General features: G+C 40.1%; 1 protein-coding gene and 1 long non-coding RNA gene across 7 annotated transcripts; both read right to left on the reverse strand.

The window, feature by feature from the left end:
* Nucleotides 1-58,335: 58,335 nt before the first annotated feature.
* Nucleotides 58,336-90,912, reverse strand: GPAM (glycerol-3-phosphate acyltransferase, mitochondrial). 6 transcript variants are annotated; one of them, XM_074831268.1, is made up of 21 exons: nt 90,892-90,912; nt 88,644-88,774; nt 86,553-86,675; nt 83,465-83,538; nt 80,428-80,541; nt 79,056-79,205; nt 78,211-78,307; nt 77,105-77,241; nt 75,690-75,789; nt 74,762-74,974; nt 74,264-74,377; nt 72,209-72,294; nt 71,122-71,237; nt 70,349-70,419; nt 68,955-69,219; nt 68,310-68,452; nt 66,657-66,734; nt 63,938-64,078; nt 62,986-63,175; nt 62,818-62,876; nt 58,336-61,691 (listed from the first exon to the last, which is right to left on the reverse strand). In XM_074831268.1, the coding sequence occupies exons 2-21, from the start codon at nt 88,743-88,745 to the stop codon at nt 61,575-61,577; spliced, it is 2,490 nt and encodes an 829-aa protein (XP_074687369.1). In that variant the 5' UTR covers nt 88,746-88,774; nt 90,892-90,912; the 3' UTR covers nt 58,336-61,574. The 6 variants fall into 6 exon arrangements, with proteins under 6 accessions (XP_074687369.1, XP_074687370.1, XP_074687367.1 ...); XM_074831269.1 differs by lacking the exon at nt 90,892-90,912 and adding an exon at nt 90,689-90,693; XM_074831266.1 differs by lacking the exon at nt 90,892-90,912 and adding an exon at nt 90,483-90,554.
* A 364-nt stretch (nt 90,913-91,276) lies between these two features.
* On the reverse strand, nt 91,277-104,460 carry LOC141926090 (uncharacterized). Its single transcript, XR_012624030.1, has 3 exons — nt 104,401-104,460; nt 98,316-98,518; nt 91,277-92,933 (listed from the first exon to the last, which is right to left on the reverse strand). It is a non-coding gene; the product is annotated as an uncharacterized LOC141926090 (long non-coding RNA).
* Between the last annotated feature and the right edge of the window lie 20,683 nt (nt 104,461-125,143).

The following is a 125,143-nucleotide window of genomic DNA, read 5'->3' on the forward strand; positions in this document are numbered from 1 at the left end:
GGTCTTATGCTATTCACTTCATGCATTTATTACAAAGCCAACTACTAATTTATTCCTTGTCTTTTTACTGCAGCCTCAAAGCACATCACAGCTATTGAAAATATACCATTCTGTAAAATCAACCACAGAACTGATGAAATGGTTACAAGTTGCAGGAACTAAAAACTGAATCCAGTTCTCCTAGACTAGTAACCCAGTATTCCGCTTCTAAGAAGAGCTGTTTGCCTTTACATCTCTGTTCTCTTCTCATCATGAATAAAACTACAATCTTGCCCCCTTTGTTTTAAAGCTACCATATGCAAGAGAAGAATGAGCTCCATGATCAGGCATCTGTTTAAACCACCCAGGGATGATTACAGCTAGTCTTTACAGTAATATTAAGACACAGCTGTTGTAAGGTTCAAGTCCAGAAGAGCAAGAGGTGACAAACATTTTTGCATAACAAGGACTCAACAACTCAACATCTTCTAGCACTTACTGTACATCAGCTTTATCATATCAACCAAAAAATGCAGCATCAGCTGACAGCTACAAGTAATAAAATGAAGCAGTACACACTTCATCTGCTTCCCTAAAAAGCTGCAGCAGGAGTATGTGGTGGCACAAGTCTCCCTGTCTCTTGGGCAACTCAGTGCTTGGAACAATTCCCCCCCCTCCAGGACACATCCCATCCTAAAATGAATTGGGAAAGGTATTGGACCAGAGAGTTAAGTAACTTCCTTTGCACACGTGGTTCTTAACTCCCCTATTACTTGGGAACAGGCCACGTGCCAGCTTAAGTTGTATTGGGAAAGGTAGTGGACCAGAGTATTAAGACACTCCCTTAACACAGCTGGCTCCTTCTTCCCCTATCACTGGGGAACATTAACAACAATCAATCACCTCCCGACAGCCTAATACATCTGTTCTTGGGCCATGGCCCAAAGGGGACAATATGAAAATTCCAGGATCTAGAAAGTTCTGGACCTGCACAACTGGTAGAAAGTACCAGAATATTCTGTCATCTGAGTTGGACTGAAATGCAGAAGTACCCGACAAGTCAATTATCTCAGATCCTATTAAATAACAATTTTAAGCAAAACCCTTTGAGGATTGTGACAGGCTGTGACCAGTATCTCCACCGAGTTGGGACACCTCTCAGGCACAGACTCCTTGAGGTTTGAAGATTGACTGCCTACAAAACCAAAAGGCCAGGGTGAAGTCAGAACTCGAGTCTCAATTATTGCTCATTGAGGAATATCAATGCATTGCAAGTATTTACTCCCAATTAGAAAACAGGAATATTTTAACTATAGACTAGTCTTTTCCATCCACCTCTCTACCTATCTATATGCTTGAATACACACACTTGCCTTCACAAGTGTGGATGTCTGTTTCACAGGATACTGAAGTATTTGTCACCATGTGCATATGTTTTGTGCTTATACATATATACACACACACACTTCAATTTAGAGTACCCTAAAATGAATACCCTAGAATGAATCTTGTAATTTTAAATCTGTAATTAAGTCACTATTTTAATTAGAACATATTCTACCAAATCACCTTGTTAGTGATTGATCAATTTAAAGATTAAGTGCTGCTAAAATTCAACCTTTTGACCTATCTCACACTGTCAATAAACCTTAAAACACTACTAAGTCATAACCATGTCAAAAATATTTCATTCATGACAGAATATAAGCTGAAACTCTCCAGCTTCAAAAACATCCAAAGAGTCCCACACATCACATGTCTTCTGGGGATTACTGGTGGAATTAAGAATTTGAACTCATGGTCAAAGGTGCAAAAGGTTTCAGACCTAGAGGGGGTGAAGAAAGCTCATGGGGCTTTCACTAAGCCTGAGCATATTCCACTTCAGAGCTCCAATGTCAGCACAGAAACCAAGGTCAATGATCCTGATGCCACCTAATCTCATGAGTTTTGTAAGACCTTTGGTGTTCTGCAATTTATACAGTTTTGTTTGATAAAACTTTCTCTGCCACTGCAAGCTCATGAAGCACAGGAGGAATGTTCCTCTGAACCACTTCTGATAACACAAACATTTCACAACTGTTTCCAATTTGGGGGGAAACAAACTGAGTGGAGATCCATTGTCATTCTCTTCCTACAAAACGTGATAAAAAAGGACTAATCCAGTATTGCTGTCTCTGCTCTTGTAACTTCCATGTTACATAACTACATGATGGGCCAGAGATGGGTATTCTACAGTTGTGAATTTCTTTGCTCCGCATCAAACTTCTCCATTAAACTTCTAGAAGAAACACCCACTGCATCTCCTGAATAAGCCTTACCAAAATCTTGATCATCTCATACTTTGTTGAAACTGCATTTGCAAAACTTTCACATTTGGAATCAATTCAACCATGAACTGGTTTCTGTATCAAGATTCCCCACTACTGAACTGTGCTGATTCAGCAGAATGTTTTCCCCAAAGTGATTTGATATGAACATGAATGAGTATGAATAATGTCTTACCAAGAACACTTACATAATAGAAAAAAAAAATCAGGAAGTGGTAGTTTTCCACCAAGCCTGCAACTCCAGAAGTTAGTTGTAAAGGATGGCACAGCCTAGACCAGAGCAAGGTGCAATCAAACCAAAAGGTAAACTAGAAAAAAAATCAAGTTGCATTAGACTTCAAGCATACGTAGTTACCAAGCAACCACTACTTCCAGCTCATGACTGCTGCTCAAAGTATATCTGTTCATACTTTGCAAGTTATTACAGATCAGACCATAAAAGTGTTTTTTCTTGATTTCCAGTGTATATAGCATTAGAGTGGATGCAAAAAAGTAGCAGCTTGCAAGAGTAGTGGAAAAAGGGAACCGAGCTGGTTGCCCAGTCTCCACTCAGTGGTATAGGTGCCAGACTCTCCAGGCACAGAAATGTCTCACCCCTGTAACACACACAGGGATGACCTCCAGAGAAGCAGTCCTATTTAGCTTTGCTGAGTCTCAAACTGAAGAGACTAGTTATGCATCTTCCTGTGGCATAGGATGTAGGTTCACAGGGTTTCTTCCCATTGCTATTCATGCCAGATTCTGCACGTTCTAAAGTTTTACTGTAATGGTCAACGGAGTAGAGTGAGGACTTGTGTGGCCAAAGGGGGGGGCAAAAACCTAATGGTGACATAGCCCTTAGCTTATTAGTATTAGAATATGATGAAAATGAGTGGTGAAAGCCCCACATGGGAGAGGGAAGGCTTTCAAAGTAAAAAGGACATTGATGCAGGGAACCCTAGGCTAACTCCAGCTGACCTGGATCCAGAATGGGAAGCAGCAGGCTAGTGTTGGTGCCAGGATGCAGAGGAAACATATGGGCATCATCTCACCGGTGCCAAAGAAGCAATTTGGCAGGCTACCATTACCATGCATTCATTACCATCCGCCACCTGCGGATCATCCCTCCCTTCTATTTACACCACATTGATGCTCATTAAAAGTTTTCCTAGTCCTTGTCATTACAACTAGCTGACTAATACTGCTGCTGACAGTGGTTTGAGCTACATTAGCTGGCTTTGCTCTATTCAGTCCTCAGTGTGAGTCCTACCAGCTGTGGAGATGGTAGTTGCTCCAAGACCATTGGTAGGGATACTAATTATTTTTTTTTTTTAAATTATTGATTTTGAATCATTAAGGAACTATACTTTCTGACATGCTACAAGAATAAGGAAGTTGCAGTTTTTAACAGTTAGCTATCATTTATTCTACTTTTAATATCTCAACTTGTATGCCTCTTCCAAAACACTCACACTAATTTGGCTTCCACTGAAACGTAATGCTCTTATGGGTTCTCTTTGCATCTCCTGGCTTGATTAGAATTACTCTTGATAACAAAAGTGTGAATTTTTCTGCCAAAACTTTCCCCAAAATATTGTGACCACTAAATTCCAGCTACATCAATTAAAGTGTACTTTACAGGCCAAATAACATTAAAAATACTTCCCTTTCATTCTTCTCCCTAGTAGGCTTACCACTATCGATAAAATAAGAGCAATGGGGCTTACATGATTCAAAACTGCATAGCAAGAAGAGTCAGAAAGAGAAAAAAAACATCAAAACTAAGTTCATAACCCAGAAAAACTTCTTAAAGGGAAGGAAAAAAAATCAACTGAACTGCACTAGAACAAAATTGTAACTGAGTAAATGTAGAAGTTACACAACATCAGGGAAGCCTCAGCTGCAGAAAAATAGTCTTGCTGTTTATTCTATCCTTTTACCAGAGTGATCTTCAGGAGGGCTGACAGCTCTGCAGTTCCTCCACTTGCACAGTGCTTGAAATTTACACCCACCACATTAAGACCCTATGGGAAAGTAGGGCCCCTTTTAAGCTGTTCTTGTTTTAAGCCTTGGCTTCACACAGCTTCCAGCCGACTGGAATTCTTTATTGTAGCCAATATTCTTTTGATAGCTGTAACATGTAGTACATATAGATACATGCAAGCCTTTTGCTCTCTACATAGTGAAAGTTGGTAGGAGCCACTTGAACACAGATAGGAAAGAAAGTAACATTCGTTATAAGCAAACAATCCTGCTCAGCAGTTCCATCACAGCTCCCAGCTTGTTTTCTTCTACCCCTCCACCAGTTCCTTAAGTCTTATAAGATAAACAGCTTTGCCCTGTTTGTTTCCTGTTATCTTTTCCATACTAATTCGCCCTAGGTAAAGCATGCCTTTAAAATTTGAAAGGATAATCTTTCTTTATAGAGCCTTGAAGATAGACTTGCCTTTTCTTTAACTTCCTGTTAGCCAAACTGATACAAGCATTACATATCTTCACAGACTTTTTTTACAAAATATCCTGAAAGTACAACTATCACCACTGGTGGGGGGAAACAGTAAGAAGTTAAGGTTTCAATTCCTGTTTCACTTATTCTCCACTCTTACTTTAAGGATAAATTCTAGGTCAGGTTATACAAGACAGACTTCATAATTTGGGCCTGAGGACTTCCCCCCAATGGTAGAACAAAGGATTCTGAAGTTACATTCATGGTTTTCCATAAACAGCAAGATAACACTTCCTAGGAAGTAATCTGTGGTGGAGAGAAGTATAGGAACAAGTACTAAAAACCTTTAGCAAGTTTGGAACCTAGAAATATCATTTAAGTTACAACTTAAACCTGGCTTTACTGGTCCTTCAAAAACCTGTTCTATTGCCTCTTGGAATTGACTGATCAGGACCATCAACCTCATGTGTGGGAACAGAAAAATCATGTGTGCTCCATTAAGATTAATAGTGGACAAATGAATAAAAAAGCAAGCAGTAGTGAGGGTTTGCTTAAACTCAGAGAGCCCTCATCTGAGGAAAGATCCAGAGGCTTGAAATGCTCTCCTTCCACTTCATTATTAAAACCTTGTTTTCTAAAATTCTTCTAGATGAATTCACTACCTCCTACATATATCAGAAGATGCTTGGTATGGCTATAAGCCATGAATAAGTATCATTTACATCAAGGAAGTACTGCATCTGCACTTTTATCTAGTTTCACCCACACCAAGATTGAAACATAGCTGTTTCAACAAGCCAAAAGCCTCTGTGGCAATTGTTCTTTGGACTTTAAACTGGGAACTATGGAGGAAGGAAAGAGTGACCAGCAACCCCATGAGGGAGTGATGGACAACGTTGACAATCAAAAGGCTTGGGGTGACAGGAATGAAAAGGAACACTAAACAACACAGGGCTTAAGCACTGTTACCTCAAACATTTGCATATAAGTAAGGAAGTGTTTCTATAAGTACATAAGTAGCAAAATGAATACTTGCATAAATTTGGTCTCACTGTTGAGTGGGGCAGGGCATCTGTTGATACAAGATATGGAAAATGCTGAGTTACCAAATGATTTCTTTACTTACTATTGAGCAAGTAGCATGACAGTACTCCCAATTACCTAGTGTTAATTGAACGGTTAAAAGATAATCTAATTTTACAAAATCCCTCTATATTCCTTTGGAAGGCCCAGGAACTCAAAACCATAAGATCAAGTGTTGCTCAGTAAGAACACTGCCATTGATCTCTAAGCAATGATTCTATTCTCTAGGTTACCTGGGAGAAGCAGCTGGTGAACATCAGAAAAAGTTTCCTCAAGACACTTGTGGGATTTCTATATCTATTGGTTCTGAGAGGGCAGTATGATCATCTTCCTGACGTGTTCTTATTTCACAGACTTTTGTACAGTTGAGACTTAATAAGCACATTTTTAATATCAACAAGATGGCAGAACTAGAAAACCCCTGTGTCTATTATAGAGACTCTCAATTACCTATAAACATTCATGGCACAGTTCTGGTAATTAGTTTGAAAAGTTATGATACAGCTGTAGATGTTCCAGGAACAGAAATAGAGAGCCAGAACTGCCAGATGGATTATTTTCTCCAAGTTACTTGTTCAGCATTGTAGAAAATTCAGATAGATGTAACACAATAGGACTGTATAACAATTATTCAAAATATCTGTGTAGAAAAAAATGACTTCCCTTTTGTAGCTCTACTGAAACATCCACATGCTTTTATAACCAAGTTATGGGAAAATTTACTTTTTACTTCTCTAGCAAATTCTATCAGACAGTCCCCTTCAGGAAAAAAAGCAGTAGGAAGTTTCAGAATTTTAAAGTATATTCAATTCTCTTAGAATGAGAACATAATGTATTTTTCTTTCTAACCCCTTGAAGAAAATTCTGAGTACAACTTTTTAAAAAAAACTCACCTTTAACTACTAAGCAGATGAGATAGGAAAGAGGTTTTACATGCTGACACAGCCACATGGTACATCCAAATCTAGCAATGAAAATTGCATCAAATCCATCAGTTCTTAAAATGGACATTTTTAATCCTGTCAACTGCCTTGTGCCTCCAGACATCACTCCTGGAGCTCAATTTCCACTTCAAATATAGCAAAGTGGTCTTAAAGCCAGCACTGCATATCATCCAGAATCTTTAAAACATCACAGTCCTAACAAAGAAAACTCTTCCTATAAGGGAGGTATATCAAGAGACAATTTCATCTTATACACATGATCAGTGTAAGAAAGTGAAGTCCCACGTTAGTATTTCAATGGTCTAACAGCCATTGCACATTAAGAAACAGGGAGTCTGATCTTTACCAGTTGTATTCTTCAGTCATTACAAATGCAGTATTAAACAATATGGCCAGAGATCTAGAGTGCAGTGGTATCCTCAGCTTGATAAGTTATCCAGTGGCACTGCTAAACCAGACATAGGAACATGACACCTACATTGTGGCACTGATCAACAATCAGCTACCATGACCTGGACCCATACCTCTACCTTGTGATACTTCACTGCTGTGTGTAAATTCAAATCCTAGATAGCCACAGCACTCCATGCACAAAAATTGAGATAGAAAGCTCACTGAAAGTGTTCAGACTGCAGACACACAAGCCACCTCCAGAGGAACTGAGGTCATGTTTTTACCTGGAGTGTCTGCTGCATGAGATTAACATGGCTCAGTGGTTATCCAGAAATCTCAATGTTTCTAATAAAATAGAAAGCAAGTTTCTTGCTTTGAGGACTGTGGGGGAGGAAAGCTTAAACCATACCCCATGTGTCATTAAAAACAGAAGAAAGCAAGAATATTTAGAGACTAAGTATTAGTTACATTCATAAATGTTTTAAATTAACAGTGTTATAGTTATATTGCTCATATTGTTAACATTGGTTCTGTTTGCAATATTTTTTGCCAATTTTATACAATATGTCCAGTCTGCAATATCTGAAGTTACCTTGATATAAAAATTCAGGCCAATCACCAATTTCCAAGAGCATTGTATTTCAGAGTAGTGACATTCAAGACCTCAAATACTTGCAAAAAAATATGATGAAAACAAGTCACAACTGATTCTAAATAAGTAGCAGTTACAATGTGCTGAGAAAAAATTAAGGATTTAAAAGAAATTGATGTTTTTAATAGAAACTGAGTACAAGCTTAAAGCAATGCATGTTGAATAATGTGGTATACCTTGAATTAACAATAAAAGATTATGCAGGTGACTCCTTTCATGATGGTTTAAATTTAGTATTTTCTAAGATACCAACACCCCTTTAACTCCTGCCTCGATTTGAATGAGGTTCAGCATACCTTAGAGATAACATATGGAATAACCTTATTTCCACTGAACAGTTCCTTAAATTACTAATTTCAAAAGAGAGTTCCACCATAGTAAACTGAATCCCAGACGATGTTATCACTACCAGCCTATGTAACCCAGCTCAGTACATTGGACTTTTAAAGCATCAAGAAATACTATTCACTACTTTAAGATTCAATTTATCTGCCTAGATTAATTTGATAGGTATCTAAACAACTCATCCAGATTCTTTCCATAACCTATAGAAATACAAAAATATCTCTAGAGAGCAATTTGTTCCATTCTAAGTCTTTCTGGAGGTGTCACCTAGCCTCCATTGACTACAGAGAGAACCTAGAAGCTTAGCTTAGGCTCTATGTCTAAACAAGAAAGACTTCCACATTTGAAGTTTGATATTTGCATTAGTGGTACACTTTAACTAATTTTAGCTACCAGTATGAAAATAAATTGATATACATAGACAATATGTTTAAGAATTATTTCATTCATATGACTATGTTAGTGGGTATATTACTAATAAATCTCCAAGGGTGTGGGGGGGTAGAACTTGAAATGAAAGGTTATCATACTCTAAAACTCATGTCTCTAAAGGTTGACACTAGATTGTTTCCCTACAGTTTCCTATTAGCATGATGCTAATGAAAAATTGCAAGTCCTCTCTTTTGTTGGGTACCTAATGAACCTGATCTGTTTCAGTCTGCAGCCTATGGCTCTATACAATTTTATCCCACAACACTGAATGTCAAGTGCCACTCCCATCTCTCCCTGTGTTCCTAAAAACCAAGCCAACTCATCCTCTGGGAAAAAGGAAAATGCTAACAACCAAAATTACAAATACTTAATTGTCTTATTACAATATGCTTATTTACATAAATGCCTTCTATTCAGCTTATTGGATCCGCCTGACCAAAACAAAATTTGCATTTAAATAGTATCACTATAATTGACATCAAGTACCTGCACTTATTTTCATACTCTTATTTCCACACATAAGAGGCAGGGAAAAACTTTCTCTACTCAGAGAACAAGAGATCAATATGAGATAATAAACAGAGCAATTTCTCAGATTTTATTTATATTTAAGTTCTCCAGGGACCCTGCACTTTCCCCACTTTAAAATATGTGCTAGCTAAAGAAACAGCAGAAAATCAGACTTGATCTAGCCAAGTGAAGATTGATTCAGCTTGCATGATGTTGTAACAAAGAGGAGAGTTGCTTATAGATAGCATCCTTGAGCAGAAGCATCACAGTCAAAAGCTACAACAAACAGAACATTTGCCTTTTTTTTTTAAATCAGGACAACTGTCATACCACCATTCCTACACTTGGAAGCAGAAACACAGGTCTAAGATTAAAAGGCTTTTTTTAATCAGAGACTAGAATTACACTAGAAGGAAAGGTTGTCACTTCATAACTGAGAAAGACTGCTGCAGGAAGAGTTACTGGAGCTTCTTTGAGTAACATTCTGCTGTAGAAAGGGGACTGGATTGCACTTTACAGATAAGCTACAAGAGAAGTAGTAGTCCTGTTCTCCACTGGGGGATAGTGGCCATGGAGAGACAAATGGAACAAGTAAGGACTAAACTCCACCAGCTACAAGAATAGGTTCACAGAGCAGCTTTGTGCTTTCAGGCAATTTGGGAAGAATACCTCCTCTGAATTGCAGTTTACAGTAGATTAGTAGCTCTAGCACCCAAAAGCACCCCATAGACCTACATTTTGCTACAGGAAGGATACCAATTAGAAATTGCTTTGTCATCTCAAAAGAAAGCCCAAAACAGAAGGAGATAATGAAAGCTTCATTTCCTGCAGCTCTAGAATACAATCCAAATGATTGCTTGAATGAAGAACAGAAGTACAGTAATAACTATGGGATAATGATTATGTTTTTATTTGGGGCTGTTGTTGGCTTTTTCCCTATGGTTCTCTTCTCATCCATAAAGCCACAGAAGTGTGTCATTGCCACATGAGAAAACTTCCAAGTGAAGCATTTAAGTGAGGTTAATTTCAAAAGGGGGCAAAAAATGTAGCAGTATACAACAGATAAAACTTTGAAGAAAAGAGTTATACGAACAGAGCTGAACTGCTCCAACTAAAGCAATATTTCTCAAAGCATAGGGTGTAAAATACCAAAAGGCTCACAAAAGACACCCCTCTTCAGACAAGAAGGTGACAGTTCACTTCTCCAAAGGATGAGACCAAACACAGCAGTTCCAGTTATGGGTTGCAAGAGTTTCACAAGGAAAGGAAGGGTTACTTACCTCTAATTGCTAACACTCCAAGTCACAACAGATTTTAAACATTTCAGAAGTGTTTGAGGTGCAGAGGGCAACCTCTGAGGGCAGAGTATACAAAGCCTTACACAGATGGCTGATATATATGACCTTTACAAAGCCCTCCTTTGTATTAGCCTCAGTGTTCCATGAGCACAGGTTTGTTGAACTGAGTGATCTGTTCACTCAAATGCTTTGTGACTCAATGACAGAAAGAGGTGCTGTGACATTTAAATAAATTCAGCTCACCCCTTGCAATATCACCAGCATATGTTGTGTGTTTAATTTCTCATTTTTCTATACTTTCAAGAGAAAGAATGTTTTTGGAAAAAAGGGAAGCCAAAATTCACAGCTAAACACCCAGGCAGAAAAAAAATGTGTTTCCAAGTATCATCCAAAACTACATTTTTTTTTCTTTGCAGGGCATTTAAGTAACCAAGATTTGATGATGATCAAATTCAGACAAATAAAATACTTCCAACCACTTTGCCAATCCCAACAGCATCCTTCTCTCCCAGTGCAATAGGAGCTACTGCAAGGCAGGTCTAAGACATGCCAATCTGTAATGGCTATTTAGGCGCTACTACCTCAGCTGAGTTCATTGGAGCACACTACCTTTGCATCCCAGCACACCCGCTGTGACAGAGACCTTTTAACAGGCATCATTTGCTCATCATTTCACTCTTGCCAGGGAAATCAGTCGTACAGCTATTACAGTTTTCAGACTGTCAGTTCAAGAAGCTAACTGTACTTCACTGAGAAGCAGAGCAATTGAAAACTAATTAGAAGATCCTGCTCCTGTATAACTCTGCTCCAGTAAGAGTTGAAATATCCTGGTTTAGTCCTCTTACTTTTATTACAAGCCTGACACTAAACTCCAGGATGGTAGACCTGGATATCCAACTTAAATATTACCAGAAATCTGATTCCAGTTCAGTGGAGGTAAAGGACCTGTCAGGTCCCAGTATAGAGTTATCTTTATCAAGAACAATATTATGCTCCATTTATTGTTAGTCATTTACACAGCAGTGGAAGTCCTTTCTTCCAAAACCAGAGACTTCGGACACTCACTGTGTTGAACAGTAAAGCAAGAATCCATTCTTGCATAAGGTTTTTGTCCAGCTCCTTTTATGTACATCTTCTCACAGTCATTGTGGCATAAATAATTTCCCAAAAGAATAATTTTCATGACAGCTCAGGCAACATCTTATCCACACAAGTGTGCTTTAAAAAGGTTTTGTTGGGTTTTTGTTTTTTTGTTTGGGTTGTTTTGGTTTGTGGGTTGGGTGGGGGTTTTTTTAAATAAATTGACTTCTGATGGGTTTTGCATCCATGAAGAGAAGAGTTACGCAGGCACTGACAAAGTTTTGCAAACAGAAAACTATAGGAATGCAAATATTTTGCATTGCCTGAAGTGTATGGAAACTTGTATTCTGCAGAACAAAGGCATCCTTATGCTCTAAAGTATAGTCAGTAAAGATCTTTTCAGCTTCCTTCCAGCCATTCTGTAGATAATTAAGTGTATATACAATTAATCATGAACCTTTTCAGCCAAATCAAGCCCAATATCAACACTTCCACTCATTTCAGACTAACCACCAAGAAAAACCCCAAACATTCAAGTAGGTTAGATTTTCTTTTTGGCAGAAGACACCGGTCTTTGAGAACACTACATTAACACAGACACAGGTCTCAGTTGCAGAATTTTGCTCGAACCTTTGTCTTCTTTAAACATGCTTTGATCTGGAAGCTTGGTGGTGCTGTCTTCTCTGGAGCCCCAAGCCTATATTATTTTATGCTGTTTACCTCCAATATCTTCCTTTAATCCTGTAAGACATTTCTCACCTGTGAAGATCAAGTGGGATGAATACAGGTTTTCAGGGCCCAGTTTCTAAAGCACGTTACACAAGAATTCATAAGACTACATCCACCACAGCGTGAACCTCATCCCAGACAGTCTCAAAATACAAGTAAAACATTATGCATATTACCACCAGATATTTTAGTATTCATACAAGACTGTTCTCTGGAAGTGTACTGCTTGATCTTAGAATTGCTTGGGTACTTGGCTTACATGTTTATCTTGCTAAATTCAAACTTACTTTTTGTTTTTGGATTGTTCCTCAAAACTTCAGGCAAAAGACAGACTTCAGCTAGAAAACAGCCTTTGTTACAAATAATTACCCCTTCCATGCATAAGCTCTGGAAAGTGTGTGCATGTGGCAGGGAAAGGGAAATATCTTGGAAATATCTGAGTCACCACAAGCTGCGAGAAATACGTTACAGGAACACAAGGGTCTTTTGCCAACTTTAGGTAGGAATTGTGGGTAAAAGCTCCAGTAACAATGTTGAAAGACATCCTAAAAATATGATATCCAGTGATGTCCAGGCTGTAGTTCTTCAAAAAGAAAAGCAAACAACACACCATATCCAGGACTTGGAAGCAGTATCCAGATCAACACATTTGGATCAGCTATTTGTTATCTGCCGTGGAGACAAGGGATTAAGACTGTGCGGGGAGTTCAGCTCTACTGGGGCCTTTTGGGTGAAGTGCTAGGCCTACAGGATACATATCCACAGCTTTGTGAGGAACCATGAGGCTCGTCCCTGGACACAGGATGCCCAGGGCTGTGCCAGGCTGAAAAAGGCAGCTTCTTTTCCATAAGGCTGTTATAAAAGTTAAGGTACAGCCAAGGTTGCCCTTCACTGCACCTGTCCACGTATCTGAGCACTCCCTGACCTGCTTCCATGCAAAAATCGGCTGACTTACTTGAAAAGTCTGAGCCCAGAGATCCTCACTCAGGGCACAGATGTCCCCCAGGAGTTTTGATATCCAGGTCTTGTGGATTTACCCTCCAAACTGCAGGCTTTCTTGAAAAACCTTAAGATGACCAATATCCATGACACTGTTGAGCAAGCACAAGTTTCTGTAGCTCTGGTATAAGATAGTATTTTCTAATGTAGAAAGCCAGAATGGTGTCATTTTCTCTAGAAATTGTCAGAACTCATGTATTCCCAATCTCACCATGAAACTTCCTTTTGTTTCCTAAATATTTAGGGGGATGAAGCAACTAAAGACAGTGACATGCACCTGGCAAAACTAACTCATGAACATACTGATTGAGTCCAGCTGGTTACACAACAAGAGCACAGGGGAACATGCGTAACATCTACCACACCCCAGGCTTAGCTACAGAGCAGCAACATAGTTTAGTTCCCATTTACACAGGGGCTGTACATATGAACCTTGTAGTAAAAATTCAGTTGTGGTGCAACTGTGAGCATGTGTTTGAGAATAAAACCCCTAAAACTTGGGTTGAGCTACTGCTAGCAGTGACAAGTGAAAGCATGAACGTGATTGCAGACAATAACATTTAGAAGTGCAGTGCTTTCAAAAAGTTCTAGAAAGCACAATTCCTGCATTTAACTCTAAGGTCAGTTGAAACTGGACTGGTAGAAAATTCAAGTGTGCTACTGCTGAAAATTATGATTGCTTTTTCTGTCATTGCTAGAGTCAAACCATCTGGAAGAATGTTTCTTAAGGACTTATACTGACCAGGTTATGGTCTTACAACACCATTGGTAACAATTTGACAGAAAATGCCCTGAAGTTGCGTGATTACTACTGCTAGAAAATTAATAGTAAGATTTTTAGTATAAAAGTTCAATTTTGTGATTGCTAGCTAGGCCTCCTGCTCTGCCAAAAAAAGTTAGGCTTTGCAAAACTGTCTTTTATAAAACTTTGAGTCAGAGAATAGCCCCTGTTATTCCAAGTTCATAAAGTCTTTTCTATACAGGGTTTTATGGCTTCTTGTATTCTTTGTAATACATTTCCCAAAATAGTGAAAGAATAATTCAGACAAAGCATATTGATCTTTTCTAGATCACTTTTCAAGTTTGGGGACGTTTCTGTAGTTTGCAACTCTGGCATCAACTTATGTCTCAGATCTGGACTATCTCCAGTTTGAAGCTTTTGAAAAACCCAACTAAATTCCTCATTTTTCTAAATTATTTGACTCAAGCAATCTCTTCTCTACACTAAAATACTGTTCATTTAAGCTGTGCAACTGAAGGAAGAAAGCTTAAGCTCAAACCTGATAAGCTCTTAGATATAGACTGACAATCAGAATAGTTGTCGTACATATAAAGGATGAGTAACTGCCCACAGAAGACACCTGTAGCACGGGAAGGTGTAAATAGAAAATATATGCAATTTCGTCCTATACTAGAAAGGAAGCATTCTCCTAGCTGACATCTCTCCATCAGTAACTTATGTAACTGAGACACTTCCCCCCTCACCACCACATTAATTCACAAGTACTTTTCTTTCAGAAGACTAAGTCAGATAAATTACAAGATCCATTCTGCCAGCAGTGGCTAATTGTGTCAAATCTCCTATTACATGCAGCTGTAGTACATCTGCCTGTTAGAGATATAGCAGAAATTCTTTTTAGTTGACAATTTGACATTTTTCAAAGTAAACATTTTGCAAACACTTTTTCCTAATTTTTATTTTTGAGGAAGTACACATTACTGAGGTACTTAGAGATATTTTGTTTCTTATAACATGCAATTGTGTATACGTACGTATATATACGCATGCGCACACATCTGAAGAAAAACAATCCCTGCCCTGAAGAGCCATTCTGGAGAGAGAGACTACAGAAAGGAAAGCCTCATTGTGCCCAATTTACAGATGGGGAAGTTGTGATGAAATTCAGTGACTGACAGCACACCCACGGTACAGCTGAAGCACATGACTGCTCACCAGCAAGCCAGTTCTGAACAGATGCCATGCAGGTGGAAGCACAGCATTCGCCACAGAATGACTACCATACTACTGCAGTTGCATTATCTATTAAATACTTGAGTGAAGCAGTTTAAGACCGGTTCAAGTGTGTTCCAGCTATAATATCACTTCTGGGCTCTGTGGTCAGAGACAGCCTTACCCAAGGGCACGTCATAAGTCACTAGCAGAATGCAGTATTCAACCCAGCTCTCCTAGATTACAAGCCAGGAGTTCTTAACTCAATATCCATTTCTTCATGCTATTGTTTCAGCACAACTTTGAACACCAAGAATAGAGACAGCTCAATCATTTTAGAATATTATTTTGATTTTTTTTTTCTTTTGCTCTGCCATCACTGCAAGACTCCACGAGGTACTCACTAGGCATCCAGAAGTGCTGCTTAAACACGTGACTTCAGCAGAACAACCTTCTCACCTGATCGGAAGCAAGAGCTCCAGAAGTCACAGGAAGATCCTTTCTGACATTTTGGTTGAAATTTGAAGAACACTGACATCATCTAGGACAGCCACAGAAGTGAGCCATGCTGGCAAACTCAGCGGCAACTTCACAGGCTCAGGAAATTTTACAGGATGAGGATGCAGAACAATTTTCTATCTAGTTTTCCCCAATTTCTACTACAGATCTTCTATCTCCTATGACAATCTTCACTGACATATATCCATGTAGAAAGAGTAGAGCCTGAAGCTACTACAAGATCCTCTCAAATAGCTACCTGCAAGCAAGAGTCTGCTTAGCCATTTTCCCCCTTCACATTTTTTATTTAAAGAGACAGGCAGTGAAAGGATCTGCATCCAGTCCTTAACTCAGGCCTGCAGTTGGAATCTCAGATGAAGCTAAGCCAAGAAGAGAACGTTAGACAGACTTGATACAACTTTCAGTCTGCAATGTCAATATTTGCCTTAGAATGACTAGAGGCACCAGTATGGGGCAACATGGCAAAACTCCACAAAGAATATCTAGGAAAAATGCACACTAGAGCTCAGCTCCCCATCACACACAGAGCCAAATTTGTCCATACATCTTTTCTATCAGGGTCTAAGTGGTAGAACTACATCCTTTAAGCATGCCAGTAATGCATATGAAGCAAGAGAGGCAGTAGCACAGGTCAGACCGCCTACTTAGTCACTATGCCTCATTGTGCAGTTGGTTTCCTGTTTGTGCTCAGCAGTCTGATTCAGGCAGCTGTTTGTCAGCCCACTTACGCGGGCCTTTATTCAGGAAGATACTAAAGCACATGATTATCACTATTTTAAAGCCAAGTACAATGAAAGCAATGGACTACATCTGTATCTAATATTAGACTTTTTTTTTGATGAAATCAAGGTTACATAAGCCATCCACAGAACACACATAACCCTGATGAAATATCTACATGCTCCCACAGGTTTCTCTGCTCATTCTCCAACACCAAATTCACCAAGATCAATCATTTTTTGCCCAGTAAAACCCAATACTTGAGCCTACACTGCTCCTGACACTCCAGGCTGAAGCTCATGGTGAAGGCATTAGTCTCTGCCTGTTCTGTTCTCTCCTGCCACTAACATCAGGGAAGAAATTAACTTCAGCAGACAGAGCAGCCAGTACAATTCTTACTTCAGTCAGGGAAAGCTTGGTTTTATGTTTTCCCATCTCTATTTTTAGGGAACCCTAAAGCCTTAGAAAAGTCATTATTGATGGACCTGAATAAGTTTATAAATCTATTAAACCACGTATCACCTCAACAACTTGTTTTCTCGGTGTCTGACTTGCACTGTCAGTCAAGGAAACTGGGGCAGGGTGAAGGGGTCTGGAGGGAGAAAAAAAACCCTTTCTGCCTGATACTTAAATCATAAATAGTGTCAGAGAACAAGAAACATCCATTTTCTGTATAGAATCCAGTCCCCAGGGACTATCTCCTTGACTCCTCCTTACCTAAGTTTCATACTGGCAGAGTGCAGTTTCATTGATAAGCAAAATGATTCAAGAGAAAGAAAATCTTTGAAATCTATATATCGAAATGAAGCAACTTTAAAATTACTTACTTTGATCATGTTTGACTAACAAAATGGTTTTAAAGTGCTCACTTCAAGCTCAATGATAAATTTGCCCACAAAGACAATGACAAAGTTTCAAAACTGATGCTTTGTTTCATTTTTCAGAACAAAGGTGGTTGTTTTTAAGAATGCTGCCTTATCCCAGTTCATGATGGATATAGCAATACAAGAGAGATATGCTTTCCACACAGGAAAAGAAGTCTGATTTTGACTCCTGTGTGCATTGGCTGTGAATAGAAGAGGCAGGCCGGGGTTTGTATGGGAGATAACATTACAGTTTTCTTTTCCACAGGTTGTTGGGAAATAGTGGTAGCTACTGAGCCTCACAGACCTCTTGTGTACAAGGCAGTGGCTACCCCACAAAGGGACTGGCAGCTCTCCACCCAGCTCAGGGAGAGGGAGAAATTAATGCATTGCTGTTTTGTCTTGTTCCCTGAAACAAGGTACTAGCTATTATTTGACACTTATACCAAGATAAAAGGAGGCTCCATCCCTTAGATACCACCCTAATTTTACTGTCTTTTCCTTTATTTCAGCAGCTGATAATACTATCCAAGATGGGTTCCACGCTTCAACTTTTACTAAGCCACTTTTCCTTGTTTTGCTGCTAAGGAATTTTCTCTTCACTCAAGACATATGCAAGATTTTGCATGTTGTTCCATTTTCAAGGTGGCAAGGAAGAGGAGAAAAGGGGGAGACAGGAAAAAGAAAAGACGCTTGCTAAAGTCATCTCTAAGGAAATCAATATAAACAATGCTTCATCTCCTCTCCAATCCCATTGTGTTGCATCTCAAGTGTCTTTCTTAAACCGTAACTAACAAGTAACAACAAAAACCCCCAATCCTAAAAGCAAAGCCTGCAGCAGTATTTCTGCTGTGGTATCAGGTAACAAAGTTCATAGGGCCCCACAGCTATCCCTAAGACTCCAGAAGAAGCCACAAACTCCCTTTCCAATTTATTCCTTGTCAGTCAAAGCCTAAGGCCTCTGTTCAAATTTTGTACTCTAGATTTACACACAGAAGTAAAAATCCCACCAACTCCAGAGTTGGTTGCTTCATTAGAAGCTGAGTGAAAACAACTATGTCAGCAGTTGACAACTGATTAGTCCCTTCCCAGTCTGAAGAAGTGAAGAAGGTTTCTGACTAAATGAAGTTACTACATAAAATACATAGTCAGGTCAGCTAAGTGGAAAAAGTAGTTTTGATAGGAAAAACGTAACTCCTGATTCTGCCACTGAAAGAGATGGGACTTATTCCTAATGGCAAAACATTAGCTAAGGGATCACAAGAGCTTGGTTCAAATCCTGGGTGCATTTTCTTAACGTAAGGGCCTCTCCAAATCATTATTATGGAAATTTTATGAAAATATATGCACATTTTCTTAGGTTGGCTCATGTCTTGGTGGGTCCGGAGGGAACTGAAAGATGTACTCCAAGACACAACAGGAAACATTGCCAAGATAAAAAAATAAAAGGAAGAAGCATGCATGCTAGAAAGGTTTTGGTTTGCAAAACAAGTCACAAGATGTAATTCAGTCAACAATAACAAGCAATAGCTGCATTCTCAGACCATCCAGGTGAAAGATTCCCTTGGAGTTCTCACATGATGTGTTCTCCCCAGTTCAGAAGTCATACATCCTTTACTGCTTAAAAGAAATGGCATTTGTTAATGAAGCATGCAAGTTCATATATAACATTGGCTGCTTCCCTGTGGAAGGCACAAGGGCATCTGAAAACTATAAGTGTTCGTAAAACAGACTGCAGAGTTTCAGGTCTTCAGATCTTAAATTCTGCATCTGACTTTCCAACTCAAAAAAAAAAGTAGTTACAGCAGAAGCTGGATGTCAGCGCCTGGATGATTTATTCAGTTCAGCATAAACTTCTGGGCCAGAGCTCTGCTCTAGTCCAGTCCATAGAAGTTCCTACACAACCGTGAGAGCACTGTGCAGACCTAAATGATTTATTTTCTCCAGCCTTTTGTTTATAGACTAGAATAATTCTCCTATTTTCTCCACATGGAATAACACCACACACAGATTTTGTACACAGACCTGAATTTGCTCTGGAAGAGATGGGGTAGAAATAGGCATAAAAATAAAGTTAATCTACTGTATAGCAAGTTTGTCAGGAGCCCAAGCAGCCCTCTGGTGCCCTAAACCACAGGCTGAGCTGTGGTTTTAATGTTGGTGGTCATCATGAGATGGCAAGCCCCTCCCTGCTCCACTGTCTCTTACTTTGTCTTTGCAGGCAGAAGAAAGGAAGAATAGGGTAAGGAACTGTTCAGCAGAAGGAAGGGATAGTCTTTGAGACATTGTGCCTCACAAGGCCACCCGTGCTGCAGGGAGATGGTCCTCAGACCTAGCTGCAACTGCCAAAGAGGACTTTAATCATATTGAACTCACCCCACAAATTCTTCACTAAATTCTTACTTCATTTTCATGCTATGTAAGTGCACGGGGGGACCTCATTTTAAAACTAAACCATTTTCTACCATGATGCACTACAAGAAATATAGATATAAGACTGTTCTTGCTCACTAGTCTTGAGGCATTTCAACGTGCAAGGCAAGAGGCAAGTTAGATCCTCTGCAACAGCTACTAATATGATCAGTTGCACAATTATTTAGTTATTAAAAATAGATTGTCATTATGGCAACAGGAGCATCTACCAGATCTGATTTCTCCAAGACACCGAATGCCTCTTGGGAGTGCACACAGTGGACTGACAAGTTATTAGAGCTTTTCACAGGGTCTCCTAGGAAATATTTTCACTTGTTTTCCATTGCAAAAACTTCTGCTGTATACCAGTCATGTTTTGATTGACTTCACGAACCCCCCTCCATGGATCCTCAAAAAAAGGGAGGATCAGAGGGAAGTTACTGCCTAGAGTAATAAGGCCACAATGAGACTCGTGGGACCAAGTCCCAGGCAAGAGAAGTTTGTGCCCCTTTTCAGGGCTCAGCTCCACTGTTCTAATTTCAACTCAGCTTCTTTCCAGCTCACATCACCCTTCTGGGGCCAGGGCTCCAGACCCCTGCACCCTTCTAAGGGCTGAAACTCACCTTTAGCAAAGTATCAAGCCCCTGTTACAGTTCATTATGCAACACCACGGAAAACTCTTCCAATACAATCAAGGGGCCAAAACAAGTAGCAGAATAAGTAGCGGTGTCAAAAGAAATACTGATGCATTTTCATGAAGAAATGCACTTTTACGTGGCAAATGATGCAGACTGATTAGAGAGTGCCTGCAAGAAGACTGATTCTGTCTTTATCTTCATGTTTCTGTCTCCTCCTTGTGCTGAACATAGGGAGTCTGTGGATGCAAGATTGACCACACTAATCTAATCCCCTAAAAGACAAGTTAGTTCTTAAATCAACTGACTGTTTGAACCTCCCTGAGGCCACAGGTTTATTTCTGATGCAAGGGGCTGGATCATAGTATGGAAGCAGCCCAAAGTTATATTGAATACAGTCTAGCAAAGTCATGCCCTAATATCTACTTGCAGGCAGCTGAAGTTACAGATATACCTTAAGTCACTATGACAATGTTTCAGACTCATATTGGCCAGTAACAATAACCCTGAGACACTTCATCACTTCACAGTTGTGTCAGATTTGAGCACAGAAACACCAACTTCAAAACTATGTTCTGGAGTATTGCAGTATGCGGCAGGTGCATCCGCCCAGTGAAAATAGAGCTTCCTGGCTGCTGAAACATGGTAGGTTTTGGCTGTCTTTGTTTTCAAGGTCTCGCGGTAGCTGAGACCTTTGACCAATGGGAGCCGCTATTGACTACAGGTCAGATTCGGTCTGGGTATAAACGGAGTCCCCTGGGGAAGCCATTTTGAGCTTGTCCCCTGGAGCTGCACGCTGTGGTCAGGACTCTCCCCTTGGGTTCAGGACGCCGCCCAGGGAAACTCCTCGAGGTGCCTTGGGTCGGGACGCTGTCCTGAGCAGGTCCTCAAGGTTGAGAGCCCTCACTTTCTAGGTGAGTGATAGAGCATTTTGGGTTGTTGTTAAACCCTAGGTAGTGAAGCTTTGTTTACATTTGGGGTTGTCATTAAACCCCTGGGGTGTGAGGCTTTGTTTTATGTTTCGGTTCCCGTTAAACCCCAGGAAGTGAAGTTTGCGTTTGGGGTTGTCGTTAAACACCTGGGGAGTGAAGCTTTGTGAAGTATTTCGGGTTATTGTTAAACTCCAGAAAGTTATTCTGTTCTCCTCTTGCGGACATTCAGATCTGTAATCTACGGAGAGCTGACTGGTGGTTTTATGAAAAAAATAAATCTATTTTTTTAAATTGGTGGTGGGTTGCTCATTTGGAAGCCTCTGTAACACAGTAGCAAAAGTCTGCAACAGTTCCTCAAGAACAAGCAGACACTTTCCATTTGCAGAAAGCCAACTGACAACACACAAGCCAGGAGACTTCAATATTTATTTCTAAAAAGTAAACACAATTTCTGTTTTAGCATTATGAGAGCACTAAATAGACATTAAGACACATCATCACAAACCAAAAAAATACATGCAGTCACATCTCCTATGTTTGCCTACAGGGTTCCTATTTGAAGCCCACAGAAACTTGGTTCAAAGTTCCCTAAGAAAACTGTCTATTTTACAACAGTACTAAAAAATAAGTGAAGTCCAAGAAGAACCTAGGCCTTCCCAGGATCCTTGGGATCAGCACATTTGAGAGTAGTCAGCAGTAAACCAGATTAACAACTCAAACCCTGTGCTGTGCCTAGAAACAAGTAGTATTTCACAGAATAATAGAAGGGGTCCTGAAAAATTATATCTAAGATAGAAGTTAAAAGGAAGAGGTTCCCCACTTATTTTCCCTACTTTGATTTAAAAGAAGTTAGGAAAGTGGGCTACCCCTTGAAATGACCTGCTATTTATGATCTCTATCAGGTTACATATATCTGTAACCTAGTATTTCTTATGACAATTCTGCTCTACCATTCAGAAAAATGCCACAGTCCATAAGTCTCATAAAAGTGTTCTGGTTCAATAAGAGAGCAGATATTCATACTTCAGCCCCTCCAACTCTGCCCCAGTAACAATTTTGCTGAGGATAGAGAACAAAAGAAACTTGTTTTTCCTTAATATGAAAAAAAAAGTAACAGAAGTGACTTCTTAAAAGCATGCCTTTAAATTTCTTTACCTTTTTAGCTTTCCTCAGAGCCCAGTCAGTAGTTCAAGGATGACAGGGGCAAGAACTATCTGTGTCTGCAGTGAGCTCCCAACACATACTTGTGAGCTATACTGTTTACGGAGACCAAAACAGACCTTAAGAGCTTTGGAGCACGAACCCAAACGTGGTTCACTTACCCCTTCTGAAGAAATACCTGCTTGCCTGACTTGCCTACCTCATGGGGTAATATTAAAGCATCTTGCAGACTCTTCTTGCTACTTGCTGCTCTTTTCATAGAGGAGGAAAAGGAAGAAGGGACAGCCAAGTGGTTCACTTCTCACTTCAGGACAGTCCTCTGGCCCTTTCAGGGCTTGGGCAGGACCTGGGGGAGGCAGGTGGGAGCCTAGGTAACCAAGAGGATCAAAGCAATGGAGCAGTTGGAGGTCTTGGAGGCAGGGAAGAAAACACCACACTAAATATAACTGGAGGACCACAAGCTATTTGGAGAGTGCAAAATAGAAGTCACTGGGCTACAGGACAGAGGAACAAGAATGCCTGTAGCAGCAGAGCCAAATGCAGATCCTTCAGTATGCCAAGAAATCAGAGCTAGTCATCACAGAAACAGACAAATCCTAAAGAGCAAGACACAGATGTCTCCAAGAGTACAAGGAAATGAAGATGTTTGAAAGTCATAATGCAAGGGGCCAGACACCAGAGGCCCAGACTCACATCATCTGGGCTGACATACAGCATGGTAGGGATTGAAATTGTACCTTGGATTTATAAGTTAGCAATATTGTTCTGGAGGCACTTCTTTCATATGAAAGATGAGACTATTACATTCTGCAGGATGTTGTAACATTGTACAGCACTGATCTGACACAAAACATTTTGTGAACTCATCCACCAAGACAGACTTCTCTCTTGTTCTTTAAAGGATTCTGCTGCACCATACCCCACTCGATTTTTCCCCACACATTTCCCCCCCCCGCCCCCTTCAAATCTGAGATGTCTTAAGTGAAAAGCACCTTGTTATCAGTATTACTTTATTTTGTGCAATATTTTCTGTGGAAATGTATGTCAGTCCCCATCCATCTTCTGATGGGAAATGTGGATGTACCTTCCCACATTTGGCCCCAAGGACTAGCCACAGCCTTGCTTATCTTTCTACTTCCAACAGCTCCAGTTAAAAAGTAGTTCCATGTTAAGAAACTGGCAAACATCTGGAGCAAAAAGCAGCCTCTACAACCTCTGGTCTACAGGCTCCCAGGGTCTCTCATGCTGTACAGAAGCACTCCTACTTCCACAGTTTGCTCAACAACCACATTAGCAGGCACCTATCTTTGCCAGCCAACTTTGAAAGCAGAGTTAATGGCCTCAGGACTTGCATGTTCTGCCTAACTTTCAACACTGTAGTTGTTTTTGTTGGGACAGAATGGGTAGAACAAATAAAAGTCTGTGTTTGTTTGGGGTTTTTTTAATCAATTAATTCAACCAAAAAGGTTAAGGGATGTTCAGGTTTAGGAGGCAAAGTCTTTCTTCTTGGGAAACAGGATGTTGAATATACAAAATTTCCACTAGAAATTATGTGGAGACAAATTCACTGAGTAATATAGACAGACAGAAACCATTCCCAGCTCAGGAAGTTCTCTGGTCTGAAAAATAGAGGACAGGAGGGCACTCAAGGCAAATCATTACCCTTCCCTAAGCATTCACTCAGACCTCTGCTGTAGTCAGACTATGGTGCTAGAGGGACCCTTAATATGGTCATTATTAATCAGGGCCTGGCATGACAGATCTGATGCAGCTCAGTGAAGTTTGCTTGAACAGATGTCACTTCACAGGACAAAACAGATGTCATTGCACCAGTTGAGACTAGCAATAAGCTTCCAGAAGTTGATGCTCTCGCAGAAATCTTCTTTCCAATTTTGTCTTAGGAGCCTAGTAGCCCCATGTTTAGGGGATTTAAGTGAAGAAATGGAGGAACAGTGAAGCCAAAAAACACTGTCCTTCTTTCTCACAGATCACCTACAGCAGCCCCACCACTCATACAGCTGAAAATGAGGTATCTCCCTGGAGCAAGATTTTACATGTACATGCCATCAACCCTGCTCTCCTTTCCGTACAACCAACAACCCCTTTAGACCCAAGGCTGTCAGGCTACATGATTAAAGGCCCAGAGTGAACACAGACCAGCTGAGGATCAGAAGCAGCACAGTAAGAGCTGGAGCACACCAAGAAACACACAGTTACTCTGAAGACAAAGGAAAATTATTAGACCAATGTCTTTGTGTGAAACTCACAAGGACAAGCCAAGGAAAGAAGCTCTCCCTTGAAAGTCCTGGAAGCTGAAAGGGGTTATCAACAGGGGTAGGACTTTGTAGGAGGCTGGGCAAAGAGTATTTTGGTGTTGTGGAAAACTTATCATGGAGTGTTCAGGTGAAGGACTGTAGAACCTACCCAGGAGAAAAAGGAAACAAGCAAGTTATGAGAAAAGCTTCAGGTGGGAATTTGTATCTCATTAGACATCATAGAAAGTCATAGATAACAACCTCAGGTTGCTCTGACATCAACAGAGCTAATTTTAGTTCCTTTCAGTAGGAAAATTCTAGCAGAAAACACAGCCCAAATTTGACTAGCAAGTAGTTAAAGTAGAAAGAGTAAATAAAATAATCAAGTGTCACAGCCTGACTTAAATCACTGGGGGTATGAAAATAATTGTTTTGTAGAAGCACTATTATATGCTTTGGTCTAGGTTTTCAGAGTTATTTACCTCAGGTCCCTTCTTTACATGCAATCAAGTAATAACGAAATCTCAGTACTCTATGCACAATGCAAGTGCCTTACCATTTTCTGTGTGCATAATTAAAATTATTTATAGACAAAAGTGGCAGCTATGGATATAAATGCAGTGTTTCAGCATTAAGTTTAATATCAGCAGACAGAAGAATAATTGGTTAATGGGCATGCAGAATTTTTCTTAAAGGGCAAAAGCATTAATTACTATTTCTTCTATTTTAAATTGCTATAATAGTCAGATTCCTCCCAGAGTACCTCTAAAGACTTATTTCAGTTCAGGTATTGTTTTATACAATTGAAATTCAGGCTTAAAATTAGCCATCACCCAGGGAATTGGTAATGACTATTATTCCTAGTGCTTTTTTTCCTTGAGAAATAAATCCCATATTCTTGAGGAGTAACTCACAAAAGGTATTAGTGATTCTGCACTGTAGTTATCAGCAAATGCACTAATTCACTTAATTCAGCAGTCATTTCCAAAGAAGGTCTTTTTAAAGTGTCCTTGACCATGCCATGAACATTCATTCACACTGTTGAATACACACTACAGGATTGTCTCAGTGTGAGAGCCAACTTGTAGCTCCCCAAAACAGGACTGAGGAAAACAGCCTGACAACAACAAGACTTGGTGAAGATAAGGTATGGGGGGAGAGCAGAGGCATGTCTCAAACACAAATAACAAAACTACAGTCACAGGGTGGATAGTGTGGAGTTTGGAGCTGATAAGGCTGCCTGGATAGCACAGGATGGAGCCGGAAGGAAGCAGGACAGTTCTGCTCTGGTGCATCTTGTAAAGTTTCAAGAGCTATCTGTCCGGTGAATGACCTTTGCTTCATTATCCACAAAATTCATATTGAAGTTGACACCCCTGAATATGCTAATGAAGACTAACAAGATCATGCTAGTCACATCATCCCATGAAGCACCTTACCCCTCCCCATATATGTGATGTGAAGATCATTAGGTTGACCTAGGGGAGGGACCTAGGGGGAGCAAGGAGTGAAAAAGAGTGAAGATGACAGATGCATCCCTGACAAACTCTGAGGGGACCAACACAGGAACTCAGACCAGTGATCTCTATTCCTACCTGTCTCTATCTCTCCTTTTCTTTTACCCTTTTTCCTTATTATCATTAGGTAGCACAAGGCATATTACATCGCTTGCTGTGATTTGTTATATAGTTAGTACACTGTGGGAAATTAATATGCATCTGGACTTTGAGACTTGTCTCAACATTGTCCACTCCATTGGGGATTTACAAACCTAAGTCACTTGTCTCCCTTGTTTGGGAGGGCGTGACACTCCGCAATTGACAGGATTAACCAAGTTCAGTAGAATGTTACTCAAAAAAAAAAGTCTTCATGCAGAGACAGAGCACACAGATCAACAAAGCTTCAGACAGGTCATGGAATGACAATAAGGGAGTTACACTCTTTCCAATTTCAGCACTGTGGATTCTATCCACTATTTCAGCCAGAAAATACATGCTTGACAGAAGACATTTTTCATATGAGAAACTTTTATCAAAGTCACACACATAGCAGAAATTATATCGTGACAATCCAAGGCCAGCAGGAAGAAATAGTGGTCTTTCCAGATAGGCACAAACCCTCCCATGAGAAGTAATGACTTCACATCACTTTAGGCAATACTAGAGCTTCTGGCATTACGATTTTGGAGTTACTCTAAAATTTCATTATGTCTAGCTTGTTTCCCGGCATACCCAATGAACAGCTCCATATGCTAAGCCTCAGCGGCACTAGTCAGTAGCAGGGCTGTACTTGTCACCCAGCACTATCTTGTAGCTCACACACAGACAAAGCCTCTGAGCTCTTCCATACTACAGGACCAAATCCACCACCAAACAGGAGTTCTGATGCTCCAAAGACCACACATGGCATGAGTTGGTGCCCATAAACTATATGATATCCCTCACCCCTCAGTTCCCTGCCCTTTGCCAATGTCACTGTTACCACAAGGCAGTTCTCAAAGAGGAGCCTCTGAATACACCACCCCCTACCAAGCAATGAGCTTTATTGGGGAACAGCCCAGGTGACCCCTGCTAGGAAATTCAAGCTCCCACTGTGCCCCCAGCTAACTGTTTTTACAAAAAGATGATGCTGATTTCTAGAGCCATAGTTGCATTTAGAGTGCAAAATGTTTTCAATGGCACAGCTGCAGTGTTTAAAGGAGGAAGATATAATAGTAACGCTAGTTATCTAGCTGCCAGAAAAAACACTATTCCCATCAGCAGAGCAAGAAAAGAGTTGTTCAAGACAAGTTCTTGTATCTTATTCACATTTTACATTGCCACCAGCCTTCCTTGTACATATATACAAACTGAAAGCTTTGTTTTCTCCTTCAGAGGCTATTAAGTATTCCCTGCACCATTTCCCATGCAAGAGTCTAATAAGGTGTGTAAACATTGATACTGATTCATACTTGCTAAAGACTTCATCATTGTCACCTAATTGTTGTTTGTACTAATTAAAATACTGTATACAGATAGAGTCAACACTGTAAGCAACTCTAGATTGAAAACATCAAAGCAATTCATCATATTGGTAAAATATGCAGGCATGTTTCTCAGCACCAGAACATCTCCTTTCTAATTTAAAAGTGAATTAGGCATTGCTGTAAGTTTGTGACTCAAAGATAATTGCAAGACACTTTTCCTGGCTTCTTGTGTTTTCAATTTGTGATTGATGCAAGAAGTTTAATAGTAGCTGTAATTCTCTGTGTCACCCCAGAAGTCCCCAAGGGGCTGGCCACAATGCCAGTTTCTCAGAAGTAAGCCATTACATTTGCTTGTTGTAAAGATCAGGATGTAGAATAAATGTGAAATGAAACATAATTAAGAACTCTTTCACCAAGAGCTATTTCCTTCAGGACATTATTTGGAAAGTCTGAGTGTTTTGATGAAAACCAGTGAAGACCAATCCCCTGGCCAGGTAGCAAGGGCTACCTCTCATGATAATTACTTTCTTAAAAATTAAGAATCCATATCAGTTGTCTACTCACTGTAGATTAGGCTGAAACACAAAGTTTACCAAGTTGCTTAATGTTGAGTCACATTGTTTACTTCACAACAGACAAGTACCTAAATTCCCCATGAGGTAGGATAGAATAAGGAAAGACAAATAGGCTTTTCAGAACATAGTCCATTGGCCAATTTCTCATACTGAATGGCTAAAAAATAATCCAAAGGGTTTGTTGTTTTGTTTGTTTTTTAAAAAAAGGTTCTACCTGTAGTGCTTAATAGCCTTGAGCAGCTGTTTCCAGTCACATGAGGGAAAAAAGGAAAAAATCCTCCATTTTGTGATACGATTGAAACCAATTAGAGAACAGCAGAAACAAGACTGCAAGTACTGAAGTGTTGTACATCTGTAACAAACCCATATAACTGGGATCAAAGTGTACCAACACCACTTAACCCTACTGAAGTTACAACACAAAACACATCAAAACCCAGCTAGTCAATAAGAGAAGATGCTAAGCAGCAGAACTTCATCAGCTCAGCCCACAACTCAGAATTTCCTATTGTAACCTTGTACTGAACACCCAGACCACAATTCTCAAGTTCTATTAAATGGTGGGAGCACACCCCCATAATCCCTTAACACCCACCCCCCACTGAATCCCTTCAGCTTTGAAACAAGCCAGCACAGAAAGTATTGGAAAGGCATCAGTTCACACTGCCTGCACATTCTACTGAGTCAGCAAAACTCAGTACTGCACCCAGAAACGGCTGGGTTATCATAGTTGCTGGCTGATCATCTCTCCTCAGACATAAAGCTGCATTGTCAGGAATAATGAAAGTATTTACCTGCTTATTGGATGAGTGAAGGACTGTGGATGTTGTCTGCCTTGACTTCAGTAAGGCCTTTGACACCGTTTCCCACAGCATTCTCCTGGCGAAACTGGCTGCTCGCAGCTTGGATGGGCACACGCTTTGCTGGGTAAAAAACTGGCTGGATGGCCGGGCTCAAAGAGTGGTGGTGAACGGAGTTAAATCCAGTTGGCGGCCGGTCACGAGTGGTGTCCCCCAGGGCTCGGTTTTGGGGCCACTCCTGTTTAACATCTTTATTGATGACCTAGACAAGGGGATCAAGTGCACCCTCAGTAAGTTTGCAGATGACACCAAGTTGGGTGGGAGTGTTGATCGGCTCGAGGGTAGGGAGGCTCTGCAGAGAGATCTGGACAGGCTGGAGCGATGGGCTGAGGCCAACTGTAGGAGCTTCAATAAGGCCAAATGCCAGGTGCTGCACTTGGGCCACAACAACCCCCAGCAGCGCTACAGGCTTGGGGAGGAGTGGCTGGAGAGCTGCCAGTCAGAGAGGGACCTGGGGATGTTGATTGACAGCCGGCTGAACAGGAGCCAGCAGTGTGCCCAGGTGGCCAAGAAGGCCAATGGCATCCTGGCTTGTATCAGAAATAGTGCGGCCAGCAGGGACAGGGAAGGGATCTTGCCCCTGTACTCGGCACTGGTGAGGCCGCACCTGGATTACTGTGTTCAGTTTTGGGCCCCTCACTACAAAAAGGACATTGAATTACTCGAGCATGTCCAGAGAAGGGCAAAGAAGCTGGTGAAGTGTCTGGAGCACATGTCGTACGAGGAGCAGCTGGGGGAACTGGGGGGGTTTATTCTGGAGAAGAGGAGGCTGAGGGGAGACCTCATCACCCTCTACAGCTACCTGAAAGGAGGCTGCAGAGAGCTGGGGATGAGCCTCTTTAAGAAGTGTTAGGACAAGAGGTAATGGCCTCAAGTTGTGCCAGGGAAGGTTTAGACTGGCTATTAGGAAGCATTTCTTTACAGAACAGGTTGTTAGGCATTGGAATGGGCTGCCCAGGGCAGTGGTAGAGTCCCCACCCCTGGAGGTGTTTGAGTCGGGTTGACATAACACTGAGGGATATGGTGTAGTTGGGAACTGTCAGTGTTAGGTTAATGGTTGGACTGGATGATCTACAAGGTCTTTTCCAACCTTCATGATTCTATTTTAAGTGACATTCCTGGCCATCACAGCAAAAGCTTCATGTACTTAATGGTGCTGAGGTATTAGGAGAGGGAATCCCAAATCACCTTCCAGCAAGTACTTCAATGATTCTTCATCTTATCCCTATCTACACAGCCACCACCATTAGCTATTGCTCCAGCCTGAAATTCTTTAATTTCTTTAGAGTACGTAATTCCATTAAATACACAACAAAGTTTTGTTGTACATTAGAAAGCACACATCCCAGAGCCCTGCCATCAGAATATCAGAGTAATTATAGATCATTTGTGACTCAGATGAAAGACACTACGAGATGAACAAGCAAAACCAGCTCTTGAAGTCAAGACAAACACATTTAGAGGGCAGAAAACAAGGAGGGAAAAATGGAGCCTGCAGCAGAGGAATACAAGAGAATTATACATCAAACACCCCATCAGCACAGGCAGAGCATGAACATTCACTGCCAACACCACCACACGCTGCCTCCCAGCTGTAATCAAATCGCCTGAAGCATACTCAAGTACAAATAGATTCTGCATCTTGTCAAACCACAATGCAAAGCTTAAGGGTCCCAGAGACAGACAAATATGAAACCCAAATTTGGGGCTTGAGGTTATACAAAAGTAATGCCAGATGAGAAAAATAGGGTTCTGGAGAGACCAAAACTAGGAAAAGAAGAATAATGGGGGCATGCTATTTTAAAAGACAATAAAAATATTACAGAACACATTAACCTGTTCTAAAGCCTATTCTCATCTTTTTACACCCCAAACTTCACATCAGCTGAACAACTAAGAGCAGAGTTCTCTCACAAGTCAGCCCATGGTCTTTGCCTGACAGGGTGTGCATCCTTAGAACAGCACCTTTTTATAAGGGGGAAGAACTGCATTATAGTTCATCTGTGCAAGGGCTCTAACAGCTTGAAGGCAACAGTCACCTTTGCTTTCAGCACCCTGGGCAAGAAGTCTCCCATAATGAAGATGGCCATTCAAGATGGAAATAATCCTATACAGCACTGCTGCACCTGGGAATTCTCAAAGAACAGAGCACTGCTGTTTCCTAACACCAAAGCAGTGAGGACAACACAGATGTTTCTACTGTTCCAGCCAGACTTGCAGGCTCTTTGAAATGGTCTGAATGCCTACAGAAATATGCACCACCCTAATGACATTTTGCATGAGTGTGCACTAAGATAATTTTGATCAGCAAGTTTTGAAATGCTGGAACTTAACAGTAGAGGTTTGGACATGCTTGAGCAGAACTTGGGCCCGGACTGCCACGGACACTTTGGGGACTATTAAGTTGAACCTCCCAGTCACAAGAAACTCATACAGGGTGGCTATCATTGCAGCATCATTTTGTCAGGGCATGAGATGACTAATGTATTAGAACAGACCCACAGTTAAACTGAGAGCCAGCACTACATTTGGAGTTGAGATACTCTTGCAGCTTGTCTTTCCATTGTTCAGCTGGACCTCATGAGTCACCACTGATAAATTTATTTTATATGCAAGTTGATGCTTTACACTCACTTAAGGAGGAGTATTAAAATCCTTCAGAGTGCTTTTGCCTGTGCTTTAAGAGTAAAAGATAGAATATTCCACTGGAAGGAATAAAAAGCAATAAAAAGCTTTTCTCCTCCTTCTTTGTGAAAGAGCTTGAAGAACATCAGATGGAAGCAGCTACACAGATGGCATGTATTATTAGAGAATAAAGGAGATGCAATTAACTTAACAGGCTGATCCTTAGTTTATTAGGAGATCTACACAAGGCAAGGAATTCAGTACAAGCCTCCTGCAGCTCTGGAAGAATTTGTGTAACTGTGATTAACATACACACACACTGTACTTCTAAAGCAAGGGCTTTTAGCCTGATAGGGTTTAGTTAATGAATGAGAACTGAACAGAGCACTCATTGCTGCAGTCACTTTTCAGGTTTACTGAACAATTCAGGATAGAAACAGAGAAGAGTGAGACCAGATTAAGCAAATATTTGCCAGAGGGAGAGAAAAAAACTAAAACATTTCTTAAAGGAATCATCAGTTAAGCACACGTTCAGAAGTCACTTCTGAGATGCATGGAAGACAGATTTTTTTTTTCCCCCCGTACAACAGGATTGTTTATTTATAAACAGGGTGACAAATTATTATGTTTAGCAAGTTAAAGTCAGCCCTTCCAGAGAAAGGGAACACACACACCTACATTTAAGTAACAGTGAGATTGGAAGAACCCACCAAGATAATAAACAAAGAAGATATCCATGATTGCCACATATTTCCTTTGGAGATGACACAACCCACTGTCACCTGCTACATTCTTCTAACTAACCAGCTGCATTTTCCAAATGGATTCCTGCCAAATCCACACAAAAGTTAACTATTCCCTGCAGGAGACCTCCAGCTTGTGTCTGCAAGTACCATAGATGTTTCATTCCCTCCCAAATACACACAACTGAACAAATAGGTATTGCAAGATGCATTCACCATCTTCACTTGTATTATTTGGGCCTAAGTTAAACTACCCATAAAGACCTTTTCTTCAACACTCAGTCCACTGATATGCACTCAGCAGGCTATCATTACTGCATATCTCTCAAACAGAGCTGGCTCTGCCCAAATTTGCTCTCCTTCCATCTACTCACATATATAACAGCTCTTAGATAAACCAGAAAAAAAAGAGGTACAGATTTATTGTGTGATGGGGGAGGGGAGAGATCCAGGTGTACTTGTCCACAGAGATCTGGGAGGACTACTTTCCCAGAAGATCCACAAGCCCCTTGTTCATACTTAAATAACTGCCAAGCTTCCTGTTAAGTCCAACAGCCATATCCACACATATCCACTCCTTCATGCAACACACTTGTTAATAAGTATTGCCTGCTATTTACCTATTTGCTCAACCTTTCAAAGTTTGCTTGCTGAATAAAGTCTTCACCCAGTCAAAGACCATTACTCACACAACAGTGTTTATTAGAAACCAAAACATATTATTCATCCTGAGTTCTTCCATTCAGTCAGCTTCACCCCTCCAACACCTCATTTTTCTTATTTAGCCTAGCACTGCATTTTCCTGAAATTGGACATAAGGCTGATATTCTTTTAGGCTTTACCAATTCTTTTTGAGGCTACTTGATATGTACTAGATTAAAAGCAGCCCTACCACATACACACAAAAAATAGCCTTATTTCCCCTCGCTCTCATTGTGTCATCCTTTCTCCCTGAGGAGGACCCACTCCCCACTGGGTAACATGCTCCATTTATCACAACATGCAGAGAACCCTCTCACAGGACTTGGCTGTATGTTGCAGCACCCCACTGTCTGCTCTGCAGGTTACAGAGGAGTGAGAGTATATAAATAATTATACCCAATGTTTAATATATCAACTTTCATCTATTAATCACCTGAATAGTCAAACTGAACCGACTTGGAATACATCTATTACATTTCACTAAACTAAAACTTTGATACAAGTTTTCAGTCCTCATATTAAACAAAATCCTCTGGCTACTAGTATAACTAACACGCTGATAAAACGAAGGGCTTATTTGCTTATAAATTAATGATTCACAAATACATTGACAATAAAGTAATTTATCATACAAGATGGAAAAACTATTAACAGCACAAAATACAAAATTCCTCTTTCATACAATAGACATTCTATCACTAATTAAGCAATTTGCACTAATTGACTTCTGCCCTCACTTTTTGAAAAGTAGTTTGATGCATTCTTTGTCCTTCATGTCCTATGAAGCTTGACCTGATCTAAGTTTTACAGCCACCACTTTGAAACTAGAATAAGTCTCAGTCTGCCAAGCTTGGTGGATAGCGTATAACAACTCAGTTCATTTGTCAGCCTCCAGCTCAGAGTTCATCCTTTATCTTCCAACATCTTATCCCTTCCAAGCAAAGGTTTCAAATCACAACTGAAGTGCAAACATAACAATTAAAACAAGATATACTTATGATGAAATTAAGGCTTACATCCCTGGATAGCACAACTTCTGCAGCTCCCATCACAAACCCCAGATAAAACAGATCTTTAGCATAATTTTTTTAACAGTTTATTTTCCCTTCTGAGAGAACAAAAGCATGTGGGACAACAAGAACTTCCTATGATATTCCCAGCATGTGTTTTTCAGATAAGCAATTTGATTCATTACCTTTGTTAAAAGTCCTATCTAGGAGAATGTTTCCTTCCAGGAGCACTGATGCACCATCCTAACAGGAGAATATGAAAGACCTAATACTGGATGGTAACCCACATTGTGAGATTTACCTGAAACTATCTCCAATGAAGTTGCACTTTGCTGAGGCTCAGTACTACCCCAAGAAACCTTGATATAAATACTCTTGCTGGAATAAGTTGGGGTTTTTTTCCAGGGGAAAGCCTAGAGATCCCTTGAGTCACTGCAAGTTTTAGTCGCTATTTTGGAACTATGCCAAGAGACAGGCAATAATCTAACAAGAAAATGCTTTCATTAAGTAGACTATGAAGATCACCTGGAGACAAATAGCTTTTAGTTACAGAATCTCTTCTATATAAAGAAACAAACAAAACACAATGTATGAGAGCTTTGCACATCTACCTCTCAGGCTTGCCTAGAGCTGTTACAGGCATCTACAACTATGAGAGAGGGTTAGCCTCCAGTACACGCTATCCAAAGCAAGTAGGACTCCAAAACAGGTACTACAGCCTACTGGTTAGAAAAGCTTCTGTAGAAATGGCTCTTTTAATAAGGGGGAAAAAAGAACTAGATCTCCTGTATTCAGGAAGGTAGGAAGCATACACGCATATGTAGAGCTTTCCCAATTGCTTTTTTGACACTGGATAAAGAGCTCCCAAACCAACCCTTTAAAAGGACTTCATAGCAAGATCTAGTATCTTTTTTTCCTCAGGACTAATTATGAATTTGCTGTAATTCACCACCATTACCTAACTAAGGCACAATATTTACATCTGTGCTATTCAGCAACACTTCACAAACAAATTCAACATCTCCAGAAATCAGTAGCTATTAAGACTTGCAATGCATTTAAGCACCAAAACTTCAGCCATATAACAATTTTAGACAACTTTTTTTTTTTCTTCTGGCCAGCAGGATCTCATAAAGGACTTACCTTCAACCAGACCATATCCAAACATGCTCTTCTTCTCTCAGAAGCTCATAGAAAAATGCAGTCACTCTTTCACAGCCCAGAGTTTAGCTTCTTTCTTCAGATTTTATCTTCTTTGGGGTACTGGTTTACTAAGCCAGGAACTCAGCTTCACCTGGAGCAGGTGGGAGGAGGCTTCATTTTGCAGGTGAGAGCAATGAGGTAATCTGGGAGACCAAGCCACACAAACAATGGGAAGTACATAATGTAGTACTGAGGACGAAGTACATTGGAAGGTGACCTTAAGAGAAAAGGACTGGGTCAATCAGTGTTAATAGTTGTCACACTTAAGATGTATGAATTAGATATAGATATGCTCTTCCCAAGAAATACAGGATTAACTGAAGGATAGGATTGGGCTAAAGGGAAAGAAGTTCCCAGACCAGCTGATCTCTCAAAAACTGACACAAGAAAGCTTTGTATTTTCTTTCTCTCCAGGAAAGATGTTATTTACAAGAAGTTAACAGCTAAATCAGAGCAATGTCACAATACTGGCTGATCAGATGGAATTTATGGTCTCAATAAGGATAGCTAGATGACAGAGATCAGGTTAGGTGATCTGATGATACTTTCATTCTTAGAGCTCAGGCACGAGAGGAAACAAGCAGTGGGTGGACTGTGATTCACCTGTGTAAATCCTTATTCCCTGGATTTATTTCCAACAGTTAGCTATTCATAGTTAGCTGCATGCTTTCTTTTTAGGTGCCATGAATGTGTTTTGTAGAAGAAATATTTTGGGTGTCCTTCGGAGTCCACTACAGACAGCACAAGCATTTTCACAGACTTTCCTTAGCCTTAGTCCCAAATAAACCATGAGGATTTCTGAGCTGTATTTTACTTTACCTCTTTTGGGAACTCAAACCCCTTTGAAAATTATTCTGTTTTTCTGGGACCCTGCAACCTCTGTGAACTCATGTCCCATCTGCTGCCAGTGGGATCTCAGATTAAGGCTAAAGTTCTCCACCTGTGAGAGTGACAACAGTTCTTTCTCTTAGTATCCACCAATATGTTTTTTTCTTACTTATGAGTGAAGAATAGCTCAAGCATTTTCATATCAGACTGAACTTGGTTTTGGTTATGACTGACCTCCATGTGTTACACACAGAAGATCTCACCATAGCAATAGAATCCTAAAGCACCCTAAAATATCATTACCAATCTTTTCTCCTCTAGGTTCAACCCACCCAACTCTCTTTTTCATTTAACTTCCCCTCTAAGTTTTCCCTGTGCTTACAGAGTTTTCCTCTATCTCTTTCTCTCAGCTTCATGTGTCCTTTCCTTGTCATTTTCTAACAGTAGTTAAATGTTTCATCTTTGTCTCTTAGCCAGAATTAATTGTTTTATGTTCCACATAGAGTATTTCTTTTGATTAATTAAAACACACACAGAGGAAGCTATACAGTAATTTTATTGCTGTTTTCTACTAAATAGCGTTTTGTATTCTGGATATTATCAGGCAAATGTGCAGTTTGTGCAGAATCAAAAATTAATATAAACTTGTTAATATTGTAGCAAAACCAACACCAGTGCCATCAGTTATAAGGAAAATCATAGCACACTATCCATTACTGGAGGAATTTGACTTTTTTTGTCTGTTATTACTTCTGCAGAATTAAAATTGGTGTATTGTTTTGATGACATAATAGAAATGCATCAGGGTGCCTACATGTTGCCTGAGTTGATGTAGATAATTTAACATTCAATGGATAAATTTAAATCCTGTGTGCATTGTTATTCTAAGTGCAGCAGGTCAAACCATAAATAACAGACCACAGCATACCTGAGCCTTGCAGCATTTGAAATACAGCTGAAGACTCAAACCTTTCAGACTGAGTTTGCTTCTAGAAAAGACTTATCATAGAGCATAGGCTATCATACATCACACACTGGTGATTATGATCACTTTTCCCCATGTGGGCAAACAAATGTCTTTTTCCTTTTGGATGTAGATAGACCCCACACTCATCACCTTTAAACTTGACTACTGCAATGCCCTCAACCATATATGCCACAGCTTGCAGCAGGCATCTTAGGCGTGAAAACAAACCTCTGTGCTCTAACAGCAGCTTGTGCTTCCTTTCCCATGCTTTCTTGCCTTGGGAAGGGACTAATTTCAACAACTGTATTACTCATCCTCTGCCTAGTTTTGATCACTCAAGGTCTGCATGGAGTCATCCCTGCCCCATGGCTTCACAGACCAGCTTTCTGGAATCAGTCTTCCTCCAGAGCTATTTCTTCTGATCACTGCCAGTCTTCTATGCCTTGAAACTCACCTCTGGATAAGAAAAACTGAAGAATTTATAAACCAAAACCAGTCACAAGAGCCTGGTTTTGACTGTAGGGTCCATGCATGTTTCAAACTCCAAGTTTGGTCCCCAGAAAGAAAATAAAAGCAACTCCTAAGCCAAGATCAGTGTGAGCCAGAGGCTCAGATACCAAAAGATATATGGCTGTGCAAACTCAGATTGCATGCCCAGATACAGAGCTAATTTATTCTGAAAGTACTCAGTAGGCATATGTTAAATTCATTGCACCTGGAGTTTCAGGCCAAAATCAAGAAAGTTAAGGTCTTTTCTGTTTGTTTAATCTTTCAGTGGCACTTGCCACTGCTGCTTATTAAAACAACACTAGGATTGATTTGATGCTTTAAATATCATAGACAAATCTTCAGTCACCATTCCTATCCCCACTATTTTCTAGATGGTATTGAAAACAATTGCCTTTTTATTTTCCCAGTAAAGTGTGAAACTGTTTTCAAAAGTAATTAGCACATTGTGCAGCAAGTAGGAATTAATATAGCAATCGACATCACAAAAACCCTAGTAGTCCACAAGAGAATGGATTTTGAAACAAATTGCCTAAATCTTTGTAAGGTCTGGAACCCAAAGAGGCAGAGAAAATTACCATAGATATTTAGTGTAAGCTCATTTTAAAATATTAAGTCATATGTGGGAGTCTACTGTAATTAAATTAAAAGTAAAGATTATTTTTATTTTCTATGAAATGATAATAATTAGCCTGAGGTGACAAAGAAACACAGTCTAATTCTCCTGTACCTATAATTTTCCCCTTAATGGAAAATAAGAGAAAGCTCAGAGACATTTCCAACAGCTGCAGGCAGACAACAAGCAAACTTGTGTTTCTCCACCCTGCTAATACAGGGGCCATCAGCTGGGTTTGGATCCAAGAGAAGTTCTCAAACATCTGAGGAAAGCCATGCAAGTGACTGCCTGGTACTACGAAGACATGTTGTCAGATGTGTTTCAACATTAATTATACCATGGAAGAAAAAGTTACTTTTGATATGCAGTGTTTCACTAACAATTAAATGATGTTTTAGTGTGAAAAAAACAAGAACTAAATACATTTCCCTTCCTCTTGTTCTTCTTAAAGTTATTTCATTTTGTCACAGCTTCTGGAAACATTGCCATTTTTTGTGGAAGTCACTTATTAATTAACTTGCTGCTCTTCTGAAGTTCCCAAGTAAAATGTTTATTTGACTATTTCCTTCTCTTTCCTTTAAACTTAAGATACTTTTAAAACTTCATATTCTTTTCAGATACTACAGGTGTCTTCAATAAGGAAGCATACGCTTGGTCTTCCAGTCACTGTAACTGAGGAGAGCTCCATTGACACAAATTAGCTCCCCAGAGCCCAGCTGAAAACTCAAATACTACCAAACATTTGGAAAAACCCCATCCAGAAGTGGCTTTATCAAAGCACACACCATTTATCTCAAGGGGAGAACATGAACAACCTGGCCTGGGCAGTTTCTTGCTGCAGGGTGTCAGGATCCCACCACCTCTCCAAGGGGTGCAAGAGGTGGCCAGAAGCTCCCCTCCACTCAACCCCTGAGCAGGTACAGCTGTGCTTCACACAGCCGGGCTTCATGGGTCTTTTTCAACACCTGAGTCTCTGCTGCAAACTGACTAGAACTGTTCAGCAACTGATTTATTTTCTCAGCACTTGGAAACTTCGGCAATATCTCTTTCCAGTCCCTGCTTAAACCTGATCTGCACCATTGTTTCCCATCCCAAGTGATCTTACTGTCTCTCCATAATGAACCCATAGTGAGTTCTAAGTGTTGGCTGCGCCTTTCCTTCCACAGCACTTAAGAGCATCTGCTCCATAGCATTTTAGCCAAAAAATAGCAAAACAGAAGGCAGCAACCATCCCGGAAAGCATTGGAGGTACAGTTTAGTGGACTTCTACATCTAGGATATGGCAGCAATGGCCATTTCAGAAAGATGACAATCATATAGAACATTTTGCAAACCTAGCATAAACGATACAAAAGAAATAGCAAATATTATTATTCAATTCTAATTCTCCTATTCTGCAGAATGCAAAGTTATCAGCTATTGGGTTGATTTTATGCAGTACATTGCAGCGTGCTTGCTTCTTTCAGATTGTTCATCAGTGTTTTGATGGAGAAAAATCGTGAATAACACTGTAAGATTTCCCAGAAGATAGCTGCACCAAGGAATATTCTCTCTGGTATGAGAAGGCAGATTTGCATGGATGAAACAATTCACTATTTTAAAAAGTCCTATTTAGACCCTGACATTGGCAGCATGATCCATCCTATGGCTGTTGCATTTTTCTGCTCCTGTATTTTCTGGAAGTAGAAAATCTGGATTTTCTAGAAATAGCAAAAAGAAACAGTTCTATTTTTAAAATCTCAAATGACAGAAGATCAATATGAAATTTGCAGAAATACAATCTTTCACAGTCATAACACAAGCCTTTTGAAGAATATGTTCAAAATACACCTCTCAGACCAGCTATTAAAACAAACACATTTCAGCTTGGAGATGAATGTCCACAATTTTTGCCAAGTTTTCCCAACATTTATTCTGCTATTTCCATTGTGCTACAATGAGTTGTTCTGAACATTATGTTTCTTATTGCAGCAGCCTCCAGCGGTGGAAACTGGACAAGACACAATCTGTTCAGTCACATCTTCAAAGCAGGCATCACAATGAACATGCAGCACTGCCACTTTACATGGAACAAGCTGGAGTATTTAATATTAACCACTATTGTGGTCATTTAAGTAGATTTCACAAAAGCTACAAGAAAATTGACAATTGGTACCCAAATATATTCCCAGTCTGAGTTCTCATTCCAAAGTTTACATGAAATGTGGTCTTAATAATTGTCCCACTGCTTCTTACAGCAGTAATGCCCACTAATTCCCCCAGCTGGGACTAGATCTTGCAGACCACAGTTACTACCATGAACACCATTTTTTGCTACATGTAGACACTCTCTGCAGTGTGGACAAGGTGGTCTTGGGGTGAAGAAGCACTGCCAAAGTTAAAAATAGAAGGTTTGGTCCTCGAACAAAGTCACATAGCAGGCAACCAAAGGGACATGTGTGACCCAGAGCAGCTGACAGGTGGGAAAAGTGTCATTGAAAGGTAATTACCTAATTAATTAATCGAAGGCTTCATATGAACATATGAAATTGGAGACTTGCAAGTGCCATTGAAAATTTGTAATTGTTGTGGTTTCGCAGCTATGAAAGTGAAACATTTCATATACATATGAAGGAGCACATCCTCCTTCTTGCTGGCTGATGGTATTCCCAAATCCCGGGAGGTGCCGCCACTGCTCACGCTTGGGGGTTTGTGTTGAACTTCAGCAGTTTAAATATTAGTCAAGCGGGATGTTCAAAGCCACATAAGGGATTTACAGACCCAAATTCTATTCATTTTAGAAGGAATTGAATGCTCCAAAACCTTAGGGACCATCAAGCATTTTACCCTCATTTCCATGCCTAAGATTTCCTTTCAGGGAAAGGTTTTGGTAAGAAAAGCCATGGGGGAAAGCACTGATTTGAAGCTATTGCTGGAGAGAACTGATTATTACAAGCAATGAATACATGAGTTTTCTTTGTGGTTTCTTGTTAGTCCTGTGTCCTGTTTGTAGAGGTGATTTTTGTATCACTTTTGGGCTCTCTGTTGCAGATGACAGTGGTAAGGTGAGGTGAAAAAGGATGATCTGTGCAAAATGTGCTAGCAGGAGCTAAGGGATAAAAGTTTTAAATCACTTGCTTATGACAAGCAGAAGGACTCTGTGGCTAAGATTTACTGACTCTAACACAGCAATTTATTACTTTTGGCCATTGTCTTTCTCTGCTTGCTGCCACCAGGTAAAGTGTTACTAGAGATGAAACATGACAGCACAAGCTCACATGCATATTTTATTATTGGTGGACCTAAGGCACTACCACAACCTTCAGATATTTATCCTGATGTTTCAAGGAGCATAAGTGTTCAAACCTAAGATTTTATTTCATCTTATTCTAAAGATGGGGATTAGCCACATCAGCATCATTTCCTGTTGAGTTGCCAGGACAGTCATAAGAGAATTTTACAGGAATTTACTAGGACTGTGGTACTTTTGTCAGTTCCATTGCAGATACAGAGGAATGACTCCTACATAACACAGGTCTTTCTGAAGTACTGTAAAGTCTGGCACACTAAAGAGACTCACAGGGGCTCCTGCATTACAGCTCTGCACAAGTAAGTCTGAAGCCCATCATTCTGCTCAGCAGTGCCATGCCTCCCCTCCAACCCTGTGGTCCTGCTCTGGGATAATTTTACCTCTGCTCTAAGGGATAGAGCACCTTATTGGTGCCAGCAATCACAAGAGCCTCATTAGAGGACACAACTTTTATGTGATTCAATTAAGTGGGTTTTAATATTCTACAGAAGACCAAACTTGAGATGTGGTTTGAAGCATTCGTTAACCTTAGCAGACAGGTATTGTAAAGTCCTGGTGGCAGTAACCTTACCTCCTGCCCTCTTCCTCACCCAGGTGACAAGAAAAATGCTCCCATGTCTTTCCTCTCAGGGTCATTTCACTTGGTACTTTCAGACGGTTCCCTATGTGAGCAATATTGAAAAAAAAAAATATAATCCCCCTTTCTTCATAAAACATCTAAACGGGGATTTATTATGGAACAAATAGTAACGACAAAACTCTGTCTTTCTGTCACATAAGTTCTTTCACAGGAAAAAGGGTTCAAGGTAGCTCCAATGTCCTGGGTGGTTTGCAGAGTTCTCTGTATGGACAGTTACAGTTTTGAACATGTCAGTTCAGTTACCAAGCCAGGAAGGTAACCCAAGTGCCTAACGCCTGAACAAGTGGGGAGAAAAAAACCTTTCAGGCATTTAGAATATTATTACAATCAGTAGGAGGGATGCACTCACAGTGTGTGTCTGACAGTACTGTGGCCTTACACCAGGCAGAGATCTGACCAAGCAACTCTTGCTGGTGGTCTGCTGTTAGGAAGGAGTACAGGGACTTCTGCAGCCTGTTAGATCGATGAAACACTCGTCAGGTGTTTTTGAGGCGAGGCTAGAGGGTAATGAAATGATGAGACAACAACATATTTCTGAATTCAAACTTTAATTTTTGAAAGTCCTAATTCCTTCCTTAATCTGGCAGCAGGTAATAATGCTGCTTTATGAAAGCAAAAGTGTAGCATTACCCAGGTTTATGGGCTCACACTATAGCCTGCTGAAGGGGATTAGGAGGGACTGTTCATTCCTGCACACACAAAGCCATCTTATGTAGGGCACATCCATGCTCCCCAAATCTCATCATTGAGCATGAGTTGATTCCTATTACACTCCCTTTGACTGACTGAGTCTCACTTCCTATCATTACTTAAATCCTTCTCTATTGCAGAAGGAAAGGAATGTACTGGCATTTGCTTAAAAATATTCCTGCAGCAATCTAGGATAGTGTGTGATCCTGTGCCCCCCAAATCAGAGGAAGCCTGTGAGATTTGACTATCAGAAACAATAAACTTCACAATAAATTTCATTATTGGAAACAATAAACAATAAACTTCATAACTATATAGACCACCAAAAATCGTATTCCATGCCAAATATATCTTTCACATACACTGACAGGGGCATCCCAGCATCTAATCCAAAGGATCAGCTGCAGAGCAGGAATAGCAGTTAAAAGAGGGAGAGATACAGTAGTAAAAAGAGGTGAAATATCAAGTGGCATATGGAAAGGGAAATAGAGCTCTCCTACATATATCCTTATGAAAGGAAGGAGATAATCTAGTTAATGTGAATTGGGAACCCATTGCAAGCTGGCCAGAGGAAATGCACGTCAGTTTGTCCGGGCAGGAGCAATTCACGCAATCACTAATGAACCTTTGAAACTCATTGCATCATTTGATGCCACAGCACTGAGGGATACAGAAGATCACACAATAAAAGCTATCCTCCATTTCAGACTGCGTTCTCAGAGACGAACTTGGAGATCTGGCAGTAAACTTCCCCTTTGAGTGAGTTATTTAACTGTGGGGTTTCTTGGACTTGTGTCTTAGCACATGCCCCTGGTAGCTATCAGAGGCAGGATGACACAGACCCAGTTTTCTTTCAGCAGGACAAATCCAGCATTTCTATACTCCACAGAAACTAAACAGACATGTTAAGAGTTATGTTTATTAACTCTACAATACCACAGATAATTTGCTTTGTTTCAGCTCTTCTGAGCAAACGAAAATCCTGGGTTCTTGCCCTTCTTCTGGAAACCTGATTCCCTCAACCACTTTGGAGAGATACACTGCAGAATTAAAATCCTCCCTGGGGAGCTTTTGTAGGTACAGTAACACTGTTTAAAGATCCCTGCCAGCCAGCTCATGTCATTCAAAATCCATCCGGAACTATTTAAAACACACAGACTGGAGAGGTTGAAGTAAGGGAAATGTGAGAGTTGTGCAAGTATACAAGTATGCAATAACCTTTCTGAGAGTCCGAAGAATGTGTTGATTATTTGAGTCAAGAATCAATTTCTAGAGCAGTAGAAACAACAATATTTCTTTCTAATTTGTGACAAGCAGAAATAAACCTATAAAGAAACTCTGATAACAAATTTATAATAAGCTCTATAAGAAATTCACTAATAAAGTGTATTAAAAACATATTTAATAAAGTTTTGTGGTGGAGATTCAATGGACTGAACCCAAGAGCTGGAGGAGAGCCTAACATTTTTATGAATTTGTGAAATGTTTTATGGGATCTCATGGGCAAAACCCTAGAAACCAAATTTGAAGCCTGAAGCAAATTTTTTAGAGTTCATATATAAAAGCAGAACCAGAGGATTTAATGACAATGCTGGCACATTGTTAACTATAAGGGGAGCCGGTAATGTTAAAAACAAAAAGGGGAAAGAAGTGAAGAGAAAAAAATTAATAGGTACTGTGGGTACGTGTATGTTTTCTGTTATTTCACCTGGAAGCAAAACCATTAATTGAAACAAAGACAAATGGTGAAATCACTGTTGAAATCCTCCCTCATGACACTGGAAACTAATTGTGCTCTTCAGAAACTCCTGTGGATGAGGACAAAGTTATAACCTACCTGAGAAGCTCCCAGCACTGTGTTTTACCATGAGTCCCATTTGTTTCTTTGCAATGTACTGCTGTACTGCTTTTTTTCCTGACTGGAAATGCAAGAGATTAGTGTTTATTTGGTGCTAATAATGTAGTATTGCTATACACAAAAAAAAAGCAACAAAAAAACCTTCCCAGGATATACAGATCCTACAGAGGATGAACACAGAGAAATCTACCTAATAATTAACTTTGTTTTCACTTATTTAGTCAAGTATTGTTAGTTTTCCTATACAACTGCTGTGTGTAGGAAAACAACTTCTGTAAAATGAAATGCATTAGGACAGTGTCAACCCTCTTATTTCACAGAGCCAATCACTGATTGGGTTATTGTGCCAAAAATGTAGAGAATTCATTGAACTGGGACCATTTAAATAGAAATAAATTCACTTTCACGTCCTTCCTCCTTCATTAATCTTCTTGTAGTGTGCCTTGCATGAGCTAATAACAGATTCATTGCAGCCCTGCTGTAACTGATTACTATAACTTTGCATATTTTTCCGATGTATATTAAGAGGTACTACCAAAACTCTCAGGATTAACAGATCTACACTTTGAATTACCTTTCATTTCCATTCAAAGTCCATGCAATTCTTTACAAGGGCTCTTCAAAAGAAGTTCAGCAGAAAACAAAACCAGAAAATTCACAGATTAAAACTCAGCAGGGGTGAATTCATATGTGATGAAGAAAGGAATTAAAATAAGAAAAGCAGTTCCACTTTTACATTTTCAAAAAAGCAGAACAATCAGGACCTTACAACAATCATAATTCTTATAGCAACACAAACCTTGGTGTGTCTTGGTGTGTGGTGCTTATGTCTGTTAATTTGTCTAAGTATGGCCTAGAGAGCTGAAAAATATAGATTCCACAGGTCTGCTCCAGTTCCCAATAGGAACAAAATAATGGAATGATTTAGGTTGGGAGGGACCTCTGGAAGTCATGTGGCCCAACACCACTCCACCCTGACTCGAAGCAGGACCAGCTTAGGACAGGTTGCTCAGCACATTTTCCAGTCTGGTGTTTGACACCTCTGAGGACAGAGACCCAACGGCTTTTCTGAGCCCTTGCAGGGTTTCACTGCCCTCACTGTGGACTTTTTTCCTGGTATCTAATAGGAATTGCCCTTTTTTGAGGGGATAGGGGGGTGGGGTGGAAATTTGACACATTACTCCAGATGTGGCTTCTTAAGTGTTCAGGAGAGGGGAAGAGGCACCTAGGCTCTAGCTAATACAGCTTATGGTCCAGTTGGCCTTTATGGCCTGGACAAGCATTGTTGGTGCATGCGCAGCTTGATGCCCACCAGGCCATGCAGGTCCTTTTCCATAACTAATTTCTATGTGAAAGGTCAGTTAGTGGCACTGAGAAATAAATAACATCTCTAACATGTCTTCTGTAGTCACTGAAATTTTAGAACATTCCAAGAATGCCTTGGGGTATCAGGTATGCCACAAAAAAAAATCCCTGAATTTTCCAACACGAACAATTTTTTGCACTGTACTTTAATTTTATCCTGGTCTGCAGTCATCTTATTAGAAACCATTGATCCAGAGTGGCTTTAGAAGAGACATCTGGAGAAGTCCAGCTGGAGAAACGATTAATCCAGCGCCTTTCTCAGGCATTTGAAAGAGAAAATGAGAATAATTTCAGTAAGAGATGAGAAATTTGAGTAACTTACTGCCTCTCTGCATTCATTAAGTACCAGTCTCTACTTTGACTTAAACTTTTTAATGAACTGGAGTCCAAACCTAAATTCTTCTGCTGGGTGTGGTAAGTAATTTATCTAACACCTGATATATAATTGGCAGGCAGTTTGCTCTTAGCTCATCTCTTTGGGTGAGCCTCTGTCATCTTAATGACTGGGAATAATCTTGAAATTCCTTCCCAAACAAGCATCATCCCCTGCATACTGATACTACATGGACAAACCATTAAATCACTCTGTTCTGCTGTCTGATGAGGTTTCCACATCATGCCTGGCTTCTACAGTCCTGCTTCCAGCTCCACGCTGCTCCATGGGGTTCCCTTAACCACTGCACTCCAACAGCACCTCCAACCTTCTGGTCCAGTCCTCTCTTCCAGCAGTTCCCGGTGTCAGCATCTGTCAGCCATAAATAATGTCTTGGGATTGGGAGAGAGAGTGAGGATTTTATGAGCATTTTCCCTTTAGGTTGCTTCCTTTCCAAAACCCTAATCTTAGGTAAAGTTTACCCAGGGAGACAAGATTTTTCCACAAAGCAAAAGGAGAGACAAAAGGATGGTATGGGAAGAGAGGTTCTTATGTAGCCCTTCATGATCCAATACTACATTTTTGTAAGGGTAGAAAGCTATTGCTCCTGCCCAGAAGTTTTAAAGGGGTGTTATGTTCTTATTCATTAAGTTGGTGTCATTTAACGCTGTCTCAAATTGTTAAGCAGCTTCTGGATCCTCTCTTCTGATGGATGAGGCAATTCTGTCTTTGCGTAATTCAGAGAAGCCACATGAGACTTAATTAATATTTATAAAGCATTCAGGATGCTCTGTAGAAAAGGGTGATGATATAAAAGCTCTACAAAAACACTCACAATTTTTCAAATTGTCTGATGTTGCAGGTCAATTTAAAGACTCATTTTTCCCCTTCATTTTCCTACAGCAATTCTGTCCCCTATGGGTTGTGTGGAAACAATGCCCAGAAGCCAGTAACACAGAGCATTTAAAAAGAGAGGCTAACCTACTTATACTTGTAAAGAATGGCATCCCATGAACAGCAAAACCAATGAAACGTTATTTCCTGTGAATTTGTGTCCTGTCTCCTCTAACCACCACCTCGTCGTACATCTTCCTGCAGTCCTTACATCTCCCACGGGGCGCACGATGGTACAAACAGTAGCTGATCTGAAAAGGCGGAGGGGCTGGGCAGCTGGTCCATGCTGTTCAGATACGCCACTGCTGTGTCTTGAAGAGCGAAGAAGTTGAACTGGGTAGTGATGATGATATAGCTTGTTAGTACACCTGCAATTACCTCGACTTGTGCAAGTTGGTTGAAATTGTCTGGAAAAGATGACAAACATCCCAGCTGTCTGAAGAACCTCATTTCTTAAAATTGCCAAGCACAGTCTCAAGCAGAGCAGAGCAGACCAGACTGAGGCTCTCAAGGCCTCTCAGTGATATCTAGTTTCTACCTATGCCTCACTCTTGCAAACAGCTAATGGTGCCAGCAAAAAAAATAAAAAAAATGCTAACTGAGGCTGTAGAAGAGTGGAAACTGTCCCACCCTGCTCCAGGGCAGTACCAAAGAGATGCAATAGGAATCACAGTGACAACAGCAAAGGCATTGGACTGGAAGGGATGTGTTACAGCTGACAAACAAAAGCACCAGTTAGAGGAACAGCGTAGCCCATAGGGAAACATGCGTGTTTGTTTTTTCAGGTCTCATCTACCACACAGAGGAAAATTATAGAGAAAGAGAGTGTTTGTGCGTGTTTGTATCTCCACTCAACCGTGCCGGAAAAGGGAAATCATCCAGAGCACAGATTTGTTTAGTGTGGAATGACTTATTGGCATACGGCGTAATTCAGCGAGTAACCTGAGGCGATCTCTTCCCACAGCAGCCCAGCGATGAGGTGCTGTCATCTTCCCCCTGTACTGGCCGGGCTCCTCAGGGATACGGCTGCTTTTCCCCAGCAGACACCTCCTGTTGCTTGATCCAAACGTTGCTCTCACCCCTCATGGGGAGCTGAGGGGTGGCGAAGCAGCTGCTCCTAAAATGGTAAGTTGGAAGTTGTTTTATTTCTTAAGGTCAATACCTACAGCTGCTTCCCAGAAACGTTAAAAGGATTGTGTCCCTGCTCTGTATCAAGTCAAGGAATAGCTGGGACCGAGCTCCTGAACCGCAGTGCCTCAGCACCATGCTCTGATCAAAGCGTTGGCACCTGTGAGCACATTTTGCCTTCCCTTTCCTCCCCTGGTACCAGCTCCAGCGTGTTTCTGGTCCAGAGCTGGGCTACTTCAGCACTGGGAGCTGGCAGAGAAGTCTCCGCTGTTTTGTTTTGCTGGGTTTGTTTTCACACACTGTCAAGTCCATCTTCTTGTCCCCGTCTGTGTGCCTCCCCAGAACACTCCTTTCCTGCTGTACCTACAAAAGCAGACTGCCCATCATCTGAGACCCCCTCCCTGTCCCACCACCAGTATCGGCCTGCTGTTGGTAACTGGTTTCACCAGCCAGTCCTCTCTGCTGCTGGTGGCTCTGCCGCTGTTCGGCATCTCCTGCCAGTCTTCACCACGTCATGCATGATGTTTGTGTCCCCCTTTTCACTGTGGAGACACATTCAGCCCCCTGAAAAGCAGCTTTGGAGCTGTAAAAGGCTTTTCCATATTGCCCATCGTGCTCAATGCCCCGTCGGGTTACAGAGCAAGTACCCCTAGCAGGAGCAGCAGGGAGACTTGGTGCACAGACCGAGTGGGCAGATGCTTGGAGATGGGGGAAGAACAGTCATTTGTCAAAACCAGTGTTATGTGACCTGTAGCATGGGCTGCACTGCTGCTGACTGGCAGGTGAGAAGAGGGAGCTGCTGTCCTGGATGCTTGAAAAGTTCCTAGATCTGAGAATAATGGAGTGAGAGGAAAGGGAATGTAGGAAAGCAAAAAGGAAACATTTGCTCACAACAAGATAAGCCTGAAGTAAATCATTTGTGGACAGATTAGTTGGTACAAGGGCAGTTGTGAGTTTTACAGCTGCCCTCCAGTGGCTGTGTTAGTATCCATAAATCTCCTCCGGGCTTGATTAGCTAATATTTCAGATGTGGAAGAAATCCTTTTAGTTTCACTTGTGCCAGAGTGACCACTTCTCTCACAAGCAGTTTAAGACAGAGGAATTGATTCCTTGTCGTTTTGACTAAAGGAACCAAATTCTGATCCCAAACAGTTTAGTGGCAGAATAATAAAAATAGTATTGCTACTAAAACCATCAGCAGGCCAGGCTGCAGAGGACAGGCACAGGGAGTTAAATGCAGCCTCTTCCAGCTCAGAGCATGTCTTTGGATTTATGGTTTCTGGGTCGGCAGTCAGAACCATGGTCCTTCTCAATTTTAAACCATCTCTAAGGCAATTGCTCTTTTCTCAGATACAGGCCCAGGTGTGAGCTCTGCCCTGCACATCATCTGGGAGGACCAAAGGGACCTAAGGATCCTATCATCGTCCCTACACCTTGCTTTTTGGGCTAGCTGGAAATTGCTTGAATTGACACAGAAACTAAAAGCCTTAAGGGTACAAGGCCCTTAAAAATGCTGGAGTAAGGTATTCCTGCCCTCCTTTCAACCTTTCTGCATCATTTGTTCCTGTCACCAGCTTGGCTCCCTCCACCATGCTGATGGTGGCCAGTGGGGCTTCCAAGGAGCCAGACAGCGACTTTGATCCACCTGAAAAATAATCCAGAAGGGGATGGAGAGGGAGGAAGCTGCAGAATTTCATTCAGCTGTGCTCCCAGCAAAGCCTCAAACCAGCTGCCTAGGAACAGGGGACACAGGCATTGCGGAGGAACTGAGCAAGGACAGTGAGGGGAAAGGGCAGGATTTGTTAACATCAACACTGTTGTCAAGAAAGGCACATGAACCACATCTCCTGGGCTCCACAAAGCCATCCGGACACCAGGACAGAGGTGCTCAGCAGGGCACCAGCCATCTCCCTGTCCGGACCCCATACCTATGTGCTGTGCAGTAGTGGACTGTGCTGTCTCCCCTACCCTGAAGGATTTCGTGAACTCAGTGGACTACTCAGTTTTTATTTAGGGCAGGTTCAAACTTGCTTTGCACTGATGGGTACATCAGGAGCATTTTGAGTAAAAAACACTGTGATGATGAATTAGGCTGCTCACTGGTGTTTTAATGACTCCTCTTCCTAGGACACTTGAGTTCAGAAAGGTTATCTTCGCAAGGAAAAGCCTGCAGAATATTTTAAAATTAATGCTTGTAATGCTTTGCAGAATATTTAGGAGGTGTAGTGACGCTGTGAGGGCACCTTGTACCCACATTCAGCCAAAGTCTTGGAGTTGCCCTCTAGCTGGCAGCCCTGCCAGGCTCTCTGAAACACCCCAAGGACACAGCCTCTCCTTTCCACCTGCCTTGCAGAAGGTGCAGTTCTCTGCCTTCCACAGCTGCAGAGGAGCATCACTTTTGCACGAGGTGGGAGGCTGGGGGGATCCGATACGGGTCTGCAACCCATAAGTCTGGTCTTGCATCTGGGACACTTCCAAACTTGAGGCATGCTTAGGTCTGGACTTGGTGTGATGGCTTTGTTTCTTTAAAATGCCTGTCTGGACCAGAGGTTGCAGGCAGGAGGGGAGAGGAAGAGCTTCTTTCCTAATGCAAATTTTCTCTTGAAGCAGCATAAACACCCCTCCATGCCCACAGGCATTAAAGATGGTCTCTCAAGGTGGTAGTGCTTGTGTCAGGTGCCAAACACAGCCCGACTCCTGCAACTATAAAAATCAATCACAGCAACAGATAAAATCAACTCCAAACGAAGTGCTTTCCATGTTAAGCAAATATTGCATCTGGCTGCCAAGGAAATTATGTTTTGTTTCTAATGGACAGCCTGGGGGCCGAGGTATGGGAATGGTGGTGTCCAGGACCTCAGCAGGAACTGCAGCTGTAGATGAAACTCCACCACCATCTGCTGGACACACGGGAGATGGAGCTGGGCTCATCTATGTTTGTCTATTAGCAAAATGACAAAATCCCTCTAAAGAAAAAGTTTAAAATGCTGAGACTAATGTCCTTAATCCCCTGTTTTCCAGCCATCTGGGAATTTGTCTACCCCTGGACACAGTAGCAACTAAACATCTCCTTTGGAAAGTCAATTTTTATTTCATTTTTTTGTAGCCCTGATAGATCTGAGAGTCAATTCTTACCTCATGAAGTACAGTTTGAATGCAAAAGCAGGCAAATGGTGGGGAAAGAGTGTTTTCTTAGGCAATTTAAACAAAAAAACCTTATGTGGTTTACACAGTAGGGAGCAGTCAGACTCAAGGTCAACCCCCTGTATGAGTTGGGAGAAAGAAATCACTGTACCAGAGCCCATGTGGACAGTGGAAATTGCTATAGTGACATAGACAGGGAGAACTGAATTTTTTGTATTAAAGGAGAAAATCACCCTGAGATAGTTGGACCGAGAGTCTCACTGTGCCTCCCCTCCCCTCATTTATTCCTACTTGCTGTGCTGCTGCTGGGTGGCCAGGACCTGCCCAGGCTGGCAGCCCTCTGTGCACACCAAAGGCTCCATTCCTGCCGTGCAGCGGCTGAGCAGGTGCCGCTTGTCCCGCTCCGAGGCAGGGATGGGGCAGAGGTGCCCAGCGCAGAGATGCACCTCGGGGTTGCCAGCGCAGTACGGCACAGCACCATGCACGTTAACACCTGTGGAACTACGGAGGCATCCGTCCATCCTCCAGCCCTGCTCCCAGGACCCGGGTACTGCAGGGCACCACGTCATTACCTCCTGGGCACTGAAGGACTTTCTGACAAACATAGAGCATTAAGTGGTCTTCCTAGGGTCACATTTGGAGACTATTTCAGAGCCAAGAGCTGAGTTCCATACCTCCATGTATCAGAGCAACATCGCTCTAATCCTCCTCCAGTGCACAGCCCTCCTGACTCCCCCTACCCTCTCAGCTCTTCACCTCTTCACATGAGGTCACCTCCCCAAGAAGGTGACCAGGCTATCTCCAGGAGATCCCACACACCCAAAATTTCCTGCTCCAAACCCACCTTCCAGTTTATGTCAAGTCTGCAGCATGGCATTGTAACAGCAACATCTCAAGCCTGATGCATCATTTAGATCTAATTCTTTAATAAATGAAGAAGTGAGGCTTTAATAAGAGATAAGGGAGCTGCGGACTGCCTTGCTCAAACTAATCTTTTAATGGTTGAAAATGATAGACAAGCTGCTCCATTTTCTTATCTAACATTTTGCTTTGAATTAGTAATAACCAATTTGTACTTAATTTACTTTGTTCAGAAAATTAACTACATGTGTCACTGGTTCCAACATTTTTCATTTTTACTGCCTTCAACATCAGCAAAGGGATAACTTCATATAAACCAATTAAAAGACAAAAATGCACACACAACCTCCTGCCCTGGTTTGCTCTCCTAACTCTCTAGAGTATATCCAGAAATACCAGCTCCTAATATTTCTATGCTTCTTTGCTTCGGATTTCCTTAAACTACAACTTGGGTTAATGACGACAGCTGGTAAAGGGATAGAGTTTCTCCTAATATCTAAAACAGTTTTCCCAGAGTGGAGGAGTTCTAAAACCTAGCACCAGAATTAGTTCACATTATAGCGAAGTATTACAAAAATGTAAACACAAGACACGTCTAAACTTCTTCATCTCCTACAGACAGGGAACATTCACTTTATTACATGTAATGTAATAATGTAAACTTCTTCTGGGGATTTAAAAAATATTTTTCAAGGAATATGCCCTGTGGTATGGCTTCCTCAAAACATAATTTCTTTGCATAGAACATATTATTCTGCAGCACAGCGTTAAAAGTTCATCTAATTGAGTCAGGCTGATCATTTTCAAAAATAATAAGTAACATTTATTCAGGAAAACAAATATTACTGGATTAATCAGACTAGTCTCCAAAAAGAAGAGAAGATGAATTACATTTCAATGACAGCTGAATGAAACATCACATCATTTCAAAACCAAACGTTTTGTTTAAAGTTTTGATGGAAAACTTTTGAGAAAAATCTACCTTCACTTTCAAAACCCCAAACTGAACAAAGCCACTACTTCAATGCAAAGTCTTTCTTCAGATTTAATTCTTCCGCAAACATCTTGCCAAAATAAGGAAGCACAGAGAGATATATACCTGCCTTTTAGCACATTGATTTCTAAGGAAGCAGCATTTTCTTACAGGAAAAAGAAAAGATAAAAAATATTCATTAATTTTAATTACCATGTCTCAATTTTAAATGAACTTATTTTTATATCCCGGGGGCTCTGTTTGAATGAGAAAACTGAGTCATGCAAAAAAAAAGAGTTGCTGTTAAGAAGGTCAATGAGAAGCACCTGGGAACAGGAAGAGTCACAAGGATGACGAGTGTCTAAACCTGTAGCACACAGGAAGAAGAAACTGGAGGCTATAAATGGCCAGCCAGCCAGCGAGACAAAGGGAGAGATTTGTAGGCAAAGGTGCTGAATTATGATAATTAAGTTTAATGAAGGGGAAATAGCAACACTGAAAAAGGGCTTTTACGGTTTTCCGACAGGTAGTAGTTTATTGGCCTTCTCTATCCTGCAGAGACGAGAGGAAGGCTGATTCAAAAAGCCTAGCACCACTGCTAAAATTAGGCTGCAGCTAAATTTAGAGAACACATGTATTAACGTAGCCATAAGGTAAAACTTTCCACAGATATGCAAAATGCTTAACTGGGGAACAAAACCAATCTACCAAAACTTCCTTAGCCTCATCTGAAGGAGAACAACAAATCAAAGGTGAGACATTGGTTTTACAGACATGCTCCAGCTAGCTGTTAACAAGCCATCCTGGGTACCAATTACACAGCAGCCATCACACAGTACAGAGCTCACTTAAAGAGGTTGATGAAGTTGTTTTTGGCGATCCTGGAGAGTCTTCCAAAGAAAATGAATTATGCTAAAATAGTGCCACTGTCAATTCTGTGGCATTTATAAATGTCGTTTTCCTTGGGTAGATACAATCACTGGAGCCTGAACTCCTGAGATAATGCAGTAGCCAAGGCAGTGGTAAACCCAAAACTCAGGAAATAATCACTTAGCTTTCAGCATTTCCAAAGCAGGGCCAGAGTTAAACTGTAATCGGTCAACAGATTACAGGGTTAATTTGTAATTTGTTATTGTAATCTGCCAGGAACAGTCTGGAAGGTGAAAATGACAGGGGCGGGATTCCTCACCCATGTTCTAGTCACCAGGGAGTCTACTACTGGCAGAGGTAGGAGGGTCCTGCACATCTTTCTGGAAATGCTCACACAACACTCAAGACGCAGGGCAGAGGACAGTGACGTTACCTGTTTTTTTCTGTATTCCTTTCCTGATCACCGCTGGCACTCCATGTGTTTTCTGACAAGCAGAGACACTAAGCAAACACTTTTTTACAGAACAACCTTAATAAAGCCCTCACACATTTTATTCCTGAACGATTATAGGTACAAGAAGTGTAATCTGTATTAGAGCTGCTCCTGATCTCGGGACTCAGGGATAAAGAGCCAGCCAGACCACCAGTCAAAGCAGCCTGACCAAGCTGCTTCTGCACAAACCCATTCCTGTTTCGCTTGAGAAAGATGCCCAGACCTGGAAGGCAGTTTCACCTCCCACCCCTTCTGCTCACCACCATGCAGCATGGCACAACTGACAGACACAGGGACCCAATACCCAAAACAAGGGAAATATCAACTCCCTCAAGCCATCTATCTCAGTGTTTCTCTTCACTTACTGTAAAGATTTTACAGTATCTAACCTGATTCTCTTCACTGCAACTGAAGACTAAATTCACTACTTTTGCCCAACCTGGGTACTCTTCTCCTCCACAAGGGGAAAAAAAAAGCCCTTTTTCTTCCTTCTGTCTTGCCCATATCATCCTTCAGACAGAGCTCCTCAAGCTGAACATGGTATGCCAGCTGAGACCTTATCAGTCTGAATGCACTGGAAAGTTTTGCCCTGTGTTTGTCATTCATGTGCAGGCGTAAGGTACCTTTGCATGACGTCTGCCCTTTTCATAACACACCACTTCTGACTCATGTTCTGCTTGTGATCTGCCAGTAAATTGGAGTTTTCTCCAAAGAATTGCTACACAGACAGTTTGTTTCCTCTCCTGTGCCTGCAGAGTTTATCTTCTCTCAGTTGTAATACCTTGTACTTCCCTTGTTGAACTGCATTCTTCTTGCCTTCAGAGCTTTCCAAAATGTATCATTACCATTGGGATCATGACAACCTCCAGTGTCCTACATGGCTATCCCAGATCTTGTTATCTACTAATGTAAGGAGAAAACTCTCTCTTCCACTCCCCAGGTCACTAACGAAGATACTGAATAGATGAGACTCAGAACAGATGATAGTGAAATCATGCCCACTGCTAATAGTAATTCTTCCACTCCACAATTCTTCCCTTCTGACTGTGAATTGTGCTTTAAGGAGAGAAAAAAAAAAATCCACTTAGTACCTGTACACATGCAGCTTTCCTCAAACTACCAGCAGTTGCTGATGAAAATATGAGACAGCATCAGAAATGACATCTAACTTTGGAGCAAAAGAACAGGCTCGTAAGTGTCACTGAACCCATGCATGGCCTTAGACACATTATCTGATCTCCATGTCTAGGTTTCCTCATCTGTCAGAGATTGTGTGAGAGACGAGAAACCAGGCCTGTGAGAAACTAAGAAAAACAGCCTGAGAAAGCAAAAGTTGAGGCTGATCAAAGAAATGCCTCAAACACTCGCAAGACAAAACTATGAGTCACAGGGTGCATTCTGTGGAGGTCGAAGCTGATAAGGCTGCCCGAATAACACAAGATGGGACTGGAGGAGGGAGCCCTGTGAAGACAGGACGGCTCTGCTCTGGTGCACCTGGCCAAAACTTCAAGGGCCATCTGTCCGGTGAATGACCTTTGCTTCATTATCCACGAAATGCATATTAAAGTTAACACCCCTCAATATGCTAACGAGGGCTAACATGATCATGCTAATTACATCATCCCATGAAACACCTCACCCCTCCCCGTACATGGGATACGTAGGTATGTGGGTCGACCTAGGGGATGGACCCAAGGAAAGTGGGTATAAATCAAGAAGGGGGGGTGGGGGGGTTGGCGCGGCCCCGAGGAGAGAAAGTGCAGTGAAGCGAAGAAGACGGATGCCAGCGAAAAAGATGGATGTCTCCCGTGCCTCCCGGAACCCTCGTCGGCAGGAGCTGCGCAGAAACCCAGACCGGTGATCTGTATTTCCCCATTCCCTCTATCTCCCTCTTTTCCCTTTCCTATTAAGCAATGCAAGGCATATTATATTGCTTGCCACAACTTGCTATATACTTAGCCAACTATCGTGTGTTCAATTAGTACATTGTGAGTAGTTAATAAATGTTTAGACTTGGAGACTTGTTGTCCGCTCCTTTGGGGATTTGCGAATCTGAGTCACTTGTCCCCCTCATCTGAGCGGGACGTGACAGATTGTCACTCTGTAAAACACCAGAGACCAAGAGACTGCAAATACTATCAGTTAATATTACTATGGTGGAGAACAGCCTTTTTATGCAAATTACTCATAGCAACTATGACATGCATCTTTCATTGAAATTTTGCATTGCATAATTACATACACATGTGTTTGTATAACTATTAGTTATACAATAATTAATGAAATGGAATTTGTCTCTGTAACTGTCAATGCTTTATGACAGATGAAATATAAAAGTCTCATTAGGGTTTATAGTCTCTCAGGTCTGAACTCTGCTATAACATGCAGCAGTGAATATTTCATACATGTTTCTTCCCAGAAGCCAGAAAGTTCCTTATTCTAATGACAGCATCAACTATGATATTTTTTGAACAATTACATTAACAGTGGGCCAACTTACAGAAGAATCAATAAGGATGCTACTTCTCACCCAGTAAATGCAAAGTGCAATGAACATCTATAAAAGACTGAAAAGAAAATGTTTCAAGCAGCAATTCAGATCAATGTGGATCCTTCCTTGAAAATACAGGGCTACTGAATACTTGGTGTACCATAAGAGAACAAAGCAGAGAGCTCAAATCAAGTGATCCTTCTAAATAAGCCTGGCAAGCTTTTATTACAAGAAAACTGAATTAAGCAAAAACCAGAGATAAGTGCTTTATCTGACATTTGGGATTTTAAGACTGAGAAATAGGAAGACATTTACAGAAAGAATAACATGTAAGGTCATCATTAGTAAGAATTGGGTTTTATTCAAGCTATTGACAATAACTGAATTTCAGTTTCCTGCCTCAGCCTAGAGTTGTCAATTAATCGAGCCTTGCTTGCATGTGAACATTGCTAGAGGCCTCTTAAAGAATCAGTTGATTATAACTTTTTTTTTTTTTTCCTGAAGAGTGAAACAGCATACCTCCTTCTCAATTTAAGTAATGATCATCTATGCAGGCTTTATTATATTAAAGCCCCACTCCAATTGATTCACATTTGCCAGATGCTGTCGGAATTGGTCACAAGTGCTTATTGCAGTCTAGGTCAGCTTGAAATCACCACAAGAAGGGACAGTCTGCAACATCAGAGCTGTCCCAGACTCCAGAATGATACCCCCCTGCCCCCCGGCCACTGTAAGGTGAGAAGAACTTTAAAAAATGGAAGTCACATACAAGAGCCTTGCAGGGATGGGGAGACAGGGAAGCAAAATGGCACCTCCACTTTAAATGGTTCTGCTCCAGTACATACACTGGTAGAGATACATCTACAATGAAAACTTTTCATGGTTTAATTTCAGAAACTACCTGGAATGGGACAAAGTTATTGAATGAATTATCTTAGCAGGTTATTAAAAAACAAAAAACAAACCCCAAACAAAAAAAAAACCCAAAAAACAAAAAACCACTAGAAGAGCTTGTTAAATGTCATATTAGCAAACAGTTTAATTTATTAAAATGACTCCAGTACATCTCTGTGCTTCTACAACAGACACAGCGTTACACATAACAGGTAAAACGTGGTAACATTCTCCAGGAAGCAGTATCAGGCTCATTAGCACAGAAACAAAAGAGCAACAGTATCTTACATCACCTCCCAACTCAGCTTTCTTCTACATGGTGATTCTGATACTTCTCTGTGGAGCAGGCAGTCAGTTGAACACAAGTGTAGGTATATGCTTCCTAATCAAAGATAGGTGAATAAAGCCCTATACTGTCAAAGAGAAGGCAGGTATGCCTCCGACGTCAGTGTGAGTAGAAAGTAAATGTATTAACAAGTTTATGATCCCTGGGTAGCTGTGGCAGCACAGGAAGCAGAACTCTACATTTTCATCACTCTAAAAAGGTGAGATCTACAGAATGCATAAGGAAAGATTAAATTTCTCATATCATGAAAGATCCTGGCCCAAAAAGACTTGCACACCTGAGTAGTATGTTCATAACAATGATGAGACTCATGTAAGTCTTTATAAGAGGAGAGTCTTAAAATACATTTGTGGTAGTTCAGGGCCAGTCCTTTCTTGTATACTGGTTAACTTTACTGAAATTAACTCAACCTGGCATTCTATCAGCAAAGGAAACATGAGAGGTTAATAAAATCAGAAGACACTGAAGGTGTAAATACAGTGCAAAAGTGTTGGTTTTTAGTGTTGGTTTTAGGTTTTGACTGTTACAGCCTGGTGATTTTATATTCTGTGCTTTATTTTCAGGGAAAAGCATAGTTGTCATGTGCGATAATATACACACTTGAATATATATGTATACATACACACTTGCTGCAGAATGCAAAGGCTTCCAGTGGCATATGATTCATATGACTTCTCACATGCAGGTTTTTTTCATACAAAAACAAATCAGTTTTAGAGGTGGCCCTCCCTCTGCATACTAAATGTATTCATTAATGTGTATTCACATGCATTATTACCCTACCCACTCATTGTTTTATATTAACCAGATTTTTTTTTTTTAAATGTAAGCCATAAATTATCTTAGTAGCAACACCTAGCAGAACACTCCAGTGACCACAGTATTCCTGGGTTTTATGGTAACTAATACGTCAGTTGGCAGAACATTCTTAATAAAATGACTCAAGTTTTGTTTGCTTCATATTGCTTCATTTTTAAAAACCGTTTTTATGTACAATCTTCGCTGTTAGTACACTTCATATTTACTGAAGTGCAGTAAACTATGAGAGCTCATTATTCAGAAGCACCTAGTCTTTGACATTAAATGGAAGCCATCAGCAACAACCGTTATGGAGCATTCATCAGGTTAACGAACAGTGCACATTAGCTAGTATGAGATGAAACTGTTTTCTAAATAACTAATAGACTTCACAAAACAAATTATGTAATGTAGTCACTATCCTGCTGAGACAGCAAAAGGACATAAGAACAAGAGCGACACTAGGGTCAGTTTCTATCTGTATTAATGTAGCTTTGGTTCAGAAATTCTTTTAAGTGTTGTAGAGCACCTGGTTTAGTGACAAAACACATGCGTCTCACAGTGCTAACAGTATAATGCTAATAAACTATAAACTGCAGGTTTAAAATATTAATAGCATTTAATAAAAAAATTTACAGAAATATTCTTGTTGACAAATGTGCAGTACAAACGCAAGCTCCTTGGCCACAAACTCAAATTGTGTGCATCAGTTTTGTGCTGGCATAACAGTGCAAGTGCTGGGATTCAAGTATGCTTTTCCGTATTTATGTTAAGCAACAGAGATTACATGATGAAGTTTGGGGAATTTTCTGCTCACAAGGCCAGGACAGGAAAATCAAGCAAAATATTGCAGTAATTTAAGTGTTTGATTTCCCTCATATAGAAGGCAATCTAAATGAGGAAAAACACATCTCACAAGCAAACCAGCTTCACATACCACCAAGTTATTGCTTCAGCTAGATCAGCTGTACTAAAATACAGGACTACTGGTACAATCTAATCTCCACTCACATGAAGAGAAGATGAAATCTACAGTGCCAGTCCTCCATGCAAAAGGATCAAATTGCAAGACCAGAGTCCTGTTTCATAGGACAGAATTTATTTATCATTCAGTTTTGTCTATGAATTATTTTTAAAGTCAGTTAGATCAGAGTCAAAAGTACATTGTTTATGATATTTCTGTGTTTCTAGAGGTTACTACTTCATGCCAATTTAGATTTGCTCAGCAACAGAATACAATATGAACACTTGTTTCCAAAGAATTGCTAAAGTTATTGCTTAAATTTTTAGGGCCGAAATTAAAAATTATTTCACCAAATCAAGTCTTTACTCCACTTTAAAAAAAAAAAAAGAAAACAACAAAACTTGACATCCTATTAATTAAAAAAACCCCAACCCAAACAATAGCTTTTTTCAATTAAATAATAATCTAAGATTTTACAAGATATTCACATTCAGGCAACTGTCTCCTGACTTTCATCTGGCTGAATGACAGATGCCATAATAAAACCCAAGAACACTACTCTCACATTCTTCATGACAGCAGTGATTAGTGCAATTTACCACTGCACTACACAGCTCTGATAGTGCAAGGTGTGCCTGCTGACAATGTCTCTCACAATCATCTGCTACATGATCATTATTCTCAGATGTCTGTAACTGTTATCCTCATTAGAATTTTGGCATTTATGTTACCGTTTATGAAAAACTATGGCTTTATCCATGAAATATATATCTCCTGCCTAAGCAAAATTTTTAAACCATTTATTTAAAATAATAAAACTGAGTTGGAATGAGTTACTTGTTTATGCCATAAGCTGTGTTGCCACTAAACTCAAGAACTCAGGGTTAGTTACAGATTGCCAATAGGTGTATTTGCGCATCTGTTACAGACTTTAAAAGTATATTTAAAACATAACACTGATAAAACTTCATTCTTCATTTTAAATCTAATTCTAATAATTTATCTTATTTTTTGCAACGTTTGATTACTTGTATCCAAAGTGTCATCTGAGTATCGCTGTATTACAACAGGATTGGGACTGTAAGAAACCCATAAATGCATACGTAAGAAGGCACTTGTCTTCCAGTAGTTCAAGTCAGAGAAGGCCTTACCCAGACAGTGGCACCTTACACTTTGAAGGATTAGCAAATGTCCCCAGGCTTTGACACAGTCTCAAAACCTGTCTTCATGTCCCTGGTCAAAGGTGCTGTGTGTGGTCTTATAATACCATGAAGCTCATGATGAATTCCAGTAGTTTTTGCCTGTTGCGCTGAGGTAGGAACGTAGTGCTTAGTTCCAAAATGGTGTCTCTTCTTTGTTTCGTCTGATTGAAAACCTAAAGCACAGCATGAAAATATGTAAGTATCACCATGTTAAAGGAATCTCCTTTCTTTTGTGATTAAAATTTTACGGTCTACACTGAATTTGACTTCATTTACAGGACTTTTTTTTTTTTTTTCTTTCTTGAAGGCTTAGGTGGCAATGCCTTTAGATATTATTAGAATTCACTCAATGTTGAAGCCCTTCAAGTGGTATGGAAGAAGAGAAACTGAGAAATAAGCGATAAACAGACAACTCCTAACAGTGAGGGATAAAACATGCACTCAAAAGGCATCTGAATTGAAAGTGTAAGCACTTTGAAAACAAGAATTCAGATGCTATGCTCTGAATAGATGCTCAGCAGATGCTATCTAGTTCCACTTTGATGGATTTGATACGTGCTTTCTTCACAGCTCTTACAGCCTACAGGAAGCTATCTTTACTATAGGCTTTACTATAAGCTAATTATTGTTAAGATTATTTACTACATCAGAATTTAAAGACAAAGACTTCAAACCCCTTATCTAGCAATGCTTTGCCTAAATGCTCATGCTTTCAAAATTATAATGCTAAATCCCATCTGGCATTCGGGAAGCCACGTTATTCTCATGAAAGAGAAACTCTTCATTTGCAAAATCTAGATAGGTGATTTAAAATCCAAAATGCTAGCCATAAAGTGCAAAACTGATACTTTATTTTAAAGAACACCTGTATCCTCATGGTGGACACTGGAGGTGTACTAGGATAGTTCTCTTAGAGCATCAACCACTGCTAAGCCAAAATTTAGCTGTTACTAAGCACAGAATATGCTCTCAGCCTTCCAACATTGACACTGATGTCCAATAAGGACATGGAGTAGAGCAGAAGAACTTCATTTGCTGTGAATAAAAATGTCCAGTCACCTAGCCCTCATCTACACAGGTTTTCTCGGGAGCAAGAAGTGCCTTGTTCTGCAATGTGTGCTCTTCCCCTACTGCCCTGAGCTTTAAGGAAAGCAAAATGCTCAAAATCCACAATGCATTTGCACAGATACCTTCACAGATTTTTAAACTGACACTGAACAGCTTCCATGAATTGTCAAAATTATGCTCGTTATTAAAATGAAACTTAACAGTCTGCAGCTTTGATCACCAAACACTTACCCCAATTTCCTTGAAGACTTTCACTGCGTTTTTCACATGACTGTAGGTAGCACTCTCAGCTGCAAGAAAGAAAACCCAGAGATAAACAAACTGCAACTGAATTTGGTCTACCTTGTGCTAGGAGGAGCAGAATTAATCAAATCCAGTTATAAAACCAGTTTAACATACCATATACAGCAACATTCTTCTCTGTCCTGCTTATTAAGTGCCTGTGTAACTTTTGAAGGTATTCAGACTCTGAAACAGGACCACTAAAATTGTGCACGAAGATGACAGCAGAGCTATATGCCTCCAATAATGGTCCCAATAACCTCTGCAGGAAAGTGATGTACTGCTGGTGCTCCTGAGACTGGCTCACCTAAGAAAGGGCAACAAGAGCTAAAGTGACAGAGACCTGTGGAAATGACCTGCAACATAGTACAGAGCAAAATAGCAGCTGAAATAATTCTTAGTACAACAAGGAGTATGGGGCACAACACAGCACATTATAAAAACATAGCAAAAAAGCAGTTTACCATGAGGGACAAAACAGGCACTGCACATCACAGACCGATGCTACTTTTTTCTCCTCCAGGATATTAATAACTATTTTCCTAAGATAAAATTGAAGACATCATATACTGTTCTGCAGCCAACAGAAGGGTTGCCATACATTCACAGAGATGGACATAAGTTTCCAAGTGTTAACAAGATATCCTAAAGAGTATTTGTGTCAGCTTTGTGAGAAAACTGGTAATGTCTAAAATCAACATGATCAATCTACGAAGTGAAATTTAGGCTGAAAATAAATACCAACTGGATATGCCCCTTTTAGAGTGCATGCTGTCAGTAAAGAATAAAACATTTAAACATTAAGATACTTGAGCCTTTATCAGTGTTCATGACACTAACCATTGTCCTTCCACCTCCCTGTAAGTTTATTTGATGTTTCCTTAGTCGTTTTCCTCATGGGAAGGAGAAAAAGGTGTTTTACTGACTGTAGCAAAATACAACAGACTAACACTGTGAACCAGCAAAAAAAAAAAAAAAAAAAAAATTATCATTACCCCTCCTGAACCAGTGAAGTAGTTTGTATCTCTCGCAACAGGCTTCAACGTTATTAGCCTTAGGATAATATTACCTTCAGGTAACAATCTCTCTGCTCTTCTCCAAAATCACTGTCTTCATCTTCCTCATCACTTCTCCAAGACAATGGCTCAGGGAGTTTTTTATCCCATTGCTGTTCTGTAAGACTGGGGCTAACATCCTCCTGATCATCCTGCTTAAATTTGAAAGACAAGGTTGTAAATAGGTAGAAAACCCAAGTCCAGGCAAACAATAGGTTTATTTTATAAACTCATTCGACTTAATCAGTTCATCCATTAACCAATATTTAATGAAAGCAAGTGAGACCCAATTATAGACAGGGATGAGACAAGCAGAGAGAAGAGACATTTGGTGAAAGAGACTTTTTCTTTAGTTTGCCTGTCACATAAAAGTGAAAATCGTCACAAGAGTTGCTGAATCTTCCTACCAGAGGCAACGCAGTAGCAGTTGCCAAGAAAGCGTTTTCAGTTGTGTTAGGATGTAAAGTTGAGATGCTATCTACATGTGGATATTGCTAACCTCTGTACTACTGTTACCTTAAAGACAGAGTAGTAAACTCTGTGTTATTATCTTACAACAGCTAAAATCTCAATTCCTGCAAAATGCCATAAGTTGCTATTTGAAAGTGGTAACTTACTGCTTCTAATCATGTTCTTGCATTCGTGCCCACATGAGATATTGGTTGGAATAGAATGAGCCAGTTTTAATCATGAAGGCTCCAAATTGTTTAAACCTTGATTATGTTGATGCAGGTGTGCCAGAAGTTCAGTAGTACAGTAACCGAGGTGCAACAGAAAAACTCTCACCTGATCAATGTTTGATGCAACATTCAATTTCAACAATGCATCTTCAGAAATGAGTTTTAGAGATAGTAAACACACACTTGAAAGAATAAGGGAAGCCTTAGTGTCAATCATTCACCACTATTTGTTTTGCTCAAAGTAGTAGAACAGAAAGATTTTTTCAAAGGTCACCAGTGCTAAGTCACTGAGGAAACACCCACACACAGTTATTCCACTTAGAAATGGGAATCAGGCAAGATTAAAACCAAATGGATAAACAGACACCTTGTAGACGTGATTACTGTCATAATATTCATGACAAAGAAAAAGGCCTCTGAAGCAAATGAAGAATGACATCCTTCCAATCTTACACTCTGATCAAATGTTTTATTTTGAATGAAGCAAAGGTCACAAAATAAGTTCAAAAAAATACCAAAGAGATCACTGTGTGTTAGGAATATTTCTTAGTTTTTGAAGTAGATACTAGTATCACAGGAAAATAATTTCAAAAAGCAGCATAGGTCAATCAAGCTCAATTTCATGGGAAATTTATCAATGTGTTAATGTCTACAGTAAATTGAAATAATCAGAAGGGGCAGAAGCTAGCTACCTTTCTTAAAGAACATGTTCTAAAAACCTCACAAACATTTCCAACCTATCTGAAGTCATGAAACAGTCATTGCTTACAGTGTTTGCACTGATTATGCAAATTCTTATCATTTTAAAAGTAATAAGCAGGTACAGAGGTTTTCTAAGTTTAAGAAATTTACTGATGGAATATATCTCTTTTTTAAGCATTCAAATGTTGTGCTGGTGGTGTTATATCAGACAACACAGACAAATATTTATATACAGCCTAATAGCTATCTATATTCCAGCTATAAATTGCAAAGCACCAGAGTCAGCAACCAAAATTTATAGAAGAACCCTCAAGACAGGTTTCATGCTTGAGTAGACAGAGGTGCATATCTACTGCTGTCCACACATATTTTTCTCCTCTGTCCCCAGGCAGAGAACATAAAGGTTTCTTCCTAATCCTCTGATCAGCAGTCATTTGGGGATTTATCTAATAACAAACTCAATCTAATTTATAACAACATGTCAGTAGTTCAGATAAAAAGCAAGCAGTAGTAACTCCAAATAAGGAGAATGTTTAATATCCAGGTATATCAAGTAAATCGCACCTATGGTTACATATATTAAAAATGGAAGCATGTATCAAAAGGTATGCAGTATGATTAGAGTGAAGCAGTGGCCATTAACAAATCCACCAGAAGCAGTTCTAGCCTCCTCTGAAACTGGAGAGCTGCAAGAAGAAAGCAGCCAAATATGCAACTCCTTTTCCATGGGCTCTTTAGATTTTGTTGCTTCCTCCTGAGTGCCATGGTTTGTTTACCGTGCAGAAAAGAAGTTTGGGAAGCAAAGGTGTGCTGAGTCAGCTGCCCCCTCAGTCCCCGGGTTTCCTTTACACTGTATGCCTCTGGCAGGTTGCAACACACAGCAACACCAGTACATCCCTGAAACCGCAAACTGTGCTAGCAGAGGATGTTTACAATAATTTCGAGATCGATATCGATGCAAAGGAATCAAAGAATGACAAAGAATCTGGACTCCTGACTCCTGTAGAGTAGAAAGTAAACATCCATGAAGCTATGCTACAATTTGAAAGGGCTCCAATAATAAAATAAATCTGCATTTTACAGGACAGTACAAAAATGTGTCTTCCTTAGTAGGTTTAATGGCACAGTGAAATTACACACAGAGTCATTTGTAGCATCACCGGATGACTACACCCAAATGTCTGACACTTACAAATCTAAGAATGAAGCAGCATCCGTCCCGGACTTAAGTTGTTACAAGCTCTCAGTAACAGCATATATTTAGAACAAGACACAACTAAGCAGCATAAACTACCTATGGCTACAGTCAAGTACAAGAAACAAAGCTCACACAGTATCTCTATCACCTTACCTCGGCCACCAGAAGAATGCCATATTGTATCAGCCTTTCCACAGATTCATGGCAAACTTGATATATCACCTGGCAAGGCTGCACAACATAAAAGAAATGCACTGAAAAAAATCACATCTATTATACCTATTATAGCAACACCAATATGAATGTTTTGGATACAGCGGTACTATTCCTTTTAAACAAGTTATTAAACTTTTACCAGCATAATCCAAATGCACTATTCTTATGTTTATCCTGGCAGACAGGCAGACATTTAAAAATTACAGTGAAATAGGATATTTAAAATTTGTCCAAGTTTTCTGAAGAAATACATTACTACACTGGTAGAAAACCACATTAAATATTTCCCCCTTTTAATTGCCTCTAACCAAATTTTAGTTTGTTAACAATTCTGGAATAAAATAATCGTGAAACTAAAATCATTGAGACTCATACCAGTGATTTATTTGGAATTTAAAGGAAAGTACACTTTTAGGAAATTCCCTTATGTGTTTTGAAACTCTGAATAAAAAAACAACCTCTTTTACATTGTTCATAATCATGTAGGAAATATTTTCTAAGTTAAAAAAAAATCAATTATTAACTCTGAAAGCAGAAGGATAAGATTACTAAAGAACCCTGCCATATGAGCTACATTATTGCCCAGACAAAAATACTAGATTTTGCTTACGCTTCATTTAAGAAGGAATGACTCAGAAATATGTGTACAAATTTAAGAACTAATTCAAGAGCCTCTAGAATTCTAAGTAACTTCTACACATAAGAAAAAAAAATCTAGCACTTGAAATTGCAAGTATTCAGAGTATAAGAATACAGTGACTGAAAACTGAGATAACATCAGCTCTCTTCAGTGTTATGTAACAAAACAAAAATCAAAGTCAGGCCATGTTTATAATTGCCACTAAGTACTAGGTGTGGCACACTGTGACTACTGCACTCCTGTGCAAATTATGAGTATCTTTAGATATCTGGAGCCTTAGTTCCCAGTGTAATTTCAATCACATATGCAAACTCATACGAGTTGGGTACTTTCAAAGACTTGTATTTGTTTAAGTAAAAAATATTTAAATAGCTTGGGCAGAATGCAGATATAGTTGTGATGGTCTGTTTAACGACATAAGCGACACAAAATCTGTTAGAAGCTGAACGTCGAGTTGTGGGAAGCTGACAGAGATGGAGTGAGCAGCTTTTCTTTCTCAGGAAAGGCCTAAAGCCAGCACAGCAGAAATGCTGCGGGCTCACCCCAGCATCACCCACTTTAACACCTGCATGACCAGCAGGTGTGCACTCAGTATATATCCCTCAAACCGGATCAATTTTGTCACACCTTGCCAAGGAAGCAAGGTAGTGACAGGAGTTTGGCAAGCTAATCTATGTGTTATCTTAGGCCACACATCTTTTGGATGAACTGTTCTGATGGAACTACATTTGCTCAAATGTTCAGACGTTTCCTTGAAGTAAACGGGAACAATGTTATCTTCCTTTCTCAAATTATAATCAACCTCTTGATACCCATTACCATCAGACTCTACTTACAGTGAACATAGCAGATCTGTGATGTTTGAAGAAAGCATCAATTAATTTTAAAGTAACACACAGTTACAAGCAGAACAAAAATTTTAAACGTGGACAATTAATGCAGTTACTTACCAAAGATACTGTAAATTCATTAGAAAGCAAGTAACACAAGCTGGCAGCTTTTCGGACGAGGTGTTCTTGACTAATCAAACTGGGAGAACCACCATTGGTACCATTTCTGTACCTCCTACTCTGAACCGCACGAAGACTGCAGGCTAGAGCAGAAACAAACATAAGCAAAGTTCCAAAGAGCTTTAGGGCAAAGAAAATGTAAAACTTCTGTTTTGTCTACTTCTAGGCCTAAAAGCAGCCAAACATTACACATGCAATTGAAGAATAAAGATGGATTCATCACTATTTCGTTTGTGTCCAATTAATGTCACATTGAAAGAAAAGCTCATTAAAATTTTGATGATCAAAGAACAGGTTTTGCCATGTTGGCTCAGAACTCTGATAGTGCCTTGCCTATGGCAGTGACCAATACACAAATACATCCAAGAAAGATAACGGATGATGGGGAAAATGAGTGGAAACATTCCACAAACAAAACACAGGTTTACTTTAAAATTGTTTTTCTTAGTGTAAACATGGGCTGAAGCAGGGAGGGAAGAAATAGATAAAAGTAAATTACATGAAAAACTGATAAGGTTTTTTGTGCAGATATTTTTATTTCATTGGTTACAAAAAAGTCTTTCCTTGCTAAACCCCAAAACATACCAATGATGGCCTCTTTAATGAATACATGAAGTACTCCATTGCTGTAGAAGTTCAGTTCAAAGACAGCAGGTATCGTTGTGCTGGGAGTGATGAAGAACTCGTTGTTTCGACTAGTGTTTGTGATATTTACACAGTTCCCCAATAAGTGAATGGCATGCATGACAACATCATCTGAGTTCCCTGAAAATCCCAAGTCAAAGTCACGGGCTAAGACCTCCTCCTTCATGGAGAAGAAATCTTCTACCAACCTGGAAAGATCAGTTCCCTAGAAATAAAAACAGTATCACACAGTGAAACAATTTTTCTGCACAGGAGTTTATCTGTAAACCACATAACCACATATATAACAAACACATAAACAACACATTATTTGTCAATAATCAAAAGCCCAACAGTCATATTAGCAAAACTTATTTTCACTGAGATTTTGCTGAAATAGTCCACAGGTTTTGAATTACATGCAATTATATTTTAAAACCATGCAGCTATTTGGAAGTGCAAGTTTTTTGTTTGCTTCTTGGTTTATTCACAACCTGCAGAGACCTGAGTTGTTCTTAGGCACATGTTAGAGGTATTTTATTTCCATTACATATGCTGTATAATGAATGTTCAATTATCTGGGAATATTGTAATTAATAGAACTGTTCAATTGCTTGGGGACATGAGGAAAGGCTTTTCCTCAAGTACTTCCTTTCCTTGTTTTTTGTCAAGATAGTTTCAGATCACATTGTAAAATGCTTCTTTGATCCCACTATTTTAGGAAATTGAAAAGACTGGACTGACAGGAATGGTGATACTGTCCTTGACAAGCAACATTACATATCTGACCAATATTTTTCAATCTGTTCCCAATTTATGTCCAATAAAAGCTTCAGATAAGAGGGAGAAGGAATTTAAGAAAAATGCAAAACACATTTGCAGGAGGAAAAAAATAAAAAAAAAAAAATCTTTCCAAGCCCCATGCACAAGACTTCAGTTAAACATTAGTATCATTCTGCTATCGTGACATAATATTCTAGTACTGAGGAACAGCAAAATTAATTTGAAAATTAACAGAAGAATTTCTAGCATATTCAATGGTGAATGTATTTGAGATCTAAAAAACAATCTTGATACATGAATCAAAGCCGTGTATTTTGAAGTAGCATAACTACATTCTGAATTACAAAAACCTATTTCCACATGAGTATTTATTACCATCCCATCAACAATGGCTTATCTTGAAGCATCCACTACTAACTAAAATATTAGCTTTCAGACTACTTGAAGTCCATTTTAATTTAAATGCATCTTTTTTCTTCTATTAGTATCATGCAATAGCAAAATGCATACTATTTTTTTAATTAACAAGGCCAAAGTAATGTTTTGCTATTTAAGCAGCATAGAAGCCTTACCTGCCTGTGTCTGTACAGCAGCAAACAGGCAACGATGTGGGTAGACATCACAGCACATGACTTGTTAGCAGCTAGAGGTAAACAAGATAAACTCATTACGCACTTGAGAAGTTCAAAGCATCGTTACAAGTGAAAGAGCATCCATTATTTTAAAAAAAATGAAACAGTGTTATTGGCACAGAACTGTACCTTCTGAATGAAATACAAAGTGCATTATGCCTGTATAGTAACAATATTAATCAAATGAAAGTAACTTGAACTGAGAAGGCTGAGTAAAACTTAAATGTTTACTAGGCTAAGGACCATTTTGTATGCATCTCTTGTACCACAAATCACAGATCTACTGACTGAAGCATACACCACATAATCTACAAAATCTGGCAACACTGGGTCCGTGCAGCTAGATGAGTTCATGTGAGTATGATCTTAATACCATTAAGACACCACAGTGTCTTCTTACATGAAGTGATAAGAAATCATGTATTGATATGACAAACACTTCAGAGTACAGCAAGTTCAGTATACTAGTCCAACAAATACAAAAATTAACAAAACAGAATAAAAAGCTTGTGCTTAATCAGAAAGAGAGTTTATTCAACTCTGAAGAGGAGGGAGGGAGGCAAAGCATAGAGATCTGTCAAGAGAGCATCTGAAGTCATGAAATGATCACCTGCACAGATAGAACTGGGAAGTATGACATTACTAAACAGCAAGTGAGTTCATGCAATCAGCAAAACAAAACAGGTAGCTGATAGTGATATTATAACACTTACTGAACAAAATATGCTCAGCCAAGTTGGATATCAGCTCTCTTCTGAAGGGTTCACTAGTGATATCCCTGGAGTTGGGCTGTGAGGCCTCTGTACCTTCATCCACAGTATCATTAGGTCTGAACACAGAATACAAAAATCACATGGAGACATTTAGATTTTGATCAAAAGGTAAATAATCTAGACTGACTTTTTTTAAATTTTTTTATTACACTAACTGAACTACAGTGCAAAAAACCACTACACAGTCTGATAAGGCCCAAAAATGTTATGTGTAACAAGCATCACAGAAATTTTAATACCTACCACCTTTCAGATTATTTCTTCACATTAAACAACAATCAAAGACCACCAAAAGAAAAACTGCAACCTTGTCCTATGGCTATTCATGACTTTGCCATTACATCATTTGCACCTCACAGCTCTTTTCCCTTCAGTCAATGTGGACAACAGTAGATTAAACAAATCTGCCTAAAAGGTAGTTTCCAGCCCAGCCTCTCTATGAACTAGAAATGGTCTTTTGTATGGACCTACAACTTTCTAAAGATAAATGACTTTGTCTGTACTAGGACCACACAGGTTCATACAAGTCCAGCAAAGACTTCAACTAAAATGTGCACCTGTGTAACAAATGCAGATCTAGCCCTTGAGTGCAGTTTTGCAGTTCTGAGTGACAGTCACCTCCTTGAGCAAGGGGTACTCACTCCAAGTCCTATTTGCTTTGGAATTATACCAAAACCCACCTGAAGTGTTTGTGAGGTTTAAAACCAAATCCTTCATTTCTCATTAAGCATGTTATTTTTTCCCTAAGTTATTCCATAAAATTTAAAATTAAAGCAACAGATGTCACTTAAAAAAAAAAAAAAGCCTCCTTGAGCTTATTTAAACAGAGCTCCCCAGAAAGAATGCCAACTCTCATAATAAAATTGCACGGTTACAATTGTCTAAGGTTTTAGTTTTCCTATAGACAATTAGATTACCCTTGGGGAGCTCAAGCACTGCTTGGAATGTAGTGCGGAACACTACAAGAACAAATGAACAAAAACCCCCAACCTGTCCTCCCTCTCCCCAACACCCAAAAAATCTCTACCTTGATGGAAGTATAGCTGGTAACAAAGCTTGTTCCAAAGAAAGAGGAGCAGGCACAGGTTTTTGACTTTGGCTGTTTACATATTCCTGTTAAGAGAAGACTTCAGTTATTTTTTGTACTTTTTCCACCTTATTCTTGCCTTCAACTGATAATATTATTATATGAAAAAGGCAATTATTCAAAAATGCAACTGTGATTAAAAATAGCTCACACTAAAAGAGCAGTAATAAGGTCACAGAAATAAAAAGTTTTCAACACTTTATTTGCTTTTGATTTTAAGGCAGACTTTCTACAGCAAGAAATCTATATTTCATGAAAAAAATTGCAACAGAACCAATACATAACCCTTGTGAGCACCCTGCTGGGAACAACTCCTTTGAGACTAGTTTCTCTATGATTAAATGAATGAGAACTGCCTTCATTAACATGAGTGAGAGCAAAGTCTAATACCCATTCAGAACCAACATGGAGACTGTAATTATTGCTTGCGGCTGCTTTCCTCAAACATCAGGATAAGGAACTTCTACACTAGTGTTTACCTATGGAGAAATTCCAGTTGCAAGACCCCTCACAGTACTACAAACTAAAGCAGGAAAGAAGCAGGAAGGGTACCGGTACAGCATGCTTGGAATTCTTGAATCCCACATTTCTCAAAAGCCAAACATCTCTCCTCCCCAGGTTAACATTTACATTATTCAGTTTTCAGGACACTGTGTTCTTTCAGTTTCTATAAAGACTGATGTGGGAAACTAAAGAGCCACTTAACCTGCTGGTCAAGAAAACAGGAAAGCTGCTTAAAAGACTCTCAGAGCCAGCTCACTCTCTTCAACTTCTAAGCCTGTGCTCACAGAACTGCAGATGACCAAAATTAACCCCAAAAGCTCATCGCCTTTAGAAAGACCTGGAGTGACCTAACTACACTTCTGCAAATCTTGGTTAAGGCATACTTAAAGAATTTGTGTCATTTATTACCCTTCTGGAGTACGAAAAGGAATACACATACAAATGAGACCTGACAGAGGTTACTAGGAAGGTATAGAGTGATTAGCATTTCACTGGATTAAGAGGGCAGATAACCTTCTTTTCCTTATACTGATCCAAGAACAATTGTTAACTCCCTACCAAGAATAGCCCAAGCCTTCTCCTTTGGAAGTGAATTAATACCTTTCCCTACCATGCTAATTATAACGCAGTGCAGACCGTCACAATAATTTCATGCTGTGGTAATTGAACCCTCCAAAGCTCTCCAACCTACTGCTTTTCTGAGAGAAGTAGGGCAGAAAGAACACCTAATTAATTTGAATAATGTTCTAGTAGGTTGTTGTTACCGTAGTTAATCTTGTTAAAGTCACACTAAAAGTAAGGTATACTGTAGCAGAACACAGACTGATGAAACGCTGATAAGTACAGTACAAGCAGATTCTGCAAAGAGATGGAGAAAATTTAAAAAGTGAAGGCAGAAACTACTGCTCCACCCCATTCCCTGAGAAACTACACAACAGTACTTGATGAACTAGTGTAATAGTTGTAAACTAATAATGAACTATGACTTTCAAAGAATATGCAGATTTTTATGATATATTATCCATGATACTTTCATAGCTACTGATTTGCTTAGCAATTTTAAAAATCCAGTGAGATAAATGCCCTACCTCAGCAATAGTGTAAGCCACTAAGTTACTTAAACTGGAGAACAGTATTCAGTTTCCTTCAACTCCAAATGTCTCTACAACGTAAAGAATTACCACGTGGTACAAGGATCACGTTAAAGAGTGTTTGTTAAAACAAAACAAAGGACCCCAGTGAGAATACTTACACTGTTTCAAAACTAACATAACTCTTCATATCAACTCTGAGACTATTTCAGCTTAACACAAATGGGTCTGAAGACTCACACATTCAGCAAAACAGTGATATTTTTGTCCCACTGGAACAGACTTCAGCGGATAACGCTAGTGATAACCCACAAAGAGAAAAATCAAGATAAATGTGTCCCACTATTGAAACATGCAAAATGTCAAACCTTCAAAAGGATTTTCAAATTTTCGAACTTACTTTTAAGGAAAACGGTTGTGCAAAATCTACTCTGACACACCCGTAATTCTTCCGCAGCATTCTGAAGACTCCTCTAGCTATACTCCAAAGACTTTCATTCTTCTTAGGCTTGCCCTGGAAAACATCAGTGGTTGTTTTGGGTTTTTTCCAATTTGTAATTAAAAGGGTACGTTTGAAAACGCACGCAACAGCAGACAAAGCAAGGCTGAATCTTTTGACACACCTTGTAACTTCAAGTAAATCTAAAGAACTATTGTTTTCCATAGATATCTATCTGAACATATTTGTTATGTCATGAATTTGCGTTTAGAGTATGTCACCTGTAACTCAGCACTCACTATCAGAGAGGTTTTGTGATTCATGGCTCTACACTCTTCAACACTAACACCAACTACATGTGACAGAGGACTACTAGCACATTATATAACTACGTAACACATCTTCCTGCACATAAACAGAAAATCCCCAAGCCAAAACAAGTTATTCAATTGCTCTTACCAGCTGTTCACTGTTATAGTGACCTTCAATTATGCGATCATAAGAGATTCCCACAGGTATAATTAGGACGTCAGGAGTAGCATTTGAGAAAAGAGCATCCACCACCACAGATAAAAGACCTGCTCTAGCTCCAGATGTCTTTCCACTTCGAGACCGTGTGCCTTCCAAGAATATTTCTAAAAACTGCTGCTGCCTCAACAATTCTTCTATGTGCTGAATACAAAAAGATTGAAAAAGAGGAAAAAATAAATATCTAATTATACTGGCCAATTCACATTTGAAATATATTGTCAGCAACCACTTCCTTTTAAAAACATCAGAAGATCATGAATTGGCATGAATACTCGTGAAAAAAACAAAAGCAAAATTAATGCTTGACACAAATCCAGAGCAAACTGCAATTGAATTTGCATAAATATACAAGCAGTACAATGCCATTTGTTCAAGAACAGCATCTCTAGCAACAGTTGATTTAGCCGATTCGCATACATCTTGCCTTCTGGTTCCTCAGTACATCCCATCTTCCAAGGTGAAAATACAGCTATTTTACTGAACAGCACAAAGGATTACATCAACCCGTCATAAACAGAGACTTCCATTAAGTTAACAGAATTGGTGTAGATATGTCCCAGTACAAAAGAAATCAGAGAAACAAGGCTTAAGTTTAACATTAATTCAGAGAGTATTCATCCCACTTCAATAAGGATTACGCAAGGTGAAAATCTGCTCATCCTCAAAGGTGCTGGACATTCAATTCTCTTTTATTCTATCCGTTCAAGACTTCATACAAAAATGTTATTTTTTTTCAGCACAAAACCTAAGACAAATTCAAAGCAGTAAAAAACATCCCCAGACTGATTGAACTCACTTTCCCACTTGCCACCCAACTGAAATGTCACCTACAGAAACAAAGACAAGAAATACATACCACGTAGAGCAAAGCTCTGTAGAGGAAGTCCTTACGACCATCAGGACTCTGATCTAACTTCCGACGAATGAAAAATCCTCCTAGCTTGCGGATCAGTGTGCTACATAATAAAAAAATCATACTCATTGATTTTAGTTTGCAGGAAACTACTACAGGTCCAGTACAAAATTCCTAGTATGCAACAGGAACTGAAATTCTTGAAGACTAAAATGTATTATGCTATATGGGACCACACAAATATTACTCTATTTAACTTAAGAAACAGGCTTCTCTACACTGTCTTGCTCCATTTCACTCCCTCAACAGACCAGTTGCCATCTGCAGTGACCCTGTCCAGGAGACTATGGTACATTGAGATGTTGGTGTTAACAGTGGGTTGTTGTTAAGTATCAGCTAACCTGAGCTGGCCCAAGTCTGTGCTGTGCTGCACATGCAGCATGGCCATCATGTCCATGTTGTAGTGCTCATACCCCTTGGCTGCAGGATCAGCTCAGCCAGCTAATTTTAACTGAGGAGCCTGCAGGCGACTCCCACTTGGCACCAGCAATTACACCCTGCCTTTATCTAACAGTACGGCAAGTTCTCATGAGAACATCCTTTCTGTTTGACAGAGAAATTATGAATAGCATTGTTTTCTTATAAGAAAATCCTGCACTAGCTCAAATGACCAAAATGGGGTAACCCTTTCTGCAGATAGGGTCCGCATGGTGTGCTGCACGTGGATCAGAGGCCCGCTGGGCACTACACAACTTGGGGTTCCCAGTGTCTACAGGGACGTTAGATTACCTATCCTAGTCTCTCTTTCTTCATACTGCTAGCCCTAATAAATAGCATAACTGATACTTTATAGAGTCTGAATGCCTTTCTTACCAGGATCATTACAGACCAGCACCTACTGGCGCAAAACACCCTCTAAGTCAAAGTATCCCCCTTCTTTCCTCATCATTTGCTGCAATACCCAGTGGCTTTTCAGAAATCAGTTAGACCCAGATTCTGTCTCACTGGCAAAACACTACCTAAAAACCTAAAAGGCTTTAGTTTCTTCAGCCACCACAGAGACCAAATTGGAGCACTTTCCCACTCAATACTGTTGCTGCCCATTAGCCAGCTCATTAAACTTCATGAAGAAGAGCTGTCCATTCACAACACTTCTTCACATATTCATCTCTTAGTCACCCACCCACTTTAAGACTCCTAGAAGAAAGGAATATCCTTCCTTACCGTATTTAGGTTATGACAGTTTCTCAGAAGGATTTTGTTATGCTCTCTGAGCGTGTAATAGGAACCAAAGAAGTGCTACATGATGGCCCAATAATACTCAGATTATTTTACACTTGGACACAAGATATATTGTGCAATACATCATCTGAAGATCCCCCCACCTCAGTCTTTTTCAAATAAGAGGAGGTTATTACCTGAAGATGGGGATGTTGAGATTGTTCCCTGCAGCAATGTAGGGTGCTTTGATGTTATGGCAGAAAAGAATGAATGTAAGGAGCAAGTAGTCAATATGGGATTTGTGAACAGGCAAGAAGATAAGAGGCAAATTCATCTATGGTGGGGAGAGAAGGAAAAAAAGGAAAAGAGAGAAGACATTTGGTAAGAAATATGGAATATTACTCCTTTTATAAAATCCATCATTGATATTATCAGAACGGATGGTATTTTCCAGTTACTATCATTCAGTTTGTTTACTTCTGGTTTTCATTCAGCTGTGATGAGAACATTTCAGTCAACCGTATTACTTAATTTTCATAGAGTGTTGTTTTTAGTTGTATGCATTGCATTAACAGCGATTAATATTCCCAGTTTCTTCAGACTCACAGTATTGAGACAACAATCAAACAATTAAAGGGATGTGGCCAATCATCAGTGTCACCAAAGTACTGCTATTTCTTTCTATTAGATATCAGCAAGGATCTATGAATAGTGGGGTTCCCAAACACTGTAATCAAAAGATAACCGAAAATATTAGGAACCTTTTTTTTGTTTATCTAATCCATTTTTCTAAGGTAAACCCTGCAAAAAGAAGCAAATCCTTTGAGTATAAAGGAAGTGGTAGACCGTAGGAGTTATTTTGATCAATTTCAATAAATAACAAAGGACTGGGAACAGATTGCTAGTAAGAAATAGGAAAAGCTTATTTCTTCAAGATTTTTATTCCAAATTAAGGTAAGAGTGAAAAATCCTGAATAGACCTACTAATTTATTACTGGCTGCCTCAATACAAAAAAGGAAGTAATGCTGGACACAGGTTATCTGAGATAACCATTCAGCCTCATAGTTAAAAGTTGATCCTGAAACAAAGGTAAAACCAGAGTTCACATAGTATTTAAGGTTACATAACTCAAAGAGCATCACAGTTAATTAAAAACACTGTTTCACAGCTGTGAGACAGTTCTATCTACAACCTGATATCATACAGACAGCAGAACTCTCCTAAAAAGAGAAAGTGCTGTAAACATTAATAGAAACTGTATCAGAAATCTACCTTACTAGATTCTTTCCCATCTGCCCTTACCTCTGTTGCTGCTTTGACCATTTCTATTTGACCTCTGTGGATCTGAATATTCCAAAAAAAGCTGTTAAACAACTTCAGTAACACCCAGCCAGTCAGCCTGAAAGAAGAACAAACACAAAGTGCTTCATCAACTTCTGCCTCCATTTTATATTGCTTCTGTATGACTAAAGGCAAAGCCATAAAATCCAATTACTTTATATTCAAACAAAATTACTATAAAATCCAATTGCTTAACAAGCTTTTGCCTATCAGCTAAGCCATGGTTAGTAGCCACATTTCAGCCTCCTGCAGTTATAACACAAAACTTGTTAGTGTCAACCTCAGTGAAGGCTGTTCAAAGGGCAGAGACCACTTTACATATGGGGCAAGTTAATGGAGGTCCTAAGATCAATCACAACAACTAAGCTAGTTAGGTGACATGTTAGGTGACAGCGTGTATCTGCTCTTGTGGAAAAATTTAATATAGTTACAAAAAAATATAGGGGTTGCATCACAAAAGTTGGTGAAGGGGACTAGGATCATGACAGACACAAATTCATCTTTAGTAGTAAAGGTAGACACCACAGTAAAAGATTTTATCTAAGATAAGACTCTCTCTGAGATATTTACAACTACAGTTATGATAATCAATAGGCTACTGGAAAGAAGATCTTTCACAGTTTTAAGATGCTGCATCTTAAGAGTAACTACCATTTAATTAGTTAACATTAGAAAGGAATTTTTATGAATTGGGTATTTTTAAAAACAATTTATTAATGATGTGTTACAAGGTCTGCTAGTGTAATACAGATAGAGCTTGGCTGTCCTTCTACCTATTGACAATACCGATGAGCCATTTTTCTTACCTGATTAAAGCAGGCGACACATTTGCTACCATTTCCTGGAGAATCTTCCTAGCTTTTTTCTTCACTTTGTTGATAGCTTTAGGATCCGTTTGAGCAAAACTACCTGGAGCACTTGGTTCAGAAGCTTCATCTACAATGGCCTTCTGGACTCTTAACATTAAGAAGTAACACTTATGAGACAATTCCACAACAGAAGAGTTCAAGACACAGACAGCTGCTTGGAATGAGCTATATATTACTATAGGAGAAATTTGCAGGCATAAAAGAACATGCACACTGAAGTACTGTGTACTCCAAATGCATTAAATTTAATTCAGTAGTTTTCTAAGCTCTGATTAAATAGGTGGGTGATGGATGAATGTGCTCAAAGTTGACCATATAAAACATTATGTACACAGTTTGCAGGTACTGATATTAAGTGATTGTAAATTTTCAGAAGTGGTTAATAAGGTTAAAAATGCAGACAGAACAGCTGAAGTCTCCTCTTTGTTAATTTCTTTTTCCTGCCATAGCTATTTCACATACCTCATTAGACAGATTTATGCAGTTGCTATTTTGCACTTCTACAGTATCTGAATTCTGTTTTACAAAGTGTAAGTAAATTTTATAAGGGCTATTTTCCCCATTTAAAACATATCTAAGAGAGATTAAGTCGTTTAACACACCATAACTGTGGCACAACATGGTCTGCTTTACTTTTCAAAAGCAACACTATCATCTTCAGATGGGACTTGAACATTAAAAATTCAGGAGAGTTAGGAATGTTAATGTAGGCAGTGTGTGCCCTCTGACAAAAGTAGACTCAAGGAGTGGGCATGCGGTTGAATTTCTTTGTGTCTAGGGAAAACTGATACCCTAATAGCTAATCAGGGGCTCAACGTGCCATTTAAAATGCAGTATATGAAACAGAAAACAAGCTCCACAACATAAAGGGTGGGTATTTATATCTGTAGCCTTTTCCAGTTTTGCCTCACACTCTTGGTGTACACTCTGGGTACTCTGAAATGCTGCTTTCCTATTATTTCTGAAACACTGACAATTTCTGATGACTGTAGTATGACTTTAGTGGTAATGATTTACATGAATTAGGTAAACAAATGTTTGAAGAGTTCCCATGCAGCAATATATTTTTCTGTGTACTGTCTGCTGTCCACCCATTATGCATCATTCATTTGGAGATTTACAATTCTTAATCTCCTGTTTTACTATTCAAACAGAAATTGCAAGCTAGAGTCCTGAAAGGCTGTGCTGAAGATACTGTATCTTCTAATATTTTAAATAGTCTGATTTTCACACCTGCTGTTTCTAAATTCATAAATCATATTATAATGTATCAGTCAATAAAAAAATAGTTTATTTTGCATCATCTTACCTGCTGTTATTCAGCACATTTTCTGTCAGATTCTTGGCAAACATACCCTTATGAACATCCCTCTCTTGTACAAAAAGGACGTAACAAAAGCGTCTTGCAAGCCATCCTCTGTACCTACAAAAATATGAAGGGTATTTGAACGTGACCCTCAAAATATTTCACTGCCAAAAAAAAAAGAATATTAAAAATACCTCAAAACACAATCAAGAAGCAAAAGTTTTATGATGGGCTGCCTAAAAGCTTCTCTATCTTCTAGTAAATTGCCAATATGTTAATGTTACGGATGAAATAACTGATGTGTAACACAAAATATCTGAGACAAGTGAGGTCTGCATTACTTCAATTCAGGGTGGTACTGGCCTTAAAACACTCGTAGTATGACAGAAAAGCAGCTACAAACAAGCATATATACATTTTGTCTGTCTGCTGGAACTGACTCCTCAGCTCAGCGAGCACAAAAGAGGCAGTACCGATTTCCAATTCAGTGACTTTCCACGGAGGAATGTAAACGCCCAGCTAAGAGGTTTGTCAACTTCTTCATGAAACACTGAGTCCTCTTGGGAAAGTTGTTCACATTGTACACACAGGGTAAACTCTCCCAGACACTTCTGAAAATATGTTTGCATTAGCCACTGACACTAAAAAACACTTTTTGGTAATCTTTCTTCCTTCCCAGTGTTTTTAAACACTCAGTCCTATGTGCCTCCTAGGTAACTTCTCCTTGCAAAGTTTTAACAGGAGTAGAACCACTAAATAATCAGTAAATCTCTCTAAGCATTCAAGCATTTAAGTAAGGCAACTTAGCTCAAGCAGCCACTCTTGTCCTTTTGAATTAATCCTGTCCTCTGCTCTCTGGATCCCATAAGCAGCCATTACCTGAGAAAATATTATTCTGAACAGTTTTCCTAGCATCACAGAAGATGCATGTGACATGAGAAGAGCTAAAATCCAGTCCCCAGCAGTGAATATCCATTACTATTTTCTCTCCTCACCACTCTCACTCACCAGGCCAGGACTGAACAAGTCACCACTCATGTGGGTCACTCCACAAACCAAAGAGAGCTGAGATCTCTGAACAGCAGAGCCAATGTGATGGGGCAGAATTAACAGTTGGAAGAAGAAATTAAATTCTGGCCATTTCTAAGCCCATAGCTCTCAGTAGTATGCAAAAACCCTGCCCTGAGGGCTGCTGGTACAATGCATCGCTGACACTTCAGCGAGTGTCCCAAATCGAACCACAGGTGGCAATGCTCATGTTGGTTTCCATGCTGGAGTGCTGCCAAGGTCTCACTCCTTGTCATCACCTGAGTTACTGATCTCGGCTGTTAAACGTCCCTACCACATTTCAGTAAATTTACACGTGTTAAAAGCAGCTAGGAAAGATGAGAAGGAACTTCTACACTGCAAAAGGCCAAACCACTGGAGTGGGCAGGCCACTCGCACTATAATTAAGATGAGTACACATGCACAAGCCATCGGCACAGTCTGACATGTAATGGTTATACAAATATTCAGACCGTCTCGAAGGACAAAGAATTTTGCTATTCATGCTGTCAGGAAAGTAGACTGGTGTCTCTGTTTTAATTGCTTTTCAATTTTCCTCCCTCTCATCGGAGTTTGAGAGCCTTATTAATTTTTCTAAAAAGCAAAGTTAAGGATATGCTTCTTTCCGACAACAATTTTGGTAACCGTGAACATTATCATCACAGCAGCATACAGCTATTGGAGGGATCTGTCAAGGTATATAAAGGCTTCTACATTAATTTTAATTAGATACAACAGTATAATTACAAAAATCTGTTTTCTATTCGTGTAGCAATGATAGAAGACAAAAAACACAGAGAATAGACCCAGTTAAGATATATTACAAAACTGACATATTCACAGCTCAGAAAAAGGCTGTGGCAATGTCTCAGTACAGGTACAGTACACCGGCAGTGAAAGAGAATCCCTCCCACTTTCTAAGGCCAAGAAACTGTGACTATGTAACCTCATGGGACTTTAGAACTTCATTAAGACTGTCAATTTTCAGACTATAATGACATTCTGAGCTAAAGGCATTTTATTTCAGAATAATTCATTAACCCATATTCTGTTGCCCTTATATTTCTAATTTAAGTAACTCTGACCATTCAAAACCATTCAAGCACTAGACTTTTGAAACTAATTTTTAAAAAAAGTTAAAATTAAACACTATTTCTGTTATTTTTCTGTATTCTGAACTACAAGCTCAACTCTTAAAAAACCATAATTAATTCAAATTGAAGAAAGAACAGTCTCTAACATTAGCTTCCTCCCTCTCAAGCACAGTACAATGCTGTCTTTCTTCCACTCAGACACTTTGGCTCATTTCTTTCAGGCTGCTGGCTTCTCTTTGTTTGCTCTGACTCTATGACAAATACTGCAGGACCTGCTTATGCTAATGATCACTGCCAAAAACCTCAGCAAGCATTATTAACCTTCCAAAGAACAAAATAAAGATTTTTGTGTGCTTCCAGTATCTTCACCCCAGAACCCAAGACATATTTCCAATAGCACAGAGATACATCATCATTGTTAGGTCATATACACCATCCTTCAGGAGCTGCACTCTGTCACTGAGGCAGAGGAAAGTCTTGCAAGACATGTTCAGATTTAATTGTCATTAGTGATAATTGTCAATGCCTAAATTGTGAGCCAGATCTGCTCAGTAAATTAAAATACAGCCTGAAGTCATTCTTAAGCATGAGAATAAAACAGCTCCTCTCAGCATTATGCCATTTGCACGAAAGGAGGAAGGATTTAAACATTCTCTCGGTTTTGTGAAACAGGTTTTCACCCTTACAATCCTTGTCTATAACCCCAAAGGACTTTGCCCAGCTCTCAAATACACACAGTCAGGTTTAGCAAGTACATTACTTTCCTGAAGTTAGCACCAATTCCTGCATTTTAGGACAGCAATATATATTCATTCAGTCCAGACTATCCTAGAGATTTCCCTGTTGTAAGACCAGAACACACTGAATTTTAAAAGCAAAAGAAAGATTTGCTACATTACCTTGTATGTGTTTCATTGATATATATGACATTACGCAGACCCAAAGAAGGAATACTAGCATTGAAGAAGTTATCCTGTAAAATCAAGAAAAAAAGAGATTGGTGGACTATTTTGTTACGTAAGAATAGTTGGGCCTTTACATTCATCATAACATTTAAGATAATGCAAGGTTTTTCACCTCTATTATAATCAAAAGCCAAAGCAGAGAAGTGTTGAACTTGCTTATAAAGTACACACAAACTGCTCCAAAATTAAAATGAAATTCAGAAAGTCATTATTTCCAACTCCAATACTTTCAAAGTATTCTCTAGGCTTTACTGCATACAGAAATGGTTGTATTGGTTGCATTCTTCAAGCCAGAATATTTTATCATATTCTGATGTAATATAAACCAGGATTTGTCATAATACAGAACTCATCTTTGAGACAGAACTTTATGATGCCACATTCAGCATTATTATAATCATGAGCCTTCTGATGTTCAGCCTGTGACACACAGTTTGCCAGCAGATCAGGCATCACGTAACGGCAGCCCAAGGGTCAGGATACATCCATGGTTAGGTGGCAAATCTCTACATCCCTGCTCTGCCTGAACAACAAATTCAGTCCAGCCTTCTACATCCCTGGTACAGACTCTACATGAAAGGCTATTGCCTGTTCTGGCATGAGTTGGGGAGCAGTACCACTTCAGATACAAATATTCCTTCACAGGAAGACATAAACCTTAATCTTCCATACTCCAAGTATGTATCTTGACCGAGAGGCTAGTTTCTTTCTGCCCAAATAATATTTAATTATAAAACTGGTACCATGCCAGCAGTGAATTACAGCTAAAACCACTGGGTCTGCACATACCAAGGAAGTCAAAGGCAGGACAGTGAAGGAGAAAGATGGTTACCAGCAACAGTGTAGCTGCAGAACAGCCTCACTGCCAATTTTGCCATGAGAGTCAGATAGGAGTCTCATTTGTTTCTTTTTTTGTTTGTTTTTTTTTGTTTGTTTGTTTTAGGATACACCATTTATCACAAATTAAAATATATGAGTGTCCCATGTCATTTGCGAATCAGGTGCTACAGTGGGAGCACACAGTCTTTTGCCCCATGTTAAAGCATAACTGCATAGTACCTACAATCAACAAATTGTTGCTCTAGGCTCTTAAGAGGAAACTTCAAGGTAATATTCATTTTTCTGAATATTCACTGGTAATTTTCTGTGGATCTTAAAGCTTATGAAATATTCTGGCAAAGAGAAGTCAAATGACTTGTTCTTGGTCTCCCAAAAAATCAGCAACAAACTTAAGTACCACTGAATGCCCAAGTCCACTCCAGTGCTCTAACCACTAGGTTATAACCTCACTCTGTGAAATTCACCCTCCAGATGTAATGTCACACTTCAGCTTTTCCTTATTTACCTCCTCCCTGATCCTGTGTCAGGCAGAGGATGCGATTCAGTGAGAGCAAGTGAGCTGATAGAGCACTTCCCTGATGCTGCAAGGAAGAAGCCCAGCTCCCACCACCCCCTTTCCCACTGAACACTATCCCTCACCTCTTAACTTATACCACCTCCAGCATTCATCACACTCCTTAATGAGCCAAGTTCATTCGGGCAAGGCAGAAAACTAAGACAGCCAGACTAAATGAATAAATAAAGCAGGTAGTTTTCTGCTTGGTTAGTGAACTTGATCAGCCCCCAAGTGATCAGGAAAGGAAACAAGAGGGAGAAGCAAGACTTCCCACTCCCAGCATCGGCAAGCTGTCAGTTTGGCCAACACACTTAAGGAAATCTGTCTCACTCATCCATCCCTTTTCCTTAGGAGGGTTAACAGGCAGCTCAAAAAAAAGTGAAATATCTGGAGTCTAATGAGAGGATCTAGTTTGTTACCGTCTGCTGCAAGGATGGTATTTTCTCCTTGTGGCAGAAGGCAATAAAGGGTTTAATCAGGTCATACCCCTTCCCTAAGTGGGATCTGAGGGTAGGTAATTAGTTTCTTATTAAATGGACAAAATACAGAACAAATTTTTATTTTTAGAGCGAATTCCCAACTTGAGACGAACAGCCTAATTACTAACAGACTAATTACTAAATGTATCAAGCCCTAAGCTGAGGATTCCTACACACCTTTTTACATGTCAAAATACATAAGTGACTATTAGAAGTAGTCTCAGTTTATCTAATTGCTTGTCTTGTTGCCTGTATCATATGTAGCCTTCACAGCACATTTAGACTTCTATCCCACATTTGTATGTCATTGCTGCAATTTTCTATCCTGGCATAGGAATAGAGAGAAACAACTTTCCGTTGGTCAAAGAAACAGGCAGATTTTCACTCTAGTCCAGCCAATCACAGAGTTCAGGGCAGGTGTAACAGTACAAATTAAAGCCTGGGGTCAAACTACATGATGAACTGGTTGCAAACTATACCATGCCATTTAGCAGCATTTTGCACCTTCAGCTTATGGAAAGACTGTCCAATGCAGTTCAATAAAGTTCACATTTTAAACCAGCTTGCGCAACCTCTCTAGAGCCACCATCTTGACACTGTTCCCAGCAGACAAATATCCCCACTATCCTAACTGCCACTCCTTGTTCCTAGGCTGGGCAGAGAAGCCAGGAATCAGCCAGGTGTAGAAAACCAACCTGTTTTCTCAAGCACAGGATTGATCTCATCAAGTTTGAAGGGAAGCACATTGCTTACTTTCAAAACTGTACTTATTCTGTGGATAGAGAATTAAATGTCCTAAAAGTAAGCCTTAACACTTTCATATGCACCAAATTCCCATTATTAATGTAGCAGAGCAGATAATTTTTTTCTATACAATTTCCTAGTGCTAATTCTGAAGAGCTGGACAGTTTTGTGCATGGCATAAGTCCACACTGAAAAGTGAAAGACAAAGCATCACAATAGGTCTGTGTCATCCATTAATTCCACGACAAAGAAAATATAATCATAAACAAAGGTGAAAAACTATATTTCTTTATGAAGCAAGAACATTGTGACCTTAATTCTGAAAGTAAGAAAACTACTGCAACTTCATTACTCTGCAACTATGTGTTATTGTCAAACATAATCCAGCCCATAATCTCCTTACCCAGCTCTGGGGAGTGCATACGTAGCAACATCGTCCCACAAATGGCCTTTTTCTGCTCAATAGAGTCTCCTTCCATTTTAAAGTGGCAGATCGGAAGAGAGTGGGCCTAGAGTTACACTCTCCCTGCAGAACAAAAAACCACTGTGTAAGTATCCAGAAATATATGTTTTACTGGGTACGTGAAAACTTTGAGTAAAAGGAGTTGCCAGACACAAAAAGAAAAATTACCCTCCAAAATTACATAAAGGTAACACAAATTTTTCCAAGATTTTTCTAAAAAAAACTATATTATCTCCAGATGATATGATTTTAAAAAATAAAAGCAAAATCACAGTGCTGTACTTATGTATCTTAAGCACTGCAGCACTTGCTAACACACAAAATTTTAAAACAAATAACTCTAATAAGAAACAGAAAGGAAACTGACATCTGAGAAAAGTGAAAGAAATTAATAGTAAACTACACTCTCAATAATATAAAGGTGCTTGTAATATGAGAAATGTATTCCAAGCCTTAACCAGACATCACCCTGTAAAATTGCAAGACGACTTAATTCACACAAATACTAACTCCGTTGACTCTGTAGGCTCTTTTTCAGCAGTTTCATGCAAAGCGATATGAAAAAGGAACCACTGTGCCTTCTGCAACGCTATCTTTCTGAAGATTACAGAACCAAAAAGTCCAAAGTAACTGCATTCGCAGAACACATTCTCTATGTTAGGACATAATGAAAATATACTTAACCACAATTTTTACAACTACATTGATTGTTCCCATTAAAGTCTACCGAATTATTGCTTTCCTGAGAATAAGCACTGGATTGCCATTTTCTGAACCATATATTCTAAGTTTTTAATAAAAGGGACGTTACAAAACAAAATGTTGTTTAAAATAGCACATTTAAGTGGAGGAGATGCAGGGTAGAACCAATACCTTAAACCAGCATAAGGGTTGGAAAACAGAAATACAGATCATCACATACTCAGCTAGAAAGTGACCCCAGTGAGAAACAACCAGAAGGTCAAAAGCAATGCTGAAGATGCTTAAAAACTAAAACGTGCATATATCACATTTGGCAAGTGGTATGAATTGGCAATTGTTCCAAGGCTAAGTCTTCCATCTGGAATAAACAAGCATCAAGATGCTAAACCTGGCCCAATCCCTTCTCCATCACCTTCAGTAATGCTAACTCCAAAATTAACCAACTTCTCAACAATACTGTCTTCCTTCTGCTTGCCTCCAAGCCCTGACTGAACTCAGCACCACTTTCTTACAAAACCTCCTTCTGATCTCTTTTGTTTCACCTGCCTTTATCCTACTCTCACAGATCTCTTGGTTACCACAGCTTGCTGTCCAATGTAACTTACATCTAGCTAGACAGAAAACCAGCTGCCACGACATCTGTTCTTTCCCTCACCTCTGACCATGTCTCCAACTCTTCTTCTGTATCAAGTTCAAACCCCTCCTCCCCAAAGCCGTCTCCAATTCTTCCTGACTTATGCTTCTAAACCAACCAGTACCAGCTCAGTCCCCATGTGGCAATTTTTGCTCCACCCAGCCCTCTCTGCTCACTTTATCCCCTTTATCTCCTCCAAATCCCAAGACTCACCCAACAGAGGCCAGACATTTAATATTTATATCCTTATTTATATCCACCAAATTTTCTCTGCCTCTTGTATTGCAGGAAAAGCGGCAGCTACAAAGGTTACATGACCATGCATCTTTAGCTTCATGCTCCTTTCCACTTGTGCATTTCAAACTACATCCTTCAGAACAGCAATGAGCTTTCTATTTGACCTCAGGCTACTCCAGAATGGGATTCTGCACATTTACTGATATATAAAATGATTAGTAACATCACACCAGAAGAGTGTAAGACTATCAATAGGGTTTGATAGGGTTTTTCTTTCCTAGCAACATTAGTCTCCGACACAGCACTGAACTGCTGGTTCCTCTTTATATTTCAAGTTAAATTAAAACCAACCCATGTCACTCATGAGAGAGGTGGCTCATAATTAAAAAAAAGTCCACCTTCGACTTGAAGAAAAAAATAAGATAAATATGGCCAGTACATCCTCAATCTTTACTTACCCATTCTTCACTGGAATGCTTACATCTACTGATACTGCACTCTGCTGAGGTGGACAAATAGGAAACATCTATTGTTCCAAGGGACAAAGCAGTTTCATCCATGACACAGGAGTTGAACTGAAGATCAGAAGCTGAAAAATAATAACATACGTACATATATATAAATACATACATGTACACAGAAACACACATACACCTGTTTAATTTCAGTGATGGGTATCGCAAAAAATTCGCAAACTGGTATTTCTGCACCCTTCAGTAAAAGCTAGGTTCTGAAGAAGTTTCATTGTGGTCAGAAATCAGCATGATTTCAATATGATAAAAAACCCAGCACATTCAATTTCCATAACACAGCCCGCCCATCAGCTACCTGCATGTTTTCCTCTCCCTGCTCTTCTTCCCGTTACAGGTCAATATAGTCCCTTAAAGCTTTTCCACTGTTCTTCACTCTGTTTTAAACCATTCAGTCACAAGGATACACACTTCGGCCACTTTCAAAAGTTTACTATTCTCTTGCACTCCATGACCTCACTCTTTCATCATGCGCTTCTCAAGGACACCTATTATCTACAAAAAATTTCATTAATGTCCTCTCCCAATCCTATCTCACAGTATATTTTATGTATCTGATCTGGCTGCAGTCAAACCAGTTTGCAAATTCCTCGGAGGAAGGAGTGCTCTACAGAAAAGCACACCTAAATCTGAACACGCCACTGACATCGGTGACATTACGGGCTTGTGGGATTAAAAAGCAGTCAAGAAGTCTAAACTTGCACTATTAATTTAAAATGGAAGTTTTATAGTTCATAGAGTAAGCATGGTAAATAAGTCTTCCTCAGACAAAGAAAAAAGAAAGTAGGCCAAACATAGCAAAATAGCTTAGCACTGCATGGTATACCTGCAAAAGACTACAAATTAAACTGCTTTGTTCTGGAGAGCCACTGAAATAGGAATCCCAGCATTTTCATCTAGAGAAACTGTAAAGTGGCAACACCGCTTCTTCCATCTGCCACTGCAAAGAAACTTGCATGTCAGCCAAGCTACGAGCCCTCGGGAATGAGACTGTTCCCACCCTGTATGCTAACATTTACAAGAGTGAGGCCTAAAACTTCAGTCCAACATTTTGTCTTTCTTACCGTCCTCCCCAAGCAGACACAAACCTCTCTGCAATACCTCCACGTACGGAGTGCCCCATACAAACTGCAGTTTGAGCCAGTAAATCCACGCACAGACTTATCTCTACACAGCCTAAGTACCTAAGTTATCCGTTCTTCTTTGCTGGTCTTACGCTCAATTTGCCTTTTTTTTTTAATTAGCGCTGAGGCAAATCAGCATGTAACCACCCGATAAATACCACAAAAAGGCTCACGAACATCTAAACGGTGAAAGCAAAACGCATCCTCCTTGCGCTCAAGGTGACCTTGGCTACGCCGGCACACATAACAGATGAACTTCAAAAAATTCGTGATGAAGAGTCTGTCTGAGCAACAGCAACTTCGTACGTACCTCGAACGCAGCCAGCCCTGCCGACCCACCGCTCTCCGCCGCGGCGCTTACGCGGTTTCCCCGCCGCGACCCGCCATCCGCCCGGGCTGCGCCGCGCCTGGGCGAGCCCGCGCGCTCACCAGACCTGCTGGCGATAAAACCGCGGCGGCTGAGCGCGGTACCGGGCGCGGAACGGCCGCGGGCCGCGGGGCCGCCCCCACACGCCGCAGGCAGCCGCCAGCCCAGGTCCCCGGCAGGGCCCAGCGCCCCTCGCACCCCCCCGGAGCCCCCCGCGGGGCCGAGGCTCCCCCCCGCCACCCCGTCAGAGGGCACCGTCCCGCGCGCTCTCCGCACCCGCGCCGGCCGCTCCTCCGCGGCGCCGCGCAGCCCACGCGCCCCGGCTCCGCGCTCCGCCGCCGGCGCGGCCCGCCCCCTCCCGCCGTGCGGCGGCCCCTCGTCCTGCCCCGCCCCGCCCCGCCGCCGGGGGCAGCACCGCCGCGCCCGGGCCCGGCTCCCGCTCCCGCTCCGGCTGCGGCTGCCGCGCCGGCCCGTCCCCGCACCGGGGCTCCGCCGCGGCCGCTGCTCCCCTGCCCGCGCGGCGGCGCCGGGCCTGACGCGACTTCCTGAGCGCCCGTCGCCATGGTGTGGGCCCGCCGCCTCCCGCCCGGCCCGGCCCGGCCCGGCGCCTCCCGCCTGCCCCTCGCCGCCTCCCGCAGGCTCGGGGCCCCGCCGCTGCCCTCCCGCTCCTCGGCGACGCCTTTACCCCGCCGCGGTGGCGGTCCCCAGGCCGGCACCGGCGCTGCCCTGAGCCGCCGCGGCCGCCCCAGCTTTGAACCGCAGCCCCGCGCGGCCTCTCCCCCTCGGTGCCGGGTGTCACTGTCCGCAGCCACCGCAGATGCAGGAGCATCGTCAAACTGCCGTTTCCACCCCCAAAACGCCTCCCCCGCCCTCTCCTTCTGGCGAGAGAAGTGACTAACGGTCCTTTTGCTTTCGGGTCAGAGCTGCTAAAAAGGAAAAAACCCGGAAAAGTTATGTAAAATCGTGTTTATAGGGGTTTACAGCGACTGAGCTGCAACTGAGTTGCTGCTGAAAAGAGAACAATTGCAGAAAATTCGGGACAGGTATCGATCTGCCTACCTGGCCTTGCAGCAGTGCCAGTTTGCCTTTTACTGAGGGCAAGAGTAAATGTTGATTGAGATTGCTGCATATAACCAAACATGGGCTGTGAGTATTTTTTGGCTTTGGCAGCCTTGGGCTATTTAAAGATAGTTTTTCTGTGGCTTAAATTGAGTTACAGACCTATGGAAAGGCTAGCACCTCCATTCCTTCTTTAAATGTATGAGTCTTCATGGTTATTCAGAACAGTGCAACACAAGTAACGAAATACAATACATTGTTTTATGCTAATGCAAATATTCTGCTTACAAATTTAAGTAACCCAAGGAGGTATTCTCCTTCTAGAGGTCTCACTTCTAGGTGTAATTTTGAATTTATTACAAATGAGAATTCTTAAGAATTACAAATGCTTTTCACACATAAAAGAAAAGATAATAGACAAACTGCTACATGCATATGTGAGTTGCCCTCCTTCCCAAAACGGAGTGCCTCCAGGCAATCCCACTGGGGTATTGGCGCTGATACTTTATGAAGAGCATTCTGCAGTTTATGCGTCAGAAGAGATTTTTGAATCCGAATTTTCCTCCTTTAGCAAGAAATTTTGTTGCAAGGTGGACTTTGGAATATAAGACATCTACTTTTCAAATTTTAAAAAAAGTACAATAAGATATGATCCAGTCAAATGCACAACACATTAAAAGTTTGTATTTCTGCACAATATACAGTGCAGCATTTGTGTATAGCAAAGCACTATTTTCTAGGGCATCACATTTTGTATAGAGAAAAGACAATATCTAATTGTATTTTTTTTCGGCACATCCAGATACTCATGTTTTCTGCAAGTTTTCTCATAATCTGGGCCAGTAATTTCAAATTCGATTAGCAGTTCTGTGTGTCAGTTCTGGTGAAGGAGAGTTGGTTGAAATAGTGCCAAACACCCACTTTCAAGTTTTGGTCTTGAAAAGCAACATAGTCAGAATCTCTGGCCGCTTCTGAAATACAAGCCCAGAAGTGTCCAGCTTTATAACAAAACTTTTGACTTTATATCAACTTTTTATTGAATTGATTTGGTGAAGGTCAGCCGGGAAAGAGGGGCCAGATTCGTTCTTTCATCTGGGTCTACTGCAGCTAAGTGGATTTGTAAAAGCTTCGCTAATCAGAGCCTAGCCCAGGAGGCCAACTATGTGGAAAGAAAATACACATGGGTTTCACCAACAGAGAGGCACAGTGCTACTGTCAGATTTGTGTGATCTCAGTTATTACATCCTCATCACAGCTTTGCTTGCATAATGAGCATCTTATTGGCTTGGTGGAGTTGTGGAGGCCAGAGAAGGAGATGTCTGTCTCCGATCCTGTGGCCCAGCCAGTCAGCAGGGCCACATTCCACGCTCAGGACTGTGCAGAGTTTGTCCTAGGTGCATTGGAAGCATCAGAAGGGGAAACTCTGAATTCAGAAAAGTGAAATCCAGTGTTACATCATGTATTTTTGTAACTCTCTTTGCACGAAGAGCAGATCACAGAAGTAGTTCAAGTCCCAATATAAGGCTGCAGCCCACATCCTGATCATTACCTCCAGGATGGGTCTGTCTATGTAAGACTGCGTGCAATGGGGGAAGCCAGAGCTGTGACTAAAGTGGCAGAATTATCTCAGAAATCACATTGGAGGAGATGATTCAACAACTGAATTACCTGAAAACCAAATATAACAGAGATGGCAATGAATGGTTACATCTCGAGTCTAAGAAAATGTGTGAAACATAAGGCAGGTAAAACTTATTAGTGTTGTCTAATAATGTCATTGCTCCGCTGCATTTGTATTGTTATTTGGGAACTTCTTAGTAGGTACTTTATATTATGAAGGACCATTGATATCACTTACACACAACTTTACCTTCTCTAGGTATGGAATCACTTTGACTTTTTTCCCCCTCCCATGCATAAAAATAGGGGACCAAACAGAGCACGCAGTTTCAGCATGCTATAGTGTAACTCAGACCAAACTCTCAGCCACTGAGTGTAAAGCAAGCTTGCCTGCTTTGCTTTCCTCTATAAAAGATGAACTATAGTACATTCAGAATCTAATATGGATCTTTTGGCATGTTTTTTCCTTGCACGCTTTTACACTGTTGTATTTTTCAGGTTGCAAAATAGTTTTTTCTGTGATAGAAGTAATACAGAAATCAGAATAAAAGACTCAGTGGCTTTATCATCATTTTATACAGTCTCTAGAGTCTGATTTAAATATAATTTGTGAGAAAACTGCTTGGGTTATTCTCTAGACCGTTTTGAAAAAAATAGTAAATAGATACAGTTTTTTACTCAAACATAGTGATTCTGTGGAAAAAAAAAAAAAAAAAGTAAGTTGTTTCTGGTATGATTGTAGAGCAGTTTTCTTGTTTTTCTAACCTTAGAAAATTCTTGGCTTATTATAAAATAATCCAGAGATAATTTTGTCACTCATCTGAAAGGGATGCAGAATTAGCCCAATGGCAATTGCAGCTCAGCAAGATCTTTTTACAGGATACACTTGTATAAATCCTCAGGCTTAGTAGTAAAATCTCATTTCAGTACTGAGAGCTTGGTGGTGATGTTGTGTTGCCATGGAATCAAGCAAATGGGAAAACTTTTGGAATGCCCTAAAGGAACAGACTTTCAGAGCTGCATGTGCTCCAAAAAGCTCAAATACTGCTGGGTCTCGCTTCCAGAAAAGAGGGACTCTATCCTGCTTCCATTGAAGTCGATGGGAGGCTTGCCACTGATCTCAGTAGGAGTGGGAGCATGCCTAAGTTTTGCAATCCATCTTTTTAAACTTCTTAAACTGAGGTGTTTACTGTGCCAATGAGTCCAGGGAGGTAATTTGCATATGATGGCAAATCAGCAGAACCCTGGCTTTGTGTGAATAAGCTGCTGACCACATCGTGCATAGCAGCCTGCAAATGAGAAAGAGCTGGCAGGACTAGTTTTGGTTGTTTTTTTTTTTTTTTTTTAAATAATGATTAGTCTTTCCTACGTTTAAATTCCTCATGATGCTTCCAACAGAGTGTAACAAAGTACCTGTTTGCTAGACAATGCTGTGGGGAGGAGGAGGGAGAAAGGACGAGGGAGACTTCTTTTTACATCGCCCCTACCCGGGGTCTGCGCTCCCAGCTCGCTTCCAGTGATTCCCATGATGTCACTTTTAGTAATGGAGACATGTTTACAAAAGGGTACACAGCATCCTCTTTAAAAAGAAACTTTCAACCCAGGGAGTGCTACAAAAGTTAGGAAACCAAAAACTGCATGAGGAGGGAGTAAAGATCCAGACAAAGGTTCTTTGTTTGCAGTGACCCAACTTGACCTCACATGACTATGAACAATAATGAATTTGGCAGTTGCAGAACTCCATGTCAGCAGTATTGCCTTTGGTATACAATGTATTAAGAGCATCTAAGAGTGGCAAGTGGCCATGAAACGGGTTGATAAGATTGCACACAGAAATGGTTTGGGTATACTTTATATCTCCTTTCAAGACAAATGAGTTCAGCTCTTCTATTTCATCTCCCTTATCTTAAGAACAAATGCAAAATTCATTAAGAGTACTGTGACTCTCTCCTATGTAATATAGCACATTGTGTAATTTCTTCTCATTCAAATATCATATTTATTACTGTAATTTTTAAAAGATAAGGGCATTTCAGCCCAAGTGGCTCCTAGCTTTTCCCTTGAACTTGTTACTCACATTAGTACAAAAAAGGCTTTTGTTCTAACAGAAAGCACTACTGGGCTAAAACCAGTATAACTAACTTTTACACCTGCAAACTTAGCACCATTTATCTATCAAGCAATTACACACATACTTGTATTACGTGCAAATCAGAAAATCTTAACTATCCAAAGGAATTTGCAAGAGTTTTTAATATAGGAACGCTGACTGACAGAATTTGGAACAAGATTTTCCCATACTCAGACCTTAAGCAATTATCTGCCAGAACAATGCAAGCTTCCCCATGCCTGCTGTGAATAAGGGGTACATTTTGTAAGGGTGGTTATTTCAGTTCTCTGCTTTTGTTTGTTGAGGGTATTTGCAAAGCTGACATTTTATCTAAGAGTTGATTTTATCTGAAAAATAGCACAGATGAAACAACTAATTTACTGTATATAGGCCCTAAATACTGTCAGACACCTCAAAAATATTATCCATCTGTAAATCATTAAAAATCAGCATGTGTGGAGGACTCCAGTTACATAAAGGATAAATCTAGGTTTATGTCTGCAGATATTTCAAGTTTCACTGATGGCTTTATTTTACATCAGGCCCAATGGACTTCTACTCATTGCCAACTGCCAACTGCAGAAGACAGACAGAAGATGAGTTTCTTCTCATCTGGTTCCCTCTCCAGGAATGCAGAGCTGCTTTCTATCCCTCCAAAGAAAAAACAAGGAATAGAAATAAAGAAACCTGAGAACTGAGTGCAGTGTGGACCATTTTGAAAAAATGGCATATCACCAAAAAAATCACAAACCCGTGATCTTATCAAATTTGCTGTGACTCATCCTTGAGGGATTACAAATTGTTCTAGAATAACACAAACCTTAATTATTATGAGATGCTAGGTAAGTCTTTCATCAGTATCTCAAACAGAGGCAGTTTTCACTGCTCAGGTTTGCTCTACTGTGCAGTAGTTGGCTTTAGAAGGACTTGTCATATCTTATAATTTAGAGCAGTGTAGGTATTAGAAGTTGGGATCACAGACAGCTCTTTCAACCACCAGTGCACAAGAGTCTTTGCAACAGATTATGTGACCCAGGTGTTGAGTCACATGATGTCCCACCCCTACCCTCTATTATGGGTATTAGGGACCTTAATCAAGGAGTTACCACTAGAAGAGTCTTAATGCCTTTGACATTGAAGACATAAGATCTGTTCGTTTGGAAATTTTCTCAGAATTCTGGGGACGTCTGTTGCATACACCTTGGGAGGGTCAGGAGAGTGTTGGGGCATCTGTTCTGACATGATGCAATGATCCTGATGCAGACTGCCATATATTCCAATGAAGGCTTTACAACCCCAGTATTTTCCAATCTCCTGTTTGATGATCTCTTCTGCAGATGAAGACAGCGCCATCTCCAAAGGGCAACACACCCCACCCCAATTTATCCAGGCAAACAAAATGGACTCACTGATTTAGGTTTTACAAAAAGCAAACAGGAACTAATACTTCCCATAGATGTCTAGATACAGTTCATTTTTTTTTTTTTTTGGTGAGGCAGTCTCACCAAAAAAATACAAGGTCTCCAGGCTTTAGTTTATCATAAATACATATAATTAATTTTATGTAACTGAAATTTTATCCATGAACACAATCAACAAAAAGTAAACTATAAATTTTGTTTCATCATGACAAAATTAACTGAGAACCCTGAAAAAAGCAATTCTTTGCCTTTGTCCTTCTCTTTGTACTAATCTGGCTACACCAGTTGTTACATTCCAATTCTGACACTCAAATCATGTTGAGCAACTTTCCCACAGTGTGTTTCCCAAACAAAAGCATTTTTTCCCACTCCCACTTATGTGTCTCCTGGATCTGGGAACTGCAGAAAAACATCCTTGTTTAAGTCCTAAGACTCAGCCAACAATTGTATTGCAGTGCTACATTTCACAAACTGTCAGTGATCATTTGAGCTAAACAATACAACTGACCTGGCAAAAGCATACCTTTCAGTTACTAAATAACAGATACTCAACTCACAACAAAAATCCAACTTAGTTGGGTTTTTTAACTGTTTGAAGCATAACCTAATAACTTTCTCAAGCACCTTATACTGTCGTGAAAGCAGAAATGTTTTTTTATATATACCATTGAATTGCTTAATTATTCCAAGATATACACCTGCAATGGCAGAGGTCTTGAAAGGATATCACCTCTTGCTAAGGGATGATGTTTTTGCAGCACTGGCCCTTCCCCTTTATAAAAGAACAGTGCATATTACTAGCTTGGTATTTCACACATGACCAACCATTGCTTCAGAAAAATTAGATGGGGCATAGCATGACAGGCTGGTTTCATAAAGCTGTTCGTGGGCTTAGGACTGAGTCACTCCACAGCTCTTTCAGATTTAGGATAATGCAGGATATGCCTTGTTTATTCTTACTGCACTTTCCCCTTTCATTCTTTCCATAGGAGGAGTAAAGCAACAGTCAGTTTCTGTAGGGTTCTTGTTTGTTTTACTTTTACCTGCAGTGAGGGATTAGACTACACATTCCCTGCAGCAAAGTACTCTGGGCTGTAGGACAGAGGTGTGTTAAGCCAGCTCTTTTGGAGAAGAGAAATGATTGGTGCCTTTCATTAGGGGCTTTATCAACTTAATCTAAAGTACAAGATAAGGTTATATTAGCTTTTGCCTTAAACACCTGTCTAAGAAACACAAAGTTACAAAAAAACCCCATTTAATCCAGCATAAAAAATTGGGCAAATTTGAGCACCTATCCATCAGCATGACTTACTGAAAGTGTTACAGTAGTTCAGGTAAAATAATATCGGTGTAATGGGTGATAGAATTCAGGTTGAAAAGCAAGATGAAGCCTCTTGAAGCTTCTTGAAGCAACAATGTCTTATTTCTTCTGAGGAGCTGGAAAAAAGCTAGTAAACTATAGATTCCACTTCTGCATTTTGTGATTGAACTTTTTAATTTTCAATGTTATGGACTGACTACACTGGTCTGATTTTATGAAATATAAAAAGTAATGAGAGCAGGCCAGTGCACTTTGAGTGCATTCAGAAATCTGCTTGAGTGGTCAGAATATACTGGGCATGCCTCTGCCTCGGGGTTTTCCTTGCAAAAAGTTTTCGTCTCATTTTCTATCTGTGATACTGCAGTGTCTCCAGGATCAAACTGAGCTCTATCACTCACGCTGAGTGGTGTTTCCCCATCAGCTTTTTTTGTAAAAGAACTTTCTGTGCATTTTCACCTGTGACATTTCTCAAATACGTTTTTGTGGATAGTTAGTATTTAGTATTTCTTATATGACACAAGTTTAGAATGTGCTATTTAAGTTAATTAATTAAAAAAAACCACATGGGAAGCACTGACCAGATTGGACACTGAAGAAGGCTCCTCTGCAGTTAAGAGGTAATTTCTGGAACAGCCTTCTGAGAGGATTATGGGGCAAATATCAGCCTCAAGTCCAACCTGCATCATGGGATCACCCCAACATTTTTGGCCATTCCTCATTCAGTTTCAGCTCCTCTGGTAGATCATTAGTACATATGGGTCAGGAGGTACCATCAGTAGTCCTAGTATGATGAAACATGGAGAAAAATTTCATAGTTTGTTTACACTAGGAACACTTGTTGCTAAAAATGTCTTAGTTACTATATTTTAACCAATATTTCAAGCAGTAGCATAAATATGTTATCTGTTCCTGATCAGCCCTCAAAGTGAGGGCCAATATATTTTGAAACATGATTTATTTTCTAACCTAGGCCTTGTCAAATCTCATAAAACCAAGGTCACAAAGATCTGGATAAAAAGTCATCCATATCTCTGTACTTGCAAAATCTGGAAGCAGAACAATGCATGATCAAAGAGTCCAAATGCCATTTTGCAATTTTGTGGTCACTAGCATGATCCACTCTCTCTGATTCTCTGTTCTATCTATTCCTCTGGCAAATCTATATAAGATGTTTCCTGACCGTTTATGCCACATCTCATATGCATGTGGTCAGTTGATATCCAGAATGGAAAAAGTCTCCATACAAAGCAAGGTGTGCATTTTCAGAGGACCACACCAGAAAATATATGCTGATGGAGCACTTCAGTGAAGAAATGCCTTAAATCTAACTTGTGGGGTTGGCTATGGGAATTCAAATTAATCGTTTAGAAAGGTGTTAAATTGCTAGAGAAGGAAAGGAGGTAAGTGTTATTATAGCTAACAACACTTCAAATGGCAATTCTTGTTTGTAATCCTTCTGATGTAGATTTAAATACTTGTTTCATTTTTGCTGAACTAAGATTCCTTTCCCCATCTCCATTCTCTTCAGTTTCTTCCATTCCAGGCTAAATTCTGTATTTAGTGCAACATGCAAGACGTTTTTAGAATCTCTTTCCTCAGTACAGATCCTGACTTAGCCTAATTAAAATTAAATACAAGAAAAAGGGCTAACACAGTAAATGCGGTATAAAATGATAAAACCCCCCCCAAAAAAAACAAAAACCAAAACAACTTTGTGAATGTTGACTGTGTCTTCTTTTGATGTCTTCTCTATCTACATGTTATTGTGTTTTAGCTGATACAGCCTGAGATCCTTGGGGTAAAATCATGGCATGGCAAAAGCCAATGGCAACACTCCCACCTGCATCACACTGGTATATGGTAAGAATATCAGAAAACTTATATACTATATTACAGGACAACCACAGCTACCTACTTACTGAGCCCTATTTGAACATATACTATACACTTCTGTATTAATCAAGCATTTGAGTTATGCAGGGAGGATTTTAATTAATGCAAAATTAATTCGACCTAGAGTAACCTTTGAAGCCATGCTTACATTATCAGTTGTGATTTGTGCAGGATACCTCATGGAGCTGCAAACTATGCATCCTTACGTAACAGGCATTAAGAAGCAGTTACACAACTTAATGCAAACACCACGGACAGATGAAAATCCATGGCACAGACAGGATCTTGAGTAATCATCAAAGCAGTGCCACAAAGCAAATTCTACCTGCAGAAAATGTTTTTTCATGTTAAATGCATTTCAGGGCATGCTCTGCATTTCAGTTGCTGGTAGCCTTAATACAGAGTCTGCTACAAAGTGGCTCTTTATTGTAAACATTTTATCATTCAAAACCTGTTAATACAAACTTTGACCAACACTGCCACAAAATGTATGTGCAATTCAACTCATATCTTTACTGACTGCAATAATAAACATTTGGTCTAAAACAAACAGGTCATTAGCAAACAGATACTTTTGTGCACTGTGGTTACTTGGGCCTCTCTCCTGTCATCCCGCTTCTCACTCACTGTTCACATGCTGTTCACATGCTTAGAGTTTGATGTCTGAGTATGTCTTCATGATGCCAGGGCCTTGAAGCTTTCTCAAATTTAATATGGGTGAAGAACATACTTCATTCTTCTCTGCACAAAGTTTATTAGTGTCCCTTAATTATAACTGTTAGGCAATACTTTTATCTCGGGTGCTAACTTAGGTGACAGGGTATGTCTAAATTCAGGTAGCCATGGCTATAGATACATATATTCTAAATTCAAGAAATTATATCCAATTATCTTTGTACTACCTTCAGAATATTTTTTAAAGCTGATATAATTTCTCGATAAATAAATTTCATTTTGTAAAAAAGAGTATTCCAAGACCCCTTTTAGATACTTTATATTGCAGAAGTTGAAGTGCTATACAAACTATTTTATGGGACAGAGTCTGGTCACTTTTACATCAATAGAAATTGGGATGTACTCCAAATTTCTGCTGGTATAACAAAACAGATTTTTTTTTCCTCAGCCACTATAAAAGACTCGCATGGCAAGACATAACTGTGCGGTCAGAAATACTTTTTGAAAGATGTGTAGTTTATCACAGTTTAACTACATAACTTCTTTAGAAAACACTCAAGTATTTTAAACACCATGAAGCCTGGAAGAAGACACTTACAGGGCTTTTTTTTTGAATCTGTGGCACTGCCTACTTCCTTGACTGAGGTGTTTACAATGGTTTAAGAGGTAATGGGCTTCAATCAAATATATTCAAACAGCAGTAAAATAGTAGTACTGGATCACTAGGGTACACAGAATTGGGCTGCATTCATGGGGACAGGAATGCTGCAAGAAGGCAAAGTTTGGTTTTTACCTTTTTCACAGCCTGATAAGAATCCACCCATCGAACTTTACTTCTAACCCATTAGTCTAAGGAGGCATTTTATTTCCCCTGTTGACTCTCCTGTTTTTAGGCTTCTATCTCTACAAACACAATTACTTGGAAATACTTAAATACATTCATTCAGTCACAGAAAAGCCTACCCAACAAAGCCCAAAGCTCAGGTTTAAGAATCACCTGACCCCTCCTGATTCACCTTTTCCACCGTTCTTCCCTCCTCTCTCAACAGAAAGAAAATACACCATTTTTGGGGGGTTTTTGGTTAAAACTCACTAGTGACAAAATATGTTCCTCAGCTGGGAGGTGCACAGTGAGCTAGATAGGGGAAACAATCCACCTGAAAAATAAGTCATCATCAAAACCATCATGCTGGTCCAACCATAGAGCGGAAGGGTGGGAGGAATAACTGAGGGAGGGGCAGGACCTGCACAAAGTGGCATGGCCATTAGAAGACATGTATGTGGAGTTGTGCTCAAAGAGTCATATCCTACTGCTTGTGACGGATAGCACTGTTTCCTGTTATTGAATGAGAACATAAACATGGGGGAAGGAGAGTTCCAGGAGGAAAACAGACTTCATGGAGAATGAGGTCAAATCGCGGCTTTAAAAAGTACATTCTTCACATGATTATCCAGGTTAAGGCTTAGTTTTGTTTTCTAGGGGTGAAAAAAAGGTAAATGACTTAAATACTCATAACATGCCTTTTCCCTCATTTAAATTCCCAGTTTAAAAAAAATCAGTTTTGCTTGTATGTCAACAATTCAATTTACCAGAATATATCTGTATTAATTCCCTAATTAAAACTAAATTCCATTTGTCACAGCCCTTTTGAGCACAGTGGTGTCAACAGGATTAATCACCAAAGCATGTTTTTCTTGAAGAAGGTGTTTTCCTCAATGTGATGTTTTCCTACAAGTTGCATCCAATTCAGCCATACTTGAAAACACTATAATTATGTTGGTCAGGAACATAATTCTTTTCTTAATGTCTTCTTAAGGTTTCCAAAGTGGTTTCTACCACCTACAGTTTAGAAACCAGTGTACTGTCATATAGATGACTTTCCTTCCTTGCCTACTGTTGGCAAACTGCTATTTTATCTCTAGATGCATGGTTGAAACCTCTGCATAAAAACTAAGGATCTATGATTACAGAAGAATCTGGGAAATGTGATGAAGCTTTTATTTACTATCTTCTGAATTACTTTTACCTTCATCTCTTAATTTTTTTAATGCTTCTTTGTACTGTTTATTCCAGAATTGTCTGTCATCTACAACATACTAACTGTATGGCTTTAACTAACAGATAAATACAAAACATCATTTCACAGACTTATTTTTAGTTGTGGATTTCTCTTTCTCGATTAAAAATTACAGTAAAGGAACACATAAACAGGTAACTGTAAAGCAGGCAGTGATTCTGAAAGAAATGAAGCTGCTGTGCCCCAAATAATTCATTTCACTTTGCCCATTGTAAGACACCTGAGAACCATTTATTTCCTACCCTTCCCTCTGCCTGCAAATATTCTGAGCACTGTATGGGCACCTCTAACTGTATTTTTTTTTCTTTTATGCAAAAAACTAATGACAAATAACCAATGTCTTACCGCATCCAGCCAATGCTGCCAAATGTGTGATTATGAACAAGGACATAAATAAAATCTGGCTAGATGAAGCATGATTCATGTTTAGAGGGGAGGTACCCAGGAGACATGCCAGAGATGATCTCTGTCCCCTGCTATTTTATCTGTCTTGCTAAGGCATTTACACGGCTCCCATTACTATGATGCCAGAATACATAGGAACATACGGCTATTCTTGTAACACTCAAATAGGGTGGACCGATTACATGGGTTATCCCAGGTCAGAAGTTTGATGCAGAACAGATGATTGCACAAGCTTCACAAGCTCTTGATCAGTAGAAGGTGTTTACCGACCAGTTCTATATAAATTAACACCTAACACCATTCCCAAAGTATCCAAGTGTTTTCAAGCATTTTTGCTAAAATACTCAAGAAGTCCCATCTTGGAGGTGTTATTGGACATGAACCAATGGCTGAAATGGTGTTTGACTTATAACAGCTTCTGTTGGTGCACATCAAGTGCTCATCAGCTACGGCTGTCAAGATAAATATATTTTATAACAAAGATTCTAAATTTCTATTTTAGTCATTCATTTTAATCACAGAGTACCTAGTAGGACTGTATTTCCCCCATTGCCTGTGTGGTCATAAAATTGAGTTCACTTCTATTAGACGGAAATGTCACTAACGTACTCATACCTTTAGGCTTTCGAAGTTAGACTACCAGAATATGCTTTAAAGCAGTGTTATACCTGAAATTAATTTGGAAGCAAAATATACCTGTTTAGATGCATCATATAAATATATTAATAGAATCATAGAATGGTTTTGGTTGGAAAGAACCTTAAAGATCATCCAGTTCCAACCCCCTTGCCATGGGCAAGGACACCTTCCACTAGACCAGGTTGCTCAAAGCCCCATCCAACCTGGCCTTGAACACTGTCAGGGAGGCGGCAGTCACAACTTCACTGGGCAACCTGTTCCAGTGTCTCTCCACCCTCACAACAGAGAATTTCTTCCTTACATCTAATCTGAATCTACGCTCTTACAGTTTAAAACCATTACCCCTTGTCCTATCCCTACAGTCCCTGACAAAGAGTCCCTCCCCATCTTTCCTGCAGGCCCCCTTTAGGTTCTGGAAGGCCACTATAAGGTCTCCCTGGAGCCTTCTCTTCTCCACGCTGAACAACCCCAACTCTCTCAGCCTGTCCTCATAGGGGAGGTGCTCCAGCCCCTGATCATCTTTGTGGCCTCCTCTGGACCTCCTCGAGGAGATCTGTGTCCTTCTTATGTTGGGGGCTGCAGAGCTGGACACAGCACTGCAGGTGGGGTCTCACAAGAGCAGAGTAGAGGGGGAAATGACCTCCACTGTTGTGAGAGTGGAGGTTAATTTACTTGTTAATTTACTGAAGCCAGCAGTGAGATTTCTGCATGGGACACAAGCATCTACTATGAGTGATGCAAGTTCAGGCCAATGGTTGGATGTCACTTGGTAGCTTCTCCTGTAGATGTACCCATTGCTGGCTGGCTGAATAACACATTGTATGGCCCTTAGTCCATAAATTCTGTACATGTGCTTTGCCACAAGGGGAGGAATAATTCTCTTTATACAATCCTTTATGATTCCCATGTGATACCATACAGTTAGAAAGTATTAATGTGTTTATCTTTATCTGTAAAATGGCAAAATACTTACCAACCTGGGAAAGATAATTAACTATTATTTGGAGAAGCTCTTAAGACTGCTGAATGCTAAGTCCTGCAAGAGAGAGAAATATATGACCTACTGACACTTGGTTAATACACACCCATGTCATCACCCATGCAGCTTTTACAGCTTCACGGGCCTTGGTAGCCAAAAGAAATAAGCAAGGCTGGATTGCTCAAAATTAATAACGGGTTTGAACAACACTTGGCAATGAAAAGTAATGCGTTCAGTATGTTAGCATCTTTTCCCTTAAAACACCTAGTATTCCAGTTTAACCTAAGTATTTTTCATCTATACCATCCTTCTAACATGGGGCATTACTGTAACTCCCATCATCTGAGAGCTGGACTAGATGACCTTTAAAGGTCCCTTCCAGCCCAAACTATTCTATGATTCTATGATTTTACTGATGTCAATATGCGTTCATGCTCAATAACCTTAGTCAGCAGTAATTTGCTTCAGATTTCATTATGAAAATGGGTTTTTTAACTATTTTATTTTCTAAACCAACTTCTATTTTTAATTCTTAGCTTTATAATCACAAGGATATGTTGTAAATACCTAGACAAAATCCTCATGACAGAAAACCTGTGACCAATAAAGGTATCAAAGCAAAAGCATATGAGAAGAAAATGTCATGAAACTCCAGATGCCAAAGATACTTTCTGCAGCAGTACCACTGCAGCAATGTAATGAAAGATGTTTTCAGCATGTATTTAATAAATTTCAACTTCTAGTGGTGACAATTTGAGCTTGGTAAAAGTCAAAGGGGTTGGACTGGAATTGATGGCAGCAATGCTAGACAGTTTCACACAATGCACCAATTCAGATGACTTTGGGAAGTTATGGGCTCCACCTCTCATATCTTCATGCTGAAATATCTTGGCTATTTCAGCTGTAACCAATGTAAGCTTTAAGATTAATTTAATATATTAACCTTAATATGGTGTAGTCAGATGTAAGAGCCAACCAATTCTAAAATGTTCTTAACAGGTTTTAATTATGTCTTGCACTAGAGCTGGTAGGATATTTTTGTATGAAAGAATGGATGGGAAGTATTACAAAAAGTTAGTCTTTATGTGAATTTTTTTTATTGTTCAGCTCCCATTTAATCCAAAAATATGAGTAAATTTGACCCAATCACTTGCTGAAAAATGAAGATGTTAGCTCAGAAATACTGCAACACTGCCTTATGGAGATGAAGGATGATCTCACAGTTTAATAATGTGTTATCAATGATGTTACTGTGTTTCAGGAGAGATGTAGTTCGAATGCTTCCTGCCTTCATTCTCCTCTCTTTGCTGGGATCCTTGGCTAGGTTATATGTTCTGCAACCTCTGCCCTGGCATAACGCATCTTGAGAGATTTTGTCTGAGATAGAAGTTCATGCACCGTAATGCATCTCTCCAGGTCTCTGCAGTAATATTTCTTAATAGACAAGCATTTCAGTTTTCTCTCTCAGAAATCTTTGGACAGATCTGTGAACACGGACTAAATTTTCTCTGTTCTCTTTAGAGATGCAGCATTGCACATACACATGACAATATTTCAAGTAAGTTCAGCCATGCAGGGCAGTTTGTGGCAGAAAAGCATTAATAGATAAAATAGATGTAAATTCAAGTTCTGACCCTCAAACATTTGTTCAGCTGAACAGTGCCCTCTCAGGAGAGGAATCTCAGTAATGCTGAAGAGGCCTGTGACATACGTATTACTCACGGGAGCCATGGTGCAAGACTGGAAATTCACTTCCAACTCATTATGCATGTGTGGTTTCAGTTCTTTTAATGGCAGGCTTACATAGTTACATACATGTTAACTATGCAGCAGTGGGAGTAAGAAAAATCTACAAGCATTCAACGTAAGTGTAATAGCAATATACTGCAGTAGACACCTCTCCACAACAACTGGGATGAGCTGGTAGCTGCTGTTGTGGCATACTTCAAACCAGGACTTTCCATGGAGAGGAAATAGGGCAGAATGAAGGCTATGAGGACTTCTCACATGTTTACATCAGCACATCTAAATGTTTGTAACAGGCCTTCAAAATTTCCATTTCAACCCCTGGATATTGGAAAGAATAAGATTCAAGATGTAATGACCATAAAAGGCAATAAGAAAGAAATCTGTGCATGCATAAGAGGAAGGAAAAAGTAGGTTCACTATTCAATGGAGATGGAAATATACTGAGGAATGATGCTGAGAAAGCTGAAATGTGATGTGTCTTTTCAATTTCCACAACTACCACAGATAACTAACACCACAGTGACTGTTTTTGCTAATTCCTCAAATATCCTAGAGCGGTTTTTTCATATTTTGTTTCGTTCTATATGCATGCTTTAAAATATTCTTTGACCTGTTCTTTCTGTTTTCTGACTTAAGCTCCTACCACATAGTTAGAATTAATTTTGCTAAAGTTCTGGACACTACTAACTTTCAGACTGAAAGCCTTGAACAATTTCACTTTCTTATCATCTGCTATTTGTTTCATGTTAAGTGGTAAACTTCTAATTTGCCTTTGTCTTTCCTTTAAATTTTCATTATGGAATCTTTTCTTCTTGCCTTTGTTATACCTTCCCAAATATGTATCAGTTTAGCCTTCCTGATTTTATTTCTATATTCTTGACCTTTATTCTCATCCTCAGATATGTCTCCTTGCTTCTGCTTTTCATATACATTTCATTTTGATTTTCAAGTCACGAAAGTGGTTTTGATGCAGCTTTGTCAGTTGGGAGAGGAGCACAGACACAGCTCACTCCAAATCATAAGATTCAGGTTTTAGTCTTCTTAAATATATCCCTACAAGAAATTAGATTGTTAGATACCAATACCCAGGAAAATCTGATTGCTGATATGGTAAGATATATTATGACTAGTAGATATTCAGATGAGTGAAAACAGATTTGGTGCTAATCAGGTGGGAAAGTCTGAAAGAGCAACACAGAAAACCATTGTGGGTTCATAATCTAGAGGAGTTAACCATCTGGGACAGTATGACATATACTGTGACCACAATGTTGTAACCCCAGCTCTAGCCCAAGGGGAGCTGTGATTCTGTCTCCCTGGCCATGTGTTAGACCTCCAAGGTCTACAAGCTAGCAGGTGTTGCTCTAGTACACTCAGAAGGGATGATAATTTGGAGTTTTTTTGAAAAAGCATTAAATAACACAAAACTGGAGTGGATTTACAGGTCTGAACAAGTTATATAAATGATTTGCCACACCCTGCTTTTCTGTCTGCTTTCTCCATGCCTCCTACAACATAGTAAAATTGTCCTAAGTCCTGCTTAGTCCTGCTAATACCAAAGATTACTGAGAAGCTAAGGAAAAGCTGAACTGGACTGAAGGGCAAATGTACTGAGTGAGTTTCATCCAGCTAAGCTTAGATATCTATATCTGTATCTCACTCTGGAAAGAAACATTCATTTCTAGAGCACAGTTCATCCGATCTCAAAGTAGATACCTCAAACATTCAGATACTTTGCTCAAAACAGGCTCTGAAGGACCCTGTTTCTCTGCACTGAATACAAAATTACTTTAAGCTGACTAGTCCAAAGATAGACGATCCACTGACTTGTAGGCAGGGTAAACCCCATCCCAGCTGACAAACCTTGACAGTACGGTACAAAGCAAATAAATGAAAAGTTTATCTAGATGCACAGGACTGACATGAAGCCCTGAGATATTTGTAGTTACCCACTGGAACAACCCAAGGAAGTCAAAGCCTGGACTGTGAAATACGAAACTATAAACAACTTCAGACTGATCATCAAAGGCTTTAACCAGCTCAAATCTACTCCAGCAGTACTTTGCAGCTGGGCTCCCATCTTCCCTGCAGGATTGCTTCAGTCCTTGGAGTAGACATTATCCTCCCACTGAAGATCTTCAAGGACCTAGCTGTGATGGAGCTAATTATAGGTAATCTGCTGATGTATGTTTAAATATGCTCACCAGCACAATTTGCGGGTTGCATGGTATGCTCTGTTATGCCAAGGAAATGGATCTGACATTGAACAGGAATAAATACCAGCTCGGACTGCAGGAGATTAGTGATTTGAAGCACATGTTGTGTGACAAAGACATCCAAGCTGGGATACCAGTTCAAACAAATTCCCTTAAACAAGGATGCCTTGTCATGTATGTGTTAGGAAATACAATTCTTTCTTAATCACAATTAAGGAATCATTTTTAATATTTACTTTTTACTACAGACCAGAGGAGGAGTGGGCAGAACTGGTAATTCACCCACTATGCTACAAATACAGTAAGAAGAGACAATTCTTGCACTAAGGACACTGGAAGCTAAAAATACAAGGCAGAGGCTGAAGGGCAGCCACAGGCACAGGGTGATACTCCGTGTCTGTGATCACACGGCTGGTCTGTGCCCAAGGACTGTTCTTTCTCCCCACAGCACTGCTTAAATACAGTCCAGAGAGTGACAGTGGAAATGATAAAAGCCTCTAGAGATTGTAGAAAAAAGGTTGCCTAGAACGATGTCTTTCACACTGTCCTTAAATTAACATGAAGCCAAAGATCTCAAGCAGTGCAAGATTGCACGAATTGCTGGCTACTTTTCTGTAAAATGGACGGCAGAATCTGCTTCTAAATGACTGGTCCTACCAGCACTGTCTGAAGACTGATGAAACCACTAGTTGGATTTGATTATGAGTAGTTTCAAATTGAATCAGAAAGTTGTTTTACAGAAACCATTGCACAAATCATGGAGTGAGCCTTAGGAGAGGTCCAAGGCACTGCAGAAATCCCTACTGAACTGGACACACAGACCTGGAAAAACTACACCAAAGTTCCCAGAGTGCCTCCAATCTCAACACAAGGAGCTGCAAGAAACAGGAATATGTTCTACATAATAACACAGAGTGATTCTGTCTTCTATACCTAACAAAACATAACCAATACAAAAATAAACATACCTTAACTGCTGAATCCTGGTGGGAAAGTCGAAGGGAAATTATGTCCTTTATGCAACTATCAAAGACACCCAGAGCTCAAAAATACACAAGACACCCCCAGTGAGCATGGTGAGTTTCAGAACAAAGTTCAAAATGTTCTGTACAAGTCATTTCTTCGAAGTTACCATCAAAAATGAAGCAGCCAAATGCAAAAAAAAAAAAAAAAAAAAAAAAAAATTACATCGAAGTACTACTAACAAAATATAAAAAAATCCAAAGAAACTACACAAGACTTCTGTTTCCCTGTGCCAGTGCTAGAATGTAGCGTGTACGTACTGAAATGTAAGAGGATATATTCCTATCCATGGACTACTCAATGTATTTATGTTTGGAATTGATCTATTGCACAATGCAATGAATAACACAGTAATAACAGAGAATAAATCAGTTTCCTTAGCACCAGGTTCTGGATGGTAATAATTGCAAATAACACATGACTCATTGGCAATTCCCTTTCATATGCCAGTTTAAAGGGAACAATACTGAAGTTAATGAAATTATGCCCATACAGTCAGCTACATCCTGTTCAGATAACCAGTTTATGAAGGTGTTGGCCGTAAGGTATATTTTCCACTAACCAGGGTCCTGAGACAAAGATTATTAACCAAAAGCAGTTACAAGAGAATGATGAATGTGACATAAGTAACGCAGTATCTTTAGGCCATTACATCTACAAAAAAACAACTGCTAACATGTAAAAGAAGAGCATAATCTGTAAGTGAATTAACAGCTACCTATTTTACAGGTAGGAATTAGTTTTTACCAAAAAGCATGTGGCAGGCAATTTGTTTTGGAAACAATCAATGCCTTCAATGTTAAGATCATAAAACTTAAGCTACCACTGTAGGTTGTTTCAAAAAGAACAGCAGAAGACATGCCACCACATCATAGGAGAATTCCTGGCCTCCTTGACATTAATCAAGAAATGTCTCTGTTCTGAGCCTTGCTTTTTACTCCTGTTTGGGTTTGTAAGAACAACACAGGGAGTAGAAATTCAGCACAGGGGAGGCAGGCAGTGGATACAACACACCTCCAAACACTGCATAGTTAATTACAGCCCTGGAATCATGCTCAATTGGTAGTGTGGGCCAAATAGATTCTGGGGGTTTTTAATTACTTGTTGCTATATTAATGTTATTTTTATAGTGATTAGAAAAGATGTGACTCAGAAGTGAGCCACCACAGGAATGACAAGTATTTCAAACTGGAAAGAAATGCACTGGTCTTTCCTGATGCAGATCCACCAGGTGGTAAGGTGGTGAAAATGAAAGGAACTCTTATAGCAGGTAAAATATTTTACTTAGCCCACACATGTTATTAAATACCTATTAGACAGGAGTAACAAAGAGTCTTGTGGGGAACAAAATTGATGAAGTCAGGTCCACCGTGCAAGCAGTTCAGAAAAAACAGACCCTTCTAGAGCTGAGAACTCAAGTGAGCAAATCCTCACTGTTGCTGCACTGTTGATTCACATATCCGCAGGTGGGTGCTTAGCTAATGGGTGTACGTACACCCACAACCGAACACACGCATGCTGGCAGGCATGCACCTCTGTCCTCATTCAGGATAACAAATCTACACAGCATCATACACACAGTGAAGAAGAGCCCACACCCCTCCATAGTAATTTTCTAGTGTGTGCTAAGAGCATATCCCCCCCTGCTCTGTGCTAATTTGGTCTCCCATCTTACTTCCTTTTTCTCATTCACTTACCTGCTTGCATTTCTTCTGCCTTTTGATGTTTTTCAAAAACAAATGCTATGCAAAAACTGTGTTAGTGCAATGTTTACCCAGCAAGGTCAGGAAGATGGCAAAAGCTATCTGGCATACAAAGATGGGGGAGAAGTACAAACAAGAGCAGTCATGCCAGACAGTCTCAGAAGCATAGCCAAAGACAGGGTCAGAGAGACCAGAACAGTTAAAATCAGTCAAAATGCCCTATCCTGAGCACTGCAGTAAGACTCAAGGGATACTTGTGTAAATCATCACCAGTCTCAAGAGACTAAAAATATGTTTAAATTTTCCCTCACATTGTGTAAGAGAAAAGTTGTCACATCAGAAGCAGCTATTTCCTAGTAGAAGACTTGACCACAAAATATTGTCTAGATCTCCTAAAGGTATTGCTCTGTTTAGGGCAGAAATAAAAGCAGGATGTGGAGGCTGGCTATTCTTCCAGTTGCTCCCTACCAGTTGCTAGTTGGCTATTTAGAAACTCATTAACTTCCTCAAGAGACCTTGGCCCTAATTAGACTGATCAGCCTGCCCCTTTCTCCTTCACCTCTGCCTCTCAGAGCCTTCCATAATGATTAAAGGAAACCATACTCCTTTTGTACAATTTTAGAAACAGAATTTCTTGACCTAACAGGATCTGCATATAACTGTTGAAGTCTGTTCTGCCTCAGAGTTTACCAGACTACTCCAGAATTCTCCAGCTTGCTTTTACACCCTAATTCTTCATGCATACACCTACCACTCTTAAGTCCTTCTCTAAACGAGGCTCTGTAGTTTCCTTTCCTTTGTCTTTTGTAGAACAGAATCTGTTTTAACTGTGATTGAAGTGTCACCAGGGCCATTCAGCCAATTGTAATGTTGATGCCAATCCTGCGGTCTTTTTAACACCATCAGTGAGAAGGAAATGAACAAAAAATGGACTCATTCCCTCTTCCAAAATTATAATGTATTTTGTATGTAGATATGTACCCAAATGCTCCATAATGGTGACAAAAAGAACTTATCAATATAATAGAAAAACAAGAGGACTCCTCACTTTAATTTCTGTCCAAGTGGATGCAGTCAACAATATTAAGTTGAACAAGTATGTGAACTGGAAGGTAAACAAACTGTAGAAAGCAAAATGAGAAAAGTTATGATTGCAAAGCACAAGCACAGTCTTACTCAGGCACTTACACAGTTTAATGCATGTGGCCATCTTATGCAAAATGTCTTTTTATTTCCTGAATTTCTTCCAATTTCTCAGAAATATGTCTCATATGCAACATGCCTGCACAAGAAAATAAAGGGTGCCATGCCCTGAGACTGGTCTTTTTGGATGACTGGACATGGGTTCCACTGCTGCACAGCCAGCAGTGCACTCATAGTCCAGCTAAAGCCATCCTCTTCCCAGGTAACTGTGACAGTCCTTATTCACCAAGATTAAAGGAAGTATTGTCCTTGCACATGGACTATCAAAATAGTCAGTCCAAGGGCTATAAAGTAGTAATACTACCCTAACACCTCTCTGATTAATATAATTACTGTAAATGCCACCTAAAGACTCTTATCTTATTGTGGATATGTACACAGATCTTACATTGGCATTACAGGAAGGCAAACTGAAGCCATCATAATTCATTATCATAATTATATATTAATGATAACCCTAGATTTTTTTTCCAAAACATGTTTGAAAAACATCATCACTACAACAACAGAAATCCCAGCAGGAGTGAGGATAAGTAATCTCCTGAATGGTATCCTACCTGTAGCAATTAAATGAAATTGTAATCAACAGATTTATCAGCTCAGAGACAGCCTGGTGAAAATAATGAAATATTTTAACAAAATATGATGCCATGACACCCAAGGAATTTCTTAACACTATATCTAAGAGAGGCATGAGGCTACAAGGCCCATTTAAAATAACAGTCAGTAGCCTGTTAAAATGTTCCTGTTCTGGTATCCTTACCTTGAGTAGTCACTTATTTACCAAGCTTGAGCTGCAGGTATGGTCAAATCACTGATTAAATATTTCCTGAATTCTGCTGCTGTTTTCCTTAGGTTTCCATATGCATGCTTAACCTTGCCTATTTTCTGCTTTCTCACATTCTCATACACAAATTTCCAATTCTGTATTAACTGTCTTTTGTATTCAAACACAATTTCACTCACATTCATGCCTTTTCAATTTCTAAAAGACTAGTCTTTAAAAAGAAACGTACTGAATAAGTAGACATTTCCCTTCACCCTTCCTAAGTAAAAATTTCAGTCTATATAATTCTTGGGAGAAAAGACTTCTGCATCAGAGAATTCTGGGGGACAGAAAAATTTCCCAAACAAGAATTGCTTCCAGCTCTGTAAGCACAACTGATCAAATTTCATTCTGAAGAACACTGCAATATTTCCACGTTCATTCTCTGTAGAATTTGGATTAAATGTTGAAATAATGAACTCTACGGAAATATTGATATGTCCTATAGATATATAGATATTCTCTTCTGAGAGAATGGAGCATTGTCTCCTTACCAGTCCTCATTTTTAAATAACTTAAGGGCAGCAGATCATCTTCAGAGGGAACACTGGGCCTCTCTGTCAGTATTCTCAGGGAAATTAATCTAAACTACCCTCAGAAATGATGGAGGCTCCCTTGTACTTGCAGGATGAAGACCAATCTGGAGAATACATGGTCGGATCAACAGCCTCATTGTAAAGTAGCCTCACTGCAGGCAAAGTAGTTTCATTGGAAAAGATACTTTGTGAAAGACAGGGGTTAGTTTTTAAAAAGCTGTTCTGCATGAAACTCAAAGTGCGATACATTTATTTGGCAAATACAGATGGAGAAGCTTCCAGTGCTGAATAACAGTGGAAAGAGGACCATCAGTTTTGCACTGAAAATCACAAGATTTAGATTCCTACAGAACTTCATTTGAAAAGATGAATTAGAGATCTAGATGACTTAGATCAATGTTTTTAAAGGTATTTAAGTGCCAAATCCCCCTAGAGTTAAGATATTTGACCATAACCAGTAAGTTTTGAATAGAATAACTACGTAAGTTCAAAATAACATTTCAAAATTAAAGCATACTGGCCAAGCAGAAAAAGCTATTACCATCACAATAATCAACCACATAAATAAATCATCAGCATGATTGATCTCAGTGGCCTTTAATCCAGATGGCTCTTTTCCCAGGCCATCTAGGACACTTTGTCCAGTATGTTAAATCTAAAAGATAATAACTATGGTAGATAACATGGCTATATACAGCATTTAGATACAAATACTAGGGCATGTCCCTGCATAAGAACTATATTGTCCACTCAGTAGTCAGGATGCCCCCAACTTTGGCATGGACAGACAAATAAGAGATAAGAGGACAAGAGGAGCTGCCCCTTCTTGTGTGATCTTTGGAAAATGAGAGGCAAGGACAGTCCATGCATCAGGGAAGGCTGGGGCAGGTCCCTTTGCACACCGAGCGGTGGAAACATCCCTGAAGAAGGCAGAGCAATGAAATATCAAGGTACAGTTTCCCTCTTTCTCCTTTGATCTTCTGGGGCCTCTGAGCAGCAAAACTCAGGCTGTAGCTGGCCTCATCACTTTACTTCAAGAGAGCATAGTTAGACTGAGACTAAGGCGTCCAGGCTGGCTATGACTACAGTAACACAGGAAGCACAAGAGCCTTTATTTCCATCTCTTTGGATGGTAATGATTAAAATAGCTGATAAAGTGCAAAACCATGCATGAATAACCTGGGATCATAGCAATAGCCTGGTGCCAATGAACTGTGTTAGCTGACCACCATTGACTGCCCAACATCAACTACTGTCTCCCTGCCTGCAGAGCCTTTCCTGGCTGATGGCATACTCCTGGTGAGAGGAGCAGAGCCAGAAGAGCAAGCAGGAAAACACTACTGAAACCCTGCACAAGGTGAGGGAGCGGTGGAAGGAAAGATTTATAAACAAAATCTCACGCACAAGCATATTTAAGTAGCATAGACAAAGTCATGAAGTGAAGTAGACTGTACGAGCATCAGTGTTTGCTGAGCTCAATGAAAATGGTAACTGAACAGAAGGGTGGTGGGAGAGTAAATATTAAAGGTGTGAAGATGAGAAGCCAGCCCATGATACCAGAAGACGGCAATATGTAGTAGCAACTGCAGACAATGGGGGTTTAGTGTCATATTGGACAGACCATAAGGGTTGCAACTACAGGAGGAAAATGAAGACTAAAAAGTGTAAAAATGAGCTGGCATAGGGATTAACAATGCTGATAGAAAAGGAGACAGAAAGGTTTCAGGTCGCACTGCAACTGAGGATCTCAGTTGAGTTGGCTCCTGACAGGAGTTGAAGGAGGAAGAGAACATGTGGCATCTGTTGTCCTGGAGAGGAGCATCTTTCCGAACTGCTTGCCAGTCACCACAAGATTATGGCTTGGAAGAGAAGTCAAAAATGTCTGGATGACTGGACATTTCACTCACAACTGCTATTCCTGAGTGATGTAGGCTTTCATCTATTCTATTTTAAATTACCTGATAATACGTTATCTACATTATTAGCCTATGAATGTATCCCTAAAGATTCAAGGAAATTATGTTTGCCTTCATATTGCTGCTTGCTTGCCATATTGAAACAGCAGCACTAAATAATAATTATTATAGATAATTCAAATAATCAGAACAGGCCAATGAAAGGTCCAAGAGATGGGGCAGCATGTGGAGGAGGGTGAGATGTCTTCACCAGATTTCATATGAGTGGGTGAGTCACTTTGCTTTCCTGTATCACGCGTCGTCTGTTTATAGTACACCACTGACACCATCTCCTGGCCAGTTGGTGTCTGGAGTAAAATCTTTATAAAGGTCTCTGAGAGACTGGAATGAAAGGTATTGCAAACATAGAAAATATTATCTTTGCCGTATCTTATGTATATTCATATTCATTGACTTTACCTATGCCAAAATTATACCTCCCCCCCCCCCCGAATTAGATGTAGGGTACAGGCATTTCAACTACATTTTTTTTCACAAAGGGTTTCCAGCAAGTGTATCAGAATACTCTAAAATAAGCTTACATTTTCAAAACAGACTATTGGTTTGGCTATAACTTATTTTGGAGCCCACTGAGAAAAAAGAAAACTGATATTAAGGAAAAGCCTGTGAAAACAGAGCCTTTCCCAGTGTTTCAAGTTCAGCACTTTAAACCTTACACACTTTCTGAAACATCACTAATGTATTTTCACCACCTATCGCTGTCAAAGATTCAGTATTCCCTGTTCTTTTTACTCATTTTTTAGATAAGACCATCCAGAGATACAAAGAATAACTCTTCAACTTTATGTGCTTTTGGTACAGCCAAGCAGGCAATAGACCAAGTTCTGTCCAGTTAACACTTACTGAATTTATTCAGCTGTTTTCAAGTATTTAAAACAAGGCTTTGACATCTTCTTGATCTTTCAAAATCTTAAATATCTATAGATGTCCAACATAGCACATTAAGGAGTTACCTTGGAAATTGCTCGGGGGTTATTGCTTATATATATCAATTGACCCAGACACCTTTCATTTCAAAATCATTTAAGAACTGACTCACAGCTCAAGGAAGATACCTTCTGATCTTTGGCTTTAGAGACCATATTTCCAGAAAAATAATCAGAATCAGTAACTTGTATTTTTGTCTTTAAATTAATTCAGGAACATAGGGTCAACTTCTAATTTTAGCTAATCTCAGAATAAACAAACAGCAGCAGAGCCTCTTGCGTCATTAACAGCATGATCAATCCAGAGTCTTCAGCACAGTCTGTCCTGGAGAATTGAGTACTTGGAGTTAGTGGGTTTCTGAGGAGAGCAACTCTGTGAATCCCTTGGAAGGTAATCAGATTATTGTACTCCTGAGGGATTTTCATAGGAGAGAACTGCAGTGTCATACTTTCTGGAATAGCTTGTAGGAAATAGTATATGAATGCCGTTGGTATATTATAATTGCAAATATTTTATGCAGATGACCACAATGCCCTGTTCAGCTAGTTTAGATTGAAATGATCACTTTCTGCAGAGTGCATACTTCATCCAATTACATTACCGTAAGCCACACTAGAAGACAGAAACTGTCATTTTAAAAGCTAGTAAATAGTACTTATCATCATCATACAAGATGGTCAAATTGATTTTGAGTGAATCAGTGCATCAGCAGCTACATCCCAGAAGAAGAAAAAGCAAAGATGTCAACTTTCTCAAACTTGGCTATCAGTGGAAGCCTGTGAAAATCTCTGGAGAGCCGTATAAGGGCAGTAACACAGCCATCTCTTACATTTGGTGTTTCAGTGATTCTCCAAGAAATCCTATCTTCAAGCAGCCAGATGAAAAAGGAAGATCTTGTTTTTATTTGCAATTGGTTGAGTCATAAAGCAAGAAGGCCTGAAGCTTCCAGATGCTATTGCTCTGCTTCATCCCACTACATGGAGCCTGTAACATCTCTCTGCTACTGTAAGACATGGTGAATGGAAAGAACCATCTCAATGTATATCATCATCAGTGTTTTGGTGTAATTTGAAAAAAACTATATGCTTTAATTGATCTGAAATTTGGTCTGTTATCTATGGGAAGTCTCAGAAAGTGACCTTTTTGGAAGTTGAATGCACTAAAGCCTATGTCTTGACAAAGTGGGAAGAAAAACTTTGTTTATGGCATCAGAAGAGGAAAATCCACTGAGACACTCAACTGGTGATTGATTGTGAGTCATCAAATCATCGTTAATAAGCCATAAGGCCCAGTGTGAATGGTAAACTGACAAGCAGGGGGAGTTTAGTACTTTAGGTGGTAAAATAGCCTCTGATATAAATGGGAGTCCTCTGTTCCAGAAGACAAGGCCTGACAATCATCCTGACAGTCCAGGCAATCATCCTGCAGCTTCCCAGAAAGCTTTTCTTATTCACAGGACAGACCCAGCCAAAGTTTGCTTGGATAGCTTCTCCTCCAAGCTGCTTACTGTTTGAATGACACAGGGGAAATAAGAGCAGTATGGCCAGCTCAAGAGCCCTACACTGGGCTTTGCCTTTCTGTGGCTCAGTTCCATTATCTGCAAAACAGAGATAATGGTACTAAGATTGTGATAAGCATTATTATGATCACTTTACAAGTACAGCACAAGCTAATTAATACAGCCAAGTTTGATACATGTAGCTCTCAAAGCCACGTAATTCTTTATAACAGATCCCTTTCACAGAAAGAGAGACTGTCTCCAAGCATGATGCTATCAGAGTGCTGAAAAATCACAAACTTTTAAAAATGAGGACAACACTAGTATAATGGATACAGTGTGCTAAGAAAAGTAGGTCTAAGAACGAACTAGCAGGATTATGTAGCTCGGGAAACCAGAACTGTGATTTTAATCAGCAGCTGCAATTGATAGAAGTGCAGAGGTTTGTGTTTGATTTGAGAGGGCAGCACTACTGATAGTGAAAGATTATTTCCCAGGGGAAACTAATGGATCTTAACTCTTCAATGGATAGGAATTATGGTGAGCATTTATAAAATTTTTACCAGTCCTTCATGTGTACAATCCTATCTGGATCACACAAAGCAGGTTTATAATTCAGCTGGCTCAGACCATCAGGTCTTCAGGAAGTTGGAGACAGGCTCTGTAGCTCAGTTAAGGGTAGAGGTGTTATGGAGAGAGCAGGAGTACTCCAGGCTCCCAGGGAAATACAGATTGCAAATATGAGGAAAGGTTTCTAGGCTTGGGAATGTGAATGGATGGAGCCAATTCCAAGCTAGGTGGCAATCAAGTCCTTTATTGTAATTCTGCACTTCTGCTTCTGAAATTTCTTTATCAGTTTGCCTCTGCATTTTTCTTTGCTTTGTATTTTATTACTTAACCATCTTTTTAAAGTAAGCAGCATATATTTAGGGTCAGTTCCTCAGCGGTCAATGAAATTGCCACTGAGGGACACCAGAGGAGAAATTTGCCTTTAATATAGTTTTAATGCCTCACTGCACTGCAGTCCTTTTTTTGTCAGATTTTCTGTAACAAAGCATGTATGCTGCAGAAGCAGCATTATTTATGGCGAACACATCATGGCCAGAAATCAGGCAGAAGATCAGACAGCTTCTACAGACTCTTTCAAAGTTGTAGTGACACACCCCAACCCAAGCTGAGAAACATCATATTGCTGCAACCTTCCCAGCACTAGTGGGATAACGTCCAGAAAAGAGAGCATTACTGGAGCAGTGGTTACTGTGTCAGAGCCAGCTGCCAATCTGAGAAGATTAAACTAATGAATGACACAAAGAGTTCATTCTACCTTCTTTCTCACCTTCCTCTTAAAATCCTCTCCCCACCCCCCCGCCCCACACTGCCAAGAGATCAAGACCTGTTGTTGAGATAACAAGAACTAAAAGGCGTACAAGGTGTTATACAGGACAGCATGGTTGAGATCCAAAAAAGCACTTAAGCACCTCAGAAGCCATTTAGGCCACATTCAGGTGATTCCAGAACGCTATTCCTCAGCAACATCACTCTGCTACAAAATGCTTAATCCATGTAATCTCAACAGAAAATGCCTGCAATTCTGCCATGGCACATAACAAGCAGGACAGCAGCACTGATTACAGCTGAGCCCAGCAGCCACAGCCATGCTCTCTTCAAAGGACAGCTGGAGGAGACAGGCCTGGTGGTCAGAGCCCTTGCCCAGGACTATAGGAGACCCAGATGCAATTATCCTCGCCTGTAAAGTTCAAAGCTATCTTTCCCCAGAAGTGCTCTAATTCTACCTAGAAGCTAGCCTTGGGCACTCAATGAGTAATTAATTTGAGGGCATTCTGCCGACTGGAGCAGGCTCAGGCACGTGTGCCACAGGGCGTGCAGGGGTGCTTAAACTTCCAAGGCAAACAAAAAATCAATGTCAAGCCAACCAGAGCAGTCTCAATTCAGATGCCCACACAGACATCCAGTGCCATTTCAGATGTCCCTGAGTATCCTGCCCAGCCTCCAGATTCCGCTCCAAAAGCGCGTGAGTCTCCTAGAGGTCCTGTGTCACAGCTGTGGATATCCTGGCCACCTTACAGCACCTTTTAATGCAATACATGCCTTGTTTAGGCAAATGAATCGAGTGCCTGGCAAGTTTAGGCCTCTCCAAATGGTGGCAGCCCAGGGATGGCTGTGGTCTCACGTGACCAGTGTAAGTAATCAGTTCCGGTCTCATGACCTGTTCTACGTGTCTCATGCCTTTATTAAATCAAGCCCCAAATCCTTATCCTGCATAACTAGCTATCTGCAAGACAGCCCATTAAAAAAAAAAAAAAAAAAAAGCCAAATAAAACACTTACCCACACAAATGCTTCAAGGAAACTCAGCTGGAAAACGATGTTTTGTTCCAACAGTAGCAAACTCCAGTGAGAACTTTACTAGAGAATCTTCCAAAGAATATTACTCTAAATAAGTTGGCAAAGCTAAACAGCAAGAGGATCAAGCATTCAAATGAACCTGAAATATTATTATTTACTTCAGCCACAATTCTGTGCTCAGCAAGATTTTTTGTTGTAAATGTCTGTGTAAATGCCTTGGACAGCAGAAATGTCAAGAGAATGCTTCTTCAGCTGAGAGTCTGTGCTCACCCACACCCCAGGGAGTGCATGTACCAACAGCAGCACTGTCTTGCCAAGTGCATGGCTGCAGGTGATTGCTGAAACATTATGATTCAGCGTTGCGTAGTTACACAGACAGGTGATGCATGAGGAAGTTTAGAGCAGAAGACTCTCTTCCGGTGGCCCGAACCTCCATCTCTGATTTTTATGTGACTCCCTATTCCACAAAGACAACTTCCTCTAATTTCCTCTATTTCTGATTTGTTGTGTGCTACTATTGAAGAATGTCAGCCATCTGAGGACTTAGGGTGGAGGGTGTGTGTGGGTCCCAGGTGCTCTGTTACGCACCTGCATGGTTCTGTCATAGAATGAAAGGTTGGAAGGGACCTCAAGGATCATCTGGTCCAACCTTTCTGGCAAAAGCACGGTCTAGACAAGATGGCCCAGCACTGTGTCCAGCTGAATCTTAAAAGTGCCCAATGTTGCGGAATCTACCACTTCCCTGGGGAGATTATTCCAGTGGCTGATTGTTCTCATTGTGAAAAATCTTCCTCTTGTGTCCAATCAGAATGTCCCCAGGAGTAACTTGTACCCATTACCCCTCATCTTTTCTATGTGACTCCTTGTAAAAAGGGAGTCTCCATCTTCTTTGTAACCACCCTTTAAATACTGGAATACAGCGATAAGGCCTCCCCTAAGCCTTCTCAAGGCTGAAAAACCCAATTCTCTCAGCCTTTCCTCATGGCAGGCTCCCAGTTCTCTGACCATCTTTGTGGCCCTCATCTGCACCCTCTCCAGCCTGTCCACATCTTTTTTGTATAGTGGGGACCAGAACTGAACACAGAATTCCAGGTGTGGCCTGACAAATGCCAAGTAGAATGGGATAACAACTTCTTTATCTCTGCTGGTGATGCCCTTGTTGATGCCACCCAGCATCCCGTTGGCTTTCTTTGCCGCTGCAGCACACTGTTCACTCACGTTGAGCTTGTTGTCCACCAGGACCCCCAGGTCCCTCTACACAGAGCTGCTCTCCAGCCGGGTAGATCCCAGCCTGTGCTGCACTCCTGGATTATGTTTTCCCAGGGACAAGACCTTACACTTGTTCTTCCTGAACTTCATAGGGCTCTTGTTAGCCCACTCTATCCCAGCCTATGCAGGTCTTCCTGCAGGATGGTGCTCTCTTCTGAAATGTCCACTTCACCACTCAGTTTGGTATCATCAGCAAACTTCATCAGAGTACACTTGATCCCATCACCCAGATCACTTATGAAGATATTAAACAGCATTGGGCCCAATACCAATCCCTGGGGGACCCCACTTGTGACAGGTTGCCAGTTTGAAGAAGAGCTATTTACCATCACCCTCTGGGCGCGGCCTCTCAGCCAGTTCCCCACCCACCACACTGACCACTTGTCTAGACAGTAACATATCAGTTTCTCTAAGAGGAGGCTGTGGGGAACTGTATTGAAAGCCTTGGAGAAATCCAGGTGGACAATGTCCACCGCTCGCCCCACATCAGCCGAGCAGGTTACTTTGTCCTCTGCTCACAGGGATGAAACATCATAGAATAGAATAGAATCATAGAATCATTTAGGTTGGAAAGGACCTTTAAGATCAAGTCCAACCATAAACCTAACACTGCCAAGTCCACCACTAAACCACATGTCCCTAAATGCCACATCTACATGTCTTTTAAATACCTCCAGGGATGGTGACTCAATCATGTGTTGAAGTCTGCGACCAACCACGTGCCATGAGTAACTAACTATTGGAAAGGCATTTATTCTATAAAAGGCTGAAATCCATAAGGAATTTATGACTTGAAGCAATGAGTCTACACAGCACAGCTCACTGTAGACTTAGGATCCAGGACATATTTGACTGTACCAACACACTGCTGCATTTCCAACAGGACCCATTAACTCAGATCAGGCCTAATAAAAATGCAGTTACCATGCTTCCAGACCCAGCATGGAAGTCTCCACACCTGTGGGATAAATACACTCCTTATCTCAGACAAAACTGAGTTTGCCAGGCTTTGGTGCGTGGTTAGAAACACTATCATCAATGTATTGAAGTCTCTAGGTGAGTGTCACCAGATCTCACTCCTTCTGGAATCAGCTCCATTGATCATTATTACCCCATAAAGTCCTTCCATACAGCTAAGGGACTCTTCAGGTTTATTGTTTTACCCAAAACAATGAAAATTGGATGTCACAATATCACTTGCAGATTCAAACAGCAGAACCTCATTTTCTTCATGTAAAAACCAGACAGTAGATATTCGCACAGCTTTCCATCACAATGCAAGGAACAAAGCTGGAGAGACAAGCTGCCCTTGCAGGTGAAAATCACAATAAGGCCTTCATTTGCTCTTTGTTGAAATTTTTACAGATACTTAGACTGCTGAGATTATTCAATGGGCTTGGAAAGTAGAAATGCAGGGAAATGCAACAATCCTCAATGGTCTGCTTTGCAATTTAATGACTTTCCTTTTTCTGTGTGTGCAATTACTCAGAGAAACATAACCCTTCCCCAAGCCTTCACCTTTGATCAGAGCAGGTATCAAATGCTGGTTGGCTTAGGTACATTTTGTGCTTGTTTCTTATGCAAATGCAAACTACTATACACCAGCTGGTACTTCTGCCAAATTTGTTTCATGGATTTCATTCTGTTTTCTACCTTTCACCTAAAAGGGGTATTATGTACATGGAGATTACTTTTCTTCGAGAAGATAGTGAGAGATTTATTTTCTTTCAAAAATTATGGGATTAGATCAATTTTGGAGTAATTCCACTGAAACCTGTAGCATTGCACCAATGATAATTTAATTACAGTATTTGCTAAAAATCATCAGAACAAAGCTAATCTGTTTCAAGTGTTTTGTTAATGTTATGGCGAGGTTGACCAATTACTTACATCATTTTTAGCACAGCATTTACACTATGCCTAATCAAGGTTAGCCAAGTATTTTATGCTCCAAATCAGCCCTGTGTAGGCAGACCTGAGAGACCAAGTCCAACCCCAGAGCTGAATCTGACCCCCTGAGCTTGAAGAATCAGTTTGTACAAGGTCATGAGGCCTTTCTCATGCCCCAAGACACAAGGTTTCTCCTGTAAATCTGCCCTTGTTTCTGGGCTATATATGTTTGATAACAGGATGGGTCATAATGTGTCACCAGAAACCCTGGTTTCTGGTTCCAGACCAAATACACACTCACACACAGAAAGACAAAAATAAGTGAATGTTTACACAGTGTATATTCAGAGTTGGGCTTAGGGAATCAAATTTGGGTCTCAATACCTGCAGGATGTGGGATGAGGATGTAAAACAGACACCTGGAGTTAAATCTTCCTTATTTTAGGATTTCTGATGAGGATAATCCCTAGTTAGGTCACACCAAATAATTTATGAGCTTTGGTTCTTGTTCAGTGGATTATTCTTTAATTAAATTAAAATAACAACAAACCCTGGCCAAAGGATTTTATCCATGTGTACATCTTTAAGTAATCTCATTTAAATCAGAATGTGATGGCTTCCAGGACGTGGCTCACAAGAATAGTGAGAGCAGCCTATTATGTGCTCTGTATTGCAATCCTTATGAAGCTTCAGGTCTAGGTTCAGGCTTATTATTTGAAACTAAACACAGAAATTTATAGGCTTTTCAACCTTTCTTTAGGGCTTTGGATCAGTCTGAAAGAAGCAGAAGTCACCCTAATTACTTATAAATATTTTCATATCATTGTAGATTCACCTGCACACCATGACCACTGGGAGAGAGACAGCATCCTATACAGTGCATGGTGTTGTCATGGCCATGCTTTGCTAATGCCACCTGGCTTGAGACACTCCTTGCAGTGAATGCTTTCCTGAAGGTGTGCCCATAAATCTCACCCATAGGAGCACCCACAGGAGACCTGAAAACTCACTGTCTCGCATTTCAGGTTAAGGTGAGGGCCACTATGCTCTTCCATCCCACTCCTTCCTCCCTCAAAAACTCCAGACTAATGACAATGGTACAGCCTTACTACTGCGTAATCCCTATATGCCAAAAGTTGCTTGAGAGAAGGCAGATCCATACCAAACTCCTGCCACGATGGGGCAGAATGAGGCTCTCCACAGAAGGAGACACCGAAAATCATCTCTGAGGAGCTCCACAGGACTGGGCCCCACACACAAGGTCAGTGAGACCCTCTGTGTTTTGTGACTCAAGACAGATATCAGAACATAAGTAGCTCCACAGCACATAGATCTGGGTGGACACACATGTGCCCAAAGTTGAGGCTGTGCCAGTTTACATGGCAAGAGGGTCTATAAGCCATCCTTTTTTATGTAGGCATGTAAAATAGCAGTAGCATACCCATGTCCTTTTTCTGGGACTGTCACTAAAAGCTAACACAAACAGGATGTAATAGCTCACCAGAAAATCTTACCAGCTGACCAAGACTGTCATATGGCAACCATGTGACTGATG

This window comes from Strix aluco, chromosome 7, assembly GCF_031877795.1.
Source record: "Strix aluco isolate bStrAlu1 chromosome 7, bStrAlu1.hap1, whole genome shotgun sequence".
Taxonomy (NCBI): domain Eukaryota; kingdom Metazoa; phylum Chordata; class Aves; order Strigiformes; family Strigidae; genus Strix; species Strix aluco.

Bases quoted from the DNA above. Each gene is read 5' to 3' on its own strand.
- GPAM (XM_074831268.1), bottom strand. From the start codon at position 88,745: ATGGATGAAACTGCTTTGTCCCTTGGAACAATAGATGTTTCCTATTTG. The intron at 62,877-62,985 runs GTATGTTAAACT...TCTTTCTTGCAG, and splicing joins GAAGAATGTTGCTGTATATG to CTGAGAGTGCTACCTACAGT. The intron at 61,692-62,817 runs GTAAGTGTTTGG...GCTGTGCTTTAG, and splicing joins AAGTCTTCAAGGAAATTGGG to GTTTTCAATCAGACGAAACA.